This window comes from Eleginops maclovinus, chromosome 19 (genome assembly GCF_036324505.1).
Source record: "Eleginops maclovinus isolate JMC-PN-2008 ecotype Puerto Natales chromosome 19, JC_Emac_rtc_rv5, whole genome shotgun sequence".
NCBI classification, from domain to species: Eukaryota; Metazoa; Chordata; class Actinopteri; order Perciformes; family Eleginopidae; genus Eleginops; species Eleginops maclovinus.
The window spans coordinates 20,500,008-20,617,295 of NC_086367.1; the positions used below are offsets into that span (position 1 = coordinate 20,500,008).

The following is a 117,288-nucleotide window of genomic DNA, read 5'->3' on the forward strand; positions in this document are numbered from 1 at the left end:
ATTTATTTACACATTTTCCGGTATAAGAACAAACAGTCTATGAGAAAATATAGGCTTTTCGGTCTTAGCTAACCAGCTTTAAACTTTTCATCTTCATGTTTGGCAAAATCGTCTTCATAAAGATGAATAACCAAATGTTATTCCTTAAAATGTGGTGAGACTTGTTTTTTATGGGGACGTTAAGCATCTCCTTTATTTGCTGCGGTGCGTTCAATAACTTCCCTTGATTCAATAGCTTGAACAGCGAGAAATACTTAACATGCAAAGGTAGCCTGGTGGAGATACTGAGACGTAGAAAGCACTAAACACTACCCTTATTGTCTTCATCTCTTCATTTCTACCTAACTGCCTTAAAGCACAATATCCACCCTGTTAGGACCACCCTCTGTTGTTTCCAAGGTAACCACCAGCGACTGCCTTCCCATTGAACCTCGTCCACAATGCAACATAAACATCCTTACATTTCTCTCTAGATTTATTTCCAATTAGGGTAACCCGCCATTATTAATCACACCATTACCCTGGGGAGCGCTGGGAGAGTGAGACATTGATTTTGAGTGTTATCCTCATGATTGCTTTAATGAGACACTTTTTACAATCAGCTAATAAAGCTCACTTGTTTGTCGAGCTGGAATTAGATCTCTAATCATTTAATGCTTTGTGTTGCAGCTTTAGTGCTATTGTTTCAACAATCAATCCAATTGTTCATTTATTTATGAGCTATCAGACGAGCAGAGGCTTTATCTCCTGATGTTTGCAGGGAAGTGTCTCAAGACAAAGTTATTTCTGTCATGATCCCCTCGCACAAACTTTCTGTGTGTTTGTTGTGCAGCGACTTGAGTGCACGGTGAGTGGGTGTTGTGAAGGTAGCAGCTCGTCCCCCCCGGGTGAGTAAGACAGGTATTCAACACACAAAGAATCTAAAGACTGTCACATATCCGGTCCGAGCTCTGAGCTGCCATCCACCTCCGCTTCACACTGTGTGTCTTAGATTCCTCCCTCTGCTGCTTCTGAAGTCTCTGATAGACCTGTACAGAAGTGAGGAGTACTGAGGGTGAGATCTTGAAGGGGAAGCATTTATTAACTGACTCCACCCGATATTCTGAACGGAAAAACTTCTCAGTTTGAAGAATTTGTGACCACATCTCTGAAAGATAGATGTATTGGACATAACTCACATTTTATCCAAACTTCTTGTGTTATTTAAATAAGAGATTTGCTCAGATCTTCTTCCATGTTGATAAAAACTCTGGACTAAATTGCACTTTGTGTTGAATTCATAAACAGGTGCATCTAAGACTTACCAATAATGGATGTAATTGGGAATTTCTCATTTGGGTCTGAGAGCACTGACTATCTTTTTGCTCCAGCTTCTAGTGCTCATTCAAGGACCTGCAGTTTCTGGCACCTCCACTTCATTTCTCCTCCCCAGAAGTTACAGCTAAAAAGCAACACTAAATTTGCTTGATTGATGTTCTACTAGTCGCTAGAGAGCTCCTTCACAAGGCATTCTGTTATGGCAATATTCGACAGTTGCAAAAGGAGATGGGAGTTAAAGATATAAATGTTATGCAAAATGGGGAGAAGTTTGCCTAGAAGGTCTAAAGAGATTTGAAAAACGGATGCATTGGGTGCTTAGCAGGCTCAGTGATGAGAACAAATGTTAGTAAAGGATAAAATCATTTTTCAAATTTCTGGATTACCAGGATTTACCGTTAAGTAGCAACACTACATTAATCTGATTTATGTTCCAGTAACTGCAAGGGAGTTCCTTCACAAGGCATTCTGACAGGCGATGTTGGGCAGCTGCACAACGAGCTGAAAGATAAAAATGTACATTTTATGCAAAATCGGGAGAAATTTGCCTGGAAGGTTTTAAGGGGTTTTCCAAAAATCTGTCAATGAAAAACTGATGCATTGCTGTTTCAACAGTCTTGGTTTTGAGAATACATTTTAGTTGAGGAATAGATCATTATTCAAGTTTCTGGAATTCCAGTTAATGTACTGCATGTACACATATGTTTAGATATGGACACAGTGAAGTATTTTTTGCCTTCTTCCAGAGGCCGTTTGAGGAACTGCCGTTTTGGGCACTTGATTTCTCCACCACAGATGATGCCAAACTAAATTAGCTTGATTTATTTTGTAGAAGTCGCAAGGGAGATACTTCAAAAGACATTCTGACAAGACCATGTCAGACAGTCGCACAAGGAGATGTTTAAAGTATACATCTTATGCAAAATGGGGAGAAATTTGCCTGGAAGTTCTTGTACTGATTTGCCAAAAAAACTTTCAATGATTAAAACTGATAAAGTGGTGGCTCAGCAGACTCAGTCTTGAGAATACATTTTAGTTGAGGATCAGAACATTATTCAAGTTTCTGGAATTATATATCTACATGTACCTTCCAATAGGAGTTGGTGACTGGACTTTTCAAAAAGCCTAGATTTAATTATTCGCAAAATATATTTGGAAAGAAATGTCAAATAAAATCCCCTTTATCCCTTACAACTCAAATGTGAAAAAAGTATGTATACATGTTAACTGAACTCAAGGGACATAAGCAATTCAATAATATAATAAATAAGCTGAAGATCCTGCATCGTCACATGCAAACATCTAATCCACAGATATCCCAACATACAGTTATAGGATATTAAAAAGCTAAATTGATACAGGCCAGGATCATCGTCCCATTTGCATATTTTCAAAGTCAATTCCCGTAAACAATCCTCGATGTTTTCATCAGGATGTTTTCAGGATCACACCATGCTGCTCTTTCACACGATCACTGAATGAAGTGTAAAGGTTCCCCCCAACAACAAGCCGTCCTCACATATCACAACTGAAGCCACGCTGCTTTTCATCTTCATCTGCACCATGCATAATGTATAGCATTGATTTCCATCAGGCTTTGAAGGTTGTACATAAAAGGTTATGTGTTGCATAAATGCAGCACTAAAACTGGTTTATGGGGGAATTTGTCTCCTTATTGCTCCCCGCTGCTGTAATCATTACAATGTACCATCATAATTGGGGTGAAGGACGTGACTCTTCACATGTGGGCCCTGCTGGTCTAATTTACTCGTCCCAACTTATTGACGTCAAAACATACTTTTTTAACACTTTGGTGCATTAAACTTCCTAAGTTGTAATGCACTTCCACCACATGTTTATATCTTTATTTTGTCATATTCATTATTCAAAACCAAAGCAGTAGCACTTAAAATGGTTTGAAAGCTAATGTACTTGCAGGATTTTGAGTTTGCATCATGGTTAATTGCTCGTTTTGTGAATTGCTTTGGATAAAAGTAACAACAAACAATTTACTCAAAGTCTAAATCCACAGAAATTTGAATAATATGGCAAGTTAAGACCACCATGATGCCCTAGGGAACTCTTTCTGACCACTTTACCTCATGTGATGAGGCTTAAATAAGGTTTGCAGGTGCAGGAAGGTTGTGCTTGTGGAGGTCAAAATCAAGTACACAACACAGGAAAAAGGCTTGAATACAATAAGGGATTGTGATAGCTTTTCCTCCCAGTAACATACTCATTATTTATTTATCAAGATATTACATACAACTTGCCCAGTGTGTCAAAAGATTCAGCAGATCAGGGGCTACCAATGGCATCTGCATCAAGAGCAGTCTGAGTAAGAGTAAAAAAAGAACTCAATGTTCTACTTCACTTACTAATAAAAGACTACTTTCATCACGCTTTGCATAATGTTGCTGTAAACGTCTTGCGTCTGCACTTACCTCAGACTTAGTGTTACAAAGGAATAGATGAAACTTGCCTTTCAAAATAAGCCCAAGCGAGATTTGTGTACAGTAGCTCCCATTATGTTTGATTGACACGTGAATAAAGCACAAAAACACCACCGAGATTAGCTCTTAGCAACAACGATGGAGACTAAACAAAACAAATATGAATCACGGAGCCACCTGAAAAGGAAATCAGTGTTGCTGTGCCATTATCCACAAATTAAATATTACACAAGCACGTTTTTATCATGTGTCAGAATGAGACAGAGGAGGCTTCATTGTTGCTAAATTAGCCCAAGTCTAAGATATTTGATTTATCACCAATGAAATATTTAGTAACTCTGAAGACAGGGTTGATAAAGAAAGAGTTTAATCTGAGTTTTTTTTTTCCTTCCAAGTAACCCTGGTAGTCCAGCACTGCACACACTTTCCCACAAGTTACCCATAAAGAGGAGAATGTGCGTAATCCCGCACAGAGTTATGACATATGGTCAGTGGCTTAAGTGATCTGGGGCCATCTTAAGATGTAGCTGGAATGCTATTCCCAACGGGGAGAGGGAAGGTAAATAAAGGAGACAATGCTGCACAGATATGGGAAAATATTGACACGGCTGACCCCTGTGCTTAGCTGATTACAGGGGGTAACGTCTAACAGCTGTTTACCTCACAACTTTTAACAATGTGAAATCTATTGCCAGTGATCTGCACATATTTTATGGGGGTTAAATCACTTCACTAACAACTCTCCAGTCACAAAGTGTCACAGATTTGTTTTAACTATGGATTTTATTCATAGAAGTTGCTTTTAATCAGGTTTGTTTTGTGGATGTCCCAAGAAAAAAGTGTCAAAGAGTGTCAATTCATCCTGATTCAGACGGTGACAGACTTCTGTGACAACATCAAAGGTCAGACTCTTGAGTTATTGATCACCAGTGGCACATTAAAGATCACTTATCATATGTGCTGCGGATACATGTCCCCTAAGCATGTTGGGGTCGTGATGCACATATTCCCTCAACAGTCGCAGAGGTTAACGCTGTGTATTGAAACAAAACAAGTGTGTTTTCTTTGGTATGTTTGTTATGTGACGTACGTTTAGACAAAAAACATTGGCTTTTGGTTTCTCAAGGGACACGAACCTAATCTAGGGTGAAGGTCCTGTGTTTGTTCGCCCCATCCATCCAGCCCGACCTCTTCCATACGCACTTCGGAGGACTTTAATTAGGAACATATTGTGATACGTCAAAGACAAACTCGACCCAGGATGAAATACACGTCCTTCGATCCACAATTGACCTATTTAGAAGAACAGGCTGACACGGTTTAGCTTGTCATACACCTTGTTGGTTTATTGATGATCAAATGACTTGATTTATGGGCATAAAGTTGAAATATTGAATTCCATGTGGACAATTCAGCTTAAAAATGCATCAAAATTCATCACAAGTTGAAGTGTAGAGTCTGAACGCACACATGAGCGTGACTTATACTAACGATTCACATCATATAGAAATACTGTTAATTGCATTTCTAGGGCAAATCTCTTCAGATGGATCCCACTTGTATAGCAATCCATATTGTCTTTGCTTTAAATCTCTCCCCTTAATTGGTTTGAGACACACTGATGAATGTACGTGGACCTTATCTTCATATCCAATAATCCTGCACAAATACAAAAACAACCACCTTTTCCTATATTGTGTATGTTTCTCTCTTGACCTCACTGCCCACATGATTACTGAGCTGCTGCTCTCATCAATACAGATCAATATGCAATAACTCCTCCGCTTGCGTTGGCCGGAGGAGAGGTTACTGAAGGACGCTCACAGGAAACATGGATAAGACATCTTGCCTCGAGAAAGCAATAGGCAAAAAGTTTCGAAACAGATCTGGATTAATTATAAAGCAGGGATGCAAACATTTTTCATTAAATAAAATAACTGAAATGTGACCGAAACCCGAGGCAGTAAACACTGTAGATAGGTAATTTCACACACTTTTGAATGCACTATTTTAGAGTATCATTGAATATTTCAGAATAGGATATGTTCAACTTTGAAATGAGATATGTTGGTGTTCATAGACAAGAAAGTATTTGATAAATGTTATGATGTCTCAAATGCAAATCAATCTCATCCTGTCCCAGACTATTTGGTTGTGTGTGTTTCCTTTTTAATAAAGCAGCCAGGTACCTGCAGCACATTACTGAACCTGAAGGTGAGCGCAGGAATGGGCCTGTGTTGAACCTCAGCAGAGTTTGACTGGGAATGTGTCATCATCTGAACCAAGACAAATTACAAACAGTGACTAAAACCGCCCGCAGCTTAGCCACCTTCAACTCCTCCACAGCTTCATCATTTGAACGAAAATTGAAGATGTGACTACACAAAGATTGAAAAAGAGCCACCGGGGGGAAATTTGGGGGTTTTGAACCCTCAGAGGACGGAGAGCAGCACACACTCAGCTGCTGTGCCGCTTCTAACAGAGACGTCTCTAATTGACAGCTCACTCCTCCTCGCTGTTTCAGACGGCGTCTTGTGGAGGGTTCTCCTCCGCTACGCCTGTTTTTTGTGCTGGCCTGGCACTGATAACAAAACCCCCACTTCAAAACACACACACACACACACTCGGTCTTCTTGCATTTGCATGACACACAAGCACTAAAGCGCCCACATGAAACCATGTGCATTCTTTCATGCATCATATTGAGCAAGAAGTGCATACATGTACATGCTTGCACACACACTTTCTATCTCTTGTCGTATGATTCCACACACACACTAAACTCCCTCACTTGCAGGGAGGGAGGAGTCACTGCTACAAGACTAGTAATATGTGTTTTGCCAACAAAGGCTGGCTAATCGTGTGTGTGTGTGTGTGTGTGTGTGTGTGTGTGTGTGTGTGTGTGTGTGTGTGTGTGTGTGTGTGTGTGTGTGTGTGTGTGTGTGTGTGTGTGTGTGTGTGTGTGTGTGTGTGTGTGTGTGTGTGTGTGTGTGTGTGTGTGTGTGTGTGTGTGTGTGTGTGTGTGTGTGTGTGTGTGAGATGGAGAAATAACAGGGGAAAGAGTGAGGAGGAAAGAAAAAACTGAGCTTGATTGCTGTTGTCTTTTTTATCTTAGTGTGTGTGTGTGTGTGTGTCACTCTTTGTCCCAGCTGTGTGTGCATATCTACGGGGGGTGGGAGTGTGTATTGTTCGCCTCCCCCTCCTGCAGTTTTCTGCATGAGAGCTCAGTTCGGCCCTTCTCCTTCTCTTCCCATGGCCACTCCTCCGCAGACCTCTTGCTCCTTCGGGCGGCCCGTGGTGCCGAGGGGTCGCGGAGGTCACCGGGGGACGGGAGGGGAGGGTCGCGACGCTTGTTGGAGTAGTTTAGCTTAAGACGGAGATGATCTCTCTGATATCTGCCAGGGGGTCTCGGCTGAGTCGAAATAAAGTCACCAATGTGTGACAGGTGAAAGGAGAGCGAGCTAATAGCTGTGGAGCGGTGACGGGCTTTTTTCTCCTCCACCCTCCCACCCATCCTGCCCTATTCACACACTTAAAGAAACCACTGAATCAAACTTACCTTGCAGTGACAAACAGAAAGGCAACCCGGTGGGGGGCTAATCAGAATTAGGCAAATTCATCAGCTATCACAGAGTTTCTCCTGAACAGAACGCAGGTATCACAGGGCTGGTTTGGCTTGTATTCTCAGCTCCAGAACAGTTCTGTTTGTCAGATCTTTTATAAGAATTTGCTGACGGGACTCGGCGTTGGATCAAGTAGCCTCGGGAAGCTACTGACACGCAAACTGCACATTTTGCTCTGTTTTTTTTTTTCTGCCCCCACAGCATTGGAGGGGTGCTGAGCTGATCTTGGCAAATTCCCTCCATGTGGGAGCAGAGATGGTAATCTGCAAGTGGATTCAGTGTTAGCATGCTGATAGCATGTGACAGAGCATGCATGTGCAGCCGTGGCTCATGTGCAACCAAACAGATGTGCAAAATGGGATTTCAACACTGTAGCACATTCAACAGTCTGGGTAGATAACCGCTGTGGTTATCATAGCTGTGTTGAAGCAATACATGGACATGTGAGTAGACTGTGACCAATCAATAACGCTCTGTTGTTTTGCTTGTCACTGTTGCTATCATCGACCGGTTAAAAAAAGTTGCACACGGTGTTTTTGTTGTATTCGCCTTCTTTTTCGATGATAGATGCATTATATATACTTATTTAGAGTTGTAAAAATAAATATTTAGAGCCAGAACCTCCAAACATGTGAGATATAATACTAAAAATCTATTTAAAATTAAATATTTTCAAAACCGAAAATGTTAAACATCTAACAGAAGAAAAATGCTTGAAAAAAAACCCCAACAATTCCATTCAAATGTTATTTACATGTACTGAAACAAGCTCAATTGTTAATAAAACATAGAACCTAGATGTTAAAAAAGTGAAGTAAAAAAATAAAGTGAAGTGGTTGGAACTTTTTCTCGTAATGCAGAATAATCTTTACATAAACTGCAACAAAACCTTTCTGTTGCAAAACATTTTAAGAAACTAAGAGTTTCCTGAGCTACAGCTTTACGTAGAGCCCAAATATATGTGGAGTTCAAATGAGAACATATAATGGAGTTGTAGTCGAAACGTGCAAATAATTGATCAACTGAATTGTCCTAATGACAAAACAATCAACCACAAACAACTGAAAATAAAAACTAAGGCAAATGACGAAACAATGAAGCCTTAGACAAACCGCTCGCTGAGTGAATGCCTCACTGACAGGAGTGTTTACGTACAGAGTTAAGTCAGTTGCGTAACGTTTCTTAAATGGAGCTTGTGTCAGCGTCAGGTATTCCTGTGCCTTTATGTGACAGATCGGGGCCTGCTGCACTGAAGGGATGATTGATAAACGCTGCGACATACCTGCCGTCTGCCAACAACCCTCCCTCACAGCCCTGCTCCTCGCCCGGTGCAGGAACACAGGTGGAGCGACCTCCCAGCACTCCTGTTCTATAAATGATATGCGTACTCAAGGCTTCGTGGTCTTTATGAATACTCAAGCTTTGATTTCACGTGTGCCTTCCCTGTGTTTACACATCAATGACAGAATAAGATCAGATGCATTCTGCATGTGTTTGAACAGATTGCCGACATAGCCAAGACAAAGTCACTCAGATAGAGAGCGAGACTTCGACACAGTCACTGGAACTGTTGTGAAACTCCAAAAACATCACAGATTGTAGATTTGAATCACGTAACACTTAAAACCACCATCAAATGGATTACCGAGGAATCATACAAATAAAAAGGCATCATTTTCACATAAAGTAGAGCCAAATACTTGGTTGATCCCTAATAACATGTCACTATAGTGCCTGTTTATGTGGGAGGGTGACCAAATATGCAGACGTTTAGGTGTTCAAAGATGGAATTTGGCTGAAAAAGGTACATTTACACATTTACAGTTACCAGATTTACTGCAACATGTTCCTTCCACCTATAAAAGATGTAAGGGTTACACCAAGTGAACATAGTGTTTCTGTCTCGTAACAACTTGAGTTTTCTGAAACTAAATGTATGCAAAGAAAAGACCTGAAGATGTTGTGTGTGTTTATGTGGGATGGTGACAAAATATGCCGACGTTTAGGTGAACAATTGACGTAATTTGTCTGAAAAGGGAACATTTTCACCTTTCTTTTTACTAGCTTTCTAACAAAACATGCCACGTCTACTAATAAATTATATTTTATGGGTTAAAACAAATAATAATGCTGTTGTTTTTATCATAAGAACCTGAGATTTATAAAACAGAATGTATGCAAAGAAAGGATTTTCACCTTAAACCTCCAAACTCAACTTCCCTCCTTTTTGTAGTAAAAGCACATTACAATGGTCGAGCAAAGGGATGTCCATAGTCGTCATAGACCACTCCCCTTGTGTTTTAATTGTCCTGGACCGTTGCTGCTAATTAATACGTTAGCTTCGAAACCATGTATGCCAGGGCTGTCCAAACTTTGTTCACCGAGGGCCACATACAGAAAAATACACGGAGAGCTGGGCCACTTATAGAGGTGAATATCGCCTCATAAGTGAAGTTACAAGTTAGCAAAACAAATCAAGTGTAGGCGAATAATGCGCGATAATTTCAAATGGTTTAAGGAAAAAACCGCCTACATCCCATCTCTCTTAAGGGTTTCATTAATTTAGTTGGCAGCTCATTCTTTAAAACAGAAGCCTCAGATTGTTTATAATAAGAGTAAATATGAAGGTTACATTTCAAGCTTGTTATAGAAATAAGTTATTGGTTTGTTTTGTATCAACTAAGGTTTGTTCGAAGATGTTTTAAATTCTAAATGACTGAATTTATTTGAAATTGGGCTCATTAATATATGTAACATATACATTTGAGAAGTTCAATATAAAACAAGCAAAAGTTTAATTTGTGGGCCGTATTGCATTATACTTTCAGAATTTGCAGAGTGGCCTGCAGCCGCATTTGGCCCCCGGGCCGCAGTTTGGACACGCCTGATGTATGCATTGTGCAGCAGTTCCTTTAGAGTGGAGGCAGCTGTTGTTTTGAGTCAATGGCGTATGTTTAGTGAGCTCTGAAATCCCCAGGTGTTTTCTACTCTTATTTCTTTGGAAAATAAACTCTTTGTTCTAATATTTACACATTATATATCCTACTGGCATTTCCAGCTTATTTCCACCTGGATTGTTTAACCTGGATTTGTTGACGAGGAAGGTCAAACAAACATTAGCGTGAAAACAGTTGACAAAATACTCAGTCATGTTTGTCATTCTGTGTTTAAACAGTGATTAACGAGTCAGCAGGGAACCAAACACTTGTCATGCACCTGTTTGGACGGCCATGAAGCAACCAGGCCTCGTGTCACTTCTCCGCAGGTGAGATAGCTTGTCACTCAGTAAATCACGATGAAGTCATGGAGGCGCTGTGTGCTGCTTCACCTGGGCTTTAGGAACAGGTCTGACTGGCCGTGTGACTCTCTCCCCCGCCTCCACCTAGGCCTATCCTCCCACATTTCCGGGCTTTCAATCTGGCGGATGAGCAAAAATAAAAAAGAGAGTAACCCGGGTCAGAGATCCGCCTCTCCGCCCTCCCACACAGTCATTAAAACAGCCACATGCAGCAGAGACAGAGAGAGAGAGAAAATATCTCGCTCTCGTTGGATGAAGGCTACGTAGTCTCTAATGTGTTCATGTGTTAAGAACTGGAAGGAGTTGAAAGGGCGACCCACTGCAGCACAACTGAATCATGGGATAAAGCAGCACCACTTTATCCCCCAATAACCAGCGGTGGAGGAATTATCCAGATCCTTTACCAATATAAAAGTACTAAAGCTGCACTGTAACAGTACTCCATTACAAGCAAAAGGCATGCATTGTGAATGGTACTGAAGTTATATCATGTGTGATTTACTATAAAAAGTAAAAAATCTCCATCTATGAAGTAATCAGCGGTGTAAAGTCACTAGGTACTTGTTTTTGAGGTACTTGTACATGTTATGCTACTTTGTACTTCTACCCAATTATAATTCAGATGTAAATCCTGTACTTTTACTCCACTACATGTATTTAATACCTTTACTGTAGTTGCTAGGCAGATTTGGATTAATGGTGTGAAATATAATCCTCCCTTAAATCAGACTTTAGTTCACCTGCAGTAAATCCAGCAGCTACCCTGCAGTATACAAAGCCATTCAAACTAGCTGCACCTTTACCAGCTCTGAGAACACTTTAATGATCAATCATTATAAAACATATCACAGATATTATTCTGAAATGGACCAGTCAAACAATGACTATTTAGATGCTCATACTTGTACTTGAATAACCTTTTGATTACAGGACTACTATTACAGAGTATTCCTACACTCTGGTACTTTCACTTTAACTCAAGTACAAGATCTGAGTACTTCTCCCACCTCTGGAAGTACTTAGTAACTTAAGCTGTGAAATAAATGTAAATAAAAATTACAATAATTTCCTCTGAACTGTCGGTGGAGTAGCAGCATAAATTGACACCTAAAAATATACTTGTTGTACTTTATATTTGTATTTAAATTCAGTAATTGAGTAAATGTACTTACCAATAGCCAGTTTTATTTTTTTATTTGAACCCCTTTTACATCAACACACATGCACCCATCCCCCACCTGTTTGATCACCTCTGCTACATGTGTCGACGTTTTGACACTGACACACACACACACACACACACACACACACACACACACACACACACACACACGTAGATGCATATTCCGCTGCTCTCTGAAACCCATCTCTTCTCTCTTGGCTCTATCTTTCCTTTCAAGCCTTTGGTTGTAGCGGTGTCTTTTTGATGTTGCTAAGAATCTGAGGGAGTGGTTTATGAAAAAAAAAAAGCAGTCTAAAAATAGCGTTTGGATGAGAAGCAGGCAGAAAATAGCCTTTCATCTGTCTTTGCAGCTTTCCTATGCTCTCCTCTTCCTTGACAGACAACGGTCCTTGGCTTTAAACATGAATAACAGTTAGTTATCAGTAGAGGCTGAAACAGGGGAGTACTCCCACAATCTCTGATCCATGACACTTTTTTAATATCTGTCAGTCTGATAAGTAAGCAGTAACCCAATGTGAGTAACACTTTCATGCAGCTAGCTGAATTAAAACTGTGTCATACAAAGTGACATAACCTATGTTTGAATCACTGGTCTTTTGTTTGAACAGAGGTTGTAGGCATTGTCAGTCGCAGACACTCCTAATCCGAATCTAGTTTTCTGACTCGCTGCCAACACCTTAGATTAAATCAAATATTTAAGTGGACTTAATTTTGTGCGCTTTCAGATCTTGATGGCAAGCAGAGCTACACAAACTGTGTCAGTGATTAACATCATTAATCATTTGTGGTATGGATTTTTGAATGCCATATTTTATGCAAAATTGGATAAATCTGATTTATTTTTCTGTAAGAGATTTCTTCATCGTTCATTAAGTTTTGAAAAGTTTACATCCTGGTAATCTTTACTTTTTTTTGGATAAGTGTGCAGCTCCAGCATTTGGTTTTCTTTGGTAAAGTTGCCAATGAATGTTAAAGTCATAACCATATGCAGTTACATCTGTCTTTATCCTTCATGAATATAGAGTATTCTACAAAGGTTGAGGTGTCCCTGACTGGCTGTTACAGCACAGAATAGTGGACTGCAGGTCTTTGAAGACTCAAGCTGTTTCTACATTGAATTCTGGTCCATTTTAGCTGCGATTTCCACACTGCCAGTGTGAAAATGGTCGCTGTGCCCTCTACCATCCTGGATTCCTCTTTCTATTATTGCTAAACGTTGGTGTGAAATTGCAGCTAAAAAAACGTTGACTGACAACAAACCTGAGAGGAATAGTAGCTGAGTGAGTATGTTACACTAAAACATACACCAGCAAACAACACAATTGAATGGAAAACCTCTTGAAATCTACAGATGTGAGTTTCCAGGAGCTTTTTAACTACATGAGGTTTCCATCTTCCTCTTTGACTCCATTTTCCCGCAGCCTATATTCCTCACCGCGGGACCTCCACCTCTTGGCCCCTCTTCGCTGTCACTGTATCAGCAGTCGCCTCAGGTGAATGCAGATCCCAGATGCCTGTGTGTCAAAACCAATGTAGCGTTTATGTCGTGAGATCAGAGCGTTAGCAAGATGAAACCGAGACGCTGCGAGAGGAGCAGCTGACCCAGAGCGAGGAGGAGAGAGACAGCTGAGTTTATGTAACCTCAACATAAGAGCTTGTGTACCGTGCTGGCTGCGTGCCGGCTCACTGCTGTGTTCGATGTATGTTTGTGTAGAGAGGAGATGTATAGTCTGATGTCTGCTGTGTCTCCGACCATCCTCTGGAACAAGAAGTCCTGCTGTCCTCCCCTGAACTGTGAAAAACTCAAATGAGTCACTTTGGTAAAAGCAGCATTAACACACATTAATGCTGCAGAACAAAAACACTATAGGTAACCAAAGATGTACAGAATACTTTTTATTGTAAAAGTCCTCAAATATATCTCCTTTGATTGCTTTACAATAAGGTAAATAAGGAATAAAACAGAGCGAACCGAAGCAGAGGAGGAGGTAGAGAAAGGAGGGAGAATAAATCAGGAAGGAAAGAAAGTAACAAACTGATTTTATGACAAAGACAAAAATAGTCTTTATTTCAGATTAGTTACGGAGAAAGAAACTGGAGGTAGATTAATATTATGAGCTCAGTGAAGTCAAATGAGACGGATTCTCCGATTGAAGCAACTTAAAGAGGCCCTATTGTGCTTTTGGGGGGTTTCCCTTTCCTGTACTGTGTTGCCTGAAACGCCTCTATTGGACTCCTTTGTTTACTTCTGTAACATAGTGACATCACAATGTCACAATGCGCTCCAACACATCGTACGTGATAAGGGATGGAAATCTCTAAGACCAGAGCCAGCCAGCTAACCAATCAGAGCAGACTGGACTCTGGTTTCAGACAGAGGGCGAAAAGAGGTGCTGCAGCACAGGCAGTATGAGACATAAAGAGCTTTTTGAACATTAAAGCATGGAGACATGTCCCAGGAGAGGCAGAAAATACAGATATGAACCTGAACATGTGCATAAAAGCTCCCCTTTACTTAAAGTCACCTTGCACTTCATATTCTGATCTTTTTTTAAACAGACTCTGTGAAGAAAATACATTTTACTCTAATCCAAGCACAGATCTGAGACTCCACCATCTCCACCTTGATTCAATAAAGTTCAAGAGGTTTTTTTTTCACACTGTCTGGCTGGCAGTGAGGCAGTCGGCCAACTCTTCCAGCCACACAACAGCTGATACACAGCAGGCTGAGGTTTGCATTTTTTTTAAATATCCTTTTTTCTCTCCTGTGCTTCTTGCCAAACACTCGCAGCTGCCTATTTAACCAAGATATCACTTGACGTTCAGGTCTACCGATTAGATAACGCTGCTTTTGTTTGATCGGACTGAAGTGTTTAAGCCTGTGCTGGGATAAAAAATAAGCTGCTTGAGAAGAGAAATCTACCCGAAAATGTTTCCTCTTTTATCTGATTCAGCTTTTTTTTTCCCATTTCTACAAATCTCTCTTTTTTTGCCGCCATGTAAACACAGACAGAAACTCACGCTCCTTTAAAGCCAGACGTTTAGCTCGCTCTCTCTGGCCTCACAAGAAACGTTGCTTCTTGTTTGCTTTCAGTCAGAGAATTTACTCTAAATATAAATGGATATGTGTAGCGTAGTGCTTCTGTTGTTTATCCCCTGTAAACAGTAGATGTTCTCTGTTAAAGGAACGCAGGTCTGTAGAAAGTAAGAAAAGCGGCTTTTTCTGTCTTAGAGTTTTTCTGTGTGAGTGCAAATGCAAACACAGCTGAGGGTTTGTTTTGTTTGCTCTGTTGACTCCCAGTTTTACACCTCAGCTCATAATCAGAGCAAAAGCTGGAAAAAGGGAGGCGGACAGAAGTGTGCCAAGGCTCTGGACGAAGAACAACCAGCCTCTGTGTGCAGGGACAACAAAGATTTAGCATCTAATTGCATTCTGTGCCAAACTCACGGCAAACAATCTTTACAAGCATCTTTTAATTTACTCTGAGGAACACATGAGTGGGTTTTTTAACACACCAGGCGGTTGCAATTCCCCAAATAAAGACTGCAAAGATAATGTTCACAATACTGTTACATAGCACCAAAAAACACTTTATAATGCAGGAAAAACTCCCTTTCTAAAACCCGTTTAACTTGGTTTATTAGCATCTGTGCCTACCTTGCTAACCCTAACCCTGTCGCTTTCTGTAGCCTATTCTTAACTTAAGGCGTTTCAAGGATGAATTCTGCATCTAAATATAAAGCAGCAGCTATCTGGAGAAACATCCTTTCAAATATACCTCTCCTAGGCGCTACTCAGTTGAAGACCGATGTGGATGAAGCCCCGGTAGATCAAAACATCTCTTTGAGGGAACAATCATTTGAAATCAAATCCCTACTTTTGTAATGAATCTCCATAAAGGACAGGTTTTCTAATCTTATCACAAGGTACAATGAGTCCTTTGTGAAACCAAGTCATTGATCTCCCTAATTACATACAGTCCGTTTTGTCATTGCCATACGAGACAACAACATGATTCATGCTGGACGAACATCTTTCCAGACAAAATGAGAACTTAGAGAAGCTTCGAAAATATCTGTGGATTCAAAAAGAAACCTGCATGGAGTATAGAAGATCAAACGGCAAGATCTTGTGTCGGCTAATGTTCGTGTGGAAAGCCTAACTGGGGCTTTACTGTGGGAGCTTTCGAGCAGAGATCCAGTGGTGCCTGAGTGATTTACTCTCCCTCAGCCTTTAGATGTATTTCTCTGAGCAAACAACCAGGAGTGTGGAGTCAAGCTGTCAAACTGTTTTGCGCCCTCACCAACAAGCCCTCCTCTTTCAAAGTGAGGAAAACGCTGAGCCGTGCTGCAAAATTGACTCGCAGCTCAGCGGTCTTCAACAGAAGTGTAATCGGAGCACCAGACAAGGCCGACTGGCTCACTTCTCTACTTCTCTACCCTCTCCTCCAAAAGGCTCCCATCACCGAGGCCATTACACCCAGCAGAGACGGAGAGTCAACACAAACAGCAAGCTGGAACCCCGCAGAGCTCAGCTCACATCGTGCTTTCAAACCTGCTGAGATCATTTCTTCCTGAGGTGTGGGTGCTCATCGCAATTTGTGGTTACATGGGAGTCCCTGTCATGGCTGCATCACCCTTCTTCTGAGAGTTGTTTTGCACACATCAAATGCATATATGTGAATGATTGCATGTGCAGATGTGTACATACTTACAGTAAATACACTGGAGGAAAATCCCCCTTTACAGCAGGCAGAACATCTGTGATACAGATTTTTTTTTACTGGATGAAATATCTGCCACTGGGGTGAAAAAAATATCTGAATATGTTTTCCGGAAACAGTACAGTTGTGCTTTGGTGAACATTGACTAGCCAATTTGAGCTTTTATTAACACCAGCTGCACCAGAAAGCCAAAAAGTCAAAAACTAAGGACGCAAGCCCAAAATAGTCACTGTGGTCAAAATATAAATCATTCCAACTTTAAACTCGACTGCAGCTTAGCTTTTTATTGAGCGAAAGCTAGCAGGAGAGGTAACCATAAAAGAAATTAACATTACTAGCTGTTTTTACCTCAAGGCTCTTCGTCCAACCTCGCAGTTAACAAAGAGCAAATCTTTAGGGTGTCTTTGACTCTCCTCATGGACTATTTACCTGCATACAAGCAAAACCTGCTCATGTGTGATTGGTTAAAACCACTAAGATTACAAACAGAAACCAGAAAAATCACCAATATCAAAATCTTGTCCAGTCCCACAGATTCTGCAAACAAGATTTAGTTGGTCAACAACCGTTTATTAAGAAAGCGGTCAGTATATATCATTTCTGAAGAACGTTAAATTCATTATTACATATTTAACAGAGTATCTCCAACTGTGTTACAGCCAGAGCTATTCAGGAAGAATGTATTGGCATCCACCAGTTCATCATTGCTGAGTTGATCCTCTGCAACCTTTTTAAAGTTTAAGCGTTACAAATTATCCAACATTCCAAAAGAGCCTTTTCAGTATAAATTCAAAAATCTTTTTCCTCCCTAAATCATCTCATGACCCATCCCATGACCTGTTGAAGAGGTCCCGACCCCCGTGATGGGAACCACTTGTATACAGTATGTTTGTGTGTGCGACGACAGAGACAAACTGCGACAGTTGTTGTATCTGGGTCAGCAGTGCAGAGCAGAGAGCAGCATCTAGTCAAGTGTGAAGTGGCCTCAGTGATCAACTCCCTCCCTTTGTGCTGCATCTTTGTCCGGCCAGAGTCACTCGTGTTAATGATTAGCCCGGCTGCTTTTGTCCACCTCGTGCACAACAAAGCCACCGCGAGTCAATCGGTTGTTGTTGCCCACACAGGCAATGTGCAACAAGAGAAAAACAGTCAATGCTACCAGACTCTACTTCAGGGGGTTATCAGTGAAAATATGCAGCCTGATAACTCTGTCTAAATAAACTGAAGAGGATTTCAACTTATTGATGTTCCCCTCTCTTAGGATCACTGCAGCTTAGAAATCAAGCTCAACTCTGAGGCTGTCTTGTTGTTGTTTAATTTTTACCTTCATTTTAAATGAAAAGACCTCTCCTTTCATCTCCTGCTGATCTGTTCCCTGGAGGGCGAGGGGGGGGGGGGGGGGTGAGGAATGTATGTGTGTGTGTTTATTAAAAGTAAGGGTGTTGCATGGGGTGCAGAGAGGATTTTTGTTTTTCTTACTAACATGAGCTGTTGTGGCGAGCTGAGGAGTGTGTGTTATTCTGTGTGAGTGTGTGTGAAGAGGTCATTTGGTCAGTTTGCCCATCAGTACTCGAGCTGTCTGACTGAGCATTCTCACCATCTGTATGACCTCTCCTCCTGACCGGCTGGCTTTTGTTCCTCCTTCCCTCCCTCAGTCGTTTCTCACAGATCACTGTAGTCCAAAGGGTCAGCGAGCACAGCCTTCATCATCACTCTGCTCTCCTCTTCTTCTCTTGCTTTAATGAGAACGGCTTGTTGTTTCTCCGTTTGACTTTCCCATGAAGTTGAAGCATTATCACCTGTAGGTAGTCGGATATGTTTGAAGGAATTTACCGTTTATTAAGAGTGTATGATGAGGATGTAGTGTCTAAAAAACCTTGTGAATTATACATTAATTACAAAACACATGTTTGCATTATTCAAATCATTTTGTAGAAATCAGTATTCCCTTTGACTTCAAGTGTGCTTTTTTTTTCTTGGTACAAAAGCCACTTTAATCTACTTTGAGTCAATAAAACATGACAACTTCCAAGTAGGTTGAATACTTTTTATAGGACCTGTACATTTAATATTTGTCAATATCGTTAAGTTTTATGACGAGATTGAATGCCCCCTTTTTTGCAGTATAGCATATTGAAAATCCAGTCAACAGTTGTTGTTTTTTAATTGTAATAGGTGCAAAGACCAAAGCAAGAATTGAGGGGACTAATTTGTAAGTATATATGATGTAAAGGAAATATGGGAAGTGACTTTAAGCATATTGTACTACTAGTGTACAAATACCATGTAGGTCAATTACCAAAGGTCAAACATTACTAGAAAAGCATTTGGACGCCTCAAATTTGCCAAAGTATTTAAGTTAAATTATCTAAACTCTAAATATGAATCAATTTCCATTGTGTTAATTAATTGTATTAGTAAAACAGGAAGGTTGCTGATTAACTGATGAAACATATTGGCTCAACTTAGAGGCCAGTACTCCACCACAGTCCAAGATATGAACCAGATGAACCCTACAGGTTTGGGGGATGATTAACTCTCTAAGACAATCTGACCTTCGTTTAATTCTCAGACTTCTTTCTAAACGTTGCTTTTGACTTCATGACTAAATGTACTTTATCCTTCCTTTCCATTCTTTAACTGAACTTGTCACACCTCATAAACATATATGATGTGTCCTGTTAAGTGGTTCGGTCTATAAAAGCGCTCAAAGTAGTACAAATAAATGCCCATCACAAGTTCCCGGAGCCCAATGTAGGGTATTTCCTTTATTTGAAAAGCAAATAAAGATATTCAATTTACAGTTATATAAAGATAATAAATCTCTCCCTCTGACTAAACTCTTCCTTTTATTGTCATTTATGACGTGTTGACGTGGATTGTCACAGCTGATAGTGAGGGACAAACTCCCCTGGACAAACACAGACGGATGACGGCACACTCCACCAGCTCCTCGGTCACTTAGCTGAGGGCTGCTCCGCTTTATGGCGTCATAAAGTTGCCTTCTCAAAACACAATTTAAGAGATGAGGGTAATTGGTGTTGTTTAAAGCAGCTATCACCTCTGTCCTGACGGCAGTAATTAGCCTAAAGGCTGAAGTATATGGCAGAATAAGCGGGAGGTTAATGGTAATTTAGTGTTCACTCAGCACTCTTTAGGTCAAACATTCACTGGTCAAACATTGCTTTGAGCTGGTTGCTACAAGGCCGGCTGACCGGAACAATAACATAATTTACACTTGAACATGACGTGCAGCAGAGTTTTTAAAATGCCTAAACTTTTTTCACTCTCTTTGATTTCATGACATTTTTACATTTAAATCTATTTTGTCGTGTTCCCAGTTGTCCTCTAAGCGTTGTTGTTTACACAGACTATAACCAAACCAATTTCCCAGAAAGAGGTGTCCACATTTGTCACATCCCTTTGGCAAAACATGTCCAAATGTCACACACTCTTACCCATCAGAGGCTCAAACATGCTGCAAGAAAAGTTTTATTTAGAAACACCGGCCACTGATTTGAATTGTCTGTTAATATTCTTGGGGGGGGGGGGGGGGGGGGGGGTATAAACGTCTCACAAAAGAAAAAAAAAAAGCTATGACACACACACACACACACACACACACACACACACACACACACACACACACACACACACACACACACACACACAGATGCATATTCCGCTGACATGTTCCAGGGCCCCTGTGCGGTAGTGGGCCCCCTGATTCCTTCTGGGTTTTATCCTTTAATGGCGCCCATGGAGATAACCAAAGAGCCACGTGAGTTCTCTGCTCACAATAACTGTCTCTAGACCTTCTAGGCTGTATAGTACTCCGCAGATTGGCATTAAAAGCTAAGACCACTTAGAGCTTCTCCAGGTCCCCTTTGTGGTTCCCAAACCCCACATTGTCCAACACTGATTTAGAGATTGAAACCTGTTTGTATGTTCAGTCAGCAGCTTTGGATTCTGCTATAACGCCTTCGTTTGATTGAGTTTTCTGGACCAAAAAAAAAGCAGTTGGGTGGTGTTTGGAGCAGCCGTGTCTTGCTGCCTCCAGCGGCCCCGGAGGAGCGCAACACAAAAATCTGATCCCCCCCCCCCCCCCCACACACACACACACACACACACTCCCCCACTTCTGCTGCTGCTGCTGTGTGTCCCGGCAGCGCGCGTAGGCAGCCAGGAGGCATATCGGACCGAGACTGGATAATAGCGTCAAGTCAGAAACACACGCACACACACAATGAAAACCAGAGCTTTCACAATAAACTGTCACTATTTTTTGAATGGCTGCGTGGCACAATGTGATTCCTATTGATGGCTTAATTGTGATCAGTCTGAATAGGCTTCTTTTATGTTGTGTAAGTTATTACTTTTATTTATTCAAGCAATCACTTATTACGTTTTTTATGCGATTCTTTACATACTTCTTTTTTTTGGGGCACGTTTGTAAACTCACAGTATAAATAGCTTGGAAACATGTATTAAGTATTCCTGGAATATAGGTAACAAAAAAAAGTGAAGAGGATGATTAAGAGGAACACGAATTATAACAAAATTATCTAAAACTTCAACACGTGTATCAGCTTAAGGTTTGGTTTGTTTGTTAAACTTAAATAAATGTTTCTTCTAAAATAACTGAAGCACTTTTCATGATTATTGTAGCTTTTTTTCAAATACAATACACCATTTTAAGTTGCAATGTAAGAAGACTGAAATTGTGTTAAGGTGTATTTTGTGTTTTCTACATTTTCCACTTCAAATCTATTTGGCATTTCTCCAGTATTAGGTATAGCATTGCGTCACTACTTCACCAGCTCGTGTTTTATTTTGAAGGTTCTAACCGGAACTCCTCTTGTCTCCTAGCAACTCTCTCTTGACTGCAGCTCCTACTTCACAGGCAGCCGGCGGAGGAGAGCCACCAGTCCGAGTTGGTTGATCCCAGGCAACGAAACACACCGACTGGCATCTGCGCTGGATCCGAGCGAGGATCTGTGTTCACTGCGTCCCACACACACTCAAACACACACTGCCCGGTGCACCGCAGGATGAACGCGCTCTGGAGGTTTGGACACTTTGGACAGCTGCGCGCAGGGTGAGACAGGATTTAGTGGAGAAGTTGGTTTTCCCTGCGGCGGTGCCCGAGCCGAGGTCTCTCGCTGTCAAGTCGTGAGAGGGATTTCTGACTTTTTTTTCCCTCCACTGTTGCCAAATTGCTCCGCGAGGCTCGGGGACTTACGGATTTTAAAGTAGTTTTGTGGATTTTTATAAAGTTTACAGGAGAATAAAGGCTGTTTTTCTTCTTCTGAAAGGGGGAGATTTTGGATACAAAACGTGATAATTTTGGTAAGTGTCCTACTATTATTATTAGTAGTATTATTATTCGTTAACAAAACTTGCAGCTTCTCTGAGGAATGAAAGATATGTCCACTTCCTTGTAGATGTGAGTCAGACAGGTTGAGCCATCCAGTCTTTCAGCGCTAAGCAGCCGTGCTGTAGAAAGGAGTGTGTCCAGTGTGTGTGAGCAAGCGTGGAGCTTTAGGGACAGCCCCAGGCTCCGTGCCATAGCACAGGTGCTGCGGCTTGAACAACTTGTCCGGGTCTGTGCGCAATCCGCGCGTCACGGTCCTTGTCAGCAGACGGAGTTTTCTGCGCGTATTTATATTGCCTTGGTTTGGAGAAGACGCGCACAGGTTTCTGTTTCTTGTCTTATTAATGCAGGCTGCACTGTGTGTGGCGCAGGATAGTCAAATTACGCAAGCTGCAGGACTGAAAAAGACTCTGGAACTGGCAGTTGTTGGCAGATAAAACCATATTTAAAATGAAAATCTAATTAACTGAAGATTTTTCTGTTAAACAAAATGTGTTTTTTTTACGCTCCTCTAATCAGTTCAAGACAATTCCTGGACTGAGGGAAAACGTGTAAAAGCAGATACATTGTGAAATTACGCACGAGTTATCTGTCCATAATGGTTTTAGGATATCAATTAGATTCGCCACATATAAGATTGGTTTCAATGTTTCGTCAATCAATCGCTTCCCTGTATAATTTCACTGTCAAAAAAGTCCAATATTGACTTTCATCGCCATCCTTTGCTCGTTAGGATGAACACGCCTTTTCTGCTCGCTGCAACAGTGACGTGTTCTCTGGTTAGCAGCAGAAATATGAATTACACATCAGCCTCTTTCACAGAGCCGCTCTCCCTAATGCCTCTGATCATCTCTGAAGTTTCTCCAGAAAGCAGCACCTTTTTTCCCCCACCACCTCCCTTTGAATGAACGAACTATGCGGTTCTCTCCCTTCAGCAGCAGATCAGTCATCCCCTCTTCAAACACATGCACTTCAATGGGATTCAGATGGTGATGTTGGCCACTCAGCTCAGCTTTTACTCCCATCATGTCAAACCCTCAAACGGTGAAAATTACAGGATTATAGCACTGGGGGGGGGGGGGGGTCTGAAATGAGATTTGGGACTTGCATTGCTTGAGCCTATTAAATATCGTGAGCCATAATCAACAAGCGGGCAGATGATAATGGTTTGGCTAATGCTGCAAATTAATTGTATCTATTGACCCGAGTAATGCATGCCAGTTTGCAGCGTTTTCAATCAGACGCAGCCTCAGACACATTTGGGCTCCAAATGAAACTATGATTGCCTCTTTTCATTACTCAAATTGGCCTGGGACTATCCGTCTGCGTGGAGTTTTGGGTACCTCTTTTATGAAGAGGGGGAGAAGTGCATTTCAAAATAGCCAACTCGTCTAATTTAATCAGAACGGCTAATCTCTTTCATTCTCAAACTCTAATTCACTGTAATATTCCAATAAAAGTGTTTCAGCTGTAACCTAATCTGGCCTTTAGCAGATGTATCTTATTGTATCTCAGTAGGATATGTCTTTGATACTTATTGATGACCTTTATTGAGCTTAATCATAAGTATTTCTTACCTTAGCAGTTGTAAATAATGAATGAATTCACATTGCGCCTGGAACATTGAATTGAAGTTCACAGTGGTTTTCCCTTTTCCCCAGACTGTAGCTTGAACTAATAACCCTTCAAGGTCTCATAAAGTGTCCAATGCAGATAAAACCATATATATATTAACCTCATTACATGTTATAACCTTTTTAATTTCCCATGGTGTCTGCTGGACTGTCCATAAAATAGTCTTAAAGAGAGTTGGCTTAAGCACTAAGTGTCCAAATCACCCTGTTTCTACATACGCTGAGGAACTATAAAGTGTCCTCTATCTCTGTTTCATGCAGAGGACAAATGTTGGGTCGGGTGTAGTCATTGACATGTGCAGTGTCAGGCTACATTACAATCTGTTTTACGCCACCCGTCTGAGTGACAACCCGAGGTGAGTCCTCAGCCTGCAGCGCTTTACACCCGGAGTCTCTCTGTGTCTCTGACCGCTTTGAAACGCAGAGCTCTGTCTGTCTCCGTGCTGATCAATATCTCCTCTAACCTAAGGGTGTGTTTTGAAAAAGGGTGGCGGTGATGTGACAAAGGCAAAGAGAGGAAGAACTTTTAATGAAGGAGAAGGAGAAGGAGAAGGAGAAGGAGAAGGAGAAGGAGAAGGAGATATGGAAGATTACCCACTTGTGCATCTGTCTATCTCTCATTCCTACCCATCTGCCCTCCGACCGGCTGCTGTTTGCACTTGTGCTCTCCCAAAAACCTCTAATCCCCCTTTTCCCAAAATGACAAAGTCGATCCTGCCCCGGCTGTTGATTCTCCGGCTTACTTATTAAAGATTACTGACACTCCGGAGAGGTGTGACTAGCATGTGACCGCTTGCATTGATCCTCACACAGGGGAGAGGGATGACAGGGATTTGAACCCCCGGTTAAAGCATTTTCTGCCTCGGAGCTATTACAATGTGAGGATAGTACTGCATGATTAATGTTCATCTATTATTTATAGCCGTGGTAGTGTTTCCCTTTCATGCTTTAAGAAAATATTAGCATGAAAACACTTTGGAGGCTTTGAACTCCTCGCTGGGTCTTTGGGATCCAAACCGCCTTCTCCTCTTCTCTCTTCTTCTTCTTCTTCTTCTTCTGTGCTTTTTGAGGTTGTTCAGTGGAATCAAAGTGTCTGCAGAGTCTGTTAAAACTTCATTCCTGGTCTTCAGCATGTCCACTTTGCTTGAAAATGTTCACAGTTGAGTTTCATCACCCAATAATTCAAATACTACAGCATATAAGGTTGCAGTTTTGTCAAGAAAGAGCATTTATTACCTACTACGCTTACACTGGATTTAATTTGTTCCAGTTTCTCTCACAATCAATCATGTCGCAACGCTTGGCTGCTCCTGGTATTTAATGATTCAGTTTGTTCACGAGGTAGTCTCCACTATTACCTGTCACCAAATTAGTCAATCAAACAGCCTGTATTGTTTTCCAGTTCTCTCACATGGCTCGAGAGGCTTTCATGATGTTTGTCTAAACACATCTGCGCTTTGACTTAAAACAACTCCTGAGAATTTGTCAGCTCTCGAAGTGAAGTGTCTGTAAAAAAGCTGAGATTTTTTTATGTGTGTGTATGTCTGTGCTTGCCAGAGAAAACAAAAGTTTCAAATCGGTAAGGCCTGCAATCAGCTACCTCCACGCCCGCAGAGCGAAGGCCTTATCGTGCTGTATAAACAAACCACAGCAGCGTGTAGGCGTCTGGTGTTGTAAGAAGCTGAGGATGGGCCGAGAGAGGAGAAGAGGAGCTCAGTGTAGAACATAAAAGGCTGCAGTATGCTGAAGCCTGATAGGTGCAGTGTTTAGATTGCACTCCATATGTGTGTCTGCACTGTTTTATGAATTCACATGTGTCTTGTGAAGTTCTCCCAGTCTTCTGTGTTGGAGAGCGATAGTGTGCAAACAGAGCCGGGCTGCAGTTTGTGCTGAGCAAGGAGTGGGTCCTCTGAGAGAAAAAGAAAAACAGTACTGTTAAGACTTAAGACAACACAACCTTTCTGTGGACTGTGTGTGTGTGTACAATACACCTCTGTGTGCAGAAGCAAAGCCCCTCTCTAAAATGTTTGCGTGTGTGTTTGCCAATGTGCGTCTGTTTTCGCCGGGTTGGACGTCTCACAGCCAAGGCTATTCTGAAGCTGGACAGAGCCGCTAAAGTTTAATCTAACAGTTGTTGGTGTGTGTGTGCTTTGCTTTTCTGGGCACCTCACCCAGGGCTTTCTCCTCGATCCTCGGTGCATTCCAGCTTCTCCCTGCTTAAGCAAACAGAGCAGAGCACTCCGCCGTCGCTCGCCGAAGCCGTCACGCTCCCTCCTCCTCCTCCTCCTGCTGCCAGCCAGCCGCCGGGCACGTTGGGCAACTGATACTGTAGTCTTCGGCATTCCTCATCCTGCAGGAAGATCAGTGAAATCCATGTCAATCGGTTGCTAAACCATGCAGAAGAGTTTCTCAAGCAGAATAGAGTCATGTAGAAGGAATGACAGGCTGTTGAGGTCGGAAATAAAGTGACTTTCTCACTCTTCAGCTAATCCTGTGGCAGCGAAGCTAATGGATTTTTTTAATGAACTTGTATTCCCGACTGGGTGCACGGTACTTCAAGCTTTTCCAATCTCACAGATCCAATCCAAGCATTTTAACAATCAGGTGCTCCGAGAAAGTTTCTGAGAAAATCTGCAAAGAGGGATTTCCAGTCTAATCCCTGAAATCTGTGAGGAATGTCAGGTCAGAATATGGTAGCATGTGTGCAGACCCCAAGGCGCTCCTTTGTACTGTGTTCAATTTACAGTTACATTGTTCATATTTCAGAGTTGATTGCGTCTACAACCAGCATCTCATCATGTTTGTTGTTGTTTGTTTTCCAGGTCAGTGACGAGGAGTTGTTGGATAATTTCTTGCGGCGTTGGAGGCTGCCCTTCTGCTGGACAGCATGCGATTGGAGGATGTTGTCTGAGTCGGGCCTCGCTGCTCTGCGTCTCACCTCGTCGTCTAGAGGAATGACGGCTCTGTGGTGCTCACTCTGGATTTCCTGCCTCCTGCCTCTGTGCGTCGCTCCTGCCAGGCTGCCCACCGCTCAGCCCACAGGTAAGACACAAGATCAGTTGACTGCTGACATTTAATTTGAAGCAATTTGACGACTTTCTGGACAAAATGAGACTAAATGAAGAAGCAAATAAGTCTTAAAGTCATAGCTGTTCACCAGCTTTTTCTTTAAAGTCCATAAGAATTCCATAGACCTGAAGAATTTGACAGCTGTCATTGGTAACAGGATTGTTGTAAGTGTTGAAATCAGTTAGCTGATGAATCATTTGTCGAGGAAAAATGCCAAATATTGACGGTTTCAAGCCTCTGAAATGTGAAGAGTTGCTGCTTTGCTCAGTTTTACACGACTGGGAGCTGAATATCATCATGTTTTACACTTTTATTCAGAAAGAACAAGCGTCATTGCTCACATGCGAGTGGGAAAGAAAACTTAAAGCGACACAATTCTTGTGGCACAAAAACAAAAACACAGCTCAGAAGAATTCCCCTCTTAAATCGACTTTACACTTAGTCATAGACGGGGATAAAAGAAGCCTGGAAGGGTGCTTGTCCAAAAAAAAATGACGTTTAACTGCTCATGCACATTCTCTTGTCTTCCTCGATTGTTCTTTGCCTATTTTTCCGTGCTTATATGACATCTGCTAAGAACAGCATACATTTTTTTGTGCGTTCATCACTTCAAATAGGGGCATTTCAAAAGGCACATTTATTGTTTTTACGAATGTGGCGCAGTCTTCTTTCTTCTTCCCTTCTTTTTTTTTTACGAGGAGGATTTAATTGGACTGTTTTTTTCGCTGAGCTTAGTGCGATTTTTTTCCTCTTTGAACTCGAGGCGTAGGAATCAGTCCAAAGCAAACCTTGACTGTTTGCTTATATCTCTCCATATTGTGCACAAAAACGAACAGAGTACTTATTCTTTTTGTTGGGGGGGGGGGGCGTTAGCAAAGTGTTTCCCTCGCCCCTTCCTCCATTTTTTCTTATTGAGTCTTTGACACGCCTTACAGAGCATTAAGAAACACGAAGTACTACACTACTATCAGGGCTATAAACACGACTTGAGACACAGATTTGAGGACTTTGGACTTGACCTTATCGCTGTTACGCTTTACTTACTTTGACTTAACTACCTACAGAGATGAGCTGACTGACACTTGCATGCAAACACATCGCAACTTTAACCTAGAAGAAACCTAAAACAAGAGAAAAGAAGGCCTGGAAACGGGATTCTGCATTGTAAGGATTTGGCTCTCAGCTGTGCAAAAAAAGCATAATTAACCCAGCTTTGGAAGGAATGTTTGAATGTCACTTGAAAGGCTTGCATTTTGTCTCCAGTTTTGACGTGACTTTGCCCAGAAAGATTTACTCTCAGCTCTGCTTCAGGCTGATCTGACAGCTCTGTACCTGTGTGTGTGAATTCCTCCTCCGTTTGCCCCCCTGTCCTCCCTCATGTAAAACCAGAACGCTACAATAGACGTGTTGTGATTCTCTCCGCCTGATTGCCTTCCCTGCTGAGAGCCTTCACAGCAAATCACACTCAGCATCATCCAAAAAGCACAGAGTGGGTTTTTTTTAAGCCCCTCAGGGTGGCGGGTGTTTAGGCTGTGATCTTCCGTGTACCTGCACTGCATGCAGACACGGCCAGAGACAGCCGGGGCTCTGAAAAAAACATTGTTTCAAGTGGGTAATGTTTGTCATGTTGAGGTGTGATGATTCATTGATGTGAAGAGGATGAGGTCAGGTGATAACATGCATCATGCACAGCCATGTTTCCATCAGAGACGTCTCCTGGTGAGATGGAGTGTTTTTTAGATCTGTGAGGCTGAAAATCTAATTTTAAAAACTAACTTTGTCAGTGTCATCCAACTTTGATGTGACAGAGATTCCCTTACGACCAAAGACACAGAACAAAACAGAATAGGAAGACTGAATATAAAACCATGACACCATGATCGACCATGATCAGGAAATCATGCAGTCTTGGAAACCCAAGATATTTCATCTCTTTGTCGGACTCTGAAAACAAAACCCTCTTTGTTCCTCAGCTTTAGCCTTGACATTATCCTTTTATATCCTCTTGCTTTGTCTATATAGCCAGGATGTAAAGATGGCTGTAAAGCCCACATACAGTGGTCTCTGTGCCTGGTGGGTATCTCCGGCCTGTCTCTAGCCTCCCCCGTCTCCCCCTGCAGCCTCATGGCCTCCAGTGGAGTTCCCCACGTCCACAGATGGACGAGCAGTGGGGATAAAATGAAGTCGTTTACTGGCAGATGGCACAATTTCCCCTCAGCAGCCACAGCGCTGGGGAAAGTTGTCACTGAGGTCTGTGTTTTCTGTGTGTGTCAGTTTCAGGGTCAGACATTAGCAGGTGCCCTTGAACGTTTACAGCGGTAGTGTAAATACAAATTTAAAGTAGGTGTGCTGCCATTTGGAAAGAATTATTAAAATTGCAAAACTGTTGTATTATTGAGCTGTCATGTAAGGATTTGAACACCGGCCAATCATACGCATTCTTTGGATACTGAAAGAAAAAACCCTTTTCTTGATCAGAAAACCACACAGCTTGTTAAACAGTTTAGTATATAATGAATTAAAATATATATATATATATAATAAATGTGGTTCAGAAAGAGATTATCTTCCAGACTTCAATGCACAAAGATCATTTCATAAATATATCCCCAGGAAACAGAACGAAACTCTGGTTTAAAAGCTTTCTGAAATAAGTCACCCCCTGTTCTGTAATAATACATAAAGGTGTGTGTGTGTGTGTGTGTGTGTGTGTGTGTGTGTGTGTGTGTGTGTGTGTGTGTGTGTGTGTGTGTGTGTGTGTGTGTGTGTGTGTGTGTGTGTGTGTGTGTGTGTGTGTGTGTGTGTGTGTGTGTGTGTGTGTGTGTGTGTGTGTGTGTGTGTGTGTGTGTGTGTGTGTGTGTGTGTGGGGTATTCTGTGTTTCCATTAAGTCCACCATAATGTTTGTACGGGCGCAGCGGTGTTTATTTCTTTTTGTGGCATTTCCAAATGTTAAAGGGGAAAAAAGGTTTGGAGAGGCTTAGTTGACCCATCTGAGAGACTGATGACAAAGAACAGAGGTTGTGTGTTTGTCTTTGTGTGAGTGAATGTATGTGTGTGTGTGAGTCTGTTGGTTATTCTCCCCTCTGTATTTACTGACCACACACTCCCCACCAGTGCCCTTGCAGAGCTCAGATGAAATATGTGGTTCCTCTGCTCTGACGTTTTCTGTGAAACAGCAGACATATAAATTCAACACATTCAGTGCGTGTGTGTGTAAGTGTGTGTGTAAGTGTGTGTGTGTGTGTGTGTGTGTGTGTGTGTAAGTGTAAGTGTGTAAGACAGGCAGGCTTACGTGGAGTCTGCAGTTAAGTGAATGTTATGTCTGTATGGGCAGAGGCGGATTACAAAAGAGATTCAGTAAAGAAGATGAAAAGACAGAATGTGAAAAATTAAAGGAGTGTGTTTGTTTGTGTGTCTGTGTGTGAGTGTGTGAATATGTGTGTCTGTGTGTGAGTCAAAAAGAGACAGCGTGGGTGTGTGGTGGTCATTATACCCTTTAACCAAAAAGAGATGAAAGCTAATATTTGTGTCATTCTTCAGAGACAGTGTGTGTGTGTGTGTGTGTGTGTGTGTGTGTGTGTGGGTGTGGGTGTGGGTGTGTGTGGGGGTGGGGGTGGGGGTGTGTGTGTGTGGTCACTCACCCCCTGCCCCCGCCCCCCCTGGCAAAGACTGTAAATATCAGCAGGGGTTGTTTGGGCCATTAGGAGACTCGTTAAAACCACACCATCCACAGATTTTCACACACACACACCCACACACACACACACACACACACACACACACACACACACACGTCTTATGAAAACCTCTCCTGTGATCTGTCATTGATAGTGGAAGTGTAGTCTCAGAACTAAGGATTTATTACCTCCCATATCTCCATTAAATCTTGTTTTGGATAAAAACTATGTTGAATATCTGCCTGTTCCAACTCTACATTCCTCAGCAGCACTAAATTGACCTAATCCTTGTCGTTGAATGGCCAAATCAGATTAAATATGACTGGTTTATTACCAGATCAATCCTGAGATAGAACATATTTAACCAGGTGTGTTTTCTGAAATCAGATCTGCAACAAACAAAGGGATAGTGTAGTCATTTTTATTCCTGGGGTGTGTTATTCCCTGGTATAACAGCTTTAATGTCCAGTAAGCAGGAATCAGCTGGTTGTTAGCTGAGTCGAGAATAATCCACTCTTTCATTTCCTTTGAGGTGAGCTATGGTAAGAAAGTGTAGGTCACTGGAGTTCCTTCTTATTTATATATTTGCAAATGAGTTAATGAACAGTAAAATCGGTTGCAGTTACCCAGTCTGTCTTTTTTACTCCTGGAGTTCATTGTGTTTTTACTCCTGAATAGATACTAAAGCTGTGCCTCTCCAGTGTGCATTATGCAAAGGTTATTTACTCGAGTAAGATGGCGGTATAATTTCATGTGGGGCAACATCACTACCCTTTAATCATCCTATTATGTAAATGAGCTCCCTGTGTGGGCTTTACGCGAGTCTCCTGAAACCGCTCATCACAACTTAAGCGTAAAGTTTCTCCGAGCGGTTTCTCCTCCTCGGCTGCAACACTTCGGCTTTCCGAGTTTCTGCATGAATGTTCATTTCCCTGGCAACATTATCAAGAAATCTTTTTGGCAAGCGTGGGAAGCGTGCAGGCCAAATAAGCTCTGGAGAATGAACATTAGATGAACAATGGTGGTTCTATCCTCAGTCCATCAGTCTCTTAATCCAGTAGACACTAAAGACACTTTGTTGGATGTGTATTAGACACTAAACACAACTATTAAACAAGGGATCATAGCAGGATGCCTCTCCTCAACTCCTATAAATCAATCAGGATTAACAGCAAAAAATAATAAATGAATTTGACTGATAACCTTTAGATGGTTTCAGATTCAAACCATTTTTTAAAAAGATCTTTGACTGCAACTTTTTTTAAAATTATATTTGAACCTTACTTTTTACTTTTTGTTGCATCATCTCAAAGCACATTATGTTTTATGGAGATTTTCATCGAGCTCTTGCAGGGGACTTCTGTCTAGATGCAGTATTTTTCCAAGGATAACACACAGTTGAGCCCAAGTTGAATAAAGCCTTCTTCACACCAAATGTTATTAAAGTTCTTCATATCAGATCGACTTGAATTTCACTAAATTGTGAAACAAAATGCACCTCATACGGAGGCACCGTGGCTCCACACTTCTTGGTACTGACTAAAATTCAACATGTCTGTAGGACTGAAGATTAAAACCTAAAGTACTGAGAGCTGGCATTAAATCTGGTTAACTCACACATACATCTACATCCATTTTGATGAGGCTGCATTCACACAAAACACATCAAAGTGTCGAGTCCTTATGTCCATTTAAGATGTATTAGTTGTTCAAATTCACAATATAACGTCACACAAATAAGGATATTAATGTGGCACTTGCGTATTGCTTCACATTACCTGATTAAATGTGAGTGCAGCCTTAAAGGGAACCAAAGAATTAAAACAATCACCTCATAACAGTCCCCAAAAACACGGTAAAACGCTCCAGAGATCAGAGTGGAAATGCAGAATCAGGTGATATTTATCTGTTTGTTTGTTGCATTTTTTATCCCTTCCATAAACAAGTTGTCATTTATTGTATTGTTAGTATACAAATATTGATTGGCATCACCTTTAAAGCTTTAAAAATGGAGGTCCCGGTGCTGAACCAAGGGACTATGATTCAAAATATCACTCTATCTTTTGATTGACTATAAAACCTGATGTAGATATATTCGCTGTCACTGTTAACCCTTCTTCTGTAGTCAAATCCTCCTCCTCTGTGCATGGAAAGAATGATCAGACAGCTGTAGATCAGTAGGTCACTGTCAGCGAGGGGCCTTCGTACGAACCTTGTCTGCAGGCCGCAGCTATGTATGTATTAATACACCTCATTAATGCCCTTTGAAACCCTCTCTGCATGCCACTCCATGAATTATGGATGAAAATACAGACCTGTGTCTGTGTGTTCTGCTTATTTCCAACCTCAAACACCTCTCCTGCACTGGGATTTTCCAGTCCTTTTTTGTCTCTTTTTCACTTTTGCATTATGCAACATTTATGCAAACACGTTTAAGCTTTAAATATGATCAGTTATGTGATGGTTTTCTTAATTTTTTGGCATTTTTTTAAACTATCCAATCGTTTTTGAGCACTTTGAAGGCCGTATGTACTTTCGCTTTCAGTGTAGTTATCGCTTTGCAGCGCACACACACACTCACACACACACCTGCACATGTCCTCTGCTGTACCTCTGGCTGCGGTTCATGATAGTTCCTAGTCCGTGGGCTGACAGCGGCGCTGACATATGGTTGGATTTTAATTACAAACCTCCCCTTAAGGAAATTGTTGAGATACTTTGCAGATAAGGCAAACATGGAGAGGAACAAAGGGGCTCGTTGTGTCATATCACAGGGACTGCTTTTGGAGTGTGTGCTGGGAGGGGGTGTCGGTGTAATTCAGCTGGAGCTGCAGTTAAATCTGAGATAATATTTTTGTGCTGTGAAGTGATCAGTTGATGATGTTTTATTGAAAGTCGTGTGTCTCCTTTCAACCGTCTCAGTCTCTCTCTCCATCTCTCGCTCGCTGACACCTGGATTTATGGCCATCATTGCTTTAATTGCAACATTTGAATTGAATTGTCGTGATGGATGGTAATTGCAAAACGAGCCACTGTGTGTGTGTGTGTGTGTGTGTGTGTGTGTGTGTGTGTGTGTGTGTGTGTGTGTGTGTGTGTGTGTGTGTGTGTGTGTGTGTGTGTGTGTGTGTGTGTGTGTGTGTGTGTGTGTGTGTGTGTGTGTGTCTTTGTGTGTGTGTGTGTGTGTGTGTGTGTGTGTGTGTGTGTGTGTGTGTGTGTGTCTTTGTGCTAACTCCGATGGAATAGTGTGTTTTGTTGCTGGCAGAGGCAAACAGATGGCAGGTTGTGTGCTGAGCTGTAAGGAGTCCAACACACACACACACACACACACACACACACACACACACACACACACACACACACACACACACACACAGAAAGGGGCAAAGAGAGACTATGCAAGTTTCAGCCCCTTGACTATCCCTCTAACCCCCAAATGGCTCTTCTGACACACACACACACACATACACACACAGTCTCCTGCTTCATTTCTTTGGGCTTCTATTTGATGTGTCACTCTGTGTTTCTGGTGTTTCTTTACTTCTATTTGCTCATCTGTTGTTTTCCTGTTTCAGTTTTGTTGTTTTGGATGTGAAGGCTAGCACAGTGTGAAAACACGGCACAATGTATTTAAATAACACCACATTTCAGCTGTTACCTGTCGCTTCACATGCTTTTAAAAGTTGTTACAGTAGAAGGACCGTGCAGAAGGCAAATGCAATAAGTATAGTCAACATATTAACTATAGAGGCATTACGTATTTGATAAGCTTTCAAAGTAACAAACAGGATCCTATTCTCTTTTTTTCCATTCTTGAAACATCACTCACTCACAAAACCAATTTCTCTCCTTTATACCAAATCACTGTGAAGCACTATGACTCACATTCTTTGTATGAAGACTTTATTTATATTACAAATCCCCTCACACACTCATGCATATGAATACCTGTCATATCTTACTATCATACACATACCCTTCTTACATACACAACTATTCACTATTTCAAACCTGGTTTTATGTCTCAATGTGTGTTTTTATAGTAATAGTAAACACGATATATTTATTATAAACTAATCCTCGCCTCCCACACTGTCTCCCTCTCACTGACCCACACTGTCTCCCTCTCTCTGACCGCTAAGCAGAAGCAGAGCTGTCCTGTCTGGCTCGGCTGCACCCCATGTACATTTCTGTGAATGGAAACAGAGAGCCAACAGACGATGTTCGTGTGTGTGTGTGTGTGTGTGTGTGTGTGTGTGTGTGTGTGTGTGTGTGTGTGTGTGTGTGTGTGTGTGTGTGTGTGTGTGTGTGTGTGTGTGTGTGTGTGTGTGTGTGTGTGTGTGTGTGTGTGTGTGTGTGTGTGTGTGTGTGTGTGTGTGTGTGTGTGTGTGTGTGTGTGTGTGTGTGTGTGTGTGTGTGTGTGTGTGTGTGTGTGTTGGGGAGAGAAGAGGAGTGAGTTTGTGTACTCACCTCCTTTGCTTGTCACAGTGAGTGTGTGTGTGTCTCTTTCATCTTCTTCCCCCCTCTGTCTTCCTCTTCCCTTTATTTCTCTCCCTCCTTCCTGGTAACACATCTGCTCCCTTTGTGCCTTCCTCCTCTTCCTCGTCCTCCTCTTTGTGTCCGTACAGCATTGCCAATGTAAGAATAATAATTATAGATAGCCCTCTCCTCCTCTGTCACCTCATCTTCTTCATCTTCTTCTCTCCTCTCCGCTGGTTAATCTTTGCTCACCTCCTCCACCACTCAAAAAGGCTCAGGGTCTCCACTCTTACCCTCGCATGCGCTTCTGTTTAAAGCACCCCCACATCCAGGGCAGCTGACACATCTAATATTGAAACCCAACTCGGCTTCCATGCCTCCCACGTCTCACCCCCTCTCTCCCCGTATGTTATTTTGCCAGGAGAGCTAAAATAATAAACCCTGGTACCGTCTACAGAGCGTAATGGAAGACTTCTCTCCCTGGAAAGGAGAGAAAGAGAGACTCTGGTGCTGTGCAGAGCTGTGACTGTCGAGTTTTGGCTTTTTTTTGGATAACACAGCACTGAAATTGTTTCAAAATTCCCATGAAAGGGTATTTTGGAGTGTGGTGTATCTGGTAATTGAATGCATTTTTTCCTCATGTGACAACTTTCCCCTCCACGCTGACGTCTTTTTATCTGCCGCGTGTCACCACAAAGTCACAATCTGAAAACATTAGATTTATTTAACTCAGAAACAGCCTGGGTTTTATTTATTTTTATCCTGGGAAGCTTCATCTGATCTTTTTACGCATCATTTGGTTGAAGACTTCTAAACGGCTCATGATGTCCTCTTTGGCCTTTAACGACTTTGATTTCTGACAGGGAGAACTTGCAATAAAGACTTGGTAGTTTTTGTTGGCTGACAGGATGTTGCAGTGCCCAGTGCTCCTTTATTATGATTTTTAAATAGCCACATAGACCCAGGTTTGATTCCAGTTGGTTAACCTTGTTATGTTTAACCTTTCCCTTAGTTTCTTGTCTTATTACTGTATATAGTGTACATTTTTCTAAGAAAAAAGGCAGAAATGTCAGAAAATGAATCTAAAAAGTATCCCAAATGAAAAGATCCATTCATAGTCAGAATAATCACAAGATACACCGTCCATATTTTTAAAAACACTTTACTTTAGTGTCAGAAAATCTCTCGCATACCACTTTTTTTCGGTTCAACCAAGGCCATAAACCGTCGGCCAATGAGCTGATCCTTTGGAGCTGCAAGCAATTGAACATTTTCATATGTGAAGCACAAAAATGTTGTCTTACACTCCTATATTAACTATTAAACAGGACTCTAGGTCATACTGAAACACACCGGTGTTATAACTGTGGTCACCAAAGATACATCATGCTGTCTTGGTGCCTACAGGGAGAAGCTAACATGCTAGAAATGCTAACACCCTCTCTTAAGAAACATTAGCATACTGTGATTCTGTTCCCCATTGAGAGTAGAATTAAACAAAAATGGCGAAGCAGATGTTTTCTTTGGCTTTATAACATTCAGTTAGTTCGTATGAACCCTGGTTCCAGAGGACTGTTGCACATTGTTCAGCGTGTGTTAGTATAGATGTCGGGTAAAGATGTCTCAGGACAACTGTGCTCCAGTTGTTCTTTCTCCCAAACAGAGGCTCCTCTCTGTGGCCTGTTTGTGCTGAAAGTGAAGGCAGGTCCTGGAGGGAGGGATGATGGGATTAGAGGCTTTCCTGCTCTCGTCCTGTTCACACACACACACACACACACACACACACACACACACACACACACACACACACACACACACACACACACACACACACACACACACACACACACACACACTCTTAACACACCGGTCCTGCGTCAGGGTGTTTCACCATTTGAGATAGAGACCAGAGGAGGGGTCAATATCCCAATAACAAGTCATTGTTTGCTTTAACACATTCCTCATCAGTGAGATTGATGGTTCATAAAAGAATAAGAAGAAGCGTGGCGGTTCAGTAGCAGCCCGGTACGGGCCAGGAAGTAGCTCAGGAAAGGTTTGTGATCAGAAGCACATGGCGGCTGAGGTTTCATGTAGAGATGGACCCACGCAGTCCCACCACTCCAATAAACAGCTTCATAAACAGAGCAGTTAACGCCCTTATGTCTTGCTGATCCCGCCTCCACCTTCAGAGCCTAATCAGATCAAACTAAAATGATTCTTAAATTCTGGAAAGAAATCCCTTCCTCAGTTCTTAGATGTCTTTCTTCTCTACTGCTACTATGAGTTTAAATCCCCTTAAAGCAACCAATTTGAACATTTTGATCAGACAAGGCCAAACCTTTTCTGGAAAAAGGGTCTTAATAATTTGGATTTCTCACATTTAATTTCTCATTTACATTAAATATGCTCTATTTAATATATTTCCTTATTTGATGAAGGTCTGAATACTAACTCAGAGCCCGTCCTACACCATCAGAATCAAATAATTAAACCTAAACCCTGGGAAAATGTAGAACTTTTGAATTAAAAGGAGTCTCTAGCTGGAATTAAGTCTTCAAAGTACCTTGCATTGGTGACTTTAATCTGTTATCTCCGTCTGCAAGCCCAGTAAATTCCTTAAAAAACATTTGACCTCGGGGTCTCATTGATAGCCCCCACCTTAAATAGATTTTACACGTCGACGCCACAAGGATTGGACTTTATACTTCCTGCTCCGTGTTTCTGCTGAATTCAAATTCAGAAAAAAAAAAAAAAAAAGTTTGAGCAAAAGTTTGAATGTTTGACGGGTTAATTATTGAGTTTTTTTTTCTTTCTGCTTCTCTTCCTCTTTACCAATGAGTTTTTCTTTTAGAGTGAAAAAACAATACTTGCAGAAGCGACACCTCATCGCAGAACCATCCAGGTTTTAGTCTCTTTTTGTTCAAACGTGTGTTTGTGTGTGTCCAAAAAACAAGTGTGCCTTTACATTGATCACACTCCATGACACTGATGTCTTTGTAACCTCTCTCACACACACACACACACACACACACACACACACACACACACACACACACACACACACACACACACACACACACACACACACACACACACACACACACACACACTATCACCATCCGACCCACCACCAGACATTCGTGGGGGGCAGGTCATCCCAGCTGGGGAGTATCACAAGTTCTGTGTGTGTGTGTGTGTGTGTGTGTGTGGATGTGGGGTGCACTCACCAAAGAGTTGGGGTCAGAGGAGGTCAAAGTTTAACGTTTCAATCAGGCAACTCCTCGTGTTGTGTTCAGAAGACGGTTTCCATCAGCTGTTTCTTGTCTTGTTTTAGATAAGAAGCATTCAGACTTTGAACTTTAAGAAACATTCTGTTCTCCGTCATTAACTAAAATCAATTGGAGTTTAAATTCCGAAAGTATGTTGCTAGTAGAATATTTCATTGTATGTATTTAAATGGAGTCTATTTTCTCAATAAACTCCTTTTAGGTTTTGTAATATATTCTCCACTTCCAGCACAGACTCTTTTTGCACTTTCGCCCCAATTTGAGATTTGCGTCTTTGTCTAATCACTCCCCTGATTCAGCAAGCCTTTCAGGATACAGAAGTGCTGACCCAGCATCAGTTTTCCCTCCAAAGTCTGTGTGAAATCATGTGGTTTTCCCAGGCTGACCTTAAATCAATACACTGCACAGCTGACTCGTAGAATATCTCCTCTCCTCTCTTTGTGAAAGGAAAACAAAGTTTACAGAGGAGTTGCTGCCTAAAAAAAGAAGCTCTTACGTCCACATTTGTGAGATCCAAAAAGCCGCCTTGTAATCGGATTGGTTCCTTCGCGTTGTTAAAGGAAGTGTGATTATCTTGTATGGTGGCCCCCACACACACTTCGCAGACATCCTGGCTTTTGTGGGCCGAGCTTCTTACACTTGTCTGCTGAATTGAAACTAGGCCAGTTCGTCTTTGGAATGACAATTACCATGGACCAGACCCAGGCCCTATTCTGAGGCTGCAGGGAGGATGGAGGGCAGGTGGGGGTGATGATGAGGGTATGAAAAGGAGCAAAGACGATTGGGCGATGCCAAGATGCTCTCTGGATGTACAGTGGCTTCCGATGCTCGTTAGGGCAGCCGTGCGAAGGTGGGGAGCGAGGCTGGCACAGGCCGGGGCGGGATGTTTAGAGGCAACGTCTATCTTTAACTTGATTTTAGGGGCTCTTTTGATAAAGTGCGGCTCAACTCGGCGAAGAAAAGAGGCAACAAGCTGGGGAAACCCTCCCTCTCCCTCCTCTTTTCTCCTCTCCTCCTTGATCTCTGCCGAACCATCCCTCTTTTCTCTCCATCTTCTCCTGGCAGGCTTCTCCGCAACGGTGTGAGGTTGTCAGGCTGGCCCAGATTAGGGGCATTGTCCGAAGGTATTTACATCCGGCCAAACCATATTAAACAGAGATTAGGGGGGTTTCACTGCACATCGCAGAAAAGAAGAGGGGGTAAAGAAGAAGAGGGAGCTTTTCCAGGAAGAGCAGGATTTACAATAGGCATAGCTGTGAAATGGAGGAAGAGAAATGTGTTCTTTATGGAGGGTGGGGTGGGGCTGTTGATGGTTGGTTGGGGGGCTCCACAGATCCTGTTTGAAGGTCATGTGATGCTGGCGTGTCTGAGGGTGTGTTGAGTGTGCCAAATGGTTGGCAGCCAGTCCAGTTTTTCAGCATAGGAAGCACTAGTGAAAGAATCTGTTGGCGGGACGCAGCGAACAGACGGGCTGCTGTGGAGGACATCGGCGTCTGAAACAGGCTGTCAGGAAATCTCTTTAAAAGATAAACTCTTTTTATTACAAATTGGGTTTTTATCTTTATAAGCTTTAGCCATCCTTATCTTTTGGTAATAGCATTGGAGAGTGCAGACCTCAGTTAATGCCAATGCTCCTCAGATGCTCCCATTTCCCAAGTCCTTCTTCCAATATTGGTTTGTTCGTTAGCAAAAACGTGTATCTATTTTTCTGATAATTCGGATAGTACAAGTGAAAATACAAGTCAAGCTTCCCTCTTCTATCCACCCTTGTTATTCAGATCTACTCAAAAATGTTATGGGTTCTTCCTTGGTCCACACTACTCCTGTCCACCAAGTTTCACGAACATCAGGATTGTGGTTTTTCCATAATCCTGCTGACAGACAAACGAACCAACGTTTTTGGCAGAGGTAAAAACCTCATCGTATTTACCAAGTGAACTTCTGAGACACATTGCAAAACAAGTCATTATCATGTATAGATGTGAGGGCTTTTCACTACTGACATACAAGCCTTTTCAGTTTACCCCCTTTGTGCAGACACACTGGACACCTCCTTGTGTCACACACATGCACACCAAACGGGCCGTAAGTGATCCCAAAAATGTGGAAAGGATTTTCTCTCCTCGTTCATAAAGAAAAGCGAGTCCATTCTCTGAAGTAGTAGAAGCAAACAACTAATTACCTGCAATAAAACAGCCCATTTGTCACTGAAATGTTTGCCACTGGTTCGAGAACAGCTCACTCTGCAGATGTCGAGCCGTGTTGTATTATTAGCTCAGTGTAGTTCAGAGGAGGAAGGAAAAAAAAGGGAGCATGATAAAGATAAATGTCCTCTTGGCCCATCTGGAATCTATCACTTTCAGAAGTGGTTTAAGCGCAGATATAGCTGGAAAAAGGTATGCTGCTTTTCTACTCCATAAAAAATACCTGTTAAGCTCCCCTACAGAAAGAGAGTCTTGCGATTTTTGACTGTTTATGATCTTTTTTGCCGGCCCGTTTGAACCTGCAAGTACGTTTCTTTATGCAAAGCAGCCTTGGAAGAACAAGACGTTATTCTCCTGACACGTACATCAGCAGGGAGAGTCGGTATGTTCAAAGGATTATAAATTGGCAAACGTTTTATTTTGTTTTAAGGATATCTGATAATATTCAAGACCCACAGGTTTAGTGCAGAGATGAAACTCCGAGCAGAAAATGCATTCAGCACAGTGATGCCACAATTTAGTTGTTTACTGACAGATGGGACGTTTCGGAAAAAAGTCTCCTCACTCTAATTTTAAGGAGGCTGACGCATTGAAAACAACTTCCACACACCCAGATACCAAACTGTCTTTCAAGCATTTCATGGATCTACCCTAAAATTCACACTTGTATACTTTTAATGTGGAGTTTTCCATTTTCACTTGCTGCAAACTCAAGCACTTAGAGGGTAATGTCAGAGTCAAGAGATGTGTTTTTCAATGCAGAGACAGTTTATGTTGGGAAAGTTTGCAACAATTTGTTTTAAAATGTTCAATCTTGCAATGTCCTTTTAAAAGATCTGCACCAGGATCTTATCATTGCTTCAAAATCTGTTTATTCTCAGAGAAAACCTTCCTGAAAAAGCACATGGATCGCATTCCCTTTTCCAAAAGTTAGATACAATCTGGAAATGTAGTCATTGGTATCACTGCAGTCACACATGGTCAGCTCATGTGGTAGTAAACCCCTTTTTTGTCGGCACTATAACATATACTTCACTCGGATAAAGTGGATTTAAGTGCGTCCACTGAGCCGAACGTCATCCCTCCTGTGTCCTGATATGACAGCAGCCATGGCGACAGCTCCTCAGTCTGGTCTACGCTGCTTCCTGTTCCTCCAGGATCCCTCACTCAGTGTGTGAGTGTGTGTTGGTGTATGTGTGTTAGAGAGGCAAGCGTGGAAAGGCTTCCCCACATAAAGAGGTCTTTTCATCCCCAGGGCCGCAGCCTGCCCGCCGGCCCCTGGAGAAGTTTGTAGAGGATAAATAAACCTCTTCAGACGGACAGAAAAGATGGAGTCTGTATGCGGCGTGTTAACGTACCGCGCGCCGCAGTTTCTCAAAGAGAGACTTTATATTATTCTGAAGGGCTATTTGTTATGATATTGAGCCGGGAGGGTAAGAAGGGCCAGGAGGGCAGGGGCCTCTTGATTTATTGAGTGACCGCCTAGCCTGTACTACACACACACACACACACACACACACACACACACACACACACACACACTTTTACTCCTTTGCTATCGCAGATGAATACACACACATGTACATATCACACACACACACACACACACACACACACACACACACACACACACACACACACACACACACACACACTCAAAGAGCACATATCACACATTGCTTCCAGCTGGCCCCAGGTTCCGATGAGTACTCCCACCCCTGCCATACACACACACACACAAACACACACTCCAGGCAGCTGATAGCTCACACATGCCACACCGGACGATAAACCAGCGGGAATGTCTCGGTGTCGATATCTGGCCGGATTGCTCCAAAATGCTGCAGCTAAGCTTTCATTGTTGTGCTTTCTCAGAACCACTATAGGTCTCATGAATTCATGAATTTGATTTTTGAATTGTTGCTTTTGGATTTCTTGGGAGTCTGCCTTTAAGACTTTTCCCTGTGGGGTCTAAATGCTGTTTAGCAGAGTTTTCATTCAATAATTGCACCATTTTGGCATGGAAACAGTCAGAAGTTAAGATAATGAACAGCTGTAGTAGTAAAACATGTTTGTTGTTTGCCGCTTGGTACTTTTAAAAGAAAATACACTCTATAGCCAAGGTGCTTACCACTTGGCACTCCAGTACCCAGTTTAACCTGCTTACTGCTGAAACCTTTAAAAATAATAATGAGATCTTGACGTAAACACTCCCAAGAAGTATACAAACTTCCTTTAGCAGGTTGTTATCAAAATCATATGTTTGTTTGTATTTTAGTGCAGTTATTGTAGGGATTTCTGAAACACAAATACAGAACTCTTTTGTCTTTTCTGGACTCTGGTTCATTAAGCATACCTGTCAGATTCACAGGACCACTGAAGACACATTTTGATTTCAAGCTACACTTCCTTGCTCACATGTAAGCAAGGTGACTTAGTGACTGAATGCACTGTTCCACATTCATTCACTTCCACACCTTCCCACCTAAAAGCTGCTCAACAACTGAGCACACGGAGACAGGAATTCTTTCTTTAGGAATTTAAAGTGCTCACTTAATAACGAGGAATCCTTCTCTTTGCATATTTCCCTGTGACACACTTGCATGACTACATTTCAAAGAGCTGTCTCCTGTCACCGGGATCAAACCTGTGACCGTACATTACAGGACGTTCACTTGAAAGGTACAGCGAGGCAGCATCAGTCTCAACTAAAGCTCGGTGGCTGCTAGATCTGTCCTGAAAGGTCGTGCTGTGGCACAAAGGGAAGCCTTTAAAACCAGAACCACTTTTATTCAAATCAGTTTTTTCCCCCCACATTTACATTTGCATTTCAAAGTGCAGGATCTGAAGCAGGAGCAGATATTTAGTCATTGCTGGTGACCGAAAAAAGGGGGCTTTGCTCTTTCGTGTGACACCTGAGAAATTGAGTTTTTTAATGCATGAGAAATATATCTTTGTTTTGTTGTGTTTTTACGGAAAATTGCATTTGTTTCGCCTCTGGCAGAGTAAACACACAGGCTGCACAAACGTTCCCCCTATCTATTTTCCCAGGATCAAAGCAACAGCATTGCCTAGCCATGCTACGACCAAATCCTAATTAAATAAAGTGTAATGTACAATCCACATTTTTCTCCAAAGAGGCCACAGCATGCTTTAAATAAATATAGAGGATAGTAGCAAATTAAAAACCCCAAACTATCTGAATGGTTCAACACAATTAGGCGTAAGTGAGAAAATATGTTCTGTAATTTGGGTGGACTAAACCTTTAAGCAGGAAGTAATACAAAGAAATTGTTCTGCCTGAGGAGGTTGTGCTCGAACGCTCGGGCTCCAGAAAGCCGAAGTGAGCTATGAGTCTCTGGAGATTATTATATCTACCCCATAAAGCTCGATTTCCCATGTTTAAGACCTGCAGATATTCTTAGCCTCATTTTCTCCTTCTCTTTCACAAAGGTCAGAAGTAATACACGAGAGGTAGCGAGCCATTCATGCTCAGTTAGAATTTATGCTCTGTGCACCGTCGCCTCTGTGTTTTCCTTCCCGTGAATGGGACATTCTGCTCTCAAGAAGAGGAGTTGTAAATACCGTTGTCAAAGCCAGAGGCCACGCGGAGAACTGCACAGCCACGTTAAGCACATTATTGACTTAACATCTCCAGGATTTTTTAATGGGTGCAATAAAAGAGAGAAAACAATTCACAACTCTCCATTCAGTTTGTTTTATTTAAGACCCGCAATATCAAGAAGAAAATCCTCACTGTAGTTTGATTTTGGACGACTGATGATATACAGATATGTTTTAAAGGAGCTGCTGGTTCTCCCACATAAACGTCACGTCTGTCTGTCTGTGACGTCCGCATCAGAGCCCATCTATTAATCAAAGCTCCTACTATGTATTCGTCATGAAGATTGTACCGCTTGATCCTAACCTTGCCTTTCAACCCCAATTTCCGAACCTCAGTTCGAGGCTGTCTCTTAGAGCGTGCTGCGTTCACGTTCACTGCTTGTCAGCAAGGCCGCTGCCCTTTTCCGCGGGTCAACAGTGGATGTGTTTGCCGTCATAAATCAAGCATATGTGGAGGTATGCATGCCTTGTGTTTGTGGCGTTTGCATGAATGGTTGCCTGAGCTACCAGAGTAGTTACTTTTCTATCTATAATTGACTTCTGAGTGAGAAGGGGAGCCACTGTTTATTTATCCAGACCTCGAAGTCTCCCCCGTCCTCAGCGGAGACCGGCATCCTTGGTGAAGCCAGTAAACATGTTGATTTTTCCTTGGCTCAAACCAAGCTGGCACATGGAGCTGGTGGATTAAATGAGCTGGTGTGTGACAGCAAAGGTTGGAGAGGAGGAGGGAAGGATGGGAGTGGCATTTATTTCCACACAGCCCAGATCTGTCTCCATCTTCATGCTGAAATAAAAAAGTTGCAATTTTCTGACTTCCAGAGGCAGATTAGCTGATAGGATGCCAGCGGGTCGGCGGTTATTTCTGCATCACTGCCTCTTTGTTTCAGAAGGAACCCTTATTTATTAGATTTCTACAAAATATACCAGTGGGGAGGAGAGTGGTTTGATTGTACAGGTAGCAAACCTTAATAAGGATATAATTGAGCCTGATTTAACTTAAAATACTTGAAGTTTGGTGTGTGGAAAACAAAGCATCTGTCTGATAACCCACTGTGTCTTCTTCTTGTTTGCAGACTCTGTGTCCAGCGAGTCAGCCTTCCTGGAGGACCATGTCCTGGGCATGGGGGAAACCCTGGAATTGCCATGTGACCTGGAGGACCACTCGGAGCCCGTCGCCTGGTTCAAAGACGGCGCCGGGCTGGTGCCTGGCAACCGGACGCGGCTGAGCCAGAGGATGTTGCGCATCATCAACGTGTCGTACGAGGACTCAGGCGTGTACTCGTGTCTGCTCACGCACAGCAACACGCTGCTCAGCAATTACACCATCCGGGTGACAGGTGAGAGGCAGGGGCAGATTATTGTAATAGCATGTTAGGAATCAGGTATAAGATACAGACGTTTTTGACTTCTCTGTACCTTCCTTTTGAAAACCACTGCTGGGAGCCACCCAATAGCCACGTTTTACCTTATTACGGGCCTCAAAAGTCCTAATAACTAAGAGTTAACTAAACATCTAGACATTGTCTCCATGCAAATGTGTAAAAAGATGTAAGATCTGCAAATCACATGTTCAGAAATATGCCTGTTAAATAAGACATACCACCAAGGACACACAGATACTTGAGTCAGTAGCAGAGCTCCAATAGAAACAGGCACTTTGGCTGCACCCTGTGTGGATCCCTCAGATCTCCGACCTGCCCCGGGTTTTTTCTGCCCGCCTGACAGACAGCTGAGAATCAAAGTATTTCCTATCAATAAACACCATGGAATACTTACAGCAGTGATGTCTAGACACGACAACGTTTTGTACTGACTCAAAGAAAGACGGTGAAAACTTTCCTCGGGAGGAAAGTTCGATTATTTTCTCTTACTTCTGAGTTTCAACTCACCGTAAACTGTCTGCCAAGCCACACACACACACACACACACACACACACACACACACACACACACACACACACACACACACACACACACAGCATCATACCGGCACAGATTTGCACCGGCTAACACCCAGCCAAGATTCACACAGACTCCCCCTCCTGATACACAGTCAAAGGTGAAATTCATTATAGTGTAAGAGGATGAGTAACGTCTTAAACAAGTGTGTGATGCAAGCGTAGCTTTAATAGGAATACGTGAGGGGGGTGTGTGGGGGTCAAAAAGGAGGGAGCAGTAGCTTGAAAGTCTGGGGTTTTCATTCCCGTAAAACTCATGGACACCAGCTGAGCCTGTTATTGACAACTAATTAGAAAGCAATTAGCTCGAAACATTTCATTATTGAAAACAGATGGGGTGGTCGAGAAATGAGAGTTTGCTCCCTCTCAAATCACCCCCCCCATCACACACACACACACACACACACACACACACACACACACACACACACACACACACAGATGCATATGTTTGGCTGCAAGTCTTCTTCTACTGCTTCTTCCTGGACCCACATATCCACACTGCAGGACGACACATGCAAACACACTCCCAACATCCCTGACTCATAAAGGAAGATACATCAACCTTTCCAAGACCTGTTCAGCTCATAAATATGATTTTTATTTTCCTTTAAACGAGAGCAAACAGAAATGTCTCCTTGACATGAGGTGAGATAACTCGATGTGCTTCCAGCTCAGCATGTTTCAGGAGAAGACCCACAGAGGAAGTGAATATCATTTTAACACTGAGTCCTTATAAGAGTCAGACTTTAAACAGTAGTCTGTAGTGGCAATATCCTGTTCTCTTCCCCTACTTCAAACACCGAGCCACGGCTTCATCTAAAAACAAACATGGACTATTGTGTTTTCCCTCAAATATTTAAGTAAGGTGTCAGATATTTAGAAACGGTATAAGATGTAACACATGGGCTGCTTCCAGACAGCGCAGATATGCAAGCTTGTATTGTTCTCAAAAACAAACACATGTTGGAAGAAAGAGGGGTGTATAATAATACATAATAGCTTTGATAAATATGTTGTTGACACTATGGTGTAGATTAGCTTTAAGCCAAATCAAATAGCTAAGTGTGCTAATATAATTACTTATATTTGTCTAAGTTCCTTAACTGTTCACTGTAGTTGAGTTGTTACAATTCACATGTTTAGTGCATAACTCTTTGTTTGTGCAATCAAGTGTAAATACTTCAAGGTAATATTTTATTTTTGCCTGTATTTAGTGCTACTTAGCAACTGTTAGCATGCCAACACGCTAAACAACAGCCTTCTGTAGATGCTAGCATGGCTCCGAGTGTTCATATTTCACTACTATCATAAATCACTCACCCATTAGCTCTATTTTGAGAGCCAGAATACTTTTTGGTTTGTTTTGCAATAATGAAAGTCACCCAGACTGTGAAGGGAAGTCTAACTAGCTTCTTTCTGCTGAGACTGGAGTGTTGAATTGTGGTGTCAAATAATAGAAACTAAAAGCTGCTAGTCAAGCGTTTCAGGAGCAGCTTAAGCTAACGGGGCTGTCGAGGTAGCAGCTGGCTCTCGTTAAGCAGACCTGTGGAGCTGAACCAGAAAACTTGAGGTCAAATTGAAAAATAATTACAACACAGCCGTGAAAATGTGTGAATCTGCTTCGTATCTGCGTCTGGAGAATAATTAGGGGTCACCGGACACGCTTACTGTTAGCAAGAGTTAACACCACAGTGTGTTGCTAAAACAGAAAGTGTGTGTGTGTGTGTGTGTGTGTGTGTGTGTGTGTGTGTGTGTGTGTGTGTGTGTGTGTGTGTGTGTGTGTGTGTGTGTGTGTGTGTGTGTGTGTGTGTGTGTGTGTGTGTGTGTGTGTGTGTGTGTGTGTGTGTGTGTGTGTGTGTTTTCTAGCATCTGTGGAAATATTTTGTTTGTAATCTCTGAGTCGCCACGCTGCAGAGAACTGTAGACTCATTCATGAGTTTCTCATTGAGCAGGTCTGATTTAAAGCGTGTGTGTGTGTGTGTGTGTGTGTGTGTGTGTGTGTGTGTGTGTGTGTGTGTGTGTGTGTGTGTGTGTGTGTGTGTGTGTGTGTGTGTGTGTGTGTGTGTGTGTGTGTGTGTGTGTGTGTGTGTGTGTGTGTGTGTGTGTGTGTGTGTGTGTGTGTGTGTGTGTGTGTGTGTGTGTGTATTAATTTGTGGTGAACACGCACTCTTTAATCTCCACTGGGCATTTAACAGGCACACAATTCCTGCTTTGTTTTTCCCCTCGCTATTTTTCCTCTCGCAATGGGCTACTGGCTTTCCAGATGTACTTTCTGTGTTATCTGATGGCTGACATAGTTCAAGTAGTCTAAAGAATGAGAAAGTTGTCCAGATGATTGAGCACAGATGCAAAATAAGATTAAGATAAGATATTAAATCGGCTCTATTTCTCTTTTCTCTTAAGATTCACTCTCATCTGGTGATGATGAAGACTATGACGAAGATCCAGAAGATGCAGGTAATGGAAATGGTGAATTCTTCATTTCTATTTTTCATGTACATCTTTCATATACAAGTGTCATTAGTGTTAGCACGGCACTACTTTGGAGATAGTTTAAGGCTCATGATGCTTTTGATAAACAACTTTGTAGCCAATAACCTTAAATAGAAAATATGTTTGGACGGAAATGAATAACTTATATCTGTTTAAATCATATTTTTCAGTGATTTCTTTCTACAAAACCACCAAAATATTGTTTAATATTTGTACCTCCCAAACGTAATCCCTCAATATGAGCTTGTGTCTTCACTCGTCAGCTTTAATTGTGTTTTATGCTGATTTATGGTCATTTAGCAGAACAAAGGAACCTCCAGTATTGTTGTCCCCAAGCTTCAGTATTCCTAGCACTTAAACACCAAGCATTAATGTGTTTTTAATGTTAAGAATTCAACCTGAGTTGCATTAAGGCAGCACAAGCTCCATCGTTAAGCCTAACGAGCAGCACCTGGTGCCACACACAGCCAAGTGAACCTGGAGCTGTTAACTGCGGTGAGGGTCAGAGTGAGGGGAGTTAGACATTATAATATACTGCTTTATTAATACTTATTATTATACAGCTTCATTTGACCTTTCATTGCAAAAGTAGATTTTAGACTGAGGCAAAAACAGTGCTTTTTATCAATATTAACAGCTGTGTGGTCAATTCACTGATCAAATCATAACTAAACCACAATTGTTTTGTTGACCTAAAACTAAAGATTATCGTTTTTTTAAAGTAAATAACATAATTTAATAAAACCAACATCAACCAGCATGAATTTTATGCAAAATAAGTAAGTTAAACAAAGGTAAAATATTCATAAAAAGGACTCTTACTTACTTTTTGTTTACTGAACTGTAATTTGGTTTTAGAAAATGACTTAAATGTACACTTTGATGGATAGTTTTAATGTTGTAAAGAAGTTTCCTCACACAAAACCTGGTGGTTCTCACAGAGGCTGTAGACTCCTTATCAAGTCTCTATGTCTTTCAATTACCTGAAGGAGTGTCGCTCGGCGTACCCCAAATTATTAACAAACCTTGATGAATAGGTTGAAAATTAGAGCAAAGTGTTTGCTGTAGTTCCACAGTCCCCCACAGTCGACAGTGAATCTGCATTACAGAGTTTCACTTGTCACCGTGATAAAGGATTGTGTCTGTAGGAGCCTAAGAAATTGCTTAGAATGGAGCTTTTATTGGCAATTACGTGACTATCATTGGATTTACGCGACTGATTAGATTTCTATGAGTGTGATCTGGGTTTTTATATCTGTAATTGGAATTATATGGCTCTCATAACCGCTCGCTGTGCTCGTATTAAAGCCTCTCCCCAGAGCACTATACCGAAAGCCACTATCGCACAGATCAAAAGCCGGTGTGTTTCTGCGGGAGTTTAACACTCACTGTTGTGATGTGAGCTGTTTTGGCATTCGGAGACATGCTGAGTTCAGGTGCAGGTGAACAAAGAATGATGAGCGATGGCTTCTTCTGGCTGCGCCCGCTTTACACACTCTGTTCTGTCAGCTAGCATGACTCCATAGAGACTTAAAGCGTCTCCGCCCTTCAGAGGGCTCTCGACCAGCCAGACGCATCACTGTGCTGCCTTTGTTGTGGCATATGGAGGGAGACGGAGGAAGGTGAGCGAAGAGACAGTCAGACACAGATGGAAAGAAGAAAGTAATGAAAGTACATTGGGATAAGAGCGAGACAATAGAGCCTGACAGAGAATCTCAGAAGCGTGCATAAAACCGAAAGAATGATTGATTTAATTGATGTTTATGGCATTACAAATGACTTAACGTTACTGTCACTGTTTTACATCATGACAGTGGACTGCAAGTCAGTCAAATAAAGCCACAACCATGAGGCGGTATCAGACAGACAATCAAATCTTGAAACTGAATCCCAGTCCAACTTAACTGCCCGTCAAAGTTGGTGCCAGAGGCGAAATGTGGAACTGTTTTGGTGATGGCGCGACAGGTGAACGCCCAAGCGAAATCAAAGCCTCTTTGTGAATGTTGCAAGCAAACCAAGTGTCACACTGCGCTTATTAAACAGCCCAAAAGCCACATGTGCTTCATTAGTGTTTCAACCAATCTATTGTCATCCAACTACAATCCTTACAAGCTGTCAAAATAAGCACTAGCAAAAGAAGAGCGATTTTTGTTTCTTGAAATGATGTCACAACTGCACATTATAACCTAGATGAAGGACTGTTCGGGCTGCAGTAGGTTTAGCTACATGTAGTTGTACCAAATAAAATGGCAAGAGCAGCTTGAAAACGTTTGTTCTTCACCCCAGCCTCTCTCTCCTCGTTTCTGTACAGACAAAATAAATAAAATGGGCAAAACTATGATAATAATAACTCTTGATGAAGGCCAACAAGCTTATATTTTCTTTGGATCTGCTGCTTTTCCATTTCTCTGTGATTTCTTTAAATTTAGGGATTTCCTCCCTGATGGAGACAGGAAAGACATCTGTATTTTTAAAAAGACATTTGTTGCTGATGACAGCATGCAAAGGAGGCTTTGAGAGAGACAGAAAGGTAACAACTGTTAGTAAGACTAGCGCTTGGAAAAATAAAAGTAAAGGCCTGGTAATCGACCAAGTAATCACCTCTTAATTTATTATAATCCTTTTATTGTACGGCTCTAAAAGTAGGTTTTAATAAATATTTTATAGCACTGAATTTAATGAACATAGGAATTTCTGCTAATATTCTTTGTCTTGGCTCACTTTCAGCATTTAATCCCTGCATTTGCTCACGTTGGATATTGGAGAATTAGAAATGTAATCTCTATATTCACACAGCACTGCCGTTTTCTTTAAGGAGATGCAAGGAGATTATAGAAGAAAGCAGCAGAGTAAGCTGTAGAGTTACAATACAAGACGCTTCCCGTTGCTGTAGCTGTACTGAAAGTCGCTGTGGATAAGCTTAGCACCTGCACTGTAAGAACCTGATTGTGTTTTAATGCGCAGCTTCAATTCATGGTGAAAGCCTGAAGTGTTTCCTAAATGGGCCGAAGTGGCAGCAGTGGCAGCAGTGGCAGCGGCTTACTGCAGACATCCTGAATGCCGGTAAATAGCCTCAGACTGCCAGACTTAATCTCTGCATGTAAGTCTACCTCATGACATACGAGGCTCCGATTTCCTGGCCAAAAGGAAAGGGATTAGCCCAGAAACGTTAAACCCCTATCGCTGCTTAATGTCCGCTAAGCCACCGCTAATTAGCCGGCTATAGCAGGAAGGAACGCACAGCCAGAGGGAGAGTCCCTGTCGGTGAGCGGAAGAACCTCCACGTCCACATGCAGAGAGGACGTAAATAAAGATGTTGGCACGGTGAAAGAACCGGGCTATTAATGAGGGAGAGGGGATGGAAAACATTTGCAGATTGTCAGCTAGGCAGGGGGGAAATTGCAGGGTGAAAAGAGAGAAAAGACTGCTCTAAAGGAGGAGAAGATTTGAGGAGTTGAGTCACTGTAGCTGCCAGATGAAATGATGCTGCTGGCCACAGCTGACTGTTCTCAGAGCAGAGACACACAGATAGAAAGACAAGAAAGCTGCTGCAGTCATGAGCTCATTCTCTACCAACCTCCAGAAGTCACTCAGCTGTCTCGCATGGTCTTCTGGGAAAATGCAGAAAAGGGAGGATAGATGTCTGCCCAGCGGCCACAGTAATTCCTTTGCACAAATCTGATTAACGGCCAATTTGACACTAGAATTGTGTTTAATTGTTCAGAAAAACAGCAGCCATGTCTGTATTTTCTGTCAGGTAAAGACAAGGTTCAGCAGGACAAACTGTGATGTTTTAACCAAACTGTAACGTTGATATCGGTTGCTTAAATCGCCCAAATTAGGTCAAAGTTAGTGCAAGTTATGTCATGTTAAAGTGTGTAAATCATTACTGATGATGACATCACCCAACAAGGAAACTCCCATGAAATCTGCTTTAGTAACGGCCACATTAACATACAAATATTTCATTTGAAAGGCTTGAACAGATCCAAAGTCACCAGGTTTTAAGACCAAATGTAGTGCTGCCAGAAGAGCAAATAAAAGCACATATGAGTTTTTAAAGTGAGTATCTTTGCAGTGTACAAACACTCAGAGGCTGTGTGTGTGAAGTGAAAGGGTAGTGTGTGTGTCGGGGGGGAGAATGTTAACAGAGCCTAATCTGTGCTGTGCTCCTGAGCTATGCAGCCTCCTTGTTTACCCTGGCAGGAGAGCAGAGAGCCGGACGCCGGGCCACGCTACGCTGCTCCGAGGCCGCCATTCCTCCAGCTCTGTTTGCCTTGGGTCCCTGCAGGCCCTCCGGGGCAGCAGGCCTTCAAAGAGCCCCAGTGTAATCTGTAATGAAATCTGCCCGTGTGCTCGCAGGCGTCAGTGAGGGCAAATTATACAATTACACAATTAGACCCCCACCTCTCCTCCTCCTCCTCCTCCTCCTCCTCCTAGTTTTCCCTGGATCGGTGTCTGAGCGCTGAAGGGTCTTGTGCCGTGGCGATCGGCTCTGCAGTGTGTCCCGCTCCAGCTAATTGCTGCCGCGCTGGAGTCGGGCTGATAGAAAGCCACAGTCACGCTCCTCCGACCCGAAACACACAGCCAGGAGTCAGAGGGAAAGGGAGCTGCAGGGGTCGTGTGTGTGATCACTTGTAGTTTAGTCCAAAAACAAAGAAAATGAACTCTATTTTGTTAACAAAAACAAAAGTGCTCATCCCCTGTAATGTCACAATCCTCAAGTTGTTATTTCAATAATACAAAGTGTTTAGAATTAGCATCTGGATATGAGAGTAAATGTGACGACAATAACAGGATAAATATGCCAGATTGTAATGCAGTAGTTTTAAAAGAAACAAAAATCCCTATCTTTAAGAAGAAAACACTTTAGAAACAATTCTGGATCCCAACCAAAAAGCATTAATCCCTCATTGTTCCATTTCCTAAGTCACAAGACAAAGAAAATGAACTTAATTTTGTTAACAAAAACACTAAGTGCTCACAGCTCATCCCCTGCGATTTCAAAATCCTCAAGTTGTTATTTCAATAAAGTGTTTAGAATCAGCATCTGGTTCTGCATTAGAGTAAACAAAGTGATGACAATAACAGGATAAATATGCCAGATTGTTATGCAGTAGTTTAACAAAACACGTTGCAAGAAGAAAAGACATTTAAAACATGTCTGGATCCCCACCTAAAAGTAATGATCTCTTATTGTTCCATTTAAATGTGTTACAACAGACAACGAAACTCAAAATGTCCCCTCCTTGCCAGCAGTCATTTAAAACAAACATGGTATCTTGTTTAATTTTGCAGAGAGAACAGGACATGTTTATGTAAATCTCAAATCAACAAAAACAACCAAAATATTTTTCATGATTTTCACAATAATGTTAGATGTAATTGAGTACATTTTCCCCGAGTGACATACAGTGTGTGTGTGTGTGTGTGTGTGTGTGTGTTAGTGTGTGAAAAGGTGTAAACTAAACAAACCGCTCACGCACGCATGTATTTTTAGGCTCCCGGAGAGATCCTTCTCCTCAGTTAACTTCGCAGCTGACAGGTGGACATGATACTGTAGCTGCTGAGAGAAGATGTTACGCTAAAGCACTTTCCACTACGATGATTACATACCCATGCAGGTCAGGGTTGTCTCCTGACCCCGTCCCTGTAGGGTTTGAGCGGGTATCTGGTCTCCCAACCTCCCCCCCATTTCCCCACAGAGGAGATCCCACTCCTCCCTCTGCTGAGGAAATACCAGCCTGCCAATTAGACACGGGATGGGATTCCTGTGTGTGGCTGGGCGCAGAGAAGGACTTTACAGTAAAACAAAAACTCACTTTAATTCAAATATGACTTATTTTTATAGAAGGAAAATGCTGCTTTAGCACTGTCTTGCATTGCAAAGTTCCTGAATCAGCGTCTTAATGTAAGCTGTTGAGTATCTGCAGATCCTACCAAAATATAATTGCTCAAAGAAAGGAAATCACGTATACCTAACATTTCATAAAGTTAAGCTGCAACTAAAATGGATTTCTAACTATATAACATTATACATTTATTATGCTCCTCTTGTCATATAATCTAAGCTCTGACTTCCCCAAGAACACAATCAATTTTAGATGCCCTAAAGACAAAAAGATGAACATCACCTAATTCCCGCTTTTGTTTTACTTTATATCAAATAGCTTTTCCTTGCAGAAGAATACAAAATAATTAGCCTTAGCTTATCTTTCACCTGCTAAGGGAGGTCAATGCCTGGAGAGAAATCTTCTAACTGCTGCAGAATAAGTAGAAGAAGAAGAGCAATGGCAGAATTATCTCTAAACAGACTTTTAGCAAAACTATATTGCCAAAACAGACAAAGCATATTTCACAGCATGTGATCTTGTGCAGAAACACAGCAGTTAGTACTTAGCAGCTAAGGGTCAGCGAATAAACAAATCTCAGTGTGTTTTTGGGGATAAAACAATAGAGATGTAATAAATCCAGACAGGGAAAGTTTGGAATAAAAACATTAGAGTGGCTGTAGGATCGTCAGGACGGTGTTTTCAGGCCCAGCTGAGTTCAGGAGCAACAGGAGGAGGAGGAGGAGGACCACACATCAGGAGAGAGACTGTTTAAAAACTCAGTGTGTTTGTGTTTGACTGAGAGTGTGTGTGTGGCTGATTACGATGCCAAGAAAACAATGTGTTCAGACTCCTTGGAGGGTTGTCCCACGCTGCGCAGAGTGTCGCTCCAAATACGCCGAGACAGCAGACACACACACACACACACACACAGAGAAGTAATGAAATCTAACAGATATTTCCCTTTTAAGGTGGAGGCAATGAGTGTGTGTGTGAGCATTGCACGTGGAGAGCGTTTGCCCTAGCGAGCTGGGGAGTCTCTTACTCAAGCAGGGAGCGTGCTCAGCCGTTTCATTACAGTTTGTAAACACACACACGGTTTACCGTCAGTTCAATAGAGTGTAGTAACGTTGTGTTTGTTTGCTCTCTAAGAAGATACGTCTGTGTCTTTCATCGCCGAATAACTCTCTCTCCTGGTCTGGTTGTGATTACTCTGTGAAGCCGACGCCAAAGTTTGATGGCAGCTGCCAAAGAAGTGTGTGTCAGAAATATATCACAACACCCAAAGCAATATTATAAACAGACACACACTGGTATCAAACGAGAAGCTATAGGCCTTATTTTCCATGCGTTCTTTAAAGAATTTGCAGCAACAAGTGTCAAATTCTGCAGAGACATGCACACAGTCTTTTCTGTCGTCACGTAAAATAATCTGGTTAAGATTAGGAAACAAAAATGCTTGGTTAGGTTTAGGAAAATATTGTGATTTTGTTTTAAATCACAATAATGTTGCAAAGTTGCATGAAATTTAGAGCTTAGTTGGTAAAGTCGCCAGATGACATGAAATATAAATCAAAGTTTGGGTAACTGCCCATGTGGAAAAGTAACATAAAAGAATTGTCTATGTTTGTGTTAAAAGAACTGCCAATAACATGAAGATTCAGTCAAATTCTGGGTCAAAAAATACTGTGGAAAAGGTGGATTTAAGTTGAAAAGGTCCTTGTTTGAGTTAAAATAACCACATATGTTGCAGAGACTCTCTCAGCTATTTCAGAAATACAATTACCACGCATTATCTTTCTTGGAAAAGCAACAAACAGTGTATGAGAAGAGCCTGCTGTTCTCCAAAGCCCATCACAGACTGGTGTTTTATTCTGAAGCCGACACCTCTCTGATTGACATCTCACCTGAGCCGACCTGAGGAGATAAATGTGTTGCTGGAGGCTGACAAATACTTTTCAACTCTCGTTTGACCTGGAGTCTGATAACATACACACACTCACAAGAGCACACACACAAACACACACAGAAGCGCAGACATTGAGATGGTAATTAGCTCCTCTCTCTGCTCCGGCATTCAGAGAAGTAAAAGAGACATCTGATGACCGGTCAGCCACCTCCCCAGCCTTTGTCCACACAGACCTATAAAGAGAGTGAGTGAGCCACGCCTCAGTGCCCCCCCTCACCCCTCACCCACACCTCGGCAACAAAAGGCCTCTCTGACTCGCTACACTCTCTTTGTCCGCCTCCTTCTCAATACAACTCAATAAATCGCCCTGACAGGTTTCCAAACTCTCAGGATCGGACGATTCAAATGAACTCTGGCATTGTTATCGGGGGAAGACGGTGATAAGCTTTGTTTGGTCCTCGTGACGCTTCACGCAGCCGTTTAGTGTCCTTTCAGCATCCGTCAAACTGTGTTTAACACCGTTTGCGCATCTTGAACTTTACTGTTTTTCTCCGGAGAATAAGGCGGGCTCAGCATTGAGGGAAAAGTGGGTGCAGGTACTGCGTGCTGTTTATCAGAGCGGTGAGGGATGACCTCACATCTGTTCTGCTGAAGTACATAACTCATGCAAGATGGACCAATTTGAAGACAGGGCAGAGCAGCAAGTTGTACCGTCTGTCCCAGCTTTCAGCAATTACAAAAACCTGTAACTACAAATTCCTGGAGGGTCTTTCCCAACATTTCTATGATCTAAGAATATTTCTGACAATGGAAAACTGGGGGCTGATCTTTGATAAGAAAGTGTGATTTAAGACACAAAAAATACATTTTAAGTCTTGTATTATTATATTATATTAACAAATACTATTGTAACCCTTTGAAGAGGGTCATTTTATATCGTATGTCACTTTAATGCTCAAGATTTAGACTTGATTGCAGTTTGCTTATAAAGACTTTGCTTTAGAGACATGACTCCGCTTGAGACAGATTTGTCTCAAATAATTTGAGGATTTTGTAATAAGCTTTCTCTGTTACAATATCATTATGTAGCCCCAAATCCTAACCCTTTAAAACAGTCATAGGATGATACTATACAAAACCAACTAAAGAAAACAGAACAGAAATAGACACCGGCACAAAACCATTAAATTGTTGCTTAACTTGCAAGTTATTGTATACATGTAATTAATGCATAAAACTGTCCGTTGAATGCTGTATCTTAAAAGGATAGAGGTAGTTTTCCACTACTGACGGAACATCCTGTTTTGTGTTTCCTCAACAGAAGCTCCATATTGGACCCGGCCTGACCGGATGGACAAGAAGCTGCTGGCTGTTCCCGCCGCCAACACAGTGAAGTTTCGCTGCGCAGCGTCGGGAAACCCGCAGCCGACCATCCACTGGCTGAAGAACGGCAAAGAGTTCAAGGGAGAGCAGAGGATGGGAGGCATCAAGGTGAGAGAACTTTAAACATGTTGACACTTAAAGGTTAGAAGATCAGGGCTGTGAAATAGAGACTCAAATTGAGGCTCAAAAAAAATCTGTTGGCAGGAGGGGATGCTCTGCCTGTCTTGAGCGACTATCAATGCCTTTAAGCAAGGCATCTTAATCCCCTGCTAGTCCAGTGGAGCTGCTGTGTGTCTATCAGTAGATCCGTGAGAGTGATGCCATGCTCCCTGGCGTGAATCGCTATAACTGGAGAAGTGTGGAGCAAAGTGCTGAAAGAGCCTTCGTGCTCTGAAGTCTTCTCACAGTAAATAAAGGTCAGTGAACGCACCGCCGGGCTGGACGCCCCCAGCAGGACTCAGGAAGCTCTTAGCCTCGGCTAAACTGAGCGAAATAAATTGAAGAGGTCAAACTGCTGTGCTGAAAACAGAGAGGTACAGAGATGCATGCATGTTCGCGTGATCGCTGGATGTTGACAGTAATGCAGTGCAGCAAACAGCTGTTGTACTCAGTTTTGTCATCGGATTCACTCTAAACTCTGGGCTCTCATGTGGAATGGCACTGCTTAAAGTAACAGGGCTTAGTTTACTTTTGTGCTTGTTTAATGGCCCTGAGCTGCGGGATTAAAAGACGGACTCAGTGCAGTAAGAGCATCGGAATTCAAACAGTGAAAACGTGTGTTTCGGTTCAAAATAAACTCAAACATAACGATGTATAAGTTCAAAAATGATGCCCGGAGATGTGAAACCAACCAGGATCCTGTGTCTTTTTCTGCCTTCTTTTTTTTATTATTCCTCACTTTCTTAATAAAAAGATGATAAGGTAGACAAATCCCAGTAAAGATCTTCCAGTCAAAGTCATTCTTAGACGCTTTTAGTGCCAACATTGGTCCATTTACATTAAAAAAATGTTCTTTTTGAACTGTTGTGTCAGGATAAGCCTCAGGAAGACAATAAGCAGTAAGCAGTGACCCTTTTTACCCTCTGATATCGACAACTGAATCTTCTAACTCCAGCAGAGCAAAGAGTGTGTGTCAGATTGGTTGTGAAGGCTGCAAGAGACGCTTCCCCCCCCCCAGTGGAGGCTTGGCATTTAAAGAGTTAAATGTAATGAGATCCTGCAGCTATTAACAGTTTACAGAGATCTCCAACATCTGCTCCCAGCAGACCAACAGCAGTTGTCTCCCTCCCTCTGTCCCCACTTTCTCTCACACACGCACACACATGTACACACACACACACACCTGTCACCAGCCCTCAGGACTCTGGAGTGGCTCCTCGACAGTAACTTTTAGCATGTGAAGTATGCGTGAATGTGCTGATGATAAAGTTTGCAGCTGCATTGTTAGCATCGGATTAATCCCAGACTGACCAATCAGAGCACTGTATTCAATCTGTTCACCGAATCACTGACTTTAATCCTTAAGAGGTCTTTTTAGCATGGACAAAGACACATTAAAGGAAACGATAAAGACGTCATGAGGTCAGGATATTTACTTTAATGTCTCAATAAATTTGCTTGCCGCTCATTTTATTTCCCTTTGCAGCAGCGATATGTATAGCTGACTGTCCACGGTAAGCCTTTACAGCATACGTGAGGTCCAGTTGGCCTTGTAACGGTGTTGTCAGTGTGAGCTGTGACACTAAGTTGACACCAAGTTGTCACCAAGAAAAATTCCTGTACATTTTCCGCTCTGTATAGCTCAGCGGGTCGAGCCTGGCACCGACCATGTGGGTTTAGTTCCCACTGTGGCCACCCTTACTGAAAGTAATGGCACTCTGTAATGGTGTCGTAAAGTATTTAGGTGTCCAACCTATTGGGACATTATATATCTGAGCTGTATGTCAGCTTGGCGGTCGGATTGATTCTGAGAGATCTTTGGTACTGATGCTTTTAAAGAAGAATCGGTATAGTTTTGTAAGAAAATCTTGATATGTGTTCATTTCAAAGCCACTTAACATTGATGTATGGCTTCTGACATCCTTATGCAATGTTCAAGTCATACCGTATATGTCCTAAATTCATGTCTTAAGTGTCTGTTGTTTGCTTTGTGTGTCGTTGCCCAAGGTTCTGAGATGAAAATCAGCTTATAGCTTTATCTTGCATAAAGAATATCTTCCATTTGTTTAGATAAATGTGTTTTAGAGGCTCATAAAGACAAAGGACTGTATCAGCAACAACGTCTCTTTAACAAATTCCTGCACATGCATCGTGTCTGCTATTGATGAAGTTGTAAGACCGGAGGTGGCAGTTATTGAGACGTCCGTCTGTGTCTTTATCGAGATGTTATCACACACTCCCTACCTCCCTCCCTCCTGTCCTGGAGCTGTTTTAAAATCCAGTTAGCCAGTCAGCATGTGGCCACTGTTGGCCTTGAGGGAGGTGAACAGAGAGGTCACCTTCTTTAGAATCAGGGTGCCGGGTGACAGACAAGCCCGTGACATGGCCTGGCTTCAGAAGGGTCAGGGATAACGGATTCACCCGCCCTGACGTCTCAACCTCCGCTAGCCCAAGCTCCAACACCCTGCAGGAAATTAATCCAGAACAATGGCAGTGAAGGAAGTGTTGGCAATGGTGCTCAATCATTCAAAAAGTAGATTTTAAAAACTCATCAGTAAGAAAATAAAGTCACATTATCTCACATTAGGTTGATTGATGTGCCTAATACTATTCTATTGTCTCCTAATGTTTAACACGGTTGTGCTTTAGATGCTCTTCTTCATCCTGTTGTGAATGTCTGTGCACTGCCTTTCCCAGAGACAGTCACACATTATAAGCACTGTGGTGTGCTGATGATTAATTATTTGAGCATTTCTGTAGATGCCTTTGAACTCATGGCTGCGTGTAAGACCTCCCATCTTGAAATTATTTCTGACAATATTAGAAAGACTCACTGCCTTGAGGAAGCTGCAGGAAACATAACATGCACTTCTTTCTGATCTTTTTTCAGACAACCCTGACAAGAAACCAGAAATCCAACTCTTGGTTGGTCACGTTAGGCAAAGATATACCTAAAGATCAGTCTGTATTAAGTCTTCACACACCGGCTGCAGATTGAATTGTCATTGTGATAGACAGAAAGGGATCTGTTGTCAGTCTGCGGTACATTCAGTGTCACCGTGTCACAGCCCGCATCACCCCTCCTCACATCTTCCTGTGATGAGTTCATCTTGCAGGGCCGGGGCAGACGGGGGGCATCCTGAGTCCTGACAGCCCGACAATGGCCTTCCAAAGACTCTTTTCCTCCAACAGGGTCTTCAAGGTGAAGCTGTCTTCCCCTGGCAGCCGTATTGAATTGACATGATCATTTTTATATTTGACAGCCGTGGTTAATTTCCGCTGAATGAAGCATACCGTGTCTGATTTTTTTTAAAGATGATTTTGTCAGGCATCCCTCAGGACTGGGACAGTGTGTGTGGCTTTAAGTGACTTACTAACTGATCCAAGTGAGTCCTCTCCACTCAGCACAGTGTTATTGACTCTGAGTGCCTTCAGATCAGTGTGAGGGAACGTTACTTACTGAGCAGACCATTAGGGTCCATTACCAACCTTCTTTCTGGAGTGCCTGAAAGTGGCCTTTCTCTTTTGGTCCTTGAATACATCACTTTCAACAAGGGTTTTTTTCCCCACGTACAGGGCTTAAAAGAAATTGTGAACTATATACAGTATATGTATAGACCCATCAGATCCCCTTACTGCAGAAAAGCCTTATATTGAGCGGTATTTTCTTTGTGTAAAGGACTTCTTAAGGACCTTTCAATGACAGGTGCTGCGTAGAAAGTGTTGAAAGTGGTGAAAATAAGTCACTCAGTAACTCAGACTTGTTTTAAGTTGACAGTTTTAATGCTTTCTCTCCTCCTTTAACTCAACGAAAAGTATTATGTAATGTATGTATAAAATGAAGTTGTCCAAGAACATCCACCTTCAACCTCTCCTTAATGCACCCTTTTTCCTAAACGCATGTGTATGTATTTTTATATGCCTCCTAATATTTTATTATACCATATATATCATCTATATTTTGTGTTAGTTTTGGAGCTTCCCAGCGAAAAACCTTTTAATTACTTGTATAATCATGGGATAAATGCTTGTAGTTTTGAAAGAGATTAACGCTTATAGTTGAAGCTACCCGTAAAATATAGTATTTAGCACATAGTTGTATAATTATAACTCTTAAAAGCTCGAATTAGACAAATCCACAGATTATCCAGCTTTACAGTAATGTCTTCTTAGTATAGGTTGTTAAGACATTCCCTTCTATCTCACAAGAGCTTTGTAAGTCTATTGAAATGCAACACGGAGAACTTAACGGTACGTTTGTTGAAACTAAATGAATCGCTAAATGGGACGTGCGGCTCATTTGTGAAATTGGAAATGAAATTCCAGCAGGGCGACGCGCCGGAGCATTGTGTGCCTTCTCCAGACAACTGTGGCGCTCCGAACCTCAAGCGTTATAGAGGGGCAGGGCCCAGAGGTCGAAGTTCACCTCTCTATTGAGCCATCAGATGGGAGGTGGGGAGAGATGGGCGTGTCTGCAGCCCATTGAACGGGCCGGAGTCTTTTGACAGCCAAAGCCAATGCTTGTTGTATGCTGCCACATATGCTGCAAGGGGTTTTATTGTGTTCATGCTAAACTGCGGCGGCACAAAGCGGGACAAAAGACGACAATGTAATTATTGTGTTTCATTTCACCCACGATTAAATGATTTTTCAATCCCCGTTTTGACAGGTTTCCAAGGCAGGCCTCTTTAACTGGCTCCACACTGTTACGTTTTAAGACTTTAAGCATCCAGGTTTTAACACAGCCTTGATTGTGAGTCTCTGTAGGCCGCGTAGGAATTTCTACACTTTGCAAGATTATTTTTGGACTCCACGGTAATTCACCTTTCTCCCCTGTCGTTTAACCCAAATACACCAGGGTTATCAAAAGACACACTGTATGGTTTCTCCTGCAAACTCTCCACATTTTACAGTCTTTTCATCTTTGTTGATGCAATGCCAGGTAGAGCCAACCCCAGTCAATAAACCCGCAACCTATACCAGCGTTAATAGCCGGCCCCTAAGGTCGCTTCTATCCATTTCCTTTTTCTCCGTAGGTCAAATTAGACGTAGCGCAGATCCGCGCCACTGCTCTGCTCTGACACAGTCATAAATTCTGGTAACTGGTTCTGACAGGGCTATTTTGCGAGGTGAAGACGGAGGGTTTGGACTATAAAGGGAGCAGAGCTTCCTGTGTTTTCCCAGACAACTGCTACACTGCAAGAAATGAAACGTCTGCATGCTTATGAACCGTTTAAGCTGGCAGTCGAGTCGTGAATTCTTGTTATGATTATAATAAATGAAAGAATCTGCCAATAGGGGTGAGCTAACTTCTCTGGCAGGCTCTATAAGGCAAGAACAAATCTTTAAAGAAAGCGGATAAATGCATTTGTCTCAAGATATATCATGCATCATAAATCAATCCAACTCTACTCCTAGTTCTTTTCTCCTCTAAGCAAATACTTTTTACAGTGTGAAACACCCCTGTCCATTCCCATGGCTTGTGCCCTTCTGTAGGTTCACAGCCAAAGCCCTAAAACTTTAAAGCCTCGTATGACTCTAACGTAAGCTCCTTAATAAGTTAATTCTGTTTGGAATCTGGCATGATTGGAACGGATGGGATTATCACGTTCGGGGACTAATGCTGCAGGTTCAACGGGGGTAAGCCAATGTAACATGGCCATTAAAGCAAGTGACATGTATGCAGAACATTATTTAATGTGTGAGGGGAAAGACAGAGGGGAGTAAGATTGGAAATGTCACTCAAAGTTAATAACTACTACACAAAACTGATTCAATTTGAGTGGATGTGCAGTGGAGAAAGGCCTCAGTTATCAACACTTTAAGCAGCTATAACAGTGCTGAAAGGAAGGGAAAGTGCAGATTTGAAAAAAGCAGGACTATGAAACCTGTGTGTGTCAGATATGACATAATAATGGCTTATGATTATAACTTTTCATATTAAGTGGAGAGTTGTTCAGTTTTCTCTATTAAACTTTGCATCGTATTGTTTTAAGATAGGTTAACAACAATTCTTAGACACAAAGGATCAACAAACGTCTTATTACTTATGGCTGGAATGAGAATTGTAACAACTATTTACAAATCCCCAAATGTTAAAATACAAAACAGGAATCAAGTTTTCCCAGATACTTTCTGAAGCCCTGGTCTGGGGACTTTCCTGCTGCAGATTTAGCAAGTATTACAAACTCCCCTGCAGATTTTATTTGAAATACATTGAGCTAAGGCAGGCTGTGATTTTGTTCGCAGCAACATACAATATTTCTTTCTTGACAGCAACCAGAGTCATCAGAAGCTTAATGTTAATCAGAATCTGCACAGTAAGTACAGCTGTCAGAAGAAGTTGGATAGGCCAGCACCTCAGGACAAGTGAATGTACTTTCCCTTCTTTAAGTTGTCAGTGAATGAGGTATTGTTATGATATGGAGGCCTAAATACAACCATAACTCTGATCACAGTCTCTCTCTGTTTCTGTTGGTGGTCTTGGCCTCTAAAGAGCATCGACTACAGCTCATATTTTACCACCTTCTAGCTCCCCCCACTCTCTTCGGGCTCAGCGACCGCAGCATAAGGCGTCACTCATCTGCTCATGAGAGCCGCCATTGACTTCAGTTTGACTCCCCGGCTCTGAGAGGGGTAGACGGGGTGGAGCCAGCCGCTCTGAAAAACCATTTGCCAGCGTTGAGCGGGCTGCCTGCTCAACGTTACCATGCAACTGCAGAAAGCACACACAGGCATAATATTTACACTGTTACACTATTTTCCGCATGTGCCTCCAAGAGAGAGTTAAGGAGTGTGTACTGTAGGACAGAGGGAGAAAAAGAAGTAGGAGGAGGGGGGGCACGTAACCTACAAATATATACGTTCTGTGAATGGCTGGCCTCCTACCTAAGCGCGTGGGGTTAAACGTTTGTGAAAACACTCTGTCGGCACATTTTCCTACGCAGGTGATGTTGAGTGTTCCACCCTGAAAAGCCCCTTTGTTGACATCACTCACTCCCGTCTTTAGTAATTCTGACCTCTTTCCGAGGAAGTCACGCCACGCTTGTCTCGCAGCAGCCTTGGCGTCTGCGCCGCATGTTTCCACTTACGCCGTGGAGGTCGTCCCTCTCGGCCCGTGGAGACTCTGCCTAGCGATGCGTAGCAGGTTGTGTGTTCTCGCCTCGCCGTGCAGCGCTGCTCACTCTGCCTCTGAGCGGCTTGTGAATCTGTCAAGTTACTATCTGTCTGCTGCTGCTGCTGCTGCCACACAGCCACACCTGCTTTCAATTACGACACAAAATGTACCCTTCGACTCTCTGGGAGTGGATTGGTTTTGACTGGAACCGTGGAACCAATTTCAGAGGTTGCAGGAGAAGAAGAAAAAAAAGTCCTGCCTGCCATCATTGCAGGGAGAGATGAAAATGATTTCAAGAGACTTTCTGAGCTGCTTTTCATCAAAATAATCCCATATGAGTAGTTTATTTTTTTCTATCAATTAGTTTGAATCAAATATTTGGGCTTTGTGGCATTCTTTTTTAAAGCCATTGTCCGTCATTGTTTAGCAGCATGTTGAGCAATCTTTCATCTTGAATTAGTAAATTCATCCCGTCGCATGTCTTCAGTCTAACATTTCTTATCAAATCTGATCCAGAGTGGACTGCCCTCTCCACACTGAATCCTTTTGATCTCACTTCTCAGAGCTGTTTCCCATCAAGATGTTTTCAGCTTGTCAAAAAATGTTTATGCTCATTATGTGTATCTTGCGTCAACTAGTACACAATTATTACAAGGATGTTAAGTTGTTATACTGTTTTAAATGTTGAACAATTGAACATCGGAAAAAATAAAGTGCTCATTTGTTTGTGAAAGAGATGCTTATATTGCAGTATCGTCCGTCTCTACAAAGTGTATCTAGGTCACACAGTTCGTAATTTTCCAAACTGCTCCCATGTTATTCTGGTTAAGGATGATAAATCCTAAAATGTATACTGTGTATTCATTTTATTAATAACCTTGACGGGACCAAACTCCCCCTGAGATTTCTTGATAAAAGAGCTCCGTATCCTCACACATTAGGCTGTGTTGTGACAACAAACCCTGACCTCTCCCCTCCTCTCTGTCCCCTCCCCTCAGCTGAGACACCAGCAGTGGAGTCTGGTGATGGAGAGCGCCGTGCCATCAGACCGAGGAAACTACACCTGCGTCGTGCAGAACAAGTACGGCTCCATCACCCACACCTACCAGCTGGATGTGCTAGGTAAACAACCCTCAACCATTTACTCTGCTTCTGTGTAAACAAGGAATACATTAACATGTTCTAAAAACCCACCAGAGAAACGTTTCTGCAGCATAATTCCTAAGCATGACTAATGACTCCGTGCTTCCTCCGACAGAGCGCTCCCCCCACAGACCCATCCTGCAGGCCGGCCTCCCAGCCAATCAGTCGGTGGTGGTGGGCAGCGACGTGGAGTTTCACTGTAAGGTGTACAGCGACGCCCAGCCGCACATCCAGTGGCTCAAACACATCGAGGTCAACGGCAGCCGCTACGGCCCCGACGGCATTCCCTACGTCAACATCCTGAAGGTGGGTCTGCAGCACACACCGCTAATGAGCGCCAGCCGGGAGTACAGCAGCACTTTATGATAATTTCACTCATAATTCCTCCTAAATGTCTAGTGTAATGAGTTTTACAGTAGGAGGGTCTGCAGGGCCTGTCGGCTCTTTTCACTGCTGCATGTAATTGAAGAGCTCATTCCTGCACACCTTCATTATGGGAAGGAAAAGCCTCACCTGCACTTATAGTATGCAGCATATCGAAAAACGTTCTCTCATTAACCTAATAACTTGACCGTAAATCACACTGCAGGTTTTTCTGCTCGTGGCACTTGCACTGCTTCAGTTTTGAAAGGAGATCATACATTTCGGCGCCTAAGCACTGGCAAGAAATACGAAGAGCAACTCCTTAAGGTGGATTCAATTAAATTCAATCATTAAAAAAGTGGATTTTTGTTTTACCTCAAGGTTGAATTTTACTTTTTATATCCCATAGCAGGACCACAACATGAAACATGTCACTAACTTAATATATTCACAAACTAATCTGATCAGTTAAGTGTTACCTCAAAAGTCCTGAACTTTTACTTATTGGATTTAAAACAAATAATAGAAAAACAACAAACATAAAGAGCTTTATTTCGATTTTCTGAGAGATTAGCAAACGGGCAGAAAATGTCAGAAGACAAAACAAACAAAAGCTGAAATATATGAGATGGTAGCGACCTTTTAAAAAAGCCTTAATCCACGTTAAAGGTCACATTTTGAGGCTAAACCTTCTTCAATGAACTTCGATTGATTGGTGTTGATGATTGAAGTCGATGTGTTCGCTTCTTCTTGGAATAAACTCTTCAATTACACACAAGTTTGTGAACAAGTTAGCTACAAGACTCTCTAGATATTGATTTTCCATTAATCTGATAAGTGTTTTGGAGCAAACGTTTCATATGTTTCGTCACATTTGTGACATGTGTTGTTTGTCTGCAGCCTGTATGGTTGCCCTGGAGCTGCATCTTGTTGCATTTTAAAAGGCATTTCTCAATCCCAAGCACTCCCTCGTGAAATAAAGGTTAAACAAACACAGTGGGGAAGGCGTCAGATAGACTTAGGAGGGTTTGCTCCTGCTAAAGAGAAACTGCTGGAGGTCTCATCACCTCCTCAGGCTGTGTTGGTGTTCAAGAATAGAGTAGAAAGCATTCCTCGCCGAGGAGGACACCACCCTAAACCCACTAAGAGGCGTGTTTTATTTTTTATTTGGGGTGAACAGAGGAAGACTCCCATCGGAAAAAAACCCAAGAAGGCCTTTTGCTTTCTTATTTTGCCTCTCCCTTTTTATTTTTTTTTGCCTCTCAAGAGAGCGAGGGAATAAAACAAACATCTGGTTTGGACTAAGTTAACTGCCGTGGTGGCGGCAACACAGGGAGAGAGACGGCCTCTGTTAACCGCCGCTGCCGTCAGATGTGCTGCGTCGCGTGGTTTGAGGAGGAGGAGGGAGGAGGAGAGAGGGAAAAGGCACCCAAAAAAGCTGTGGAAAAAATGAGTGAAGGAACACAAGGAAGGGCAAAGTCAGCAGGGAGAGGGAATGTGGGACAGAGCGGTGGGTAAAGATGGAGAGACAGAAGGAATGAGAGGGAAATAAATAAGGGGTGAAATAGAAACAAGAGCTGGGAGAGAGGGAGACAGAAAAATAACAAAAGCACTAGTACTGATATTGGTAACATAACATCTACTTCTAAAAGATGGAATGAGGCTTTCAAACTGAGCTGTACTTTAGTCAGTTGAAGTGAGTTATAAAGTAATCATTTCAAGGTCGAAGAGAGTACTCCGATATACACCTGGCTGCATCAATGATGGATTATTTTGCAGCTGAAGCCTTAATTAATAACCTTCATGCGCACGAGGGACGCTCATCCCCACAGCAGATCCTGTAACAGGCTTCATAATCTTTTTCAGAAATCATTTACTAGAAAGAATATGAAATATGTTTCTAATATGAACGGTTGGCACCAATGAAGAAGGTCATTTCCCACATTGCAAGTGAAAATGACGTTAGAGGAACCATCTCAACTTTAAGGAACAGCTTGAAATATGTTTATACAAGTGTATTGCAAAGGTAGCTGACAGTCTGTTAGCTTAGCATAGCATAGCGATTGAAAAAAGCTACCCTGGCTCGGACTGAAGGTAACAAAATAGCAGCTCCTCTAAAGCTCACTAATTAAATGTTGAACTGTTCCTTTAAAAGGCACTTAGTCACAGTATTTCTCTAAATAAAACTACCAGAATGAGCTATTAAACACTATAGTAAATATCATTTTAATAAAGCTTCTGAGAAAATGTGATCAGTCCGTCATCAGCCCTGTTTGTTGTCTAGACCTGATTGCCGTCTCGACTTTAAGAAACAAAGTGACTCAAACAAGAGAGAAATGAGGGAGGACAGATGGGGAGAAAGAGGAGGAGGGAGACAGGCCAAGAGAAAGAGAGAAAGAGGGGGGGAAAGCAAGCCTAGACCGCGGCTCCACGCTCTATTTTCGACTACCACATAATTGAAACAGTATTTACTGAGATCTGTGTGTGCCTCTCTCTCTACACTCTCACCACATTTCATTCAGACTCTCCGCGACATCTCATGTGTGGCATACACCGTATAAGTTAAATACAGCTGGGGGTGGGAGGAGGGGGTCATGCATGATTCTTTTTTTGATTTTTTAGAAATGCCTGAATCGCTCTTTTGATGCCTGGAAAAAGAGTTAACGATGAGCGACTCGACCCAGCGTGGGGAGGGGAGAGGGATGGCGTCTGGAGCTAAGCCTTGGATGTTCATTAAGCAACCATAAAACATGATATGTTTTCTCCTTTATGTGCTTAGCCCGTTTAATTATTCATCTGCACTTTCTCTGCTGGAGAGGCTGTCACGAGCAATGTGTGTGTGTGAGCAAGCATGAGTGTGTGTTTAGGAACGTAGCACACACGTTTCGGTAAGATTGACATACTGTAATGCCTTTGATCTCCCAATAGACAGTTTGACGGTGTGTCTGTGTGTTTTTGTGATCTTAAAAGCTTGACAGTGATGCTTTTTAAGCTCAGGTTTGCATATATGTACTCTACATGTGTTCTTGCAGGACTTTGCTGTAAAGGCCTCACTGTTCCCTTTACAGAGGCTGTTCAGTAAACACACTGAGACCCACAGTAAGTTGAAACTGTCCAACGTGACAGAGAGAAACGCCGGGAAGTACTGGTGTCGCGCCTCAAACTTTGTAGGCAAGTCGGAAAACGCTTTCTGGCTCATGGTGCACAAACCAGGTAAATCCTGAGCTCCGAAACAACTGCCGCCTCAGCACATTTGATCCTCTGCTGGGTCTCCTCCTCTCTGCGGGGCTCTTCTCGGTTGTGGGTTTGATAGACTTACCGGCTTGCTAATAGTACAACGCACACACACACACACACATTCCCCTGCTAGGATTTGAGTTTATATGCTCACATTGTGTTAGTTAGTATCCCTTTTAACGTCCGGTGGAAATTTGTCTTCCTCCCGGATCAATAGCGGACACACCTTTTAATCGCTGCGACAAAACGCTCTCCCATAACACACACATTCTTATACACACTCTTACACACAGATAAATGCAAGGTACTGATTGAAACCTCTGACACAGACAGATCTACACACACATTCCTCTGTTAGTGATTAGGTTTATATTCTCACATTTTGTTAGTTAGTAGCTCCGAGTAGCTGGAAATTTGTCTTCCCCCCGATCAATAACAAACACACCTTTTTAATTACTGCGACAAAAATAAAGTCTCCCGCTCTCCCACAAACCACTTTTACAAACACATGCATATATAAAGCCCCAAGTAAAACAAAACACACGACAAACACACACAGAGTGGTATTGATTTCACTGGGAGTGCACTCTCCAGTTGTATTATTCTGATTCATGCCTGGGTCTGGATGTCACTGTTTATTACTGAGGCCTTGGGAGTCAGAGACCCCCTCCACCACAACCCATACAAAGCCACATCAGACACTGGTTTGAAACTCCCCCACTGGACATCGCACTAACCATTAGTCAAAGGCGAAAAGCCACAGCTGCAGGACGTCATTTTGGAGTTTTTTTCAAGGTTATTTATAATTGGCCGTACTGAATCTTTATGGAAGCCCTTCTAAGTCTTTGTTTTTGAATACTAAACACAAGTTGCTAAGCTTAAACATGTTTATATTTGTATTATATTGTATGTAAGGGAACACAAATCTTGGACAAACCATTAACGGCAGTTCATTTCAATTACATTTTACAGAAAATCAATGGGCCCAGAATAGATCCTTGAGGTACCCCTAGAAGAAAGACTTTCAAGATCAAAATACACAAATGCATAAAACTAAAAGACATTCAGAATAACATCTTATATTCCAAGTTCCATGTGGCTGGTATACCATCCAGCTGCTGTTGTTGCTGGTGAAAGGATCTGTTTGCTTTGGTGTCGGGCAGACTTTACGCTGGTTTGATTTAAACCCACTCTTTTTGTAATGACAAGACAAAACTGTCAATCTCTGTCAAAAGAAAACTGTCTGCTGCAAAATGTTACATCTTATATGAGTACTTTTCTGTCAATAAGTGAGAGCTAAATGTATGGTTTCTTAAATAAGGGATAAAGTCTGGCATAGGAGTAAGAGGAAAACTTTATTTACAGTAGTGCCAGTTTCTTGTAAGAGGCCAGAATAAACCAGATTGTCACTGTTGTCACATTTTCTCCTTCAGACCTTAAAAGACTACTTTGATAAGAAGGAGATGTTTTGCAGTGTGACAACTTTCCAGGTTGCATGAGGATTTAGATTAAACCAGCAGGCTTTTTTCGCAGCGTGGTGACGGTGCAGCTTGGGTGTTTTCAGGTGTTGGTGTCAGCGGAAGAAACAAGCCGCACTGCCTTCAAATCGGCACTCCTGTCCTTTCCTGCAGGGTGTATTTGGTGTTTCCTCTAAGAAGCTTTGGGCTCACGATATCTCCTCTCTTTCTTCTCTCCCTCCATCTCTTTACCCCCTCTCCATCCTCCACAGACGGCCGGTATTAACACTACAGATAAGGAGCTAGAGGTTCTCTTCTTGACCAATGTGTCTTTTGAGGATGCGGGCGAGTACACTTGTCTGGCAGGGAACTCTATCGGCTATGCTTACCACTCTGCCTGGCTGACGGTGCTTCCAGGTATATTCCTCTTCTCTATGCGGGTCTTTTGTCGTCCATTTCTTCCAACTCAAATGTTTAGAAACTCCCTGAAATTGTGATTGCAACTGTACTTTTTGCTTTTCTCAGTAGCACAATCTTTGACGTTCATTTTCAAATGTAATTATCGTACATTATGAAAGAGTGTTGCTTGTTAGCGAACTTAAAACGCACTAGAACTGTGTTATTGCACCTTTTTAATTGCATGAGCAGAACGTGCAATCTAGCCTCTAATGCAAGGAGCTTTTTAATCAGAGAAGATCATCTGTTTAAATGTCTCAAGGCCACGGGGCAATTTAAAGACGTTTTTGTTTTGTGAGGTGTTCAACACAGTAATTACCTCCCTGTGAAGAAGCATATCACAGGTGCAATTATCTGCTGCCGAATGAAACTACAAGCTGACTCCTCTCTGATCTGTTTGATTTACAGATGTTATTCCATAGAAAACGACTTCCTAGATAGTCAGTGCTACTGAGCAAAGCATGCTTGGGGGTTAGGGTTGGATTTTGATTGAGGGGGACAAGGATGAATAAAATGCACGATGTGTTATATCTCCATTTCGACGCATATTTTTTTGTCTGACATCCCATGTTGCTGACCTCCTCCTGCCATAGCAGTTAGCGCTGAAAAGGAGGACTACTACGCTGACGTCCTCATCTACGTGACGGGCTGCGTGCTGTTCATCCTTGCCGTGGTCATCGTGGTCCTTTGCCGCATGAGGATGACGACGCAGAAGACGCTGCCAACGCCACCCGTGCAGAAACTGTCAAAGTTCCCCCTCAAGAGACAGGTAACAGAAAGTAGATACAAGATTCGAACACACTTTCCCCCCCTCTTTCTCTCTCTACCTGTCTGTTTAGTTTAACGTGTAATGTCTCTTCTCCAATAAGTTTAAATAATGAGCATTAAGCCTTTCTTCCCCACAAAACTGCATTTAAACATCATATAAACTGCAAAAAATGGGAGAAAAATATACCTCTAATCCCTGAGGTACTTGAGTCCAACACTTTTAGCATTTTATTCAATGCATTAACATTTTAGGCAAACTCAGCTGGCTTTATAGACATTAAAAGGTGGCTGGTCAAACCTGTGAGTATCCAGTGTGAAGAAAGTAGATGGCGAAACACTTGTTTAACACTTCCATTGCATCAGACGCTGTTTTCAGCTGTTTTTTTCAAATTCAAACAGCAAAATCTAGTTTGCTCAAAAGCCATACTAGTCAGGGAAGGATTATCATCTCTAACCCAAGGATGCACCAGGAAACAGCTATGGAAAGTTGTGGAAAAATAAAGCTGTATTCCTGCATCAGGGCCACGATGAGGAACTTGCAGTGTGGCTTTTGCCATGTCTGTCTTTGTAACCTCTGTAATTCTCAAAGAAGAATTGCTTGCAAGCTGCGAGTATAAATAAATCGAGAGCGTTATTGTGCGTCTATCTGACTCTCGCTGTCCCGCTTGCTTGATGACGTTGTGCGGACGCTGGAAGCCATCACTCTGCTGACATGTGTTCACATTTATCTTGGAGCAGATTCAGCTCAGGGATATTTATGCCCTCCTGTGACTGTCAGTGTTAGTTTTAGATTTCACTCCTTGTAATGCACACTCGGCCCTCAACTGTTTGGCGAGAGACATAAAGTGGAGCAGCTGCATCGCCACAGCCTGCCGAAGTCTTCACGGCATTGTCTCTCGGGGAGTTCAGGATGAACTTCGATCAAGTCCAAGTCAAATCCAAGTCCAAACAGAACTAGGACAAGATAAACCGAGGCGTGTTCAAGACCAAAATAGGAAATAAACTTAAAAGGAGGATTTTATGAAATGTGCAACAAAGACAAAAGGCTTTTTTAAATCTGGCTAGAGCTCCGTTCCTGGCTCTCCACATTAATTAATAAACCTTCATCTTCACTTCTATTCCCACGCTTAACTCTCATCAACGGACTTTCACCTCTGCCACTCATCCACTGATCTACTGTCCTTTATATTTGATTAGATTAAATATACTTATACATTCAAACATCACATCTTTAGGCGGTGCAGTGTGACTCTTATTCTTTGGGTTCTTGCAATCTCGATGATCCAGAAAGTGGTCTATCTTGCATTTGCACTGTGGATGCATATAAAGAGTTTACCCATCCTGCTCCGCCCTGCTCTCTCTGCCACTGTGTGGTTGTTCTGTGTGAGCTCCAGCTTTCCAGCTCCATAATTGAAGGGTTGTGCGTCCTCAAATGGCAAAAAGATGCATTTTAAGAAAGGAAAATATTGCCTGAAAGTCATAGCACAGTTCTTGGAAAACAAACATGACAGGATTTAGCTGGAAAGTTTTAAAATAATCCGTATTTCTTATTACGCCTTCCATAACAGCAGGTTATATTAGGTAAGACGCTCTAATTGGAGCCTCTAAATCTCCTCTATTCCGCTACCTTTATATACATGCTCTTATAAGGCAGTGCAGGGAAAGGCCTTATTGCATTTTTCTGTAATCTTTGCTTCATTTTTGTAAAGCTAATCTCCCGGTTCTCTCCTTTCTTTTTCATAACTCTGAGTAAATCTCCCATAAACCGCCTGGCATGTTCTATCAGATATTACTTTTCATGCCTCTGAAAATTGTGGTCGGGACTGTTTTTTTTTTTTAAGTTTAAAGCTTCACAGCATTTTTCTCATTTCACTCCGGCCCGAGAAGTTTACGAAGGGGTCTGGTAAGTGGACATGTTTGTTTGAGGACCCCACCTGAAGGGGCCGAGCTGGCAGACACAAACAGATTCATCAAAAGCCCCCCTCCCTCACCTCCCCTCAGCATTCAGATAAATGGTGGTGGGATGACGGGCCTGCAGGCCTGGCAGCGGTTTGGAAATGGATCCGGCTGATGGATATAGACGTCCATGTCACCTCGCCTCACGCTCGCCCACCTCTGCCCCCTCCTTCATTCGTCTTTGTTTCTGCCGGCTTCCTCCTGCACTGCCACGGGCCGGCTGTTTGTAAAAGTCACCGCCGGTGTCAGAAGTCAGGCTGTTTCTCAGAAAAACCTCAAGCTGCCGAATGAGCTCTGACTTTGTTCCTGAGATGAGGGATGTTTGCAGTCTGTCGTTACCGAAAAATCATTCCATCTTGAAGTTAATCAGTCATTAATGTAGCTTCTAAAAAGTTATTGCTTGTGGAATTTTAAATGGAGGTTTGAGAAGGTTAATATTTTTCAATTACTGTTTTATTTCTGTTTGCTATTTTAATTTGTGGGTTATTGCCCCCCTAAAACCACTAGGATTATAAAGGGGAAAAACCATTGTCAATGACACTAGATGAACTTTAAGATAAGTCGTTTTCAAATACTAGACATATTAAAAAACAGAAGACTTGATCCACTTAAATATCACAGAAATGGATAAATATTCCATGTTTTGTATCTCATCCAAACTGTAAGATTAGATGCTAACTTGAATATTAAGATAAAGCTTATCACGCAGATATGTTTTATTCAAATATAATTTTGTGGGTCAAAGGTCATGTGAGGCTTCCTCTCTGTCTACTCGTTTCAACACACATCACCTCTTCGTTTTCAGAGTCTATAACAGTCTGTCTTTTGCACCCAAGCAGGTTTCCTTGGATTCTAACTCCTCCATGAACTCCAACACCCCGTTGGTGCGGATCGCCCGCCTGTCCTCCAGCGACGGACCGATGCTGGCCAACGTCTCGGAGCTGGAGCTGCCCTCCGACCCCAAATGGGAGTTTCCTCGAACGCGGTAAGAAAAATGCTTCCACGCATCTACATTCATCACTGTTGTCTAGACGCCTGTCAGAGAGAAAGAAACACAGTGCCTGCGCTGGGGCTTTTTCACACTGCCAAGCAACATATTTCAGAGTTGACAGACACTGTGGAGGTGTCCTTGAAACATGATGTGCTCTGAAAACATGTGAGCCGCATTTCATAAAGGTCAACACGACACCTTCCTCCTCGCTTATCGAGAAAAATACAATCAAATATAACACCCTCCACACTGCTAGCAGCAGAAATCAAATCTCTAATACTCTCCCTCTTTCGTTTCAGTCTGACTCTGGGTAAGCCTCTGGGCGAGGGATGCTTCGGGCAGGTGGTGATGGCCGAGGCTATCGGCATCGACAAAGAGAAGCCCAACAAGCCGCTGGATGTTGCTGTGAAGATGCTGAAAGGTTAGTGATTTCCCAATCTTGGCAATGCTGTGCTCTGAGATTTTCTAAAGGAAATATGCCCAATCCTCTCATATCTACACGTATGAATTTGCTTTGTCTGGTCTCATGCTTCCCTCATTCTCAAACTTAAGTCTGCTTCAAGTAAGAGATAATGCCTCACTGCACATTATCATACTTATTACACCAACAACTTGACTACCAATATTGATTTAAAAAGGAATTTATTGATGTAAAAATAATTGTAAAAGCAACATAACTCAAAATAAAGGCAGCGCTGATCGATGTTTTTCCCGGTCTTTTCCATTTCCATTACCCATCTTTAAGTACTGTCGGAGCCCATACAGTGTTACTGTTAGTGTTCACTTCCTCTCTGTCTTCCTCTGTGGATCTCTCTGTCTTTTAACCTCTTTCCTTCTCTTGAGCTCTTGTTCTTTTCTTTACTGGAAAACAAAATTCATGATTCGATAACAACAACGACTTTCCTATCATCCTCTGTCACTGTGGATAAAGTGCTTCATCACTTTTTCTTCATGTCTTTCTCAGATGACGCCACGGATAAAGACTTGTCAGACCTGGTGTCGGAGATGGAGATGATGAAGATGATCGGAAAACACAAAAACATTATCAACCTGCTGGGAGCGTGCACGCAGGACGGTGAGGCCGCAGCGCAATAAAGCGGAGATAGCTAACACAATATATCAACCGTTGTGCTGAAAGTGTCCCTGTGCTCTGTGTTGCGTTCAGGCCCTCTGTACGTCCTGGTGGAGTACGCCTCTAAGGGCAACCTGAGGGAGTACCTGCGGGCGCGGCGGCCACCGGGCATGGACTACTCGTTCGACACCTGTAAAATCCCAGACGAGCAGCTCACCTTCAAAGACCTCGTGTCTTGCGCCTACCAGGTGGCCCGAGGCATGGAGTACCTCGCCTCGCAGAAGGTCAGCCACCATGACGCTGTGTTTTCTAATCCTGATAGACAAATGCTGTTTCAGTGAGCTAAGATAACACGGAAATAAGAACTGTTTTTCGGGCATGTTAGTAGTGAGTAATGAAGTCCAGGAAAAGTCACAAATTGACCTTTGCATAACTTATTTTATTTTTCAGAATGATTTAAAGGTTATAACTATGGTTGAGAATAAAAATGTAAAATGTTGTATTATGTTTAATCAATTTTAAGGAGTTTGGAGGTTTTGCTTTGGAGTTTCATCTTGAATTATTGGCACATTTCTATATAACACTACCTCTTAAAATAAATCTGCATAGCCCTCTACTTTAAGGTTTAATATACTGTATTTTGTCATATTGTCTCTCTAAGATGCTCCTTTTCTTACAACTTATTTGCTTATACTCTGTTTATGTTTGAACCACCACCTTACACCAAAGTGAATTCCCTGTATGTGTAAACGTACTTGGCAATAAACGTGATTCTGAGAAATAACGCTAAAAAAAGAGACACGATGGAAATAGTTTGATGTTTCAAGGTTGTTGGTTAAGATGATGTTCGAGATGTCAGACAATGGTAAATGTTTCCAGGCTGCAGGGTATCATTGCAGGAGAATGTGTGTGTCTGTGCAATTTGTTGTGTGGTCGTGTGTTTGATGCGTTTCTTCTTCCTCCCTCAGTGTATCCACAGAGACTTGGCAGCCAGAAACGTCCTTGTGACAGAGGACAACGTTATGAAGATCGCCGACTTTGGTCTCGCCAGAGATGTGCACAATATAGACTACTACAAAAAGACCACGAACGTGAGTGTCATTCTTAAAGTTGCTTTGTCGGAAAGGAAATAGAATATGCTAATTAATTTAAACCTTACCTTGCACAAAGAGAGGGACTGTGAGATCAGGGACAATTGGCCCCGTAATAAATATTCTACAGCTCTTAAAATAAATAGTTTGATCGTATAAAAATGGATTGTATATCAGATCTTCAAGGATTACAACATTTTAGAGGATTTTTATTCTCAAAACTGTAAACTTTTTACAAATAAATTTGATTTCCAAGCAGGTGGAGGTCATCAGAGCTCAGTTAACCAAGCTGGAAGAGTCCAAATGGTTCAGAAAACAGCACTTTAAGACTTAAAACTTTAAAACATTGTTAATCACATAACTTCTAAGACAGGCGAGCTGAAGTTCAAGGTGTCACAGCAGCACGAGGTGTGTGTTTGGGTCCATGTTTTTCCGTCTGCTCTGTACAGAACGGTTCTGCTGACCGAGCGGTTCTGTTGTGTTTTCCCAGGGTCGTCTCCCCGTGAAATGGATGGCTCCGGAGGCTCTGTTCGACCGGGTCTACACGCACCAGAGCGATGTGTGAGTTTGCACAAACCAACCGTCACATGCCTGCAGCCCACTCATGTGGAGCTTCTGTACACCGAAGGAATCCGTGTGTTGAAATATCGTGACTGAGCGCGTTAGCATCAAAAGTCTGGGATTGTGCGTGTGAATATGGAATCATAGCGTTCCCTTACCGAATATCTGCTGCTCGCTGTCATCTGCACTCACTTGATAATCCTGAGCTTCTTGTGGCTCCGCATTCCTCGCTGCGTTTGTTCACTAATCTCCCAACGCGACATCAGAGAGAGTCAGAAACACAACAGAGCGCCGACGTCTAACTGTTGTTTTGTCAGCGCAAATCCAGAGAACAGAGGGAGATAAGAGGGTCAATGGATTCATCACGTTTTATCAGAGTAAAACCAATCCGCCCAGAACAGAAGAAGATAAGAACGTCAGTGGATTGATCACAAGGTGTTCCCTCGGGGTCTTTATTTCCGCAGCAGTTCAAAGGTAGACCAACTCACCTTTTACAACCTCCTGTGTTGGCTGCGTTCAGGAGAAGAAAGGCCCGATTAGGAGAGGAGGTCACAAAGTCAATATGTGTTGCAGTAGTCGAACCCCCCCCCCTCGCCAGACGCTGTGTCCCCAGCACAGCCATCCAAGCCAAACATGGGCCCCTGTCAACACGGTTTCGCTGTGTGATTACTTCAGACTGGGAACAAGCCGAGAGGAGAATCAGCCCGCTCTGTTATTTCAGCAGGTCTGGATTACAGAGTCGATCCTGCCGCCAAACCTCCTCCTCCCTTTATACAGTAGTCGCTCCGCAGCCAGTTTACTCTCACACACCCCGGGGGACTCCGACTTCTGACCTGTGATCGTTTTTACTGAAATGTGTTTCTCTTGAACAGACGGCGGATAATCAAAACAAACTGAAACAAAAAATCAGTCAGAAAATCACAACCAAACGACGATAAGGATTAAGTTTGTGTACTGCAGCACAGTTGGCATCACAACTCGTGCAGCTTTCCAATTACTCAGGGAGCCATTTAAATTAGTCATTTTACACTTTACTTTAGTAGAGAACACGTTATGATTCCAATCGAGACACAATTTCACTTTTAAATAATAATACTGTAGATACCAAGGTTATTAAGTGCTGATAACATATACGCATTTACTTGAAAAGCTTCAGAGGTGTCAGTCTATAAAAGCTGCAGAAAACAAACCTTACTGCACCTTCAGAGCGATGCACTTACCCGTGAGAAGCAGTGAAAGTGGGTACGGTGCTGGTGAATAAAAAATATGCAGCGTAAGATAAAAGCTTTGGCATTGTTTTTTATTAATAAAAATGAAATACAGGGTTCAAAACCCTACTTTGAAACACCAAGAGCATTCACACATTAGCTTATATTCAAATAACTACGTATTGTGACACTTGTAGTGACTGAAATGCCAGTAAATCAAAGTGTTTCTTCACATAGATCTTGAACATCGAGTCAAAAAGTAGTACAGAGTGGAGAAGGTGATTTCACCACCTTAGCAGACATTAATACAGAGGAATTTTGGATACTTTTTGGCATGATTCGAACTGCTGAGGGAAATGCTGTGCCAGGTGTGTAGAGTGGAAATAGAAATGATTATTGATACATTTACCAGCAGCTTCAATCCACAAACACCAGCACTGTATCCGCCCTTAGGAACCACGATGTTAAAATGTGACCCTAATATAAATGTCTCTCCTATAGCTTACAGAGTTTCCTTCATCCTCAGTCTTTATTGCTGCCAATGAACAATGAAGTGTTGACATCTTGATTGCTTGTTACTTTTAGCCATCTTGTCGTGGATCCGAAACCTTAAACACTCACAACATAACCAAACAGAAACAAAGACACAGAAATGGTTGAGGTTGAAATAGGATATTGTTGATCAACAGCATGAGACACAAGAGTTACCCCTGCACCAAGAGACAGAATTATCCACAGTCTTTATTCCTTTTGAACATGCGTGCAACAACATCATTACAAACATATTATTTCATTACACTGTACATGTAATGTGATTATATAACATATGAGCTTTGCAGATAAACACAAGCTACATCAAGAGACTTCCGAGTCATGAGTTCAGAGGACTAAATTGATTAACTCAAGCCACGTCTTCACATCACGTGTTGGCGTGTATAATATAAAATCCCTTACCAGCCTGATAGCTGATGGAAATTCACTTTTTTGACGACTGGATTTTCCTGAAACGGTGCTAAACCTAAACTGACCCCCTCAAGGTCATTTGACATGTTCAGTTGTATCGGCGGTTATTCTTTCCTCAGTCCCCTTTTTTTACCTCTGAATATTGATGTCTTTCTTTCTCTTTCGGAGTTTGGACGGAGGTCTAGCGAGCCCGGCTTGTTTTCCACCCTCTGGACCGGAGCGTGGAAAATTAGATTAAGCCCGCCGAGCTCCTGGAGGAGGGGTCTGAATCTGAGTCAGAGGACAATAGTACACTGGGTTAATAGACCACCATTATCTGATTAGCTTCCCTCGTTTTTTTTTGGGCCATTTAGGAATAATGCAGCAGTTCTCCGGAGCTGCTGCCACAAGCGCAGAGAGAAAGACAGAGGAGGGCTCGGGTTAGAGGTGCAACGCCAGCAGCTGGACTGAAACCGTACAGCAGAATGAGTTCCTCTATTCATGCTTTGTGCTCGTTTTAGGTCGGTGCTTGAAGGTGTTTTTGGAAACAGTATGCTGCTTAAGATACATTGAACGTCAGAGGATTTCTTCCACATTTAGCTTTTTTATTGAAAGTGAGGTTTTAAAACCCTATAAAGATCATTAAATCTCTTCTGTTAGGAGTGCCTTATCCTTTCCAGCCTGCACGGCCAATTAAGGTACTCAAAAATGGATGACTACCACTTTTTTTTACATCCACACTTAGAGACTCAGTGGATTTCATTAAAAACAAGGAGATGTATATTTATGTTTTTTTTATTACGCTGCAGCTCATACTGGCCCACTTTCAAAGGATGCTGACAGGGATGCCTTTTATTAAACTGATGAAACACCAGCAGGATACAGAAAAGCTAATATATTGCTGGTATACTTCAAGCTTTTGGGGGTTTTCCAGTTGCAGATATGTATTATTTGTTTTTACATAGTCATTTAACAAGACTGCTCAAAACATTTGTGCATATTAGCCCTTAAAGAATAAAGAGGGTGATTTTTATAGCCTTATATTTCATCTTACGCTGTTCCATCGAGCTCCAAGGTTGCCCAATACACACTCGGTCACGTATTTTATTACTCACAATTTGTTTTATTTTTGCCTCAATCCCATAATTACCACGTCCTTCTGCCCAACATTATTTCTAATTAATAGTTTGGAATGAAAAAGATTAATTAGGAAAAATTGAGTTAGTCATCTCACCTCTGTGTCTTTACACAAAGCAAACCCTTTATTCCAATTCTTAACGATCTTCACTTCCCTTTTTGTGCCTCGAGTTTCTACAAATATTGACAGAGTGCCAGAGACAATAGGAATGTCAATTTCAATCTTAAATTGAGCGCAGTTAACATTATTGAAAATCAATGTTTCCCCCCCAACCAGATTCCTCTGTTTATCTGAACACACGCCTCCTGAGTTTGACCTCTAAATCTGTATTCATTGTGTGTTTCTGTGTGTGTTCAGGTGGTCCTATGGGGTGTTGTTGTGGGAGATCTTCACTTTGGGAGGCTCGCCGTACCCCGGTATCCCAGTAGAAGAACTGTTTAAGCTGCTGAAGGAGGGACACCGCATGGACAAACCTGCCAACTGCACGCATGAACTGTAAGTGTTTTAATGAATTGTAGTCGGTTATAGGAAGGAATATAGCAGGAGGCAGCTTAGTGCAGATAAACATCACCGTGGTTGACCTCAGTGTCTTCCTTTTTATTAGACTTTAAGCATTAATTTAGTGTTGTTTACAAGCAACAACTTACCTTCCCAATGTGCAAAAATTGTGGTAAATTTGAAATACCCACAAAGTCAAAACGTATCATCGTTTAAATCTGATTTGAAATACTGAAGCTTAGCTATTCATTACATTTAGTATTTTGAGATCCATCGATTATCATACATCAGCAGCTCATTTAGGTTTCTCCTTTTTTCTATCTTAAGACGTCTTCTATTACTGAACTAAACTGCGGTGTCTTCTTGCAGCTGGAGAAAATGAAAAATAGTAAAAGCCCCAAAATGATGAGCCTTTACTTTGCTTCAACTGTAATTACAGAGCATCAGCCTCCAGCTGCAGATCAAGTAGACCTATATGCTGGAAACAGTCCGTCTGAGATCGGCCTGTTATAGATTCATATTTCATTTTTAATGGATGCACCGCAGAGAAACTGAAGCTTGATGTTGACTGTTTCAGGTACATGATCATGAGGGAGTGCTGGCACGCGGTGCCGTCGCAGAGACCGACCTTCAGACAGCTGGTAGAAGATCACGACCGGGTTTTATCCATGACCTCCACCGACGTAAGTCTCACTGCACAGCGGCTGCCCGCTCACAAAACTGTACCTGTAGTTTCACCTTGGAGCATTGTAACTTTTCATAAAGCCTCTCCTCACTTCAAAACACATTTCTAAAGGTTATATCAGTTGCTTTGTATTTTAAACACGTCAGGGTTAGAAAACAACACAATGTCAAAGAAATATGGAAAAGAAACACAATCATAAAGCAGTGGTTAGTTTAGTATTGTGCTCTGATAACCAGCTGACATACTAAAGAATACCGGTGATAATACAGAGATATTGTGTAATTCTTTACTTATTTATGTGACCACAGAAAGAGGATTTGACGGTCTAACCTCTGCCCTCTCCTCTGACAGGAGTACTTGGACCTGGCGGTGCCCTTCGAGCAGTACTCGCCCACCTGTCAGGACTCCAACAGCACCTGCTCCTCGGGAGACGACTCGGTGTTCGCCCACGACCCGCTGCCCGACGAGCCCTGTCTTCCCAAACAGCTCCCCAGTAATGGGGTGATAAGGACATAAAATCTGAGCTTGGGGAGGGGGTTAGCGTTGGACTTTAACCTCCTTCTCACAGTTTGAGATTGACCTCTCAGTGACTCCTCAAGATTTGGAAACTCAGCATGCAATACTTCCAGTGCTTCAGCTCTTCAATTCGTCTTAAAACTCTTAAATCCTCTGACTGAGATTTCCTCCTCCTCCTCCTCCTCCTCCTCCCTAAGATACTCTTGAAAACATTGAAGGATTATTTTTTGAACCATGTTCTGAAATTATATTTTTGTACTCGGGCCAGTCTTTTCTTACGGACAATCTGTGGGGTGAAACCATTCCGTGCCTACTGGGATAAATAAACCTCCTGACTGATTTTTTAAAAAAAGGATATAAGAGGAGAAGGTGAATGGCATTGGTCAGTGACTGGTTGGCGATCCAGGAGGCGAGGACCTCAGATTTTTTCCCCTCGTCTGCGCGAAGCCCTAAAATCGCAATAAAAGTTTGCGAATCCGTTGACAAGAAACCAGCAAAGCCAGAATCAACTCGATGATGGGACTCGTTCTTCCGAAGACTCTTTTCTATCACAGAAGACGCTCAACAACCGAGAGGATCACATGAGCATATAGCGTGTTTTTCTCATCCGTTTGTACGACATTTTATCATCCCGAAAAAAAAGGTTTTGTGATCATCACGAAACAAATTCCTCATCAAGCGTGAGGGGAAGTTTCAGGGCCATTCAGTAATTAGTACGATAAGGTTTGGAGTTTCTTATGTATGTAGAAAAATGATTTATTGTAAATATATAAATGCAAATATGTATCATATTGCTGTTTACAGCCATGTACTTAAAAGACAAAAAATTACATTTTTTGAAAGCATTGTTTTTAGGAAGCAATCTAGAAGACACTGAGGTGAAAGTGTGAAACATTTAATCATTTAAAGTGATACAGAAAAGGTTTATTTGAATAATTAACGTGTATATTTGTAAAGATATTTATAGACTTAACATGTGGTTTCTTAAGTTGGAAAGGTCTAGTTTAGGATTTTAGTACTGTACGCAAAGATTTTTATTTCTGTTTTTTCGTAACTTATTTTACAACAGAACTGCAACTCCTCTGGTTTTTAAATCCATCATGTTTTTGTTTTTTTTTTGCAGTTTTTGAAAAGAAAATAAGAATGTATAAGAGAGGGGAAGATGGTGTTTGGGAGTGACTGGGAAACTGAACGCTCCCGCTGAAGGGAAGCCGGACGTTTCCGCTGAGTTCAGATTCTGATTTGAAAAGTTGACGTTTGCAATATCAAGCAACGATTAGCTCTTGCTGGGCAAGAAATGGCAGCGCTTCAAGTGATGTACAGAGAGGCCTTTTAGTACGATTTAAGTACTTAAAGACGTTTTGAACACCCACAACCATTAGCTGTGAAACATAAAGAGCCTTCGGAGATCCTCAGCTGCCTTTTTAAAGGAAATATCCTTCTTCTAATGACTCATTGGTTAGTATGTTATGCTCATTAAAACAGAGAATTATCCCAACTTTACCTATAACTGCATTTCCCAGAATCCTTTTCAGCTGTTTGTTAAAGAACATGCTTGAACCTGTGTGTGAGAAATGTGATAATGTGCAAGTTTTACCCACATTTTTGTAAGAGCTTACCAACTACAAAGAAAATTGACAAAATGACATGGCCTAATCGGCATTATTCTGCAATGCATTCTGGGATTTGGAGTCCAATATGATTGCAGAAACTGTTAACTCGTCCTCTTGGAGATTCACATAAATGATGATAATCCCTCCCTGTGATCTTCGAACTTTGACATTGACCTTTAACATACAAGAATAAGTTAAATGACTGAAAGGACCCAGGACTTCACCTTCACCTTAACTTTCCCAGAGTTAAAGCATTTGTAGATGGACATTTTCTTTTAAAGGTCGCTCTGAAGGCTTCAAACTCTTTTAATGTAACAGTAAGGTCACAGGGTCGATGCTAACATGCTGCGTCGGTGTCAAAGTGCCCTTGAGCAAGACACTGGTGGATTAAAACATCAGCTTGAAGGCAGAAATTTGAAGCTGTTATGTCCTTTTGTGCGGAGAAAAAAAACTGCCCATACGCTTGAGATTTTATCGCTGCTCTATAGTATTAATACTGAAATGAAGGCATGCTGTGCGACTAACGAGTCACACAGCAAATATATATATATATATATATATATAAATATACAGTGTATATATATATCAGTTTGTTAACCCTGAAGTATGTGGTGGATCCTTGGTTTGCAGAAGTGCCAAATTAGTCTTAAAAGTCTATTTCTCAGAGTTCATCAGATCTCTGAACCAAACGCTGCACTGTGGAATGTAGGCGGGCGGGGGTTACATGTGCAGGGAAGGATCACGGGATTGCCAAATGGATATCCTCCCTTTTTCTTTACGCAGTCGTTTCTCCAGCTGACCCCAAAAAAAAGCGAAAAGGGCTGAAATGTGTACAGAGTCTGAATTCAGTCACAAAAGGGAAAGAGACATTTGGAAAAGAGGAAAATTTGAAAGGTTCAGAAACACGATTCACTCGCTGCTAAATGGAAACGGTGGTAACACTTTACTGTGCAATGGCCTTCTTATAGTGTGTGAACTGAATTTTTTGCAGAGACATTTATTGTAATTACCCAACAAGACTGTGTCAGTACTTAATGAAATCCCCACCAATGTTTAAAGTACTTAAAAATCTGTATTTATTTCTATTACACTGGGAGAGTTTTGATTTTAAGCACCAATTTATGTGATTTTTCTTTTGGTTTCTGCACAAAAACAAGGCCTTTGTAAAGTGAAAGGTTACACCCAGTTATTGTTATCTCTGTTTTGAGTGCAGTTTTGGCCCAAATCTATGAAGTGCCTGGAATAATTTAGCGAACAAAAAGGAGATTAGTTGATTTTATTTTGACCATGTTTTGAATGTATAATTTGCAAAATGATAAACGAAATAAAAGACGCAGTTCTCTCTAGAAGCTGGCTATGTTAGTGTTAGCCTTTGAAAGACAAAAAGGCACTTGTGTAAAGGTTGGATGGATCTAATGAAACGCTGTTTTGTTTTATTTATTCTTCCATACTGGGTAAAAGCTTTCCCTATGGTGAAAGTATTTTTATTCATAGCTATCTGCTTTTCAGTGTTGTTTTTCATTAAAGAGCCAGAACATGATGATGATGTAGAGTAGTCTTTTTATCAGATGCTGATGCCCCCCCCCTCCCCCCCACCATCAGGCCTTGCACCTGGCTTTATTCAACCGTTTATTTTATTTTGGATGCCCTCCTCTTTTCTTTTATTCTATCTTATCGATACTGACAGCCTCTGTCTCTCTGTTCTTCATTTTTAAAAGGATGTATTGTGTTTAACATTTGTTTGGTTTATGGCAGCAAAAGTAAAGTACTGTATCTTCCAAAAATATCTATTATAAAAGACCTGAAAGGATGGGCTGTCCTCCAGGTATTTCAAAGCTATTGAAACTTTAAATTAAGTAATTAACGGATGGGCTGGTAAATGGATTGGTGCCATTATTAAAATCACAATCTCCAAAGTGGCAGCTTTTCAGTAAAAAAAACAGTCATCAAATAGGACAAGTAAAGTCAGCCTTTCAAATTTGTTTATAAGTAAGTAGTAAATACAATTTAAATTAATTTGCCAAAATGTAAAGAAATATGAAATAAAAATCCTCGAGCGTTCCATGGCTTTCCCACGGCAACTGTTGCTAGCGATTGACAGCCAGTGTTGCTAAGAGACGGGCAGTCAATTCCAATCGGAAGCTTCCTAGCATTAGCACCGATTCCGACTAGAAATTGGACATAAACACACGTGTAATGGGACAGAAACAACACAGGATACAGTCTGTTCTAGAAAATAAAATGTGTTAAGCTACAAATGTTTGAGTTTGATGCTTAAACAATTAAAAAAACTGACATTTTGAGTTTAAGTTTTGGAGTCTAGTGCAAACACATCCATATTGCGTTGCCCAACAGACAGATGTTAAAAACAACACGTGCTTTTTCAGAGTGAACATATTTTCTTTCCTATTGAATGATTAAACAGCATGGCCTCAGCAGGGAGCGACTCTTACTGTATGTACAGACACACATCGGCCTTTACCCACCTGTTGTCTCTACTCTGACTGACTTATTTATTCTCTTTCTGCTCAACAAAAGAAAAACAAACAGGATTGAAAATGAAATTGGGAGGAGAGGGCTGTTATCTCAGCTTCATTTCCATTCCAGGGATATCAAAACTATTCATATTCCACATGTTTTTTGTGGATTTTATTCTATTGAAACACGTTTTTTCATCCCATTTTCATTTCATCATGTCGTTCTAACCCAACAATGTTAGTGCAGATTAATTTATAGTTTGAAATGTGCTTTTATGTTGCCGATGTAGAGTTTTATGTAGCTATGTTGTAAGAACTATAGAGGAAATGATTTTCATACACATTTATTTCATTTTGCATTCCACATCAGGTTTTCACAACAACAGCGAGACAAAATCATGTTTGTCCTTTGATTCTTTTTTCCCCCCAACCCCACGTAATTTATTTTGCTCCCTCTGAACTTTTTAACATAGAAAGGTGGAACTAACCATTTGGCATTATGTGAGTTTTTTTATTTGTAATTCATAGCCTGTTTGTTGCAATGTACCTGTTTTGATCATGATGAATGCTCTGTAACATTCCACCACAACAAACCCTCTGGGCAAACATCTCCCACTGAGGGGGGAAAAAAACAATTTCACTCCTCTCTCTCTCAGTCTCTCTATCTCTCTCTGTGCCTGACAAACTATGCTGTCAAAAAGGTTTTCAATAAACATGTTATAATAGCGTTTGCTGTCATTGCTGTCTGTCACTGAGATGCAGAAACAAAGTCCAACAAAAACCCAAACAGACTTTGGTGAAGAAATCAGAAGTTTTTTGGGAGTTTATGTAAATGAAATGAAACCAAAATACCGCAGAATACACCCAGCAGTGAGTTTACTTTTGCAAAAGTGTCTCAGTTTGTTTTGTCTGAACTATTTGTCAGTGCGGTCGCGGATTTGGCAGCTTGTTTTCCTTCTACACAAACTAACTGTGGGTGAAACTGAATACAAACAAGCTTTGGATATGGATGGCACACATGGTAACAAGACTAACAGTCTACATGCTTGCTGTAATGTGAGACTGCTCTTAGACATTGTCCTGCTTAGAGCTAAATGCAAACATGCTCGTGTTTAAGGAATACCTCATCAACAAAGCAACCGTTTGTAAATCATTTGCTCACCTCGTGGTACTTTGAACTTAGACACGTAAGCCATGACTTCATAGTGAAAGGTGGAGATAGGTCCACATTTTATGCTCACTACTCTTCAAACACATGAATCTGCATCATAAACCTTACATAACCCTCGGACAACATTTTCTAGCGCGTGCAGGGGTGCTATTTGTTTTTAAAAGTCCTACCTATACTGGGTTATTAATTGATATTTTTGGGAGCAAAGTATTTGTCTATTCAGGTAAAAGATTGTCTTCACTATCTTAGTAAAGCATGCTAACGTTTCCTAATTAGCTTTTAAAACAAGGTGTAACTGAGGCCTTATTAAGTCCAAAGCCAAAGTCTTGGACAAATAACAATGTTGAACTGAGGTAGTTCTGAAACATGAACCAAATTTCCTAAATGTCAACCTCACCATGATGATATAAGTTAACGTCAAGGGCTCCCCAAAGATGTTAGGAGTCATCATCTGGGGACTCAACAGGACTCCAACCAATACTTTTTGAGATATTTTGAGTGTGGTACGAAGTTGTGGGCTGACCATCCCTAGAGCCGTGCAACTACTATGACTAAAAATAACCGTTGCATAAAGGTCAACTCTTTCTCTGGCTGTTCATGTCAACAAAAGGAAGCCACATTATGCCATTTATTGACACCAGATACAGCTTTATTTCCTGTATAAAGACTTCAAGTTGCGGTTCAAAGTTCTCACTACCTGAACCACGCTCAAGACAAGAGTGAAGTCAAGAAAAACACTTCATCTGATCTGCCAAGTAACTCCTTTTCAGTCAAGCATTTTATCAACTCAGCGTGGGTGTGTTAGATGAAAGTCACTTATCAATTTCTAGGCATTTATTTGGGTTCTCTACTGGTTCCCACACACAGATGTATGCAATTGGCTCATCATTACTTCCCTCAGCTCTCCCGACTGCCATCCATCAGCTAAATAGCTCTTCATTATTTCCACTCTGCTCTTCTCATCACCGGTTCATTCAGATCCAATGAAAGATACATGCCACTTCTGGAGTTTTCTCCTCAAGAAATGTATCTTTGCTGTGCTTTTGTGAGCCTCTCAATGGATCAGTCAACACTTATTACCTGTATCCCACCAACAAACCTCCTTCCTTAATCCCTCCGCTCTCCACTGCTGCTCCACCATCATTATCCCCACCGGCAATACCTCCAGGACATCATTACCCAATCTCCACTGGCCACTGACAGGTAATCCATGTCTCTTCTAAACCTCAACAGTGTTCTGTTTCTGTGTTTTGGGTTTCATTTCTCTGGTTACAACAGAGTACGGATGCATTCAAAGAACCAGAACTAAAGGACCATTTGCATGCTAACCGCTAATCATGGTGTAACATGCTAATCCAATTTCTTCATTTGATCTGTTCTGACTACTTGTACTTGAGCTAATTTTGACACAGCACTGTGAGTAAAAGTATGTATTTAACTGGAAGAAAAATGATGCTGTTACATGATGATATGCATAAAAGATGCAGTGAGGGAAAACCTGAATTGGCTGTAGATATTGGTAGCTATAACTCTAAATAAAGGCGGCATTCTCCTTTAAATTGCTGCAGGAAATGCAGGCGGCACAGATCTCTGCCCCCACTTCCTGTTGATTCTGTCACACAGTGAACAAATTAGCCTCTCATAGCGTCTTAACTGCTCTTTAATCACGGAAAGTCTTTGCCCCTCCGTCTTTGTTTGCTGAGTACAGTTCCACGCCCTCCCTCGCCGCCTCGCTGGCTGCAGCTCAGTAAGCGGCTGGTGGGAGGGAAAGGAGCAGGCTGTGGGGAGGGGGTATTTGTGGGGATACTGAAGCCACTCTACCCCGGGTGGGAGGGCAAAGCTGGACAGTGACAGAGGGAGAGAGAGGGGTCTATGTATTCAGGCTTTTGGCCCTCAGCCCGTCTCAAGTGCGTCCTGAGGGGAACATCCTGCCCCTCGTTGGAACTTCCTCGCCCGGCTGAAGTGGCCCATTCACGGAGGTCTTGTGAGGGGGGCTTGTTTTCCCTGCTAAATGGATGTTTCTGTTTCAGAGGTGTTTGTGCTGGTGGACGCTTTCCATTCCTCCTCCTCCTCCTCCTTTTCCTTCTCCTCTCTCCTTCCCATTCCCCCTTTTTCTCGTTCTCCTTTCCCCAATTCTCCCCTCCCCACTCCCCTCTCTGCTTACCATTGGCTGCCGGGCATCAAACTCCCTCTTTAGGCTGCTGGTCAACCACCTCTAGCTGACCAGAGGAGGAGGAGCTGGAGAGGACGAGGTGTGGCTTCACAGGAGCTATAAATTGATATGTTAGGGATACATCAAGTTTGTTGGGGTATTTTCTCCTCGCTGTGTCCTGTTGATTCCTTCAATCTTCAACACAGATGCTAATTCTCTCTCAATCTTTTTTTTCTTGAACTCTTCGCAGCAAAGGGCTTGACGCGTTGACGTCTTAATCATCCTGCTGCATGTCTTTATCCTTTCACAAACGAAAATGCAAATGTACAATGATAGGAAACAAATAAACACAACATGTAGCAAGCCCCACCTCTATCAAAGACCATTACTTTACGACGGACTCTTATTTACAAAGAGCAACAGAGGGAATACTCTTCACTTGGTGTATGATGTTTGACATACATGTTTATGCATTGGCTATAACATCAATCATTTAAATCAACCAGTGGGGCGTTTCACCAAATTTGCAGCCTTGCGACGTCCAATCGGAGAAGATCATTTTGTTCCATTTACTGTGACACGTTTCACCAGTGTTCAGCCAAGCCGGACTCGAATCAACTTGTGTTTGAAATTTGTTTTATTATCCTTTCTGATGTTAATTTTGTGTCCCCGTCAGACAACAAAACAATATCATAAATTACAATGAAAGGCAGACATATTTATTTCCTCTCAAGTGTTTCAATGTTTGGTTTGCTGCCCAGCCAAATATAACTGCCAACTCTGTGCAAATTGCCAGCAGACAAAGATTCTGAAAAGTGGAAGAAAATATCAACGGCGCTTCGGTAAATAGACAGTAAACTCGGGCTCATGCTAGTTTATTAGCTTGCTTGTTCTCAAAGGGATCATCTCTTTGTTTTTCTATGGTCCTATGTTCTTTATATCATCTAAGAATACAAGCCTATCCGAACACATTACGGGTTATGAACCTTACAAATGCATTTTGAATGGTTGAAATATGTTCAGCCACTGTTGAGATATCAATATCCCAAAAAAACTGAAAAGTATCCGGCTTGCAAATTTAAAGGCGTAGGTTTGAAGGACTATAGCATCAGCTGGGTGAGTTTCCACATTTGACCTAGAGAAACCTTGCTGAGAACATAAAACCATTTGCAGGTCATATAAAGCTGGGAAATATAGGAGCCTGGGAACACAATATAGGGCCATCCTTCACTTAAGAGTTGCATCAAGGGATTTATTGGTCCATCATGAGTCTGCTCTTTCGAAATCTTATCCTGACTGAAAGATTTAAGGAAAAGGAAAGTGGGCAGAACTTCGGTTCTCTGAAACAAGTATTATGTACTAGGAACATTGCGTTATGAAAGTAGCTAAGTACACTGTGCTACTGAACTGAATAGGAAATAGGAAACTTAGGAGCAGAAAGTGTCCCAGAGTCCAGGAGGGAAGATTCATGGAAGATTCTTCATGACTCCTGACAGGCCGAGCTAAAGGGCCTCACTCGTTGAAAAGCTTGGCCATTTTTATCGCCGTCTGGCTTCATGTGCTGCCAGAAAGCACTTTAATTGTTTCCCATTCAGTCAAAGCCACAAAGCTTCCAGAGTTCCAGTATATTCAAACTATTGCCCCTTCTTTTTTGCAGACAACTGAAAATAATTGCATGTTCAGTCTGGCTTTGAAAACGCAGCTTTATGTGTTTTGCACAGTTTGAAGTTATTTTGGGAAGGCATCATTCACTGGAAAAATCAAAGATGGCTTCCCAGACCCTGGACTGGTTGTCCCGTGTGTGTGTGTGTGTGTGTGTGTGTGTGTGTGTGTGTGTGTGTGTGTGTGTGTGTGTGTGTGTGTGTGTGTGTGTGTGTGTGTGTGTGTGTGTGTGTGTGTGTGTGTGTGTGTGTGTGTGTGTGTGTGTGTGGTTCCTGAAACTGGACCTTGGTATGTTGTGACTGTAAGTGTGCCAAATCAGCGATTAACTGCGCTCCCTCTGAGACAGGCGTGTAGCCGAGTGACGTTCAGGAACAGGTGTGTGTAAAACAATCCGGTTTTCAGCGCTCCTTGGAGAACCCTGGTCCCAGAGAGTAGCAGGAATAGACCTGATGATAGTTTAGGGACCAACATAGGTTTGATTGCTGCTTAGGTTGTGGATGCCCCTCTGACAGCGCGGGTCTTCTCGGGTGTCAACAGTTGTTTTTTGATCATAACTATGATCAATCATTTTCTTTCTTAAAAACAAAACGAAAAAATATTACTATGTGATGTTTTGCAAATAAATGAAGTTCGATTTAAGGTTTTATTTGAATTAAGATGAGCCCCGAACAGTACGTAACAACATAATGAGGACAATCACAAAAGAAAACAAAGGAAAAACTGCATCGACCGGAAGTCCATTTATGGAGCAAAGTCCCGCCCACAGCGTTTGATTGACAGGCGATGCTTTCACTATGAGGGTTCACATCAGCTCACTGGAGACAAAATACTAAGTCAAAATAAAGGACTTTAAAAGTAAATCTATGTCTCTTAGCCTTGTCTTTTTGTAACAATCTAGAAAGATGGATAATGTCTGCTAAACTACATAACAAATCTCATGATAATCCACCTCTTTCGCTTTGTGTTAACAGCGGGTTTCCACTCTAACTGATTTCACAGCGTTTGTATTTCTAGACCCCAGAAGTAGTTCATGAGACTCTTTGACTCTGCAGCCAAAAGCAGATCACTGTCAAACCTTTGGATTTCTGGAGCAAGGGGACCTGCAACCCACTATAAAAATCAGTTTCACACCACCTAAAACAGTTCTGTATCCTGCTATAAAAGTGCACTGTGGGAGTTGGTTAAGTGGGTTTTTTTCAGGGAGTGTTTGCTAAAATAGGTAATCCTATTTATTTTTTTATACTGGGTTGATACAAGCTGTAATATTCAACATGCAGGTAACCAAGTAACACTCTATGCGCAACAGAAAAATCTATTCAATAGTTTAAAATGCACTCAGTGGGTTTGGCACTACAAGTAATCATGTTAAGGTGTTGCTCATATAATTGGAAATGTAAAGACGACATCAAGCCAACATCAAAGGACTAGTCGCGATGAAGGCCGTGCATTGCATCCATCCCATGTTTCTGGGCCAAAGGTTGCACTTGAACACACCACAACATCTTCAGTCACTGGTCAACAAGCACATGTTTTCTGCCCCTGTGTGAGAGGTAATCATTTTCCATACTAGCAGGTGGCGAAGCCTTCTGTGTGTGCCCTCTGACCTATAGTCGTTGCTATAGTGCTTGTGTTTCTTACTTCTGTTTCTCTTCTTGTGCACTTAGTTTTTTAAGCCGCACAGCCAATCAGCGTGGTTTATCTCACCAACGGGCTCCGCTGCCAATTCAACATGTTCTGTCCGCTGAAAAGCCGCTGATAAGGGCTTATGCTTAGTCGGGACACATCACAAACGCAAGGAGCATTGGCACTTAGCAACATCTAACCTTCAGTCTGATGTTTCAAGGCTTTAGTTATAAATTCTAAATAAGATGTCAAAATCTCTCCTTGCCAAATGCTGTGGGAATTGTCCGTGTTGTTAGTTCCAGAAAGCTGGCGTACTCCAAATATTTTCCGACACCAACAAGGTGTAGGGGGACGGCGCCGTTATACTTTAACTTTAAAATGCACTTTTTGCTGACTTTTATACATAAATGTGTGTCCCCGGTGTGTAAGGAGACTCACAAGTGTCAGAAAATACAACCCTCTCTCTTTTCCTCCTTACCCACATCGCTAAAAACGGGGGTACAAACGAGCTGATCCAGATTTGCTGCCGATATGACGTCATATCAGATATCATGTGGGCTGGCTTTACATTGAACTTTTGGCAACGTCCCGCCCACGTGACACATCTCAACCTATCGTTCGCAATATACAGTCGGGAGCTGAATCCCCTCCGCAGCAGCTCTGTGTGTCTGTGCAGGATGTCTGCAGGAGGGACTTAGAGTTGTTGTGTATATAATACATATAATGTCTCTGTTCTAGTGGTAAACACTGAGAAGTGATTCAGAAATAATGCTGGATGTGGTTTGGAACATCATATGGCGTTTAATCACAGCAGCGTTTAGTTTTTTAGAAAACGGGGCTGAAACCAGAGGGATAGCGGACATGCTACAATGCATGATCTGTTTGTATTTTGAGCAAAACACGTCAGAGACATGTTTTTTTTTAATATCTGAGACCTATAATATATGCCATAAAAGAGCATAATAGACTTTTAAGTAAAGTGATCTGATAATTCCTTAACCTGGAGCTTAAGGACCCTCTCAAGCATCAAACTCCACCCTTCTGGCAACCTTTGGTGCTTGGAACCAGCCCCTTGAATCATTATAGAGCAGTGTTTGACCTCAGTCTGTGCTGCAGGAGTGTGTCTGCTACTTTTCTCTCCTTCCTCGTCCTCCTCAGAGAGATTAGGAATACCATGGACGGCCAGGACTCCCTCTGCCATTCCCATTTATGGAACATCTGTTCCATCTCCCTGGCCTCGTCTCTAATTGCTGGATTAGAGGGTGACGGGAAGGCCCTGGTTGTTGAGAGTCGTCTCTGAGCTGTTTTGACATGTTCACCCATGATGTGCGAGCATGAGGGAAAAATGTTAGTGTGGGTCATGGTATCTCTGTGTTCAATAGCATTTTGCAGGATGATTCAAGGCAGAGGAGTGTGTTTACAATCCCTCCGGTGGTTTTCTGGTGCTTTCATGCATAGCTCTTTGTGTGCAGCGTGGGCTAAAATGAGGGTCTTACAATGACATGATATTTCCATCTATAGTATTTATATTTATATATATATATACTACTATATATATGTATATATGTATATATATACATATATATAGTAGTAGTAAGATGCTTTGTTCACAACTAATAGTATCCAAACACAGCAGGCTGCCACAGATGCGTGGGAACAGTTGACTACATGTTTAAAATTGCTCAAGAAATGCAATCAGAGATAAAAATTAAAAAAAACTGGGAAAACAAAACATCTGCAATCATGTGAATTAATATGAATGCCAAACACAATTGGGCTGTAACAAAACTATAGATAACATCTGGATTTTTCCTTTCTTGTTGCCGCAGCGACAGTGAAATGACTGGATAACGAGAATAGGGTAGTTTGATACAGTATAGACAAAAGTATTGGGACACTTACACATTACACCCAAATGCCAAATTCTTATGCATTAATACGAAGCGTCCGCTCTTCTGGGAAGGCTTTCTGCAAGATGTTGGAACGTGTCTGTGGGAATTTTTGCCCCGTTCATCCAGAAGAGCATTTGTGAGGTGGGTCACTGATGCTGGACAAGAGGGCCCGGCTTGCAATCTCCGTTCTAGTTCATCCCAAAGGTGTTCAGTGTGGTTGAAGTCAGGGCTCTGTGCGGGCCAGTCAAGTTCTTCCACACCAAACTCATCCAACCAGGCCTTATATACCTTGCTTTTGGCACTGGGGCACAGTCATGCTGGAGCAGAAAAGGGCCTTCCCCAAACTGTTTCCACCATAGACTGTATATATAGAAGTATATATATACAGTCTATGGTTTCCACAAAGTTGGAAGCATAGAATTGTCCAGAATGACTCGGTAAGAAGACGCATTAAGGTTCCCCGTCACTGGAACTAAGGGGACTAGGCCAACCCCACAAAAACCACCCGACATACCAGAGTGTCCCATTATTTTTGTCTATATAGTGTATTTTAGCCATTGCAGACCTGTATAACCTGTATAACACACCCCAAAATGCATAATAAGGCCCCTTTAAATCTGGTCCTCCCATCTTGTAAGCAGCACTGTCAACATTTTATTGGTGCAACTATTTATACTTCTACAAACTTGAGATAATTGAGGGTTTATTTTGGTTCCTGGGCATTACCCAACCAGTGTTCCTGAAATACAACATATAGCTGTCAATGACAACCAGATTAGCTTGTTAGCCATGTTGACCTACTATAAATTCAAACTACCCTGGCCTAAAGTTAGCTAAGTTACGCTCCAAAAAAGCAATGAAAGTCTCGGTTGGTGGAGTTTTATTTAATTTGGTTATTAATGCACATGCTGAAAGATGTGTCATTTATGCTAAATTGATGGTAAAGTAATGATGACTCAGATTTATAGCAACAACGTTCAGCACTTTTTGAGCCTGTGCACAGCAGTGAGCAATGTGGCAATGACCAAATAATCCCTGACTAAAGTGTTGGTGTAATAGTTTCCCAGCATGTGGCACCGGGCTCAAACGAAAACCTGAAAAACAAGATCACAACAACAAACCGAGTGAACTTGCAGGTTGATTGATAGATAAGAAAGGAACATTTAAAGCTGCAGGTTATCTGGAAAAGAATGTGATTTTGTCTTCGTATAAATGCTTCACAAATTGCATGAGACTCAAAGGCATCATTGTTTAGTTTATTTGCCGTGAAATTAGGAGTCATTAAGGCGGGGGAAAATGGTTCCATATGTGAAATCCGTCCTCCAGCTCACGTTCAAAGTAAACAACATAAGAAAGGCAGCTCAGTTTCTCTTTCTCTCTTTCCCTTTCATTTTTTTTTTCTTTAGCTCGTTGCAGGTAGCCCCACTGTGAGAACAAATCTCCATCTCACGTCTGACCTAGAAAAAAGCATCAATGACAAACTTAATAACGTACACCAGCAGCAACAATACATCTCTTTCTTTTCCCCCAGTTGTCAACGTTTTGTTTGACCTTGCAGAGAGTTTTTTGATCATACGCATAAACACACACACAGAGGCACACTCTCTTTTTGTCAGCCAGAAATGAACATGACTGATGACACCGAGGTAACACAATGCTACCGGTGAGGAATTTAAAGTGAGCCTGCGAAACTTAGCTTCTACCGCCAAGACAGCTCTCATGCGGCCCGTGTACTCAGGGAGAGAAGGTGTGAACAGGAAGTTCACAGCCCGCCGCCGATGGAGACAAGCGGTATTTTCAGACTAGCTGACGCACGATGATGTCATCCGGTTGAATCACAGGACCTTGCCGTTGTTGATTGACATGTGGGATGTATTTCTGACACAAAACGAAGAGTCAAAAAGTGGGAAAAATGCTTCATCGTTTTAAATCGACATCCTCGACTTCATGACGGAATAGAGGAATGATAGCAGAGTGAGGTTAAATGTGATGATTTGTGATCAGATGAATCTCCTTTAAACATCATAACAGAATGAGAAAAGTTAAGCATGTTTCAAAAGAAATAAAAAATGCTGATGGTCAAAATTATGTGATAATAAGTGAAATTATAAATAGTAAAACTGACTTGAAATAAAACGGTATCTGTCAAGATTCCAAGATTGGCCTGTTTTATATTTATTGTATTCTCTTTGCTTTTGAAGGACGGTTTTTAAAAGCCATTCTGCACTATTTCTTAATGCTCTTTATGTTTTTATTTTTGGGGACCATCACAATTGAATCTCTACATATCTTTCGTTTGGTTTCGATTGTATCTAGGCAAATACAAACTTCCAGAAAATTTTAAAAAGCACTTTAAAGAGTTAGCTTAAGCCTTGTAACAAATTCACCAGCCGTTACAATGGTAGGACGTGCTTGAAGTGAATAGATCTGCATTTTCCTTGTTGTTCTGAGTTTGATTCTCTATGATTTTTGCACTTATTGTAAGTCGCTTGGGATAAAATGCCTTGTGTTGAAAGGTGCTATATAGATAATCTTGCCTTGCCTTCCCTTACTTGTTATCGCTTACTTTAACCAAGGTTTTGAATGTCTGTATCCTAATTTATACATAGTGAATAAGTACCACTTCTAGAAAGACTTACTATCACTTCATTTTTACTTCCCATCATAAATGACGAATAAAAATGTGACTCCCCGTGAGTATATTTGTTTCTACCTTATCAAATGTAGAAATATTCTTCCGTAGTGAGCAAACACTGCAACAGATCAAAAACTAAAAAGGACCTACTCATTGCCCCCTGTAGTTTCCAACCTGCTGCCGTCAGCCAGTCCTCTGTAAGCATGATGAAACACACTTATTAATGTTGCAAAATAAAAGCACAGCTCGTGTGTTTTTCAAAAGTGCAGCCAAGTTGCCCGGCTTTTACAAATGTGCTAATCAGCTTTTTGCATCACTAGTTTTAAACCTTGACTTGCAAAACTTCACTCTGGTTGCATGCCTTTGAATTGCCTTGAGTTATCAGGTCACTGTTTGACATGCACATTTAAGAGATATAAATAAAGATGATCAGCTGTACCTTAACCCAAGATCTGTTCTTCACCAAACAGTTAATGACAACTCAAGGCTGCTCAAGCGTTCCTTTTTCCTAAATGCGTCCAAAAGGGCTTGTTTTGTTCACTGTAGTGTGCAAAATAATCATGCTTTTATAGGCATAGAGGGATTTTATTTGAGACGATTTTACAATAGTTGTGCTTATGAATAATGTGGGCATTTACACTTCAGCGTGCTCCCGTAGCAAAGCGGCCCTCATCCAGGGAGCACTATAGGAAATGATGTATGTAATCGACCTATAATTATTACCTCTAATTGGACAACAGTATTTTTGAAAGCCAGGACCAGAATACATAATACAACCTGAGCCACAAAAGGAATTCCATGAAGCAGAATACAGTAGAGCCATCCTGCTGTTCATTCAGGTTAAAATGTCAGACCTTTAATTGAACCTTTCATCCTGTGGGATTGAGATCCCCCACAAAAAAAAGTTAATGGAATATTCTTGTTTTCACCGGAAAGTCTTCTCTAGGAAATATATGAAAGGAGTCTGCTGCCGGATCCCTCTGTGACTGAGGCTTCCTCTAATAGCCTACAGGGGAAATAAATGAGGATTCCCACAGCTGCGGTGGTACTGCTCACTTACAATGCTGTTTTATTGACATCCAAATGTACCTGTGACCTATAATTAAATGAAAAGCTTGGCAAGGTTATTCAGAACTGTGACATGTATATATGCATCGATCCAAACCAGGCTGCTTGTAGATTAAATATCTCAGCATTTATTTGTTTTTTATTCAAAGCAAGGGCAATATATCTGTAATAAATTGAAGTATTATTCACTGAAAAGCTCCTCTACTTGTCCCTGAGACATAAAAATTGTGAGTAACCCGGTTAAGGAGTGCACAGTGAGCGCATGTAAACATATCTGCTGTCTCCGGAGCTGTCAGCGGGTGATGGATGAGCTGTGAGGGAGATTAAACGCTGCTCAGTGTGCAGTGACAGGTGAGTCCGGCGGCTCTGTACTCCACGCTGCATTTCTATCTGTCTCCAGACGGCACGTGGCCCCCTTTGTCAGGAGCCGCACTACAAAGCCCCTTCAGGTGTCCATTGTTCTCTGCGATCAATGTGGAGTTACAGGCTTGGAAAGAACTGCGAGCACTGTGAGAGGAGTTCCATTAAAAGGGTGTTAAACAACTATGGTTTAGTGCTTTTATAGGGGTTGGGAAGTTCTTTCTGTAAACAGTAAGATAATTTCATTATCACAATGAAACCTGATTCATTTCTGTGTAATACCGTGAGCCTACCTCTCTTTCACGTGTTTCGTTTTACATTGTGTCCGTCCATTTGCTGTTGTGATGTAAATATCCCCGCTGTGGGACGAACAAAGGACTTCTGATGCTGGTTAGTCACTTCAATATCATATGCAAATAAAGACAAGAGAAAAGATAAATCAATAAGATGGGACCTCCTTAAGTGTGTGATGTCATACTAAATAACAACGTGACCTTAACCCTAACCCTTAGAAAAGAAGAGACCGAGATATTGTAGAAGAATCTGCCTTTTCATAAACATGTTAAGGCAGTAGTCTATAAACCAACAATGAAAGTGTACAATGCATGACTAAAATAAGCTAAAATCCAATTTGAAGAAACCAAAAATGCTCCAATTTAGTTTAATACATCCAGTGGATTAACCCCACCCACACCTATATTTACTATACTTACACAGGGTTCTTCTGTTGATGGAAAACATGAACCAAAGAAAGAATCCCATGATGAAGGGATGTTGTAATCCTGCTTGTAAGCCCCATTTCTTCTAACAAGTAATCTGATTTTGTGTATTTTAAGTAACTGTAAGGGAATATAGTCGCCTTTTTATTGGACATAATCTCGTTACATACAATTCATTACTCCCAAAGCCTGGCTTATTGTGGATAGGACACATACTAATAGTTCTAATGTCTTTATAGATGACGATCATACTGGGGTATATATAATATTCATGTCCATTTTCATTCATATACATCATTTTTCACAGTCTGAGTATTTGGAGGAGTTTCATATTCTGTCTGTCAAAGCACAACAAAATGAACTCTTCTTTATTGAAACCTCAGTCAGCGGCTGCGGGTGGGGGGGGGGGGTTCGTGTTTAGACGATGCAGGGTTTAATGTGTTCAAAGATTGCAGCTTATTTTCCACCCTAATGTTTCCTAGTGATTGCAGTGCTGTGTTAAGTATTAAGTGCCATCCTTCTTGTCCTCTCAACATGACAAAGCAAACAGCATAATGGACTTGTTTTTCCACTCAGAACCAGACGTACGCAGCTCTGCTGTACTGTAACATATTATTACATGCTCTCATATGTACATCTAGAGTCTGTATCTTGGGACTGTTTGACACATTTCCTGTTTCCACTCTTCTTTGGGCAACATTTCTCCAAAGCAGAACAAAATGAAAGCACCACAATCTGTACATCTTTCCTGAAAAACCACACTCAACAACATATGCCTGGTCTGCATATGATGTAAATACTGGATAGGATTTCAAGCACTCCTATATTTGAACTGTGTTTTGTGCCAAAAAAAAAAGGCATTTACATGTCCTGCGTTCCTGTAAACAACGGAGGCTGCAGAAATGTGGTCTACCTAATTATACAGTATGTATACATATCTCTTATATGAACTCGCATTCATGCATATATTTATAACGTGATGTTCTACAACGTAAAAGTAAAAATAATCATACGGTTTTCGTTGTTGTCTCTCACAAAATAGACTGTGTTTGTGGAAAATTGCCTGACCCTCATATGGCCTAAATACATTACAGCAACACATGCTCTCTGAGCTGGTGGTGAGGATCAAAAGGGGCATAAAGGCTGACAGTATACAACAGAAACTGCACTCCAGATTCCCAATGGCAGGAGGATTATAACTTTTCTTTAGAGAGGTGCGGTGACGACGTATTTTTTCGGCATGATCCGGAAGTTATCATCCAGTACATTCATGAGTGGGGTGTTTACTCACAAATGTTATGACGTTGAAAAAAAGGTGAAAGACAATCTCGTCAATTTGTCCTAAAAACAAACCTTATTTCAGGCGAAAATCATCGGCTTAGAGACAAGGGAACCAAAAGTGTAAAATGCTAGCTCATCTCACGGCTTTAGGACTTGTCGTGCACCCATAAATCAACAGTAAAGGTATATGTGTCACAGTGGCTGCAGCTGTATTTTGACCCCTTTAAATACATGCATATATAGAAGGACAGAGTGTTACCAATGAGCAGGATTCAAAATGTTTTATCTGGGTTGCTCGCATTGGTAGTAAAGTTCTCTCTTCCCTTCTCAGCTGCATGCTAAACGAGAGCAAAGGAAAGTCAAAGAGGTCGCCCCGTTTCTTTCAACAACAGCCTCTCTTGTTGAAAGAAACCACAGCCTGTGGTTCATAGTATAATAACACGCTGTAGTATGTACATTTTGTAATTATAGTATCGCATGCACCCATATAGTTGCAGTGTGTTTTCCTACATCACGCCAAAGACGAGCCAAATAACATTACAGAAATCCTTCTTTGGAGAAGAAGCCACAACTGATGGTCTGTGCATTTTTTCTATATGGTGTAACCACAGTATAGCATGCACTTATATACTGTATGTCTGTTTGATAGGAGAACAACATAATAGCAATAAAAATCACATATTTCTCTCACAGAAACAGAGGCTGCAACTCATTAGTATAATTATATAGTAGATGCATGCATCCATCCATCTGTTTATGCTATTCAGGGTCACTCCGGGCCGAAGCCAAAAAGTACAAACATACATTAAGTCTGTAATTACAGTACATCGAGTCAGAGAGGGTTGGACTGCGATATGTTTTCTTTTTCTACTCCAACACTGGAGTTAAACAAAGAGTACTGAGATTAAAGCTCAACCTGTCAGCTTTCATTTAAATGTGCCTGCATCTACAGTTGGTGAAAATTACCACCCAAAGCCCTTTTTATACACTACGTGTGGAAAATGTCATATTTTACATACCGTTCTATGGACTGGAGTTCAGTCGGTCGTTCTGTTTATATCTTCATCCTTACGTCTTCATTTATTCAGGCTGTTTTACTGTCAGTGGAAGAGACATCTTAGTATTTCTCTGCACAATGTAGTAAAAATCCCTGGGAATATTACAAACAATGCATATTGGTTGCGCGCATTGCACACTTCCAAAACAAAATCAAGACAGCAATGAGATCTGCACACTACAGCTACATTAAGCTTAATTTATTAACTCAGACACACGTGACGTTTCAAGCTCTTTTTTAGACTTGTCTGAAACATTGGCTGCAAAGGTTGCTTGTGGATGTGATAATAAGTTGAATTTAAGGAAGCTAAAGTGTTGTTTATGTTGATAACTATGTGACAAATAATGTTCTGACATTGAAAAGGAAGCCAAACATAGAAAACACGAAAAAAAAATTGGGTCCATTCCTTAGTCAGATACTGTCAGAGTCCATTCAAGCAAGTGGTCTTATTGTGCTGTGACACTGAGCATAGCAAGCTAACTATGCAGCCCACACACACACACACACACACACACATACACATACACATCCTCCACCAGCAGCACCACCGCTGGGTCCGTACCGACTTCTTTGGGCTGTAAGTGGGCAGCCCGGCAGCTTCGGGCCGGGATGGGTCAAAGGATCACGGCGGGAGGACGGCCAGCTTTAGCGGCTGCTGTCCCTCTCCACGACAACTGTTGACGGGCCAGAGAGGTCCAACTGGGCCGGGCACGCTCAATAGCCCCCATTGACAAGCCACTTCCTGGAGGCAGCAGTGCACAGAGAAATAAGTAGCAATGAAGAAGAAGGGGCAAGAAAAAAGGAGAGGAGGAGAAGATGGAGGCCGGAAGGAGAGGGGAGAGAGGGGGAGGAAAGAGATGTCAAAAACATAAGGAGTTGGGAGGAGGACAAGAGAAGAAAGGATTATAGAGAGGAAATCTGAAGAATTTAACTATAAAGTAGTGATGAAGAGACAAAAAAGGATGAGATATGGAGGATAAACTAATGTTAGAAAACACTGATGACAGTATTGTGTGTAGTTAAGGACGGGAGGAATAAATCAGAAAGAAGGAAGAGGTGTTTTGAAGCTGGTGGAAGCTGGGGAGGAAGCTGGGGTGGTGGTGGGGCAGGCGAGCATCACCAACGTGAACGCAGCAGCAGCAGTGAGGTGAATGCATTAGCAGTGTGGAAACAGCAGTGGCGGCAGCAGCAGCATTAGCTAGGCAGAGGTAGGCGGATCCAACAGCTTAAATATAGCGCCAGATTAGGAGACTATGTTTGGTTGGTTTGAAGAGTGACGAGGGGCGTTATGTGCGAATGTATCATTGGTGCTCGAGTTGACTGCCTGAAGTAGCTCGCAGGCTTCGCCCCATTGTCCGAACTAATGTACTATGAGTCAAAACCTCGATTAGATAAGTAATAATCATATAGCATTACTCGAAATAACAGAATAATTTAACAGGAGTCAAAGGATCAGCAAGTCATTCAGCTATATCGTCTGAAAAATGTCTGTACAACACTTCTGGGATATTCCAATCACCAGTTGTTGTGATATTTCAGTCTTCACCAAAGTGTTGGACAAACTTACCATAGCATCACATCACTGGGCTTAAAATGAGAAGAAGAAAAGAGTGAAAGCAGAAGAAAGAGTACAGGAGAGGCTGTGAAAGTGGGGACTGAAGATGAAAGTCAACAGAAGTGAGGCCATGAGAAGAAGAGAAGGAAGCGATTTGAGTGAAAGGTTGAAGGGTTTGGTGAATACAGTGTAGACCTGTATGCAGTGTAACATTTCCCAGAGGTTTCTCCCCCCTCTCTGCCATCCCCTTCTTCTTCTGTGTGTTGTTTTTTTCCACTTCTTTGTCCCTATTTCCTCTGTGAACAATTATCACATCTGGAACATTTCTCCTGATGATTTCGCTACCGTATCGACAAACATCCACCACCTGTTCATCCTTTCATCTGAACAGAGACAACCGGCTCACCATTATGTCGCCATCTAAGATTAATCAAAGACCCTGAAGACTAACTACCTAACCCAAATGGTCCCTAAACATTGGATAAATATAGACACATTGCTGAAGTGAGGGAGAGGCTTACCAAGTTATGAAGCTACATCGTCTGCGAAACATGAAACCTGTACAAACGTTTGATCCGGTCGATCCTCTAGTCGTTGAAATATTTAAGTCTGGATCAATGTGTCGGACAAACGCACGGTAGGTCTACACCACTGAGAAGAAAAATAAGAGGAAGAAAGTGGGGATTGGGAATGAAAAGGGGAAATGATTGAATGTTGTGAGATGAAAGTCGACAGAAGCAAAGGCCAAGAGAAGAAGAAAAGGAGGCATTTCAAATCATCTGAAGAAAGATTGCCTAAAGGTTCCCCTTCTCTCTCATCTCCTTCTCCACTTCTTCTTCTGCTTGTTGTTTTTTCCGCTTCTTTGTCCCTATTTCTACTGTGAACGACTCTCACATCTGGAACACTCTTCCTGATGTTCTTGCTACCGTATCAACAAACATCCACCACCAACATCTCAGCGTTTCATCTGAACAGAGACAACCGGGTCGCCATTAATGTCGGCATCTGGAACTGCCACCTGTTCGCTTAACTGATGCAGGAAAACCTTTGTTAATAACGTGTAGAAATGTACAAACAAACCCCGAAAACTAACTTTGATCCCTCTCCGGATGATTTACCAGAACGCCAAATGTTGAGGAGTTGTTTTTCCCCTGTTGCGTCATACTTATATTCGGTTTCCCTTACAAAATGTTTCCCTTGGCAATATTTTTATTTGTGGAAATGTCTGAGAAGAAAATAACTAGTTTCCAATTTTTGGATTTCTCTGTTTAAAAAATGTGGTAAGGAATACAAAAACTGACACTTGAAAGAAAGTCACCACGCTGTAGACCTCATTAGACTTCTCTAGGGGCTACATGTTTTGGCATAAAACCACCAGGGAGGAAGATATATTTCGTTGAACAGATTCTGCAATTTGAGTCCATCTGCAGTTTTGCAAAACTCCTGCAAAATACAGATATAGTTTTGAACAGTATGAGACATGTTTAATGAGGATTATAAACCTTCTAACAATCACTGGAAGCCTTTTTTCTTTGTGGTGTTTCGTAGTAGAAGTGCTGTCATGATCCTTGATTTGTGTCTGTTGTTTCCTGTTTTGTTTTGAAATGTTTTCCCCTCTTGTGTCACGTTTAGTTTCACTTCCTGTCTGCGTTTCCCTCCTGTGCCTGATTGTGTCATTGTGTTCACCTGTTGCCCCTGTGTTTCTCCTCCCCTCTCCAGCTGTGTCTTGTCTTGTTATTACCCTTGTGTACTTAGTCTTGATTCCCCTTTTGTCTCTTGTCCGGTTGTCGTTGTCTTTCCCGACAGTCTGTTCCCTGTGGCTTGTGCTGGTCTTCCCTTCCCTTGTCCTCCTGCGTGTCTTGGTTTGTCATAGATTTTATTTGCTACTTTTCTGTTGTTTGGTACCTTGCCTTTTGTGTTTTGTTAACAGCTTTTATTGAATAAGTTGGGTCCTGCTACCGCAACTGTGACAAATGCAAACTGAAGAGAGAGCAAAGCTAAAGAAGCATTGCAAAAAAACATGCACTCTTATCAAACACATTCATACACAAATGCATAATATGCTGTGTTAGTGATTCATCTGGTCTGTTCTAGTTATGAAGGTGATTTAAATATTGTACACCTTCATGTGACGATCGACTTTGTATGTCTTGTCAATTGTTGTACAATAGTAGAGTTTGAGCTGATCACTAGTAGCTTTGTACTGTTGTGACATTTGTGTTCATATTAATTTACCAAATGTGTTTTCTGTGTGTGTTCAATAAAACAATTTTAAGAAACAAACAAAAAAACAGATGCATAATATACAACCTAAAAGGGCACTCAGCATAACTTAGCCGTTCTTCAAGGCCAAATGCCCGATCCCGCAATGAGAAAAAAAGTGATAAATAATTGTTGACTCGCCCCCTGATTTGGGTTCACTCAAAATGCATTGGGGTTTCTCTGGGCCTGTGCTACACCCTTTTTGTTTTTCCGTCCTCCTCCTGAAAAACCTACCAACTTAAACCAAAAACATTTAATAAACAGCTTTGTTGATGTAATACAAGAGCTATGTCACAGCTCACGGTGCCACAGTAACCTTGTCTTTACTTCGTTGTTGTTGCTTTTGAGTGGATAGCGCTCCGATACCATAAAACAAAAGTTGCCCTTGCTTGTATCAGAAATACATTTAGCCTAAACCTCATCTGGCATTAAAACACATATGCACAGCAGGGAAAAACATATGGCATATCAACATGAAGCGTATGTTAGGCACATCTTTTTAAAGGCAGATGTTTACACGGCAGAAAAGTAGATTGCAAATTGTAAAATCCTTTGGCAGGATTCCTGCTCCTGCACACCTGCTCCCATCAGCTGATCCTCCCGGACCGCTGTCTGCTCAGCTGCTCCTCATCAGACTGAATGCATAAAGGCAGCTCTTTGCAGCAAGTCTCAGATCTTACACTGCCCGGTATCAGACTGCCAGCCTGTTGTTCAACATGAGTTGAGTCACTTTATATCTGCTGTGTCAAAGTTTGGTCAGTTCTTCCTAACACTAGCACAGGACAGAATAACTATTAGAAGAAAAGGGCTTACTTTGTGTGTGTTGTTCAAGACAAGCAGCAAAGAAAACCCCAACAATCAGCACTTAATGTGGCTGTTAGTGAATGATTTAAAACGGCTGCATTAATTTAGTTTTAAGTAGGATCTTATATTTTTCTAAATGGTGTTACTACAATCCAAAATAAGGCTTCAAACTTTGATAAAATACTGAAAATATCCTACCATATGTTCTATATTTTCTCCCTTATACAGTCATGCACTATAGAGCTTGTTAAATCATGAATTATGTGCTGAGAAGTCACCGCCTGAGTGTTGAAGCTGCGGCATTTAATCACTGATGGGGTGAAATGAAGAGGGGTTGTGGGAGTTTTTTCAGTGGATGCCTACTTGAGTGAAAGGCCCGCTCCATATCTTCCCCGCTGTTTAGACTGAATTGCTTTTTGAATAAATTCCATGGCTGATTTCTCATGGCTGTTAGCGCCTCGCTGTTCATCTCTATGAAGGGAGGGCGAGGGAGAAACACTTTCCAAACCTAGTTAGCACCGGGCGCTAAAACTGTCCGCACCAGAGCAGCTAACACAGCTCCGACCCCTCTCACGGTGGGAAATAGATACCCCATCCCCGAGGTCATAAAACCTCCTCGCTAAGCAGAACACCAGGTTAGTTTTCAGGGTGTGTGTAAGAGAAGCGGGGGGGGGGGGGGGGACACACTGAGACTATCAGAATAAAACGAGGTGAAGGAGAGAGGCGAGGAGCAGTTGCCTAGCAACCCTGACAGGTGCTTTTTTTTTTGCAGGGATGGGATGTTGAATTCATCCAGTTGTTTGTTTCCTCTTTAAAGTGCTTTTTGCTGCCTTTGGTGATCGCCCGTTGCAAAGGAATCTGTTCATAGCAATGTCTTTGTCTCAGAGTGAAGGACTTCAGGAGGATTTGTTTCCTGGAGTCGTTTCGGATAAAAGCTTTAGGGAAATAAAAGTCATATAATGAATCATTGATACCTACAATGAATGCATCAGTTCTGGTGGGTCAGGTGGACAGCAAAAGTAACTTTAACAAATTCAAAAACAATTCAACATGTGCCAAGAGTAGATTCGACATGGCGTAGTTGCTATGTTTAAAACTAAACTAAACTAAATCAATACATTTTACATGAATCAATGCATTCATTTAAATAATCTGCAAGAGGGACATCTTTGTTTGAGGCGGCGTTTGCCTGTTTAAAAATAAGAGTGGGTTTGTTTTGAGGGAAATTGAAATGCCTTTGATGAATAATTTCAGACCTTGATCTGTTTCTGGTCTCTGCCTCTCCTTAGATCAGGGCTGTCCAAACTTTTTTCACCGAGGGCCACCTACAGAACAATATACGGAGAGCTGGGCTCTTCTAGAGGAGAATATCGCCTCATAATTTAAGTTACAAGTTAGCTAAACAAATCGAATGTAGGAGAATAATGCGCGATACTTGAAAACGCTTTCAGGAAAAAACAGCCTACATCCCGTCTGTCTTTAGGGTTTCATTTATTCTGTTGCAGCTCATCCCTTAAAACAGAAGCCTCAGAGTGCTGAGAATAAGAGGAAATATGAAGGTTACATTTCAAGCTGGTTATAGAAATAAGTTTTGGTTTTTTTTATCAACTCAGATTTGTTAGAAACTCTTTTAAATTCTAAATGACTGAATTTATTTGAACATTGGGCTCATTAATATATGTTAACATATATATTTGAGAAGTACAATAAATGAGAAGCAGAAGTTTAATTCGTGGGCCATATTGCGTCATACTTTTAGAATGTGCAGAGGGCCGATTCAACATGGCCTGCGGGCCGCATTTGGCCCCCGGGCCAGAGTTTGGACACCCTTGCCTTAGATATTTCCAGTATGTGTGGATTTTGTCACAAAATGCATCCTTACTATTGAAGCCTGTATATGAAAGAGAAATTCCTTCTTACGTTGAAGTAGGAATATTTGTATTTATGTGTACGTCTGCAATTTTTTCTTATGTGTACAAAATATTTACTCTTGATCGTGAGACGGTCCAGACATTGCTTGAAGAAATGTGAGACTGCAATGTAAGGAAAATTGTGTTTACTACTAAACTAATAAGCCATCACTTAATTATCTAACAGCCTTTGTTATATCCGTCCCCTTGGCTTCAACTACAACCACTCCCTGAATGAATGGTGATATCATTGTTAGGCGTTGTCCGGAAACATCAAATATCCATAACTCCATCGTTCGCCTCTGATAACATTCACACCTGCACACAATGAGTTCCTGCTTACGCTGCACACTTCCTTTCAAGGCGTGTCCGATTCAGACTGCCTCAGATCAGCAAGTTTCATTCAGCATCGAATCCCCATCCCCCTCTTTATACCCTGATCCTCTTTCCTTATCAGCAAAGTGCTCCAAATAAGACCAGCAGAATAGCCGGTACACTTAAACATCCCTCTGAGGTTAACAAAACTGAGCTCTAAAAAAAAAATTGGCCCATTAAGCCACTACTGGAAGATTTTAAGGCTCTCCCTATGGTGGAATTGTGGGATGATTGAGTCTTAATCGCCCTCAAACTTCTCATTCCCACCCACATGCATGTAGGAGAGGGTCTTTGGGGGTTGTTGGACGGGCATTAAAGAAGGAGGGTGGAGGGCTTCACAGGTGAATGGGAGCACGGATTAAAAATCGAAGGAGAGGAGAAAAGCCTGGAGGTCAACTTGACTGCCAAGACGCTGCCTTTCATGCTGCTTCGGTTTCCCTTTCATCTGCTGCTCCTGCCTGAGGAGAAAGAGGATGGGGAGGGTGAGGAAGGGGTGAGGAGGGTTAGATCTCGAGGGTGAGGCAGGAGTACTGTCACAATGCATGCATGGAGTGCGGTTTCAAATGCTCATCTCTCTGATATGAGAAGCGTTTTTTTGATCTGCTGATTAACATTCGTTGCCCATTGCATCACATTTTTATTTTTTTAAGCAGACAGACTGTCAAAGAATATTTTTATGAACCTCACACAGATTGACCCTCACATTACCCTCAGACCCACAGAGAGAGGCTGCTTTCATTACAGCTGTACAGTAGCTGCTGGCGCTGTCGGACACATTTCTGCTGTGATATCAAGGCTTTAGTGAAGGGTTGGGGGGGGTCGAGCGACAAGGGCCACAGCTGGGCAGCTGTTGGGGAAGGCCAAGGGTCCCTCAGGTCCTTTTTTTAAATAGGCCTTTTCATACAACACCCACTCCAAGTACTCAAAGAAACATAGAGGCTGAGGAGCTCGGCCAAAGACGAGGACGACGAGCACGCCACAAACAAAGCTGGAGAAGGAGATCCCGCTTGTTTACAGACAGCAGACGTAAACTGTCGTTCCCTCTGTTGTGGAAAGAGTGAGCCCTCGGTGTGTTCTGTTACCCGGTTGTTATTTCATGATGTCAATACTGGTCAAGTGGCTTTCTGTGCAATGTAGACAACACCAGGTGGGAAGAGAGAGACGTTTTGGTTAAATACACTTTTATTCAGCCTTGAGACGAAGAATGGAAATGCAACCTCTGAAGTTTGCCATGTTTATTACAGCAGACAATATCTCGATGTTGACAGAGTAAACATTTACAATAATGTGGTTTTTGGTGGGAGTTGACGAAAACACCAATCGGTCATCAATATGCTTGTCTGTCTTAGTTTTGAATTTCATTCCAAGGCGCTTAACGTCAAGCATGTGAAAGTAAAAAAGCATGAATCTGAGCTGAAACTAGAAAAGTATTTTGGTTGTTAAAGAAAGCAATGCCTGTCAAGATCCAATATGATGGAGGATTTGTTTCCATGAGTGAAAAATAATGTGTGTATCCTCCTTCTGATCTGCTCGGACAGGTAATGCCTGCTTCCATGCTTCATGCGACTCACTTCTAACAAGTTTGATGAAAATGAATGCCAGTATTTGTTTTCTAAAATCCTTACAAACAGGCCAACAAACCAAGAGGAAAACCTCACCTCGATAGCAGCGGTAAAAATAATTTAAAAGACCACAGGAGATTTTTCATGCAGTACCACAGGTGGCAACTGGTGCATGTCGGCATCAAGGCTGAGGCTGGTTTCATTAAGTGAATTGATGTTGCTGGTCTGACTGGGTATGAGAAGAGGACAGAAATGCAGAATTATTCTGTGAAATAACCAGTTTTTCTGTGCAGATGTGGGATTTCTTTTAAATATTATGAGGTATTTGAAGCTAATTGATGGACAGTTCAACAAAGATATTCAGAGATCATCATTCATCCTTGGAAAATGCCAAGGATTATGGGTATTTACAGTTTAATGGCCCACAAAACGCTGTTGTGAGGACGCCTAGAATAATAAAAAAAAACCAATGTGCAAGCAGAGTCACAACTGCAATCAAACAACAGCTGTGTAAGCACGGTCGTGTAAGTCCAGATTCATAATGCGAAATATGCCAAAGACAGCAGGAGTCGGGGAAACGGATCCTCCGCCGCGAGAACGCGAGCCTGTCCTCGGGCAGGACATGAGAAGGTGACATCGGAGGGGAAGAGGAAGGGAAAAAGGAAGCGGAGATTATGTTTATGAAGCGCCCTCATTATGTAACCTTATAGCTGCACATTACAATCACGGCCATTCCAGGAATTTCTCGTGGGTTCACATGGAGTAAAATGGCGTCCGTTGTTTTTCTGGCTCGGCAGCTGTCGCCCCGCTCGGCCCTGCGGTCGCGGAGGATTGTGGCCCCGATGAGGCACGACATTGTTGAGGGAGCATAAGTGCAGCAAAATGCAATACCCCAAGAATGTAAACCCCGACCCCCGCCCCCCCCCCGAGTGCTGTTCTTACAATTATCACACTCCCATGTTCATCACATAGGCTACTGGGGGTTTTCTTCAGGGCCTAGCTGGGAAGCGAGCAAAAGACGGCCTTTTTTTTGGAAGTTTTCAGGCCTTATATGTTTTTGAGCTCATGTATTAAGTGTGTAATTGAGATGTTGGGATCCTAAAGTAAAGGGCACAACATTAATATCATTTCAGACACTTTTCTGCCTTTATTTGATTGGTTTACCCAACATTTTAGTGGCCATCACCTAACCCTTAGTGACTTTTTTTGCAGAAAAGGTTGTTTTCTCCAGCTTTTTGGGATGCAAATGCCAATTTTTTAGCAGCAATGCATTGTGTTTGATTTGTCCTGTGTGTTTAGCCACCTTTCTGTTTCTATTGAAGTGGTTTAGACATCATGTGTGGCCTTTCTTGCTTTTATAGGGTTATTTCTTACAGAGATTTAAATTGTTTACATTTATTTTGGGGATCCAAAGTGCAAGGGACCACTTTTTGCTTTTTCAGAGGACCAATACAAAATGTCTAAACTGTCCAAAATAAAAACGTTATGCATAAACTTAATTTAATCAATCAAGAGCACAGTCTTCATGAGATAAATCCAGAGAAATACTGGAGCATAAAAACGTGCAAACGTGCCACACATTAAACATTAAGGGACACTATACAGCCTCCAGTATATCACTCTATAACATAAACACATCAAGGCTTTTTCCCTGTGGTTTGCAGCCGGAGTTGTAGAGGAAAAACTTTTCATGATTTAATGTGAAAACCATATTACGCTTTAAGGAATCAGCAGTAAAAAATGTGGTTTGCTACGTCATTAATTTCCCCATCGACTGTTTAAGTAAGCCTGTAATTCAGCCATGAGTGATCCATGAGTCAATGCAGAGCTCATGAATGCATAAAGTATTGAAACCTCTAAGAAAGTCCTATCAACATGACCCGCTGCAAATATTTACCCTGCCTGTTCATTTATCACGGCGTACAATTTGTCCATCGTGACTTCTCTAAACGCAGTTTGACCATTTGTTGTATCCTCTGTCAATGAATGGAAGGTTTGTGCCTCCCCAGGTCTTTCTGGATGTACTATCATGAGGACTTTAGGGGGCATTACTTCGTGTGGCGCCATGGAGTATGTTTATCTGTACAGCAATCCAGTAAAGGACATTCTTCAAGGTGACACTTGTAGAATTTTCCTGCTTTTTCTCATCAAAGCCCATAATGTAAAACCTGAGCAGCAACCAGATTCAAAATATAAGGGTTTATTGTCGCTTGCACGATAGCTACAACGTTTTTGTTGGCAATGGAGATCTTAAGTCTCAGGCTTCTCCAAAAGTGTTTCATGCATTTTTTAAAGGATTTCAAACCATGCATTGTTTACATCCATGCTTACAAGAATGCTTGCTTCCCCTTAAATACATTTAGCTGATAGTTTAGCTATTTTTAATGAACGTTTTTACTTTTGAATTGACTATTTATGCCTTGTTTGAGTACTTTCCCACTGGGGTATTTACTCACTTTCACTTCATCTGTGTTTCTTGGTTTTTAGCCAATTCTGCTAACATCACAAATAATCACTGAGCATTTTAAGAAAAGTATAAATTCGATGTGTGCGTCGACTTGTATTCATCTCCATATGAAAGGAAATGTTTGCCTAGAAGCAACACAGATAAAATGTTACTTTAAATGAAGCCTCAAAGATTTGAGAAGGGCAACGTAGATGCCCTGGTGATATAATGCGGACAAATGATGTGTTTTGAAATACGTAAATATATGGATGAACAAAGAAGTTGATGTTTTCAGAGCTGACAGAAACTTATTTTGATATAAGGATTATTCCAGACAAAGTGTATCTTCTAGCTGCTAAAATGTGCAAACTAATTGGTGGGGTCACCTTTACGTGAACGCTCCGAGCACCACCTCTGTGGGGTATCAAATGAACCCCTAAAATTCTGGACATGCGAATACCACCCCCTGTCCCCACCCCCGTCCTGCAAAAAGTCACAGCTAATCCAGCCCCTGCAGCCCCGTGTCAGCTGTCTGCACCCCCTCCCAGCTGTCTCTCTAATGATATACCTAATGAGACATCTGGGGGGTCTCTCTCACACTGACACAGTATGAGCTAACCGGAGAGGGGTTGGCGGTTGTGGATGGGGGGGCACCAACTTTCCCACGTGTCCCAGTATAGCAACTCCTCGTCGTTATTTCACGAAATTTCATCAAGTGCTCCTTGAGGTTTGTTTGACCTTTGGTAGCACAAATCCACAGAGAGATAACGCTGGGGGTGACGTGCAGCCAGAGAGTCGGGGATCCGTGGAATCGACCAATATTTGAGATTCCTAAAAGCACTAGAGAAGATAAGCCTGAGTCAATCAATCACATCTAACCCTTCTGCATAATTTCAGGGCAAATATGTTGAGCCTCCTGCTTTTGTTCTTATTCCTGCTGAAGGCTCACATGCTCCCTGCAAACAGAGTAAATCTACAGTGTCCTTTTGGACGTTTAAACAGCTGATATTTGACATCGTTTGCCTGATAAATGTTTGAAATAGATTATGGTTTTGTCATTCTAGTGTACACATTTTTATTCCAGTTCAGGAACTTTAAATGTAGTGTTTGCTTTTTTCTAAAAGCACTTTATAGCTTTAAGTGTTTTCTTATTGTTAATTGTATCTGCTATTGAATGTTTACCCTCATTGAGCCAGTGTTCCCAAAAGGATTTTCAACCAAAATGAATGCCTGTATTTCTTTGAGTACACTTATAGAGTGGTGTAGCATCAAGCAAGGCTCCTTATTGACCCCTTATAACAAAATATAATACTAAATCCATTTATTTAAACGGAACCACAAAAAGTTATTTAACAAAATGTATAATGGGGTAAATAATTAACCATGTTTTAAACAATTTGAGGTAAGAGATTGTGGTTCCTACAACGCTCTTAATAGGGCAATTTGGGGATTTATTTACAGGAAAACCCTCAAAATATTAATATTGTTTATGACTAAAAAACCTTAAGTTCTTATACACTTTTCATCCCAATTTCTAAACAATAATAAACAAATAAAAGTGTCTAGAATAATTCAGAAAAGACTGAAGCTTTTGTCATATTTTTACCCGAGCAAGGCTTCAAAATTAAATGACTGTCCTCTTTTGTTGAATAGAGAAAGAAAAAGAGGGAGGTTTTTTTTTTAAATCCTAAATTTACACTTTATTTTAACTCGGCACAACCAGACTGTGAGCTCTCTGCGGGTTTCTCTGCTTCTGGAGTCACACGTCGTTTTTGGAAAGGCTCCACTCAGCAGGTTCGCTCGATTCCAGTCCAGTCAGGTTTGCTGGCGCTGTTTCTGGGTCCAGATGTTTTCAGCCTTCACTCATCAGGACGAAGCTGCCAGAACAAAGTGCTGCTTCACATTCATGTCACACATCATGTAGTCCACACATTAACTTCTACTGCTGAGGAAGCATCGGCTCGCTGATTAGTAGGTCACACAACTTATGGAGGGCGAAGAATAAAACTCTCAAATAGGCAAAAATATCTCTAATCTCAAAACAGCACAGTATATTAAATATATAATGTATTGTGGTACATTGTGTATATTTTCACTTTAAGTTCTCTTTCTCACATACATATTTAAGATTATTATTAGACATTTTTTACACATTTTATTATCTAACTTTGATTTCTTGTGGTTACATAAATATATGTATTATTATTTATATTTTTACTATCACAAAACCCAATTTTTCCCAGGATAAATGCAATTTTCTGGTTGTAAAAGTGAGTTTTATGCCATTTTGATCCCATTTATCTGTTATAGTTGTAAAAACAAATGTGTAAAAATGATTTATCTTTAACTAAATGAATCTAAAAGCTCAATTTTTAAACAAGTTTAGTTTTAAATCTTAAGGCTTAGGGACTTTTCACCTCAAAATAAACAAATCCATGTTTGGTGGTGATCCAGAGAGCCACCACTGCTGAAGCTCTGGTTTGGTAAAACTAGTACAACTTCAACTGGACTTTCTGGTTTATTCTTATCAGGATACCTTTAGCAACACTGTCACACATGCTTTCTCTGTGTGCCGTCCTATTTGTTCTGGTCTGAATGTGCCAATGAATCTCTGTCTTACAGATGGATACAGCGCCACAGTATGCGGAAACTCAGGTGTGTTAATGAGATCCTTTTGGAAGATGTCTGCAGTATGTAGCTGAAGGCTTTTCTGTTGTCCTGCCCCAAAATAAAACAATCACATGGTTTTTTTCCACTTGCATTTAAGTGTCTGTATGCCCCTGGATAAGAGAGAAAAGATTCCCCCCCTGAGAATATAACTCTATCACAAAGCCTGTCCTCAGACAACAAAACACATTACTGAGAGGGGATTGGGCTGCCGCTCCCCTCTCCCCTCGGGAAGCCCCTGATGGCGGTGAAATCACAGAGAGGTGGTTAAAAAATGGACTCCCATCCTTTCTGTGCAGCGTACAAGTCTCAGCCTCAGCAAGACGGTGACTTTGACTGAGTCTTTTATACATTATATAGCCTACACATGAATCAAATGGTCAAAAGTTTCGAAAGTGGGGACAGGAAGCCAAAAAGTTTCTATCTTCTGCTGCACTTTTCCTGCGTGAACAATGATGCACTCCACAAAATCTATACTGCGTCTGCTCTTCCTCTCTCTCTCTGTCCATTCGCTGAGGCTGTTTTGGCTGCGTAATGAAAACAAATGGTGATGTTGCCGCTCTGCAGCATCTCTGCACACTGCCTCATCCATCCCCATCTGAATGAGATCTATTCCCCGTCACAGGGAGAGGACGCAGAGCTCCCGGAGCCGCGTCACTGCAGGAAGTTCTGCGGACGTTAGACGAGGGCTCCTAAATATACCTACAGGACTTATTTGCTGATATAAAGTGAGCCAGGTTGAGGGTGGGAAGGTGTTTTAGTTTAAAGAGGACATCTTTTGTTCTCTACTATGACTTTAATGTTCAAAAGCTCTTTATTTTCCTCATACTGCCTGTGCTGCGGCACCTGTTTTCACCCTCTGTCTGTAACCAGAGCCCAGTCTGCTCTGATTGGTTAGCTGGCCGACACATTTAAGAAGACTGTCCTCTCCCAATATAAAAAGCACTCAAAATAAGACCACATGGTTCTATTAAAAATGGTTGGACGTCGAAAACATGTGAACAAAGTTCTACTCATAGAACAACTGATCTTTTCAAGGTTATCTACTTGACATTTAACCGGATCATAGCACATGACAGATATGACACTCCTAATCCTCCAATATTAAATCCAATACA

General features: G+C 41.8%; 1 protein-coding gene across 12 annotated transcripts; it reads left to right on the forward strand.

Annotated features, from left to right (window-relative positions):
- Positions 1-21,537: 21,537 nt before the first annotated feature.
- fgfr3 (fibroblast growth factor receptor 3) lies at positions 21,538-87,697 on the forward strand. Of its 12 annotated transcripts, none has more exons than XM_063908595.1 (18): positions 21,538-21,947; positions 26,429-26,648; positions 45,018-45,281; positions 48,309-48,374; positions 57,460-57,629; positions 65,796-65,919; positions 66,056-66,246; positions 69,336-69,516; positions 72,047-72,222; positions 75,014-75,162; positions 75,468-75,589; positions 76,133-76,243; positions 76,334-76,524; positions 77,209-77,331; positions 77,822-77,892; positions 81,538-81,675; positions 82,256-82,361; positions 82,715-87,697. In XM_063908595.1, exons 2-18 carry the CDS (start codon positions 26,507-26,509, stop codon positions 82,877-82,879), a joined length of 2,490 nt encoding a protein of 829 aa, XP_063764665.1. In that variant the 5' UTR covers positions 21,538-21,947; positions 26,429-26,506; the 3' UTR covers positions 82,880-87,697. The 12 variants fall into 12 exon arrangements, with proteins under 12 accessions (XP_063764665.1, XP_063764667.1, XP_063764666.1 ...); XM_063908597.1 differs by having other exon boundaries at positions 75,017-75,162; XM_063908596.1 differs by having other exon boundaries at positions 72,050-72,222.
- Positions 87,698-117,288: the final 29,591 nt, after the last annotated feature.

Bases quoted from the DNA above. Each gene is read 5' to 3' on its own strand.
- fgfr3 (XM_063908595.1), top strand. From the start codon at position 26,507: ATGTTGTCTGAGTCGGGCCTCGCTGCTCTGCGTCTCACCTCGTCGTCT. The intron at 69,517-72,046 runs GTAAATCCTGAG...CTCCTGCCATAG, and splicing joins GCTCATGGTGCACAAACCAG to CAGTTAGCGCTGAAAAGGAG. The intron at 72,223-75,013 runs GTAACAGAAAGT...TTTGCACCCAAG, and splicing joins AGTTCCCCCTCAAGAGACAG to CAGGTTTCCTTGGATTCTAA.